This window comes from Heloderma suspectum, chromosome 1 (genome assembly GCF_057233095.1).
Source record: "Heloderma suspectum isolate Gila_16-S chromosome 1, 16-S_ref, whole genome shotgun sequence".
Lineage (NCBI taxonomy): Eukaryota > Metazoa > Chordata > Lepidosauria > Squamata > Helodermatidae > Heloderma > Heloderma suspectum.
The window spans coordinates 150606539-150748531 of NC_139458.1; the positions used below are offsets into that span (position 1 = coordinate 150606539).

Sequence of the window (141993 nt, forward strand, 5' to 3'; positions counted from 1 at the left end):
CTGCCTACCCAGAGTATAGGCTACTCTGATGTTCATTGCTTAGTCACTGGTGATTAGCATCTGAGAGAGTCATTAAGTTCTAAAAGGATTAAAGCCTTGAAAAGAATCCTTTCGTCTGTGTCTTGAGTTGGCTATTGGAGGGGACTGAAGGAGGCCGCTGGGGTTCTTCTGACAGCTGAGGGGCCACTGCCAAGAGAGCTTTTTCTGTTATAATGTAATGGGCCTCCAATAAAGGAGAAAGGGCAGGGCAGAAGATCTTAAAGCACAATCAGGTTGATATAGGGAGAGGTGTTCTATCAGGTGTTTGTCACTTCTCTCTCTATTTTAAAATGAAAATCTATTAGGAAAGGACAATTGTCAGATGAAATTGCTTGCAACCAAGTTGAAAGAGCCAAAGCTGAAGGTCAGATGTCAGGGAATACTCCCCTGCTCTAGCTGCCAGAAGAGCTCATCCATTTTGCTAAGGAATGGCATGATTTCTGTCATGGTGGCTCAAAGCCCTAGCATGGAGTCCTGAGAGAACAACTTCAGCACAAATGAGAACAATTTCGTTACTTTAGCCATTTGTCTTGGCCTTCTGAGGGGCGACAAAGAAGCTCTTTGTGTTGACCTTTGCTGTAATACTAACCGGAGGCTAGAATATTTATTCTAAATAACAGCCCATCTAATCCAAAAGCTTCCTGCATGAGAGGAAGTGAGATGAGAGCCAGTGTGGTGTAGTGGCAAGAGTGTTGGACTGGGAGCTGGGAGATCCGGGTTCTAGTCCCCACTCGGCCATGGAAGCTCACTGGGTGACTTTGGGCCAGTCACACACTCTCAGCCCAACCTACCTCACAGGGTTGTTGTTGTGAGGATAAAATGGAGAGGAGGAGGATAATGTAAACCACCTTGGGTACCTTGCAAGAGGAAAAAAGGTGGGATATAAATGCAATAATAAATAATAATAAAAATTCAACCATTTTGGGCCAATCAAGTACTAAACTAGAAGCTCAAGAAGAATTCCTATAAAAGCAAGTATGTTGTTGATGCTGTTGTTGCTATTGTTATTATTAATTACACAAATTCAAGCAGCCTACAGAATAAAAACATCACTGCAAAAAAGGATCGGCTAAAATAATCCTTTCATATGGCAACACCCAAGCCCCAAATCCTGGTTAGTTTGGTTCAAATTGAAGAATGAACCACCTCTCTGTTTTTGCTCAAATTTGTCACTAAACATCAACCAGATTTAGAGCCAAACAAGATGTGATGTGGCAGAGTCATGATTGCATTCCTCTTTCCCCCCCTTTTCTTTTAGAAAACACTGAATAGAAAGTTATAGCATATAGACTATAACTATTAAGATGTTTTGTCTGGGTTAAAAGCAGCTATAGGTGGGATTTGGATTGGGTCCGTAACACTGTTGGAATGGGATACAATTAACTGTTTTCTCTGCACAGGGCTGTGCAGAGCAGGATGGAATCAAAGTCAAGTTCTTGTTATGTCCTGTGGTCTTGATCTCGCACTGATCCTGGCTCAGGAGAGGGCTCTGAGACAGAGGAGGCTTCATCCAATGAGCCACCATCTGTGAACACAGGGCTTTCCAGACCAGAGGACATGGCTTTACTAGACTCTTCAGACTCGGAAGACACACACTCCGATGCAGTCCTCACCACCCACAGGATGGAGGAGCCAGCACCAGCAGAATCAAGCAATAGCTCTTTAAGAGATAGGTTCCTCAGCTCCTCAAAGGGGGCAGAGTTAACAGCAGGTTGAGACCTACCCACCTCCAGAAGCCCACTTCATCTTGCTTAGACAGCAGCACTTCTTGAGTGGGTTCCAGCCAGCATAGATCTGTCCAGGATCCTGACTGACCCTGCCTGGTCTGACCTTGCCTTGCCATCCCATCCTGCATAGCCAGACTTGACGCTGCTTCGTTGGAGTTTCATCTGTCCTACTCGTCTCGTAAGTGCCACTGCTTCAGCTCCCCTGGGAACCCTGTGCTCAGTGATACATGGCAGTTCTGATCTCTAGGCTTTTCCAAGGCACTGCTATACAGTGGCTATTTCATATGTAAAGCACACATATGCTTCATAGTAGCAACTGAACAATGTATGAAATCTCCCATTGACCACCACTCAAAACTGGCAAAAGCCAGGATTTGGCACTCGTCTGTGAACCATAACTTCTATCTGTACAGTCTGGACAATTATCAACATCATCAAGGTTCAGGATAATGCCGTTCCTGAGGGAGGGACCATGCGCTATGGAAGGGAGTTCACTGGTAGAGTCCATGCTATCCACACAGAAGATCCCAACTTTAATCCCTGGCATCTCCAGGTGTGTGGTTTGTTTAAACAACAGCAACAACAATAATCAGTAGCTGGTGATGGGAAAGATCTGATCCCTGAGATCTTGGAAAACCACTGCCAGTCAGATAAAGTAAATTCTAGACACAAAAAGCTTATGTCACAATAAAGCAGTTGATTGTACATTGGGCATGTTTGCCATGGTTTTCATACTGTGTTGCTTTCATATAAGCAACTCTTCATAAGAAATCTGAGGCAGCACAATTCCATAAGAAAGCAGTACCACAGTTGCCTCTGCATGCTTGAATCTGTTGTCAAATAAGCTATCGGATCACGAGATAGATTACAGAAATGGATGATTCCAATTAGCAAAAAAAACCTTGCATCAAGTGTCATATGTCAAGCAACTGCTCACTTTTAAGTTTGCTAAAGTTCAGATCACAGAATAGTGAGGTTGGAAGGGGCCTATAAGACGATCGAGTCCAACCCCCAAGATAAAACAGCAAAGATTCCTAGGGCACTTTAAAGACTGACAACTTTATGGTGACATAAGATTTTGTGATCTAGAATTGATTTTATCAGAAACATGCAGTAGTCTGATATTCAAGACTGTTTTGCAGATGTGGAAATCCCAGTTCCTTGCAATTAATGAAAAAAATGTGAGAGGCTGAGACCCATACACTTCTCCTTGTATGTAAGAAGGCATATCTCAGCCATGAGTTGAAGATGTCATGTGACTTCATCTTTAAAAGGACCGTAATTCTTTTAGCAAAGAAAAGAAAGCAAGACTGATGGACAGTCTTGTCTATGAAACAAGAATCATATGTTTTAATGGTCTTTGGTATAAAATCAAGGTCACTGATATCCATACATACAAACACACACACATTTGAAGAAATGCAGTTGGTTCTTATATTAAGATAGTGGCTGCAGTGATAGAGCATCCTGTAAATGTTGTGATTTGGTATCTCTGGTGAGGTATGATAGTGTTTCCATAGCAGAGGCTTATGTCACATGCAATCGACATTTAACTGTGGAGAAGAGAGCACATAGGAAGGAAAGGGCTATTATCTACTCCTTGAAACAAGATCATCAGATGGTGATACATGTTGTTGCTCATGAAGTTGTGATTTACCATGGAGTCCTATCATTGCCGCAGTCCTGTCATAAAGTGAAGATGCTAATGAACTAGCCACATGAGTACATCTGGATTCACTATAGCAACAGAAGCCAAGCTGTGTGTGATAAAGCCTCTTTATTTTTTGGTCAGATAAAACTGAGTCTTCAACAAAATAGACAAGAGAAAAACCAGAAAGGAAACTGTGCAGGATTTCTCTACCCAGAACAAATGCAGGGATGGTTCTCAATGGCTTGAAATAGTGCTCATTCACTGGGCCTGTACTTTTGTCAGTTCCATACTTGAGAGTTAAAAGAAACAACCCTCATGTAGATGCTACTTTTCTCCACTCAGCTGCCAGATAACAGCACTGAGAAGAGCAGGGAAATGGTCTTATCTCTGATCAGCTGTTGAATGGACATAACAGCTTTGCAGTGGGGAAAAGCTCTAATCAAGTGCTGATCAGAAATAAGAGCTTTTGCCTGGGGAAGAAGGTGGTGGGCCTGTTTTAGAGGATCAAAATCCCGCAGAGGTTAGAGAAGGAGAAGCTGCCTCACCACCTTTCCCTTTGCCCTTGAACAGGTTAATGAAGTTCCTGCATACCAGTTCTTTGGAAAGGCCCTGATGGACTTACATTCCAGAGGCCAGAACATGCACTAGGTCTGCACAGGTTTCTGAGCAAAATTCCATGTGCTGGCATTGACATACTGCTCAAAGCAGCTTGAGCCCACATATTTTAGAGACCATCCTCTTATTATCATGATCCATCATAATAGATATCATCAGCCAAGGGTGCCTTCTTGCTAATAACTCCATGTATCAAATAAGATCAGGGGACACAGAGAAAGGGTACTTTAGTGATGCTCCCTGGCTATATTATTCTATATCATTAGAAGATCTGTTGAAGTCCAACCATCTGTGAAATGTTATGCCAAACCAATTTATCTGGGCAAATGTTATTAGTATCTTATCTTTGACTTTTGTAACTATTTGTTTTGACGATGCATAATTTTTTAAATTTATTTAAAATCTATACTGTACCTTCATTCAAAAAAGATTGATTCCAGGGCAGTAAGCATAAGAGTTTTAATCATCAATATAATACTAAAATCGTAATATAAATTAAACAGCAGTGCGCTGATGATTTTTTTTTTTTATCTGTTCCTTTTTGACCATTCATTGGAGGGAGAGGTGGAACAAAATGGCACCCAAAAATTATGCAGAGGGGTGAGAATTGCAGAGAAATTTATCAGTGTGCCAGGCTCCAGTGCGAACCCAACTGTAAGGAGGTGGCTGAGGGGTGGTGGTGGTGGTGGTGGTGTATGTACTTTTTATTTTACAACGTTTATCCCATCCTTGCAGTATCTCTGGCTGCTTGTGCATCCTGGAAATCCCCCTAGAGGACTTAACCAGGACTTCCTGGAAGGAAGAAGGGGAAGAAGAAGAAGAAGAAGAAGAAGAAGAAGAAGAAGAAGAAGAAGAAGAAGAAGAAGAAGACGTCATCCTCATAAATATGCACATAAAAATGTATTTAGCCAAATGTGTATTTTCAAAACATGTATGAGTTAAGGCTGGGCTTAGAAGAGATGGGTCATGATTCATATCTGATATAGAAGGACACCAAATGGCATAGAAGGTATTTGGTTTCACCAAGCTTTTAGAGGATGGGTGCGGAAGCTCTTTTAATTCCCTTGTGGCTAACCTTCCATGGTCTGATGACAGCAATGGGCAAAAAGTAGGCAGAGCACACCATACTCTCTTTGTCATACTCTCCTCGCCCCTGAAGGCCTGCTCCTCTGGGTAAGGTGAAGAGCGAGAGAAGCGTGCTCTGTCAGGAGCCACGACCTCAAGGCACCTGGGGAGGATAGGGAAAGGAACTGCCATGCATGCCTGAAATATGCATTCTCACAACCATGTCAGGCAAATTCCAAGCCCTAACTCATGGGTCCCACTGTTGCCAGCACACAATCACTATCCCAGCATGGCTGACTGGGGAATACTGGGAGTTGTGGGACTTTTTTTTCTATCTAAACATGCATAGGATTGCACCCTTAGGCATATATAAAGGAGCAGTGATTAAAAGTACTTAGCTGACAGGGCCCATGTGTGTGTACACAGATGTACAATATTTAGTCTCTGTTCTTCCCTCAAATACAAACAGAATACCTCTGTGTAGTACAGTAGACCCACATTTTTGAGTTTTTATTGCTTCCATGAAAACTAAACTATACATTACATCCTAGCTGCAGGTAATGTTAGCTCTAAGGCCAGTTCTGCATTCTTGGAAGTTGCAGCAGAGAAGCAGTGGTAGGGAGGGGATGCTTAACCCTTCCTGCTCTATCTAAACTCTCCTCCCTAATTGCTTTATCCCCACTGGAGTTCCACTCACATGTTTACTTCATAAACACAATGTGGAACCGTGGTGGGGAAAAGGCAGGGGAGTGTCAGAGAAAACAAGCGGGGGAGAGGACATCAAGCACACACAAAGCCCACAGTCACCGGTGTTCCACTGTAAATTATCCGTCCCACAGATGCTTTGGAACAGCTTAGAAAAACTGCAGAATGTGATGTTGGCTGTGTAACTCAGCTTCCTGTGGATCACAATTCTGGGGTATTCTTTAAAACAGAAGTTTCTAGTTCTTATGGTTATGAAGATATACTTGGATATATATGGGCAATGGCTTGGGGCTCTAAATGGTTTCTTCCCACCCCCCAGCCCCCAACCCAAGACCAGAAAAATAAATTAGGCAAAATAGTAAAAATTACAGCAAGTTGTACAAAACAAAAAGAAATTATGTAAATTTGCATCATCCATCCAGTTTTTAAATAATTTTATTCTTCCATTCTTTGTTGCACTCATGTAAGTTTAACATTCTAGTTTACCAGTTTCCCACCAGCTCTTACTTTGTTCCAATTATTATTTTCTTACCATTTATATTTTTTCTAATGAATTTTAAATTAGTTTGTGGGTGTGCACAGGCATGCATATCTATGTGTATGTGTGTACAGGTGTGTGCGTGCATGTGTAGATTTATACATATAGATTCAATCAACTGTTGATTTACCAAATCTTTCTGCTTTTCTAGTATATTATTTATTTATTTATTTATTTATTTACAATATTTATATACCGCTCCACATCAGAAGATTTCGGAGCAGTGAACAACATGGTAAAAGAATAAAACAACAGGTTAAAAGAGTTAAAACGTTTTTGTTTTTTTTTAAAGTAAAAACATTTTTTTAATATGTATACAAAGAAGAAACCACACCTTGGATATATACTGACTTGAGTTTTGTGCCATCTTGTGGGAGAATCCTGAATGTGCAAGACTGCAAGAAGACCTCTGAAATGAGTGTACACAGTCTCCACAGTTGATCAAACGAAAGCTCCAAGCCTCTGAAAAATTATCTGTTGTCAGATGGCCCTAAAACTATTTCACTCAAACTATAGTGGGATAGCTTAATTCTATATCAAAACAAATCTTGTTTAATTGATTTGCTTATTACCTTTCTATTTATTTCTTATTATTATTCAAATTTTTATACTGCTTTCCACAAAGGTATCAAAACAGTGAACGTAAAATACAATGGCATAAAAACAACAATAAATATAACAATATAAACAACACAATATAAATTAATCAGCAATAAAACCGCATACTCTACTGTGTGCTACAAACCATAGCTGGCTGGGTCACACTTCAAGGAAAGTCACTGTAAAGAGATGAGTCTGAACATCAGAACTCTGGGGACCTGACTAATGTGAACTGGTAAAATGTTCCAGAGGTGCAATGCAACACTAAATGTTCTACTACAAGTGCTCCTGGGGTGAACCTGTCTAGCGGCCATAGGATTGCTCCCTTAAAGACAAATCATGTTGATAATGGTTTGGAGCCAGAATTGGCCATGCTAAGAATAAACCCATTGAAATCATCAGTGCTTAAATTAGCCATTGATTTAACATGACCTGGGGCAGGGTGCAAATTAATTGAATAATTTTTAATTTATTTGAGATTATTTAGATGAAGAATTAAATGGCTGGCTTTTTCTCCTGAGAAATTTAAATAAATCCTAGTAACTAAGTCTAAATTTCCATATATAGAGATAGATATAAATTAGCAAATGCAGATTTTATGCAGACTTCTGTCCGATGGCCTGGGAACCACACTCCCACAACAGAGTCGGTTGGTCCAATGAAATATGTTGTTTGAGGCTCACAACTCTCCTAAGGGCTGGGAAGTTCCAGAGCAGTTTTCCAGGGGCAATTTTCTTTAAAGGAGAAAATACTGGTTGCTTATATTGTTTTTCTAACAATAATTTGCTTGTTTGCAAATGTACAAGCAGCACAAGTAAAGCACAAGGAGGCCCTCCAAAAAGCAACTAGTTCCAAAGCAAAGAAGCAACTCTTGAAGTCCAATACTTTTTCTACCAGCAAGTTGAAGAAATGATTTCCCCCCTGGCCAAATTGAAACTGCTCTGTCAGCTCACCAGATAGCTTTTTGCTGTTTTAAATTGTACCATCGCCCAGAGTGGCCAGGTGATCAAGAAATTTAATAAATAAATAAATAAATATAAATAAATAAATAAATAAATAGTCCTAAATCAGAGTCAAAACTGGGCTTTTTCTGCTCTTCTTGGGAGCACATGCTGTGGCTTTCTTGTGGTAGCATTTCACCCCTCCTTGCCTGTCCTAAAAACCTGGACCAGCTCCAGGGTGGAGTTCCCAGTGGGAAAGGGGAATTTGCCCTCTGGTGGGGAGCCATCTCACATCAGCGAGCTCTTCCTGGGGGGCTTACCTGGTGTCAATGCCACAGGCTGCAGCAGTGGTAACAGGCAAGGGCCCTCTGAGCACCTAGCTGCATCATGAGGAACAGCCATTTCAGTTCCCACAAGTCCTCCTGACAGTGCCATTCCGAGGAATTGTGGGAAATCAAAATGTCATACGTAGCCAGACAATCTTCAGAGAGCACCAGGATAAAAGTTTAAAAGGGGGCAGGGCAGGCAGGCATAATCAGTTGAGTGGCCACTTGTTGTTGTTCAGTCGTTAAGTCAAGTCAGACTCTTCGTGACCCCATGGACCATAGCACACCAGGCCTTCCTGTCCTGCGCTCTCTCCCGGAGCGTGCTCAAGTTCATATTCATTGCATCAGTGATGCTATCTAGCCATCTCATCCTCTGCCATCCCCTTCTCCTTTTGCCTTCAATCTTTCCCAGCATCAGGGTCTTTTCCAGGGAGTTTTCTCTTCGCATTAGGTGGCCAAAATATTTGAGCTTCAGCTTCAGGATCTGTCTTTCCAATGAGCACTCAGGGTTGATTTCCTTTAGGATGGACTGATTTGACCTCCTTGCAGTCCAGGGGACTCATAAGAATCTTCTCCAGCACCACAGTTCGAAAGCATCAATTCTTCGGCGCTCAGCCTTCCTTATAGTCCAGCTCTCACAGCCATATGTTACTACTGGGAAAACCATAGCTTTGATTATATGGACCTTTGTCGGCAAGGTGATGTCTCTGCTTCTTACTATGCTGTCTAGGTTTGCCATAGCTTTCCTCCCAAGGAGCAAGCGTCTTTTAATTTCGTGGCTACAGTCACCGTCTGCAGTGATCTTGGAGCCCAAGAAAATAAAATCTGTCACTGCTCCCATTTCTTCCCCTTCTATATGGCAGGAAGTGATGGGGCCAGATGCCATGATCTTAGTTTTTTTAATGTTGAGTTTCAGACCAGCTTTTTCACTCTCCACTTTCACCCTCAACAAGAGGCTCTTTAGATCCTCTTCACTTTCTGCCATAAGGGTGGCATCGTCTGCATATCTGAGGTTGTTGATAATTCTCCCGGCAATCTTAATTCCGACCTCTGATTCATCCAACCCGGCGTTTCTCATGATGTACTCTGCATATAAGTTAAATAAGCAGGGCGACAATATGCAGCCTTGTCGTACTCCTTTCCCAATTTTGAACCAATCCGTTGTTCCATGTCCGGTTCTTACTGTTGCTTCTTGACCCTCGTACAGGTTTCTCAGGAGACAGGTAAGGTGGTCTGGTACTCCCATCTCTTTAAGAATTTGCCACAGTTTGTTGTGATCCACACAATCAAAGGCTTTAGTGTAGTCAATGAAGCAGAAATAGATGTTTTTCTGGAATTCTCTTGCTTTCTCCATGATCCAGTGAATGTTGGCAATTTGATCTCTAGTTCCTCTGCCTCTTTGAAACCCAGCTTGTACTTCCGGTAGTTCTCAGTTCACATAAGAGTGGCCACTTACACGTTCCCAAAAAGAGGAATTGCATCATCAGAGAAAGAGGACAAAAGGGGGCATATTTACAAATTTAGAAAGAATAACTCCAATTCAAAAAGGAATACAGTACATCTCACCATAGTGGGGGAGACTGGCCAGGTGACCTCATATGCCTGCTCAGTCTGCTGTCCAAGTGCTAATAGTTGATGGTTCTTTGACTTTAAGCCAGACTTGGACTGGAAGGCCCATGAAATAAAGGGCATCTTCAAACAGAGGACTGTCCTCTGCCAGCTCTCCAAAAGAGAGGACTGTTCCCTGTAATGTAAGCCACCTGGCCACCCTAGGGCCCGGCTGAGATGCTAGGGGCCCAACAGACACCTGAGGTTGCTGCATGGTGACATAAGGCCTGTTTAAAAGCAGATTTTCCTGCAGAGAAGTCCAAAGGAACAGCAGAGAGGATTTTTTAACAGAGAGAGAGAGAGAGAGAGAGATTTTCTACAGAAAGAAGAAGGCAAGGCAAACACCCATTATGACATGCAAATTTTGCCTTAGAGGAATTATGCATATTTTAAAAGGAAATCTTTGAACTTCTACCACATTCACACAAAAACAAAGAGCTTTTCAATGGGTTGTGGGGGAAGATAATTTTCCATGAGAATTTAAGTCATTTAAATGGAGATGAATATGCATGAGGGCATTTGTGCGGATTCGGCATTGTTTGTCGGTTACATCTGCCAAGCAATGGCTAATCCCACTGATTAGGAAACGTAATGGTAACATGTTTGTACCTGACATATGCCCAGTCAGTAGCTTTTCTATTCCAAAAGCCTTATATGCTGATACCATAAGTCACTGTCCACTTAGGATCCTGGGAAAGCAGAGCTCCTGAGGAAGTATCCATTGTAGATGCTTGTAGGTAAAACAGTTGGTTTGGCATAGGGATGTTACTAACCCTGGGCCATCGGGCCCCTACCCTGAATCTATTCCTCAAGACCTTGGATCTATCCCACAGAGCCCTGAGTGTCCATTCATGCCAATGTAAGGTTTTTAATCTCAGCTTTATTGTCATTCAGGGGGCAATTTTCAAAGGGAATTGAGGATGGGAAGGGAAGGGTTAAGTCTAGATTCTACTACACCCCCACCCCACACCCCCACACACAAATAGTCCCCTGCATGGCAATTAAGCTGAGAAAGGACACATTTCCATTAGTTTGAGAGGATCTGGGTCACGGTGCAAATTAATTGAAGTATTTATTTTATTTGAGATGATTTGGATGAGAAATTCATTGGATGCCTTTGCCTTCTCTGAAATGTAAATAAATCCTAGTAATTATTTCTACATTTGCCTCTATGGATATAAATCAGGTGCAGATGCAGATTTTACACAGATTTGTGTCCTATGAGCCTGGTCTTCAAAGTTTTAAGTGCCTAGCAATACCCCTGAGATCCACTGAACTCAATGAGACTTACTTCTGAGTAGATGCATAAAGAATGGTAATGTTAGGAACCTGTATAAATTAGATCTATCATTTCTTTATTTATAAAGAACCACATTCTCTACCCAACCACATTCTCTACCCAACCACAGATCCTAGGGGTATTGCTAGGCACTTAAAAGATTGAGGGCACAGGTTCACAGGATACAAATCTGCATGCAATTAGATATGCACATTTAGAAATACAAGGATTTATTGAAATTTCACAGAAGGCAAACCAAACCAATTTATTTCTCATCCAAATCACCTCAAATAAAATAAATTATTCAATTAATTTGCCCCAGATCATCCCAAATAGCTACTTCTTCTTCAAGTACAATTAATTTGCAATGGTGTAAAAAATGGACACACACACTCACAAAAGAGTGGCTGGTAGCTTTTTTCATGTGTAATTCATACAAGCGTGTGCACACGCACACATACACACACTAAAAATGGTAATGTTTGCACCAAAAACGGAGTTTCAACAATGTTACAGATTGCTAATCCCAATTAAGGATGTTGTAGAAATCTGCAACGGAATCAAATGAGTTCAGATTTCTATGAATCCGACCTGCAGATTCCACAGTGGACCAGCTTTTCCCACATCGCATGAATTCCACAGACTTGCAGACCAGTTTTCTTTTTTTACTTTCTAGAATTTTACGCACATTTAGTTAAAAAAACAGCTGAAAATGCACATTTCCTCCATCGGCTAAAGCAAGAATATGCGCATTTGGGGGGGGGGACTTTGCTCATTCAGGGGAGTGTGCATTTTCACAAGTGTACAATTGTACAAGTGCACGCTTCCCAACACTAGCGTAAGTTCAGGAAACTGAGAAAAATCCAATTCTGGCAATAAGCAGATGATGGAATGAGAGGCACCTGACAATCCATGAAATGCAGACACAACGGGTTTTACAAAATCTGTACATCCCCAGTCCCAAAGCACTCTGTGTTGGGCTGGGGGGTTGCAGCATGTGTGGAGGGCTATTACCCCTTCCTCTGCAGCTCCAATTCCTCTCACAAATCACCCCCCGCCCTACTTGGCAATTAAGATAAAACCTTCCCTGGGCACCAGTGGGCACTTGGGGCTCTGGGGAATTGCTCTGGGGCCCCATGGGCATACCTGAGATGGAGATTTCAAAGCATGCCCTCGTGATATTTGATGTGATGATAAAATACGTCTGTATCTCTGGTACTCTCACAGTAGAATATCTGTGTCATTATTTATTTGATTGTTCCATATACTCTAAACCAAGGGAGAAATTTGAACCTGATAACCACATTACAATGCCAATGACCGAGTTAAAATCATATTTCTACTATCTAACCAAGGTAAATTTATGGCAAAGTAAGCAGATTTGCAGTGGCTGCTGAAAGGTTATGGGGGAAGTTCACTGAGATAATTTGGTGAACTGAAAAGATGTAATATGATAACTCAGTTATTTAGTACACACATACATACATACATACATACATATATATATATTTGAAGAGACTGTATACTGTTTCTAACTTTCCAAATTCCTTCAATTGTATACATGGTGATCTTTTAAAAAAAATCATTGTTGATGTTGTTTCAATTTTTTAATTTTATGATTGTTCCAATGAGCATTGTGGTTGGAAAAATAAATGCTCTTCATTCATTCAAAAATTGACACTAAAAGCAGTGTACAGACACAAAAAAAGCAAGAAAAACTTTAACAACAATAAAGGGTGCTTCCAGATGGAGGTCTCCTAGCTCTCACTATCAAAAGGTTTTGTGCAGCTGTTCCATCTTTTCCTCCCTATGGAATTTTTAAGTTCCAAAGACAATATCAACATGGACTCCTGCCAGGGCACCATGGGTTAGCAGCTGCTGCTCCAGTTGGGGAAAGTGGGTTTGATAGCTGAGGGAAGCTAAGGGAAGCTGGAGGTGTCAGGAGATATGTAAGTATTAGCTACCATACTTTGGTAGCTAATTCTACCAAATTAGAATTCTAACGTTTGTCGTGCATTTGTCTGTTCTCACTTATTTTTCCTAGGTAATTTGAATGCATTTGATACATCTGTATCCCACCCTGCTTCCAATAAGGTTAAGCTTCACAAGTACCCTATGAGCTACCTTAGGGTGATATATCAGAACTTTCCCACATCTGTACCACAGCAGCCCTCTGTTGTTAGGCATTGTTAACTGCCCAGGGATTTGCGGATCAAGTGAGAGAACATCATTCATTCATTCAGAAATAGGAGAAAACAATTTTATGACTCCTCAAGGACCTTCTTTCCAACTTCCTCACTCAAACCATTTACTTCAAAAGGAATTTATTTCCCAATAACCCAAGTTATTTGTAAAGCACGAGACATTTGCTACCTGTTAATTTCTGTCTAGGAGCCCCTTCAGAGCCAATGTGCGTATCTGCATTTGTCTTTGTAGTCCCTTTGTCATTTTTATAGATCTCTCCCTCGTTCTCTTTTTATAATGAATGTCAAAATAAATTGAGGAAGGCTGTGGTGTATGCCCTAACAAATACAATAGAAGAGACACAGGCAGTTACCATTTCACATTGGTGTACATTTAGTCTTGCATATAATGTACATTTTAAAAAGCTCAAAGCAAGGAAGGAAAATGAACACATCATAAACTCCAGGACACATTGGAGTCTGACCAATGACGTAGTCATTCTTGCATAATATAAAACATCTTATAGTGCAATCTTATACATGACTACTCAGAAGTAAGTCCTATTGCTTTCAGATCCTAAGCATGCATAGGATTGCACCCTCCATTACTAATTTAGGGCCCAATCCTATTCAGATAGGCGGCCGCCTCCAAACTCAGAGGCAGCCATCTATCCAATGCAGGGCAAGAGAAGCATGGAGGGGATTGTTCCCTCCGCGCTTCTCCTGCCCTGCATTTTCAGCTAGACAGCCAATTGCAACTGTCTAGCTGCGGGAGGGCAAAGCGGGGGAGGAGGCTTCTGTATGGCACATTGGATGTGTCATACAGGCATTTCCACCCTCCCCGCCCCGGAATGCCCTCCGGGAACGCCTCTTTTTGGCCACTCCACACTCCTCTTGCGAGCGTGGAAGACAGGGCTGTTCCAGGCTGCCTCCGGGGCAGCGCAGAAGTGTGGGGAGGTCAGTTCCCCAGAGCACAGGCCCCGTGGTCGGTTCCCAGAAAACCAGATATCCTATGGCCATCTAGCTGCCGTCTAGCAGCCATAGGATTGCTCCCTCCATCTGCCACTCAGTTTAATTCTGGATCATACATAAAAGTATGAATCTGGATCATATGAACAGTCACTTCACAGTTTCATGTCCTACTTCTGAAGGTATTAATGGGCTCTAGGCTGTAGCAATCAAACAGAAGGATTGTTGTTGTTGTTCAGTCGTTCAGACCATTTTACCCTGGCTAATGTGTTAGTTAATCTAGAACTACATAGTAATCATGGAGCAAATGTAAGTCGGTGGCCAATTTGATGATGTAATGATGTGTGCAACAGTAACATTAGATTTTTTATGTTCCCCTAAATTGTAATGTTGATAGTGCCAGCAGAAACACACACACACACACACACACACACACACACACCAAGGCATCTATATGCATCAGCAATTAAATTGGTTTCAGTTTGTACTTGTGATAATCTACCGAATCCATAGGTAGGATCCATTTCATACCAGGTGTGGTAGTCCCTGTTGCATTAGCAATTGATTAATGTTCAGGCATCTAGAAGAAGTGGACTTAATTAATTTGGGGGGTTGCTTTTTAGACCAGTAATGAATCAGACTCAATGAATCTGGCCATCTCTAGGAGAGTCAGCTGCTTCTAATTTATTTATTTACTCATTCATTGATTCGTTTTATATAACAACTCCACTGGCAGATGCCCTCAAGGTGGTTTACAATCATGACAGTCAACCCGGAGTTCTGATGAGTCGAGACTTGAAAACAGGGAGCTAATGAGTGGTGCAGAGTTCAGGTTCAAGCCACAAAGGTGATGTGGGTTTGCTCTCAGAAGTTATTACTAGACATCAGGATCGTTCTGCTTCTTAGCCTGCCAGGAAGATGGACTCTGAAGTTATGTTCATAGGAAGAACATCAGAAACTAGAAAGGTGCTCCTAACAAGTTGCACAGGGGATCTCCTGAAATGGATGGAGCAAGCAGCACAGGTAATTCAGATGAGACTTTTCTGAGCATGCCTTCTGCCATTTTTTCTATATTCAAGATTAGGGCATTTGGGATTTTTCTTCAAGGACAAAAGGCAGACTCAATAAAAATCACACAGTGTGGTCCACTTTGAAGTGCTGGCTGATGCTGGAATGGCTTGTTCTTCAGTCTAGCCACAATGAAGCAGAAAATTTGCTCAATCAGTTCAGCTGGAAAGAACTCATTCAAGCTTCCAAATCTCTTACACCAAATTAGTTCTAGTATCGCTCCACTCAAGGCAAGTAGTATCAGCATGACTCCTCTGAAACCTTTACACAAAACATTATATTGCCTCCCTGATTTTGTAAATCCAGCTTTCCTATCAAAGCAATGGAGAAAATCTCATCCAAGAACAGCAGATAAATAATCTGCATTGCCTGTTTATTTCTTAAGAAATCACTGGCACTAATAGTGGGGAAGGGGGGATGTCTTTCAGATGATAGAGGAAATGAATGCAAAATAAAATTAAACCTGTGTTCCACCTACACCAAGGTCCTGGAAATGAAGACTACTGGAGTATTTACCGCCAGAACCATTCTTGCTTCGTGGCTGTTGCCACTACTACAATTACTGGAAGTTTTGATTATCTAATTCCCAGGCATGGTCTGAAGGCGCATGAAACAGCTACCTTGCTGAAGCTAAGCAGGTCTGGATCTGGTCAGTGGTTGGAGGGGAGACCACCTAGGAACCACTTGTTGCCACCTTGAGTTTCACGATGGAAGAGAGGTGGGATATAAATGAAATAAGTAAATAAATAAAGGTGGAGAATCTCAGGCCCAGGGGCCAAATCCAGTCCTACTGGACTCCCAAACCAGCCCTCCATGCCTACCCAAATGGCCATGGCCTCCTCCCCTTTTCCTACCCTTTTTCCCTAACTACCAATCGTTTGGTGGTTTCCTGACATTTGTGCCATTTTCAACCCCATTCTAAAAAGTTGAAATGTATCTCCTAAGGCTTAGTTGCTGGTAGTGAGAGCTTAAGGCTCAAATATGCTGGCATTTTTGGAATTTCGGCCCTGCCCCTTTTGCCTTTAGCTCCACTCACCACTGGAATGTGCCCCCCACCCAAAGAGCTCCTCCAAAATTGAATTTGGCCTCTGGGCTGAATGAGGTTGCCCACCCCAATCTAATCCTAGGAAGCATGTAATGGTTTGCTGTTCCCACCCCCCTTTCTCCTCCATCCTGTTCCCTTCATACCACATTAGAAACAACAGTTCGGCCATTATTTTGTTAATGCATGTCTGAAGGTGTGCAATTGGGAAGTGGGTAGAAGATTCTGAACACTTTCTAATTCGAACATGGAGACATTTTAACATAAAATATGTATATCTGTAAGGGAAGTACACTTTCTCTGATTGATTCATTGATTGATTTCATTTACATCCCACCTTTTTTCCTCCTAAGGAACCCAAGGCAGCATAAAACAATCCTCCTCCTCTCCATTTTATCCTCACAACAACAACCCTGTGAGGTAGGTTGGGCTGAGAATCTGTGACCAGTCACCGACCAGTCACCTAGTGAGCTTCCATGGCTGAGCGGGGACTAGAACCCAGGTCTCCCGACTCCCAGTCCACCACTCTAGCCATGACACCACACCAGCTCTCTTAGCATGGCCCCTATGATGTTTCCCTTGGGGTGGCCACTGTGGAGGATAGGAGGAAGAAGGAATTCTCAGAGGTCATGCCTGTACAAACTGTAACCCACCACATGGAATGCACTTATTATGGCCTGCCAGGTATGTTTGTTTGTTTGTTTGTTTGTTTATTTATTTATTTTTATTTCATTTCAAAACCGCCCAATAGCCGAAGCCCTCTGGGCGGTTCACAAAAATTAAAACCAAACGGCACACAATAAAACAATATAAAATATATAGAACATTAAAACCACAATATAACAATACAGCCACAATAAAACCTAGCAGCAGTGCAGGAATTTAAAATACAGATTTAAAACAGCAAAGCTAAAATGCTAAAATTTTAAATAAATATTTTTCAAATTTTTGTGAACCACCCAGAGAGCTTCAGCTATTGGGCAGTATAGAAAGAAAGGAAAGGAAAGGAAAGGAAAGGAAAGGAAAGGAAAGGAAAGGAAAGGAAAGGAAAGGAAAGGAAAGGAAAGGAAAGGCCTGGGAAAAGAAAAAGGTCTTCACCTGGGGCCAGAAGGAATACAATGTAGGTGCCAGGCGAACCTCACTAGGGAGCTGATTCCACAGCTGGGATGCCACAGCAGAAAAGGCCCTCCTCCTAGTAGCCACCCGCCTCGCTTCCTTTGGCAGGGGCTCACGGAGAAGAGCCGCTGAGGATGATCTTAAGGTCCAGGCAGGCACATATGGGAGGCGGCAATCCTTCAGATAACCTGGCCCCAAGCCGTTAAGGGCTTTAAATGTTAATACCAGCACTTTGAATCAGGCCTGGAAATGGACTGGCAGCCAGTGCAGCTGGAAAAGTACTGGCATAATATGAGCTCCCTGGCCAGTCCCTGTTAACAATCTTGCTGCCCTATTTTGGACCAGCTGAAGTTTCCGGACCGTTTTCAAAGGCAGCCCCACGTATAACGCATTGCAGTAATCCAGACGAGAAGTTATCAGAGCATAGATAACTGTAGCTAGGCTATCTCTGTCCAGATAAGGGCATAGTTGGTATACCAGCCTAAGCTGATAAAAAGTAGGGATGTCAGAGAATTCCACCACGGATCTCGGTGAGGTCGAATGCCAGTGCATTCAGCCCCCCGAACTCCATGGCGGAACGGCCTGCCACCCCCCCGCCCCCCGTGGATCCCCCCTGGGATGAGACTTGGGGCGGATGTTCCGGGCGGCAGAGGCTCCTGTGGCGGCTCCGGCGGCAGCAGCGGCTGCTGCAGCTGGTCTTCTGACCGGCTGCCACCGCCATTTGCAGTCTTGTTGGGTTTTTTTTTTTTTTTTACAAGATGTGATAGGCTACGTAAAGATTTACGTAGCCTATCATGGATGGGTAAAAAAAAAAAAAAACGCATACGCAAATGGTGGTGGCTACGGCCGCCGCCATTTGCGTTCCTTATTTTTGGCTGTCTTAGTCTATGTAAATATTTACGTAGACTATGATGGCGAAAATAAAGGGGAACGCAAATAGCGTAGCGGGTGCTATTTGCGTCCCTTTTTGATTTGCCATTTTAGCCTACGTAAATATTTATGTAGGCTAAAACAGTGAATCAAAAAGGGACGCAAATAGCGCCCGCTACGCTATTTGCATTCCCCTTTATTTTCGCCGTCATAATCTACGTAAATATTTACGTAGACTAAGACGGCCAAAAATAAGGAACGCAAATGGCGGCAGCCATAGCTGCCACCATTTGCGTACGTGGTTTTTTGTTTTTTACCCAGAGCCTTCCGTGGCCGGAAATCCGGCTGTGGACGGCTCTGGCCTGGGCCTGTGGACGGCTCTGGCCTGGGGGATTCCGGGGGGGAGGAACGGATCGCCTCCCCCCCCCGTTGAGGATTCCGGAGGGAGGGACGGAATGCCTCCCCCCCACCATCAACATAATCCACGGAAAGGTAAGTGACTTTTGTACATCCCTAATAAAAAGTGCTCCGTGCCACTGAGTTCACCTGTGCCTCAAGTGACACTTCTGGATCCAAGAGCACCCCCAAACTATGAATGTGATCCTTTAGGGGGAGTGCAACCCCCTCCAAAACAGGTTGAACATCATCTAGCCGGGCAGACGAACCACCCACTAACAATACCTCCGTCTTGTCTGGATAGAGTTTCAGTTTATTGGCCCTCATCTAGTCCATTACTGTGCCCTACCACTGATTCAGAACAGCCACTGCCTCACCTGGGTTTGATGAGAAAGATAGGTAGAGCTGGGTGTCATTTGCATATTGATGGCACCTCAGCCCACACCTCTGGATAACCTCCCCCAGCGGTTTCATGTAAATGTTAAACAGCATAGGGGATAAAACAGAGCCCTGTGGAACCCCATGGCACAATTGCCATGGCACAGAGCAATAATCCTCCAGCACCACCTTCTAGAATTGGCCATCAAAGTAGGAGTGGATCCACTGCGGTGCAGTGCTTCCAACTCCCAACGCAGACAACCTATCCAGAACGATACCATGGTTGATGGTATTGAAAGCTGCTGAGACGTCCAGGAGAATCAACAGGATTGCACTCCCCCTGTCCCTCTCCCGGCAGAGGTCATCCCACAGGGCAACCAAGGCAGTTTCCGTTCTAAAACCAGGCCTGAAGCCCTATCGAAATGGATCTAGATAATCCATTTCATTCAAGAGTGCCTGGAGCTGTCCTGCAACCACCCGCTCAAGCACCTTGCCCAGGAAGGAGATGTTGGCCACTGGCCTATAATGGTTAACATCCTCTGGGTCCAGGTTAGGCTTTTTCAGGAATGGTCTGATTACCGCCTCTTTTACAGCAGGCGGCACCGCTCCCTCTCTCAAGGAGGAATTTACAACCTCCTGGACCCAGCCGGACATCCCCTCCTTGTTTGATTTAATAAGCCATGAAGGGCGAGGGTCGAGCACACCAGTGGTCGATCCGACTTGGCCAAGCACCTTGTCCGCATCCTCAGGCCTCAGTAACTGAAACTCATCCAATAAAACTGGACCAGACGGTGCTCTGAACACCTCTAGTTGAAAGAAGCAGAAACAAGAAGTTCATCAAGTCTCTGGTGGTTTGTCACACATGGCTGGTGGGCTGTGCTTGCTTGGGTTGGTGGAACAAACGTTCTCCCAGGGTGCCATATAAACCAAAACATTATTAGAGGTGACAACAATATATGAGCAGCTCCAAGTCTTCACAGCTTCCAGCACTAGCTAAAGACCTATGTGTTTACCCAGGCTTTTGATTGAATTTTTCTCTTTTCTTTTGCTGCATTGTTAAATCTTTACGCATCTGTCACTGTTCTCCTCAGTTTGATTATGGGGTCTGGGGTTTTTTTGGTCAATGCTGTTTTATTTTACTCTGTTTTATTGTTTGTACCCCTCTTTTGGTTTATTTTATAGTGAAAAGTGTGTAAGAACTTTCTTAAATAAATAATAACAAATAAACCATGGAACTAGGGATGTACGAAACACTTACCTGGTTTCGTCCAGGGACATCTGCGGTGGGGGGGAGGCGCTCCATCCCTCCCCCCGAAATTCTCTCCGGTCGCCTGGTTTCGTCCAGGGACATCCGGCCGCTGGGCTGCGCAGGGACACAAATGGCGGCCACCATAGCAGCTGCCATTTGCATCCCTGTCTTTTGCCATGATAGGCTACATACATATTTATGTAGCCTATCACGGCTAAAGACAGGGGCGCAAATGGCGTAGCAGCCGCCATTTGCGCCCCTGTCTTTTGCCGTGATAGGCTACGTAAATATTTACGTAGCCTATCATGGCCTCCACAGGGACGCAAATGGTGTCCCTGCGTTTGCCGTGATAGGCTACATAAGTATTTACATAGCCTATCACAGCAATAATGAAGAAGGGAATGGTCGCAAAGCAGTGTGAACAGCACCAGGTAAGTGCTCTGTTTCGCACACTTTTCGCAGGGTGGTGGGGCAGGGGGCTTCGTTCTGCCACGGATTTTGGGGGGGGGCAAATGCACTGGCATTCAGCCTCACTGAGATCCGTGGCGGAATTCTCCAACATCCCTACATGGAACACAGCAGAGTGTGCCTTTACCATATCAGTGGCTTTGGGAATACGATAATATGTACCATTCATGAATGTTTAAATCAACCCTTGGATGGGCTCTTATGATTACCTTATAAAAACTTGTGCCCTATATCACGAGCCAACAATTTCCACCAGCACTGAGGTAAGCGTGCTTAGGCATGCCTAACAACCATGTTGGTTTTCGATATATGTTGTTTGTGTATATTGTCTGTGTGCTTTTATGTGCTTTTTTGTAAATGGCTTCCAAACTTTTTATATTGTATTTAATGTTTTAACTTCTGTTAAGCGCCCAGAGAGCTTTGGCTATGGGGTGTTATAGAAACACAATAACTAACTAACTAACTAACTGTACAGGGCAGTCAGACAATTTCCTCTCACATAGAAAAAGTGTGAGGTTGGTGGCAAGGCTACACCAGCCAGATGCATCCGATGTACGCACCAGCCCTGAGAACCATGAAAAGGGGACCATGAGAAGGGGATGCAGTGGACCCAGAGTTTGCAGTGATGCAGCACTGACACTTTTCTATTAGCAGGGATGCTGACATGATCTGCCACACCCCTCCCAAGACTTCCCTGTTGACTCTGAACTTAGCTGCAATCCTCATCGTAGCTTTGGAGAAATGAATTTTCCCAGCAAGAGAATATTGTTCCTTGTTGTAACGCAACATATTTTGTGGTAATTTAGTCTTGAATGGACAATTCAGACCCAAGATTTTTACAAAAGGCCTGCTCCTGGCTGAGGTAAAAACTGCTAGAACTGGTTTGTTGATATGGATCGATGCACCTGCCTGAATTTTTTGATTCTCCATGGGGGGCATGGCTATGGGGACTGTCATGATGAGCCCCTGCACTTCACAATTTAACACTGCACCACTGCGTACTGATGCACATGCATACAGCTTCTCACATGAGAGAAAATTTGGATTGGCTCAGGATCCCCCACACACACATACACACACACAGGTGAAGGAGTTCTACCGATGTACATTAGCATGCCATTTCTCATGGTCACAACATGTGGACAGCAGGGTGTGTGGCTGGTGTTGCATTGGATGGGGTTAGCCTGCATAGCCCTGTCAACCCCACCCCAACAGCTAAACCTTGTTTCTTTCTGGGTTGGATTGTAGCAATCTGTCTCTCAGCAGATTGTAAGAATGTACAAATTGTGTATAATCCGTTCCGTCTGTGTTTCATGGATTGTCAGGAACCTTTTGTTCCGTCGTCCACTCATCGATGGACTTGGACTTTTTTGTGTCTTTCTGAAGTTGCACAAATTTACACTTGCACAAATTTGCACTTGTGCAAATGCAGAAATCCCCCCAAAATGTGCACATCCCCCTAAAATGTGCATCTTCACACTTTAGCCTATGGGGGAAATGTGCATTTTCTGCCAGTTCTTTTTTTTTATTTTGTGTATTTTTCTATTAATAAATTTGCGCAAAATTCCAGTTAGTTAGAAAAATGGTCTGCAAGTCCACCAAACTGGGGGAAAGCCAGTGCACTGTCGAATCTTCAGGCTGGTTTCATAAAAATCTGAACTCATTTGATTCCATTGTAGATTTCTCCAACACCCGTAGCTGATTGTGCATGATGTTGACTGTAGCTTGCATGGAGGATCACAGGTACTCTCTGGCTCCCACGTACTGGGACTTGGGGTGGGGGAGAAACACCTTTACTTTTGCACCTTCCAAGGAAGGATAATGATGATGTCAAAGGCAGAATATCGTTTCAGTTGAAGAGGGATGTATGGCAGCACAAAGGACACACTTATCAAATCTCCTGGGGTTCGTTCAACATGTCAGCACAAATGCTCTTGTCAGTCCTCTGGCTGGTGATGCAGATAACCAGAGCTGGCAGCCTTCAGTGCAAACTGCTCACTCAAAGGGAAAGGAAGGGCTGTCACTGCTCATTTATTTCCTCAGCTGTGCTTTCGGGCCACATACCATAGCAGTATGATTCAATCATTGGAGGCAGCCTGAGGATGGAACACAAGGTGTCTGTCCTAAACAGTAAGGAGAAATACTGCCTCCAGCCACAGATGGCAGGAGAGTATCACTGAGGGGCATATGATCAATGGCTTAGTGCCGGTATGCTGGATGGCACAAATGCCATTCACTTTCCATTAGAATCCATGAACGTGCCTGGTTGAGTGAGCATTTCAGCTCCTCTTTTTTCTTTCCCAGCTACTACTTACAAAATGTGTAAAGATGACAGAACTGGGACAAGGTAATTATGAAAGTTTTCTGATAATCTCATACATACTTTAACAACGGATTTGATCATGAAGTATCATATGGCAAACTCTGTGTTTTCTTAGATTATTTTTAAGTGATGTTCATGTATCTTAGAACAAATACTGTGTGTGTGTGTTGATTTTTAAGGCAATTGATTAATTCATTTGTACGCTTTGATTTCCTGCTGAACTCTTATTGATTCTTTCTTTCTCCATTTAGGTATAAAAGAATTATTACCCCTTCCCTCTTGAAGTTAGCTCAGTGGAGTAGACCCACTGAAATCAATGGGACAATTTAGTCACAGGGTTTCAGTGGGTCTAGTCTACACATGACTAAGTCTGGATCCAATGCATTATATCAGGATCATCTCCAAAGCAGAACCATTAAGAAGAAGAAACCGTTTCTGAACCTTACATTTTTAACTTCTGAATAATGATTATTAGCTGTTATATACCATACAGTCCTTGGGCTCCTAAAAAAGCACTTTCTCCCAAGGAGGAAGTAGATCAATGTGATCTATACTGGGGAATTGTTGACATGTGTCAGTGCAGTGACTTTAATGGCAATGAACGATGTGGTACCTTTCCCTCTATTTAAACCATGGTCTTTTTTGTATAAGATGCTGCAAAAGTCTTTTCTGACTGCTGGCACATCATTGCTTTGGTCTGCCGCTTGGTGTCCTCATTTACTCTCTTTAGAAGGGGAAGACAAAGTGCACAGTATCTTCTGTTTAGTTTAAGGAACAGATTTTAAAAACTACTTTGCAGCACAATTTTATATATGTCTGCTCAGATACAAGTCCTGTTGGACTCAATGGGACTTACCCCCATGTAAGTGTGTAAAGAATTGCAGCCTTAGTTGTATATCATTCGACTTGTTAGGCATAAAAACAGCATCCTCTAATAAAATAGTATATATTTATATTATTTTAAAAGGTGATATCCCCTGCCCCCAAAAAGGAATAGCTTGTCCTCACCAATGTATGCTTTCCATTGCTAAAGAGGCCCATTGTCAGTCAGTCGATATTTTTACATATAACCATACATTTTTACAATTTTTGCAACAATAAAAAAGAGACAGTGACAGAAAAACAAGGTTGAACAAGCCACTCAAAACAGTTCATCATGTGCACAATCTACAGCAACAGTTTTTAGGACCTTTGCTCTAATCTTTTTAGCAGCCACTAGGAATAAGGCTTCTTGATTACATAAGTAGCTATAAGTAGTTTACTTATTTATCAAGATCACACGCAGGTTTTTGAAATATCAGAAAGAGGCATTCACAGCAAAATTAAGGAGATTGTATGTGGTTACATATTCTTCTTTGCTATACTATCTTGTCATATGTTTGCACCAAAGCAATATCAATTCTTTAGCAAGCTGAAGCTAATTTGATTACAGTTCCGTTAGGCTGATCCAATAGAAGGTTTGTTCCTAGAGGGCCTTTATGTTTTAAAATAAAATCGGCCGGACCTTTTTGCCATTAAATTAATGCCTTGACTCACATCCTCCATCTCGAATCTGAAAGACTGCAGATACGTCTAGGTGAAAAGGAGCCTGTCAAAAGTGGAGGAACAGCTGTTACAGCAACCCTTATTTGTTTCATGAGCATAAACCTGGAAATGGAGGCCTCTGTGACTCAAAACTTGTTTTCTGAATTTCATTGAACACCACTTTATTAAACACTACGCTAAAGCATGTGTAAAGTAATGCAAATTGGGACAAAAAATTCCAGCTTCAAGCAAACCTGATGGGATCTGAGCTAGCAGTGACCAACCAAGAAAGAGATCTTGGGGTTGTGGCGGACAGCTCAATGAAAATGTCAACCAGTGTGTAGCAGCTGTAAAGAAAACCACAAACTCCATGTTAGGCATCATTGAGAAAAACTGAAGAATTGAGGAAAAAACTGCCAATATCATGTCCTTATATAATCTATGGTGTGACCACACTTGGAATACTGTGTACAGTTCTGGTCACAGCACCTAAAAAAAGATATTGTAGAATTGGAAAAAGTGCAGAAAAGGGCAACTAAAATGATCAAGGGGCTGGAGCATCTCCCCTATGAGAGAAGGTTACAACAGCTGGGATTGTTTAGCTTGGAAAAAAGGAGGGTAAGGGAAGACATGACAGAGGTCTACAAAATTATGCATGGTGTGGAACATGTGGATAGGGAGACATTTTTCTCCCTCTCTCAAAATACTAGAACCTGAAGTCACTTTATGAAGCTGATTAGTAGGAGATCCAGGACAGATAAAAGGAAGTACTTCTTCAAACAACATGTAGTTAAACTATGGAATTCGCTACCCCAGGAAGTAGTGATGGCCACCAGTTTGGATGGCTTTCAAAGAGGGTTAGACAAATTCCTGAAGGAAAAGGCTATCAATGGCTACTAGCCCTGATGGCTATGTGCTACCTCCAGTACCAGAGGCAGTAAGCCTATGTACACCAGTTGCTGGGGAACATGGTGGGAGGGTGCTGTTGCATTCATGCCCTGCTTGTGGGTTCCTGGTCGACAGCTGGTTGGCCACTGTGTGAACAGAACTAGATGGACCCTTGGTCTGATCCAGCATGACTTACGTTCTTACTTAGTCAGAAGGATGCACCGGCTGCTCTCTTTTTCTGGTCTGTGAGACCAATGTGACTATTAAGATTTTGATTTGCTATTAAGAATGAAGTTTTACCCATGGCAATACTAAGACCCAATTTAGAGTGATGTTGGGCCTGCAGTAACATCCCTTGTTTGATGGGGACTGAGCTCAGGCATCATGAGCACATGTGTGCATAGTGCCACACCTATAACATCTTATGTGAGCCAGGTGATCATACACAGTGCATGTCATTTGTCCAATATACATTGCCCTTCGCTTGGCAAAAGTAGTGGAAGGTTCATGCATATCAGGTAAAGTTGGCATATCAGCAGTCCTTTTCCAGGAGCCACCGTCAAAGGAAGTGAGGTGGGTTGTTACTAAGAAGAGAACCTTTTCTGTTGTGGTGCCCCAGTTGTAGAATGAGCTTTCCAGTGAGGCTCACCTGGTGCCTACGTTGTGTTCTTTCCGACACCGGGTGAAGACCTTTTTATTTTTCCAGGCATTTTAGTCTTCCAGTTTCTGTTGTTTTAAATCTATTAGGGTGCAGTCCTTAAATCTGTTAGGGTACAGTCCTCACCACTCAGAAGCCCCTGAACTTGGGGGGTTTCCAAGATTCCTATACGCTAATGAAGTTGAAGCCAGCAGGGTGGGAGGAGCTGCAGAGGCAATCTTTGCTTCCCCATCCTCCAGTCTCCTATATTTTCGCTAGATGTGCTTTTCAGCCCATCTAGTGAGGGTGCTTTGGAAAGGGAGAGGAGGAGGCTGTAGGGGGTTCAGGATAACTCATATCCAGGCCTCTCTGGTCTCCTCCCCTCCCCACCCACCAGAACGCCCCCTTTCCTCCTCCAAAGTCACTTTTCTGACCTTGGTGAAGCAGCTGGCATCATTATTTTCATGCTGGCTGCAGGGGGGGGGGATCTTCAACTCCCCCTTCCAAGGTTGGAGCACTGTCTCCTACCTCAGAGGGGTTTCTCAACCTATTCTATGGTCTCTGGGACATACGCCCAGGGACCATAGGATTGTTCGCTTACTGTATTTTAAATCCTTGCATTGCTGCTGGGTTTTATTTGGGTTTTTATTTTTATTTTATACTGTAGTTTTAAATGTTAAACTTTTATATTGTATCTTGTGTTGTATCTTATGATTTTAATTGATGTGAACCCAGAGAACTTTGGCTATTGGGTGGTATAGAAATGTAATAAATAAATATTCACATGGTGTCAGGATCATACCTTCCCAAGGCTAGTCCTATTTGATGGGAATTATTTGGTTATTGCTCCTCCTGTTTAAAAGGCAGTTAGCAGAGAAAAAATAAAAGGCAGAACAGAATGGGTGTTTACCAGTTCTACACGCACGCAAGGCTAAAAAAGAGACCACACCCTTCTTTAGTGAAGGAAAGAAAAACAGTTTACTCACAATATTCTTGCACATACAATGCAGGCACAGTGTAGAGTTTTAAGCAAAATTTGTTCAATCCATTTCTTTGTGCTCTACTGCACAGGCAGGAGCAAGAGAGAGCAAACACAAGTGCTCCCAGCAGCAGTGGAAGATCGGGGCAGGGAGGGAGAAGGGGAGGAGCAGGAAACCATGCTGTAGGCTATAGAGATCCTAAGACTAGCTATGCCCCAAATTTCCATCCATTAACTAACTAACTGCAACACTGCCCCCTTCCTGTAACTTGCAGACAAGGTTGCGGTATTCCCAACACTATTCCCCACCATGTTGACATGTTATCCCTAGGTCTAAACCAGGCCTGTTTATTTGTTTCATCTAAATGGTGCAATACCATTGATCCCATACGTATGTACTGCAGTAAATCATACGTATACTGTATAGTGTATGATTCCATATGTGTTTGTCATTTATTGGGCCTGGCTTTCACATTTCCTCCTTTTCCCTTCTAACAAAACATATTACTATGGCAACAATTTGTATATATAGATGTTTTACTCAGTGTTAAGATGGTGTCCATGTGCCACTTTATTTTACTGCCAACTTTAATATTTGCCCAGATAATCTGTCAAAGCTAAATTGGCCATATCTTCAGAGCATGACTTCTTCTACCAGAAGAAGCATGGGGAGCAGGCGTGGGATAGCATAAAAGTATCACTGCTTTACAAGTATAGTGATATGGACTTGAGATTTAATCGGGAATTGAAGAAAAAGTCATATATCTAAATTATGTATGGCTAATTATGTTGAAAGCTCTATGAGGAGAGATGTCAAACTCTTGATGGTCTCTCGTATCAGGGGTTGCTTTCATTATTCTGCTCTTATGTAATATTTCTCCTTCAGTATAGATTGCATTGCTTTTGTAATCAAGGAAGTAGTTATCCAGTGATTTTTCCTCCCTGAAGGAAAGGGTGGTTAACAGTGAGGGTGTCACTCAGTGAGAAACAGTTTGGAAAACTATTGGTAACAATGTGCTTGAGGCAGGAAATTAAAATGAGGTTTTGGGGTTTTTTTACCAGAAGGGTCAAAATATTACATTCCCTACTGTACAATAAGCAAAACAGAAAGGCAGCATATGTGAGGGAGGGAGGGAGGGAGGGAGGGAGAAAGAGAGAGGGGGGGGAGAGAGAGAGAGAGAGAGAGAGAGAGAGAGAAAGAAAGAAAGAAAGAAAGAAAGAAAGAAAGAACATGTCCCCAGAAGCTCCACCCCAAGGAGTGTACAATCTAAACTTTAGCAACAGGAGGGAACAACAAAGTCGGGAAGTGGAAAAGGAGAAACAATAGAGGCCTGGCTAACAAGCACTTAGGCATTATTCAGTTGGGAATAAGAGGTTAAACAGCAGCAGTTCATGAGGTGATTTGCTGGAAGTGTAAAGGCAGCAGCAATCAAGGAGGTGAGAAATCTGCTGCTCCTGCCAGGGTCTAAACATGGCAGCCTTTCACAAGATGGAGGTGCTCTTGGTTGGGAATTCTGCTGATCTGAGTGGAGATATGCAACCTGTTTTGTATGGGGTTGTACTATCCTCAAAGAATCAAGTATGCAGATGCTGGATCCTGTGTATCCCTGGATGACCAAGTGGTGTTAGTAGCTAGGAGCAGTTTTTACCAGCTTTAGCCAGTTTGCTGGCTGGAGCTCTACTGGGAGAAAGTGGATCTGGTCTCAGTTAGTTATCAATTACGCATTAGTTACATCCAGACTGGACTACTGCAGTTCTCTCCAGATGGGGCTGCCTTTAAAGACTTTAAAGTTCAGAAACTACAGTTGGTTAAAAAAAGAAGGAGCTGCCAGGATGCTGGTGAAAGCAAGGAGTCAGATATTATTACACCTATCCTATATCAATTGCATTGGTAACCAATGTTTCCCAGTTCAACTTAAACTGCATTAAACCTAAAGCCCCCAAAAGTCAGGGATCAGGTTATTTTAAGGACAGTTTTGACCCAAATGAATCTGCCTGGTCTTTAAAGTTAGCATCACAGGCCCTGCTTCTCTGGCCCCTCAATCAAAAAAATCTGGTCAGTACTAGAAACAGAGCCTTCTCACTGGTGACACCGAAACTGTGGCATTCTTCTCCAGAGGGGTCCGACACACTTGCTCCTTTCTCCTTGCTAGACAGTGCTTGAAAACATTTTTATTCCAGGAGTTTCATAATTGACTATTTTACTGGCTTCTGCTGGCTTTTAATGCTGGTGTGTATTTTTGGTGCTTTATTTTTAATGTCTTTTATTGTTGAAATGCTTCTTTTAATGTGAGCTGCTTTGGGGGGGGGAACAGTTCAAAGTGGCATATAACTTAGTATTTATTCTCTCCCCCCCCCCGCACACGTGTGCACACACACACAGATATACATAAATATATGTGGTGGTCATTGGTAACATACTACTTGACCCCTAAGAAACTGTTCTCTGAATGGTTTTACTCTAGCAGGCAAAAATAACAAAGGCAAAAATAACGACAATTTATTCAACCAATCAGTGTTTGACTCAAACATTCTTCATGTCTTGGACAAGATGAGCCAAGCTAATGTGACAAGGTCAGTGCTTTCACTTGAACTGTGAGGATAAAGCAGCAGAAAATGTCAGAAGGGAAAAGAAAATCAGTGCGTTATTTTCCTGACATTTCCATATCATTTCCAATATCACTTGTGCCTACTACTCAGTGAGTATGACAGCTGTGGCTTTAATAATTAGCGTGTGTTTTGATATATACCTTTGCGTGCATCATTTGTGTATCTGTGTTTTCTAATAAGTGTGTTGGATAGGAGATACTTAAGGCATGATACAGTCCATGCTGCGTACAGAAAATCCCGAGAGGACTCAATGAAGCTATGTTCCCCACCTGCCCCATCCATTCATCCTTTTTGCCTACTTGGAGTACCTATCAAACAGGTAGAAACACTACTGGACCTACTAGATGGTCTGGGCACAAGTAGCATCAAGCAATGTCTGCTTTCAATTTGGGTCAGTTGTCAGTGATGGACATTTGCTCCCCATTTTTAACAAAACCAGCTTTCATATAACCACTCTGATCATCAGTACCTTCGTGCAGGTTTTAAAGGCTAATTTCAATCTCGGAGCATAAAGTGGGGAAATGGCTTGCTGACAGAGGCCCACAGATGCATCTTGACCCAGGGGGGAGGGGTTGCATATGCCTTTTTTTTTCGTGCTTGGCTAATGGGCATTTTCACCCTGTGGATCCGACATGTTCTGTTCATGTCACAAGTAGCCAGGAGCTATGATGGGGGAAGCCATCCAATCTGTCTTCTCTTCTGTGTTTTTGCATCTCACTCAGGCTCACTCAGTCTGGCAGAACTTAATAATGGCCTTGTTCCAGCTACAGAGAAGCTGTCGAGAGACTTCTCTTTCTCTTTAGAAGACATAGGACATTCAGACCCACTGCATTCCATCTCTTCAGCCAGTGAAAGATTCATATATTGTTAAGGCCAGGAGCAGGAACCACTATAAACAATTAACTTAGCTTAATTTCTGGTATTCCACATGCTGCCACATTACGGCCAGTCTATTCTACTGTATCCTAGTGGTACTATCAAACACATAACAGAATAATTGCTTCAGAGATAGATGGACCTGGCAAACACAATCGAAGTTGGCCATAATTGGGGTAGCCATTTGCACACATTTTTTAAGCGCTGTCAAGAAATCTATTTGCATTCTGTGTCTCAGCAGCATGTCAAGTTCCATCCGGTGAGGCTGAGCCTGCACAAATTCATTAGGCCATCTGTGTGTGTTATCTTGACCCATCCCAGGCTTCAGGGCCATAGCAGCACTCTCACTAATTGGGCTGAATGAGTTCAGCTGAGTGTTTGTGGGAACTTCCTGCTTCCCCCATGCCCAAGCCTGAGAAGATGCTTCAATTAGTTTGTGATTGGCTAATAAGAATCACTGTAGCTTGACTAAAGGTTTTGGGGTATAAAAACAGGGGGGCTACAGCTGCCCACTGTCTTTGTCTGGCTCTTTCCCTTGTCTGCTTGGGATTGCTGGTTTCTGAGGTCCTGTTCTATTGAAGACCTGTGTCTTGTTAAGTATAGACAGGTCCAGTCAGCTTTGTTGTTTTGCCTTGTAAATACTATTTCCAACAATTGCTCTGTTTTCTTGTATGTTACTCCCTTTCACTTTTTGTAAATGAATTTACCACCTACCATAATTGAACATGTGTGCTTTATTCCAGTTAAGCCTTAATACTAAATCCAGAGTCTTCCTCTTGGTTAATGCTACTGTTTAAGGTTTCAGGCCTAAGCCTTAGAAACAGAGAGTGCTAGTGTGCCCCCCTATTTCATAAGCCATGAAGGTCTCCTGTAAGGAGTCCCCTGGCCCAGGCTGACTTGGACATAAGGGGGTGGTGGCAGCCTACCTTGCTGAGTTGGTGTTCAGCTTGAGCAAATTTTGTCCCTGCCTATGCTGCTGAGAGTTAAGGTAACTCCCTTCACAAGTACAACTCCAAAGCAACTTTTCTAGAAGTGCCAAAGTCTATATCGCATATTCTCAAGAGAGGGTGTCATTTCAATGCATCTAAGCATCCCTTCCTTTCTTACTGGATGGATAATGGAGAAAAATGTGTTGTAGAGATGCCACTTCCACCAAACAATGGAGGCAATAATGAATCCCTGAGACGGTGAATCAAAGCCTACTAAATGCCAAACATTAACATAGCTCTGTTCAGATGGCTATTCTAAGGAAGTAAGGAGAAGAATAACATGACCCATGTCATCAATTCTTGGGAGGATGAGTTATGCGAGCAGATTACATAGGCATTATGTACAGTTTCAGTTCCATGGTATGTTTCACAGGCAGAAGGGGGCATTTGAGCCACAGACCCCTTCCCACCCACCACCAGATGTTCAGTCTGCATAGCAGAATGGAGTCTGAACCAGCTTTCACTCTTGGCTTCCATTCAAATGGATTGCTTTGAGAATAAATGAATTACAGAGAGAGATTAATTTTACAATGCAAATAAATTACATTATCATAACCAAAGTAAAGAGGATACAGGTCCTGAAACTATTATGTTTTCAACCTAGTTGCATTTGCTCATACATGGGAAAAATGTTTAAAGACAAGTTGTGTGCTTGATAACCTAAACAAAAGGAAGATGTAAAATGTGTTCAGGGTGAACCTTGTGTCAACAGAGGTTTGTGTAGTGGGCTCACAATGCTTAATAGCAGTAATTCCACTATCTAATTATTTACTAAATTTCTATACTGCCCATCAACACAATTTCTCCAACAGAGTTACAGCATTATAAAAAAATCAGTTCAATAATAAAACAATGGTTAAAATGGTATTTAAACCAGCAGTAAAGATATTTTTAAAGGCCTGGAAAAAGAATAACCCCATTGTCTGGCACCAAAAAGATAACAGCACTGGTGCCAGGCAACCAAAGTGCCACAACCAAGAAGGCCCTGTCTCCAGTTGCCTCACCTTGGACAGCAAGGGCACCCAGAAGAGGGTATCCAAAGATGACCTCAGTGCACGGGCAAGTTGATGATGTGAGCTCAGCCACTTGTGAATCGTCAAAAAAGGGGACATGCATCAATAAAAAAGAGAGCTAAAGAGGATGGCAATTTGCATATGCTAATTTATATTTATAGATGCAAATTTAGAAATAATTATAATTTAAATAAAAATATAGTACATCCCATCATAGTGTGGAAGACTGTGACCAGATGACTTGTGTGCCTTGCTCAGTCTGCTGTCCAGGTGCTACTGATGGACAACTTCAAGGCCCACCTCTTCCTTCTGATGGTTCTTTATCTGTAATTGGACTTGGACAGGACTCAGCCCTTCAAATAGGTGACAGCTTCAAAATAGAAGACAGTCCTCTGGCAGCCCTTCAAATAGAGGACTGTCCTCTATAAAAGAGGACACATGGCCACCTAATTTATACATTTTTTTTTCCTATTCTGGAAGGAAGCTCAGAGCAGATTACATTTAAAAAGAACTGTATTCGTATAACGTATCAAATATTTATAATAAATATTTTTAAAAAACAAAACACAATTTAAGTTCCACCAAATTTATCAGCCAGCAGTAAGATTTCAAACACTTCAAAAAGAACCTCCTAAATGTGTTATCAGTCATCCATGAACTTCCCTTTAAATGATTGTTCCATTAAGGTCTTAACGCGTAATGTGTTCTTCAGTTCCTAAGACAGAAAGCAATGCCTTGTTCATTCAAAAACGTTAACTTTGGTGACTGCTAATTCCTAAAGCTAGCTAAGGCAAAGCAAACATGATTTTTGCATGGTAGTAACTAATCACTTAGACCCTGTCCAAATGTGTATCACAGCATCTTACTCCTGAACAAAATTCTTTCTCAGCCCATGGGGCTGAGAAAGTGCAAGAAAACTGCTTGGAAATTTCATCAGTGGGTTACATTAGACATCTCTTCTGCTCTTTCTGGATCATTAATTTCCACATCTCCTTTGTCTCACTTTCCACATCATAGACTAATATGATTCCCCCAACACCGCAAAGTATGCGCCAATCTAACTAGGGCTTTCAGCGCTTAATGGCAGAAGATTGAAGCAAATCAAATGTATTATTGCTATTAAGAACCTCATGGGATATGTCTCACATATTATTATTTTTTGTTTCCTAAACCCAGTATACTTGGCTGGCAAGAAGCTGAAATTCAGCTTGTATGTGGGAAAGGCCAAAAACAGAACTGGTTCACACATTACTTTCTGGCATTCTCCCCACCTGTACAAGTGGTCCATATGTGTGACCGATATTTAATATCAGCCAGCAGAAGGAGGGAACCACCTTAGGTAGCTGATGTTAGGTCTCGGGAAAGGGCAGAAAACTGTTATTTATTTAATTCATTGTTGTTGAATTTTTAAGCACCAGGGAGTGGGAGAGGTGCTTGCGTGATGTTTTGCCCTAGGTACCAAAACAATCTGGCCAGCAATTGTTGTTCAGTCGTTCAGTCGTGTCCGACTCTTCGTGACCCCATGGACCATAGCACGCCAGGCCTTCCTGTCCTGTGCTCTCTCCCGGAGCGTGCTCAAGTTCATATTCATTGCATCGGTGATGCTATCTAGCCATCTCATCCTCTGCCGTCCCTCTCTCCTTTTGCCTTCAGTCTTTCCCAGCATCAGGGTCTTTTCCAGAGAGTTTTCTCTTCGCATTAGGTGGCCAAAATATTTCAGCTTCAGCTTCAGTATCTGTCCTTCCAATGAGCAGTCAGGGTTGATTTCCTTTAGGATGGACTGATTTGACCTCCTTGCAGTCCAGGGGACTCGTAAGAGTCTTCTCCAGCACCACAGTTCGAAAGCATCAATTCTTCGGCGCTCAGCCTTCCTTATAGTCCAGCTCTCACAGCCATAGATTACTACTGGGAAAACCATAGCTTTGATTAGACGGACCTTTGTCGGCAAGGTGATGTCTCTGCTTCTTACTATGCTGTCTAGGTTGGCCATAGCTTTCCTCCCAAGGAGCAAGCGTCTTTTAATGTCATGGCTACGTCTGCGGTGATCTTGGAGCCCAAGAAAGTAAAATCTGTCACTGCTTCCATTTCTTCCCCTTCTATATGCCAGGAAGTGATAGGGCCAGATGCCATGATCTTCGTTTTTTTAATGTTGAGTTTCAAACCAGCTTTTGCACTCTCCTCTTTCACCCTCAACAAGAGGCTCTTGAGATCCTCTTCGCTTTCTGCCATTAGGGTGGTATCATCTGCATATCTGAGGTTGTTGATAATTCTCCCAGCAATCTTAATTCAAACCTGTGATTCATCCAACCCGGCATTTCTCATGATGTACTCTGCATATAAGTTAAATAAGCAGGGTGACAATATGCAGCCTTGTCGTACTCATTTCCCAATTTTGAACCACTCGGTTGTTCCATGTCTGGTTCTTACTGTTGCTTCTTGACCCTGGTACAGGTTTCTCAGGAGACAGGTAAGGTGGTCTGGTACTCCCATCACTTTAAGAATTTGCCACAGTTTGTTGTGATCCACACAATCAAAGGCTTTAGCGTAGTCAATGAAGCAGAAATAGACGTTTTTCTGGAATTCTCTTGCTTTCTCCATGATGCAGCGAATGTTGGCGATTTGATCTCTAGTTCCTCTGCCTCTTCTAAACCCAGCTTGTACTTCCGGTAGTTCTCGGTTCGCATACTGCTGAAGCCTAGCTTGTAGGATTTTGAGCATCACCTTGCTGGCATGTGAAATGAGCGCAATTGTGCAGTAGTTTGAACACTCTTTGGCGTTGCCCTTCTTTGGAATTGGAATGTAAACTGACCTTTTCCAGTCTTGCGGCCATTGTTGAGTGTGCCAAATTTGTTGGCATATTGAATGCAGCACTTTAACAGCATCATCTTTTAGGATTTTAAATAGCTCAGCTGGAAGACTGTCATCTCCGCTAGCTTTGTTGTTACTAATGCTTCCTAAGGCCCACTTGACTTCACTTCCGAGGATGTCCGGCTCAAGTTCAGTGACCGCACTATCATGGCTATCAGGGACATTCAGATCTTTCCTGTATAGTTCTTCTGTGTATTCTTGCCACCTCTTCTTAATCTCATCTGCTTCTGTTAGGTCCCTGCCTTCTTTGTCCTTTATCATGCCCGTCTTTGCACAAAACGTTCCCTTGAGATCTCCAATTTTCTTGAAGAGATCTCTAGTCTTTCCCATTCTGTTGTTTTCCTCGATTTCTTTGCATTGTTCATTTAAGAAGGCCTTCTTGTCTCTCCTTGCGATTCTCTGGAACTCTGCATTCAGTTGGATATATCTTCCCCTTTCTCCCTTGCTTTTCGCTTCCCTTCTTTCCTCAGCTACTTGTAAAACCTCCTCAGACAGCCACTTGGCTTTCTTGCATTTCTTTTTCTTTGGGATGGATTGAGTTGCTGCCTCCTCAACAATGTGAAGGACCTCTGTCCATAGTTCCTCAGGCACTCTGTCTATCAGGTCTAATCCCTGAAATCTATTCCTCACCTCCACTGTATATTCATAAGGGATATGATTGAGATCATACCTGAATGGTTTAGTGGTTTTCCCTACGTTCTTCAATTTAAGCCGAAATTTTGAAACAAGAAGCTCATGATCTGAGCCACAGTCAGCTCCAGGTCTTGTTTATACTGACTGTATAGAGCTTCTCCATCTTTGGCTGCAAAGGACATAATCAATCTGATTTCGATATTGACCATCTGGTGACGTCCATGTGTAGAGTCGTCTCTTGTGCTGTTGGAAAAGAGTGTTTGCTATGATCAGCGTGTTCTCTTGGCAAAACTCTATTAGCTTTTGTCCTGCTTCATTTTGTACACCAAGGCCATGCCTGCCTGTTATCCCAGTGATTTCATGACTTTAGCATTCCAATCCCCTATGATGAAGAGGACATCTTTTTTGGGTGTTAGTTCTAGAAGGTGTTGTAGGTCTTCATAGAACCGATCAACCTCAGCTTCTTCGGCATCAGTGGTTGGGGCATAGACTTGAATTACTGTGATGTTGAATGGTTTGCCTTGGATTCGTACTGAGATCATTCTATCATTTTTAAGATTGTACCCCAGTACTGCTTTTCCCACCCTTTTGTTGACTATGAGTGCTACTCCATTTCTTCTAAGGGATTCTTGCCCACAATAGTAGATATGATGGTCACCTGAATTAAATTCGCCCATGCCTGTCCATTTTAGTTCACTGATTCCCAAGATGTCAATGTTCAATCTTGCCATCTCATGTTTGACCACCTCCAGTTTACCTTGATTCATTGATCTGACATTCCAGGTTCCTAAACAATATTGTTCTTTACAGCATCGGATTTTCTTTTCACCACCAGACACATCCACAGCTGAGTGTCCTTTCGGCTTTGGCCCAGCCGCTTCACTCTTTCTGGCGCTACTTGGAAATACCCTCTGCTCTTCCCCAGTAGTATATTGGACACCTTCCGACCTGAGGGGCTCATCTTCCAGCGTCATCTCTTTTAGCCTTGTGATACGTTCCATGGGGTTTTCTTGGCAAGAATACTGGAGTGGGTTGCCATTTCCTTCTCCAGTGGACCACATTTTGTCAGAACTCTCTGCCATGACCTGTCCATCTTGGGTGGCCCTGCACGGCATAGCTTATGGCTTCACTGAGTTATGCAAGCCCCTTCACCACAACAAGGCAGTGATCCATGAAGTGGCTGGCCAGCAATACATTGCCTCAGCCAGCAAAATGAATTGCAGGATATTGGTCTGTAGATCAGTGGTAGAGCATCTGTTTTGCATGCAGAAAGTCCAGATTCAATCCCAGCTTCTCCAGGTAGGGCTGTGGAAATAATCCTGCCTGAAACCTTGGAGTGCCGCTGCTAGTCAGTGTCAACAGTACTGGGCTAGATGGACCAAGGGCCTGACTCAGTATAAGACAGCTTCCTTTGTTCCAAATTTGGTGAAGCCTGCTGTGTATGCCAGAAACTCAGGTTCACAACATTTACAAAATGTGCCTCACTGAGCACAGAAGATGCTAAAGACAATTCTGTGCGTTCCCAACACCCTCTTCATCAATGTGGTTTTGTTTCAGCCAGAAGGAAATCAACCAGAACATACCCTCCAATATATTTCACAGTTGAAACCAGGAAAAAAAAGCCTTTTGTGTACTTGGAACATCCCTGTCGTTGCACCAACGATCTCTGCCCTATGGCCCTTGCCACCTAATCGCCATTAAAGGCATGTGCTTCTCACAACATTCTGACACACATTGTTTCAATTCCATTTTATTCTTTGTGCCAGAATACCTTCTATGAGACATTTGCTGTTACATGTGAAGGCCACTGGAGGTCGTCTTCGTCTAGCTGGCTTTCACAACACTGGATTGCAGCAACAAAAGAAATGTTCACGTTTACCCTGGCTGTAATTTCTTTAACCGGGCTCAATATTTCCTAGTTCACAACTGCCAGGGTCAAAGAGATTGTGCCCCATCTGGTTGTTTAGCAACATGTCTAGCTAAACCGTACTAGCAAAAAACCCAGCTTCATAGAAAACAGATTGTAAACGGAGTCATTTCTGTAAAAAAAATAATGATGATGCTATCCCCTTTCACACCTGCCCCTCTTTGTGTGGCTAGATAGAACACAGTGCAGAGGGGAAAAAATAGATTTGTAAGTGGTTACATCAGCCTTAATATTCATAAACTACTCACCAAAGCAGTAGAGTGGACAGATCTGGTTCATTCCCATCCACAGACACAGTTGACCACGTGTAGAGGAACTGACACAGGACTCAATAGAACCTCCCCCCCCCCCCCGCCCCTGCTTCTCTGCACAATAGTGGCCTGCCGTGCTGTAGAAGGGGGAAACTGAACAAAGGACCCTTGAGCCCTCTGCTGATTCCTTCATGTGTGTCCATGGAAAAATGATGCTCAAACATCCAGTCGACAAGATTGGGCTTTTTGATGACCTGAAATATTCAAGCAGTTAAATAAAACGTACAGTCATAAAATTGACCAGATTACAGTAAGCGTTGCAAGACATCAGCTTCCACCTCTTAGAACTATATTATTGGGGGGCCCTGCCACCCCCAGATGGCCTGATTGATTCATGGATTTTAAACACTGGCATATGGTACCATTCCAACAGTAACCCAAGCTCACCAGTGGTCCCACTTTTGAAATTGCCGGGGGGGACGTTTTCAAAGCAGGGACTGTCATCAATGGGCAACCTGTCCTGCAGCCTACAACAGGGTTGGAAGGGTTGGTGGGTTTTTTGTGGAAGCACTTCTGTTGCAGCAGGAGGTAGAAGTGACTACCTTGGTACTGAAGCTTCTACTGCTCAGGAACAGGAAGACAGGGGGGGGGAGCAGCCTTCCCCAAAGTGTTCTGCCCAGATGTGTTAGACTACAATTCTCATCATCCCCAGCCAGCATGGCACAAACATTTGCCATGCTGGCTGTGGATGATGGCTGTTGTAGCCCAACACATCTGGAAGGCAACACTTTGGGGAAGGCTGCTCTAAGGGAATATCTGCACTCCTAATGCATATCAGTTTTGTACCCGCATAGTTGTCCTGGCTTCCCTCAAATAGCGCTGGGCATTGGTGTTTGATGCAGGTGCTGAGAAGCAGCCTCTGCTGGATATCTCCCATACATATCCTCAAGGAACTTCAATTTCCCAGGTTCCCTGGAGAATGGGAGTGGCAGTTTAGGCCTCTCTGTATTTATTCCCTGTGCCAAGTAACAGCAAGGTGAGTGGGCAAGTCTAGTTATCCTGATGCCAGAGGCACAATATATGCAGCCAAGTAACAGCATCCAGTTGGGAGGGGCTTGTGTCATGGTCCACTGGCATATTTTATAAAGTTAATTTTGAACTCTATATTTCCTTACAGCCTGGACATGGGACTTGTTGCATTTGGACAAGAACTGTTTCTGGTGTTATAACATCCCACTTTCCAAATACTAACATTGCAGAATTTAGCAATTCATTATATACTAGGTAACAGTATTACTGCACACAAACATGTATAGGTAGATTTGTTGTTGTTCAGTCATTCAGTCGTGTCCGACTCTTTGTGACCCCATGGACCATAGCACGCCAGGCCTTCCTGTCCTGCGCTCTCTCCCGGAGTGTGCTCAAGTCCATATTCATTGCATCGGTGATGCTATCTAGCCATCTCATCTTCTGCTGTCCCCTTCTCCTTTTGCCTTCAATCTTTCCCAGCATCAGGGTCTTTTCCAGTGACTTTTCGCAATAGGTGGCCAAAATATTTGAGCTTCAGCTTCAGTATCTGTCCCTCCAATGAGCAGACAGGGTTGATAAATTTGATTATTAAGTACACAATCAGAGCAAACCAAATAGGCCGAGCAGTGGAAAACACACAACTATCCTACTTATTAAACAAGGAAAACTTAAGGAGTCTTCCAGTGTAATCCTATGCACTGTGAGGGCTCAGCCTGACATGCACGTCTGCTCAGAAGGAAGATTCCCAGGTAAGTGTGTATAGGATTGCAGCTTTACAGTGCAAGCCTGTACATATTTACTGAGAAGTAAAAATTTAAGAAGAAAAAAGAAATGTAGCTGATAGACACACATTTAAAGTAATGTCTGTTTTTGTCCTAGGATTGAAACCTTTATGCAAGAGTGGCAGAAGCATCACTTAAAGCGGGTGCTTCCAGTCTCTAGCTATAGGGGATCTCTACACCTCAAGTTTATTGCACATTCATGGTTGCTCACTCACTGAATTGTGCGGGTCCATTACATGACGTCGTCGTTGTCCAGTCATTATTCTGCGATTTCCTCCCACCTATCCCGTGTTTTCCTCAAGGAAGAAATTGGGTATTTTTCCAGATATGCGCCAATGGAGCGCCATGTCCTCCCCGTGTATTTCCTCCCTAGCGTGAATGAAGCGCTGAGTGTGGTTGTTGGGGGCGCGGTCATGATGTCAAAGGTGGTGACGAAGTTCTGATGGGCGTTCAGCCTTTCCTCTCCTGCGCCATTTTGGCTCCTTGCCATTTTCATCCTGCCTGTTCAAAACAGAGTGGTGGAGCGGCAATGAGGGGGGGCGGCAGAGCGGAGGAGCAGCAGAGGGACTGAGCGGCAGGGACTGGCCAAAAGCATGGAAGAGGGAGGCGGGGGCCCGGGGGGGTTGCTGGGGGGGCTGACCGCATGTCAATCCCCGTCCACCAGTAATGTGCAAGGGCAGGGAAAGAGGCAGGAACCCAGGAGCAAGTATTGCTGAACCTGGAGCGTGTGTAATGCCTCTTCATGGAAACATAACGCTATGGGAAAGGCCATCTACAGTGATCCTGCATTTAAAACGGAAGTGGAAAGCCCTGTTTTAAATGCAGGATTTTAGGTAGCTTAGGGGCCGCGGTAGCTTAGTGGTTAAGACGCTGAACTGCAGACAGGAGGGTCTGCAGGACAGCAGTTCGAGACCTGAGTGCCGCGTGACGGGTCTTCAGTCCCAGCTCCTGCCAACCTAGCAGTTCGAAAGCAAGAAATTGCAAGTAGATAAATAGGTACCGCTTCAGCGGGAAAGGTAACAGCATTCCGTGCACCTCGGTGTTCAGTCATGCCGGCCACATGACCACAGAAGCGTTTTTGGAGAGCGCTGGCTCTTCGGCTTAGAAACGGGGATGGAGATGAGCACCACACCCGAGAGTCAGACACAACTGGTTGGGGACACCTTTACCTTAGAAATCCCCATAGTTAAACCAGCAGGCTTCTCACTTTTAGCACTCGTGAGAGAAATGAGGATTCTAATCTGCATTACAGAGTCTGAGTGTGGAATCAAAGATAGTCAGGGTTAGATCACAAAAGGTGTGCATCTTGCCTATGTGGCATTAGGAGCATATGCCGTTTCCCCACCACCAATTAATACCCTAATTACACCACTATTTATAACACAGCAATCACAGATGCAGGGAAAAAAATCCCACGTGAGTCCTGCTTAGGAGTGGATAGTATTTCAGTCTTAGGCTGCAACCAAAACATATGTTCCTGGGAGTAAGCACCATTGGACACAAGGGGGCTTCCTTCTGAGTAAACATGCATAGGATTGCACTGTTGATGCATATTAATTAGGCTGAATGCACTTTTAAACTAATGTTAGGTCCAGTTCCCACATTACAAAACCCACTTCTCCATCGTCGGACATTGCATTGCACCACTAACATATAGAACATACGAAGGCATGTGGTGAAATGGTTAGAGTGGTGGTCTACTAGGGAGACCTGAGTTCAGTGGTGAAGGAGTGCATTCTTTTAACAACTTGGAGGAGCAGACCCATTGGAATGACTGGGGCTGAAGTTAGTCACTAGAGTAGACCCATTAAAATGTATGCGATGAAGGGAGGTTAACTTAAGGCCCGTTCATTTCAATGTGCGTCCACTCTAAGTTGAACTTATGCTGGATTTTAACCACAGAAAATCCTGCATCGCCCCTAATCGTATTCTGTTCTCCGAAGAAAACTGCACGCTCCGTCCGCCCGTCCGCAATCTTTGTTTGACACCCGCCTGGAGGCAGCCCACGTGTAAACAGCTGGGCGAGCCCAGAACAAGTAAACAAATAAGGAGTCTGACAAACGCCTTAAGGTGTCTCCGTCCAAGTCTCCAGCTCGCCAGTCCACCTTAAAAGTCACTCCGTTGGGGAACTTGGGCAGGACCGGACCATTTTCTTGAAAGAGGGTGATCCGCTCTTGTTGATGGGGGGGGGGGGAGAGACGAAGTTCAGGGCCCCGGAACAGGGCGGTCTTTTATTCCCAGCCAGTGCCAGCGGACGGCTGTGAATGCATCGCCTTCGCTTCAAGCAAGCCCACTCGGAAAATAAAGCTTGCCAGGCGCTCCCCCACTTTGGGCCGCGTCTATTTGTAACAGCCACGGTTGCAATATAAAGAATGGTTGAGTGTCTCTCCTACCTCGCGGAGAGGCGGCTGCCCCTTTAAGAGGGCAGAGCCGGGCTGATTGGACATAAACGGGGAGGAGGAGGGGGCGCCTGACTGGCTGGCGGACGGCGGGGGGTTAATGACCATCCTTTCTCTTGCTATTCTCCAAAGGGATGGATGCACTTTAAGGGAAAGACGCGCCAAGTGGAGCCAGGCAGGGGGCTTGTCCCGGGACGGACCAGGCTCGACCAAGCAGGCTGTGGGGGGTGAGTGACTTTTGTACTGGATGGAATCGAGGGTTTGGGGCGTGTGTGTTTTTCCCCCTGGACGGAGATGTCTTGGGATCTTGCCCACAGTTTATGGTTGGGGCTGGTGATTGCCCATTGCTTAGTTCTGCGCACGCTGTACTTGAAGATCTTAAGAAATGTCTTTATCCGAGTCTGTTCGGAGTTATCCTTCATCCCCGTCAAAGAGTTGGAGAGGGGCCGTAATGTGTCATTGGAAGACCTCCGCCTGGTGTGGTTCTCGTTTCTGTTCTCTATGTTTTTGAATGACTGGCGAGAAGTCTGTTAAGATGCTCCTTTGTTGAGAAATGAAGGAAGAAGTCTTTCCTTTTGCAACTGCTCGGCAGAACAGTTGCTCATGAGGAAAAAGAATAATTTTCTTTCTCTAAAGAGAACTTTTGGGGAACGTGCAGCATGCTTGAGAAGTGTTGTGATCTCTTTTTACACCGACCGACCTTTTCTGTGTTTACTCAGAAGTAAGTCCTGCTGTGTTACATGTGGTTTGCTCCCAAGTAAGTGTTTTGTAGCCTCAGTTGCTTGCAGCACAATGCAAATATCTGACCTTTCTCTTAAGACTCTTATGTCAGACGTTGTTTTCCAGATTCCATATAAGAAAATGCTTTAAAAAAAAAAAAAGTACCATGTCTCTTTCCAAATTATTAGTGTCTCAAAGGTTAAAGCCTTGGATTTGAAGCTACTGGTCTGAAACTTGCATAATCAAAAGCTAAAAACAATGCTTTCTAAGGAAGAGTCCAATAATTAATGAATAGTCGCTTTAATGAAGCACATCCTCACACAGTACAATTAGTGTATAAAACTCAGTGTCCTAATTCTGAACAACAGGTATCTAGTCAGGCATGAAAAGAGAACCAAGAGAGCAAATTTATGAAGAAACTCCCAGTCAGTGACAAGCAGTTAAGTCGGTGAGAATATGCAAGTTAATTTTTCAAAGCTAATTCACATCAGCAGTGTAAAGGTGATCCGCCTGATGAAGACTATGTCATGTGCAGTCAAGTTTGTCCAGATTCTGGTACTGTGGACTCAGCAAAGTGAAAATATGAGTGGACAGAATAGAATATTGGAATTGATGACAGAAGGTGGATTACTCCACTCTTGCCCAATTCTTGCAAGAGTTTAATATAGCAACTGGTACAGGTTACTGTTAAGAAGCGGGATGTTTATGGTTGATAACGTTAAAAACAAAAAGGAATAGCTTTCTAATGCATCTAATGAAATGGACTCTCATCCTCAGAAGCTTATGCCACAATAAATAGGTTAGTCTTTTAAGGTGCCACAATATTCTCTTTTGTGTCTGCTGCAAGTAATACGCGAACATGACTTTCCCTCTGAAAGTTCGTGGTGTGAAATGAATGAGGTGTCATCACCTTCTGATGTTCTTTTCATCTCAAGGGGTTGCATACGAGTTGACTCTTTGGCACATGGACATATGACAGCTTTGCCACGTATCCAGCTTGCGGCATTTGAGGCTGCTTTACATGTGATAATTTCCCAACACAAATATGACTTCTACCATGAAAGAGTGAGTTCTGTCTGTTCCATGTATTTCATCACCTGTGGTGGTGTATGTGTAGTGCATGGAAACCACCATCACTCTTGTCACAACGTGCTTCAGGCACATTGTGGTAGCACAGTACATTGTGGATGGAGCTGCAAATGGAGCGTGTGGTGAAGAAATCATATGACTGCATATGCCACATACCAAATTCTGCAAGGATTTGCTGCTTCCAGATTTTCAGTGGATGTGTTCAGCCTGCAAACGGACCCTGAACCCATTCTGACATGCTTTAAAAGCACTTCGGAGACTCTTCTAACTTGTGCCTGGTGTGAATGTTCTCGATGCAGAATATTCTTGAATGTAGAAGAGAAGCTATGTGATGTGAGCAGGAGTCCTCCTTTTGTGCACTTGTAATCCAAAGTATGTAACTTGGCACACCTATACATTGACCCATGCTAAACATTTTCTGATACAGATCCCAATAAGCAATGTCCCCCAGGAGGCAGGAAACTGTTAAACATTGTTGTTCTATCTTTTAGTCTATGCACAAGGGCAAACATTCTTACCATTGTGATGAATAATGCTGAATGTGATTCTGTTTTTTAGCAAGATTGACACCCCAAGAGATGGAAAAGAGATGGCAGACCTGCAGCAGTCACATAATTTTGTGTGAAATTGTAATTTATGTAAAACTTGTCCACGACTAGCTTGCAATGCAACAAGGTGAAACCACCTGTTTTAAGGTAGCCTCAATAGAGGGAAAATACAAGACCCAAAGTGCTCTGTGTGGTCACTCGTATCTCTAGTTCAGTGTCCTCTATGATTTGCCCCAGCATCCCCTCTAATCCAATGCTTTGTTGGGATGCCAGACTGTTGAGCATATTGCCGCCATGCCAATAATAGTCAAAATATGCATAAATGTATACAGAAAGCGGGGAGGGGCACTCCAAACTAAGTTTCGGCAACCCCAAATCCTGTATCCAAACTTCCAAGAGAGTGGCCCTAGCTTTGCATCTGGTTCAATGCTTCATTGGGTTGCAAGACATTTTCAAGTATGGCACCCCCATGTAAGTAATACCAAATTGGTAGGATCTAGCCTAAGTAATGCTTAGGGTAGACCCATTGAAGCCAATGGGACTTAAGTCAGTTGCGACTGGCTTGTAACATTGATTTCAATGGGTCTAATCTAACAATGATTAGGTTTTAATCCAATTCAGCGTATACAAAAATGAATAAAGAAGTGAATGTGTGTACCCTGAGATCTGGGCAATCCTAAACCATGCATCCAGTCATCTAGGGGAGTGTCCTCTGTGTGTGTGTGGGGGGGGGGGGCATACCATTGTGTTTGGCCCAAATCTTTATTTACATGCAGGATACTGTCAAATGAGTACTGCAGGCCAACCCACCAGCTATGATATTACCTAATTCTTTGCTAGGAAAGGGAAAGGGTTAGCTTGGGACACATGTGACCCACATTTCCCCAAACCACCACTGTATTACTGACACTGGCAGAAGCTCATACTTCTGGTGATACCATGGTGCTGCTTGAAAGGTTTGTAGTACTTCTGCTTGACAGAACCAGTAGATCGTGCAAAGTCAACGAGGCAAAGCAGTATCTGTTTTCAAGAAAATCATGAGTCCTGGAGAAGGTTCTACCAATGCAGATGGCTCTCAAACACAATCTGTGCAATCTTTCACGGAGGATATGTATGGGGAAAGGTATTTCAAAATGATCCAAAGTTTCCGAGTCCTGCAGACTGGAGTTGGGAGAGGAAAGGTGGATCTCAGTGGCATCCAAAGTGAACAATTCTTGCCAGCTCAGGAAAAGTGCTATGAATTGATGCATTATAACTGGAAGAAGTTAGGACAACCAGGACATGAGCACAAGGAAGAGCTTGTGTTCCCCAGGAACTGGTATGCATAGGTGTACTGCCTCTGATACTGGAGATAATATATAGCCATCATGACTACACCCGCTGATAGACAAATTCATGGAGGATAAGGCTAACTCCCATTTAAAGGATCCCAAGTTGGTGGCCATCATTTCATATGGAAGTTCTACAGTACCACCCTTAATCGAACTGCTTTTTGCCACTATGAAGGAAACTGTTTGTAGGAATAATTTTAACTTGAATAATTAGCAGTAGTGACAGCATATACTTCACAGAGTGAGCATATTCCATAAACAATATCTACTTTTCCAGCTGACCTTTATCCATACAATAGCTACATGACCATGATCATATTTAGGTCTCATGAATCAATTTATGTCCCATACAGTATCAATTTGTGCACATAACCCAAATTGGGTTATTGTTAACCAGGTGCCCTCCCGATGTGTTGGACTCCCATCATCCACAGCCAGCATAGCAGATTATGTACATCCTTGTACCAGTTTCAGACAGAAACAGCCAGGAGCCAGGCTTTGCTTCTCTGAGGTTGCCCACAAATTGTGGGAACTTCTTCCCAGAAGTTAGGAAGAGCTTTTTATAAATATTTATATCCTGCCATGCCATGAATCATGCCCAAGGTGGCTAAAAGCAATGAGAGATACCTCTTCGTTAGCTTCCTGGAGGTGTTGGAAGACCCACCTCATCCATCTGGCTTTGGTTTAAGGAACTGGGTTTTCTGTAGCTATTTTTGTTTTGTTTTTTTGGTAACTCTCTAGTGGTGAGTTGATATCACTGTGATTTTGTTAATGGCTGTAATGGTTATTTGTTTTTGTGTGTTTCTAATTTGATGTAATCGGCTTTGAAGTCCTAGAAAAGCAGCACAGAAGTATTTTAATATTTTTTTAAAAAATGAATCAGCCATATTTTCTTACTATCATGTTCCTTTGTAAATATAGGGTTTTAATTCAACTTTAAGGGGACTTTTGTCACCACCAACAAACATACAAACTCTGTATGTACCAGATATGTACAAACAACATGTAAGGTCCTGACCCTGAAACTGAATCTTCCCATAACATTCCCTTGAAATCAGTAGGCAGTTCAATGGGCACAAAAAATCCATCTGTGCAGAACTAGGATCTAAGATGGATGCAATTACAAGAGGTTACCAAGGGGGAAATTAAAGCATTGTTCGGGCAGCGTGTTATTCAGTGCACCATCATTAGTCTTAGTCTTTACTTGTAAGTAAGCCCCATTTGACCACAGTGGGGCTTATAATGTATAAATGCTTCTGGCTCCCACAACCCTCAGTATGGGTTACAACTTTGGGTGAATGAGTCGGCTGCAGGGAGCTGCTAGCACAGATGCACACACATTAAAAGGTTGCCACCAGTACTAGAAGGGTCATGTACCTCAGCACTAGACCATATGAAGAAATTAACATCATGTCCGATATCATACAAAACGTAACACCAAAATCGAGTAAGGCTACAAGAAACTGTCGTTTACTGAGCCAAATGATTGGTCCGGCTAGGGCCAGCCTTCCCCAACCTGGCACCCTCTAGAAGTTTTGGACTTCTGCTCCCATCAGCCAAGTTGGCCAATGGTAAGGAATGTTGGGAGTTATAGTCAAAACATTTGGAGGGTATCAGGCTGGGGAAGGCTGATTTAGGTCAATACTTTCCACTGAGGCCAACAGCACTTCTCTAAGGTCTGAGTAATTCGGCACTGGCAGAATTTTTTCCTAGCCTTGCTATCTGGATCCTTTTCATGGATGGCAGGATTGAGCCTAAGATGTTCTGCATGTGGTGCATGCAGTGGAGGCTGGTGTCTCCTCTATCAGTGGGACGGTGAATCAGTCCGGGTTTTAGTCAGAACTGTAAAGGAGGAATATAAGGTGCTGAACCCATTTTGGGGATAGGGTGCAGCACTTTGGATAGCTCCTTTAGAGTTCTGGCTGGTTCTGACTGAAACCCAGAGTGGATTCACCACCCCATTGACATAGGAGCCACCAGCCTCCACTGGGTGCATGCCTCTCCTATTGAGGGATCAGTATGTGCCATTCTAGGCCTGTTTCTTACATAATATTTTTCATTCATAGAGGAATTCCTACAGGGGAGAAAATGAGCAATACATTCTGTCAGGAGGACTCAAAAGCCATGTGGATGTCGCTAGAACAATTGAATGCTCCTTTTTCATGTCTCTTACCTATATATTAATCCATGGAGAAAGAGAATTTCATCAGAATTGGCCCCCAGAACACCCTGGCCATGCAAGACGTACTCTGCCAACTATTTCTGAATTACAACTGATCTATCTAGTGTGAGTAGAAGCTCATGAAATACCAGGATTGAAGGTGTTCTAAATACCAAATTCTTTAGATAAGATTCACTTGTCTGTCTTCTAGCTTTGGGTATTATTGTTTTTTTGTGTGTGTTTTTAATTCTGATAAAGCACACACAGTTGTCAAGTGCCAATTACCATATATAGACAAAGGGAGTTAAGTGTAATATTTGCTATGGCTTGGAGGAGGAGCATTATTATAACCGTAATAAAAGGAGGGGAATGGAAGGAACTTAACTCCCTGAGAGTCAGGGCTGTAGTTAATCTTCCTGTTACTCATACTGCAAGCAGCTGAGTCAGATATAATGCAGTCTATAGACTGAAGGTAAGAGCAGTATCTTATCAGATTTGCAGACCAGCCCTATGTGTGTTTTATTTGGAAGTAAGTTCTATGCATGGGAGATCAAAGCAGGAGTCTCCAATGATGTGATCACACATGCTTGACTTCTTGGGAACGCAATCGAGGTATGCACTGCCCACTTAAAGATGAGACAGCCTAAGGAAAAACGTGAGAAAATGGAGAGAAATTCAGGGGAAAAGTTTTTTTCCAAATTCCAAAAATCTCTGAGAAAATGGAGAAGAAAACGTGTATTTTCCCCTGATTTTTAGGGGGCTCCCCTCTGGGATGTCTGCCTCCCACCCTCCCACCCCTGAGCTTGCTGCCACCTGCTTCCCCATCCCCCAAAACAAGACACTCACTTGGAGGAAGGGCAAATGAGTTGCCAAGCAGTGGAAACATTTGTTGAAGATGGGATAGACCTGGTAAGGCTCTGCCTGTTCTGAGAAGTGGGCAGACACTGGCAACATAGTGACGCTGGCAACATCTTGGCCGCTGGGAATTGTAGAGAGTGTAAGTTGTTCAACCCCATGATCTCCGGTGGCAAAAGACGCTTCCAGCGTCTGCTCACTTTTCTGAAGGAGAAGAGGCTTAAACGCGCCGTCTTCCATGTAGCCATCGCCCCCCCCTTCCTTCCCAGGGTGACGTTTTTCCTTGGGGAGGTAGGGATGGGATAGCAGGCAGCCAAGGAGTGACATCAGTCAGGCCCTTTCCAACAAATGCTCCTCTCGAATGCTTAAAAAAAAAACTCTCAAGAATTTTTTGAGCACCCCACGGTAAGGCTTAAAGGGTCTGTCGCAAGTTGGGAGGGGCCCAACTGATTTTTCAGCATGGGTGTCAGGTTCCTGATCCATTGCTTAAGAATGCATGCTGCTGAGAACACTAGTTGTGTGTGGATGGGTGGATGTTAGTTAACAAGGGGCATCCAGTAGTCTGTTTCTCAGCCCCTAGAATGCAGGGGCTTGACAGATGTTATTGAAGGAGAGCATCTAGAACACCGTCTGGCCCAGGCTGTGATTCCACCAGCGATTTACTCCAGCCTTACTGTGCAGTGAGGTCTCTGTGTTTCCATGGCGTCGTGGCCATTCAGTACCAGCCCCACATTTATTTATTTTTTTTAGGAAAAATCGCTTCTTCTGAGGCTGGTTATAGTTTGACTTTTCCAGCTTACTTCGGCTCCATTACTGACCTGATGCTTTTCCTGTCCTTCGTTAAACCGAAATTGCGCTTTAAGTCCCCCTTTTTAGCAAAATAACCAAAGGTTTAAAAGGGGGAGAATGCTGCTCCACTTAAGCAAAAAAAGGGGGATTTCAGTCCTTCGTTAAAGTGAAATTGCACTTTAAAACTCACTTTAAAGGGTGGGGGGAAGGGCTCGGAAGGCAGGGAGGAGACTGGCCATAGCGGGGAAACTGGAGCGGAGCAGAAGGGGTGAAGGAGGGGGGGAACACTGATGAAGTAATCAGACCCAGCACAGACTCCACCCATCTATCAAGAAAATAATTTGAGTAGAGCTCTGTGGAAATAGCGCAGAGCCCCAGGCTACAGCGATGATAAGCTGGGTCTTTAAGGACTGTGGAAACGGGAAAAGGAGAAGATGTGATTGGGGAAACATCGCAACAAAGTTGCAAATGAAGTGAAGCTGATAGTGTGGCAACCCACCCACAGTGGTCCAAGGAAGACCAGAGCCTTTTATTGGCATTACAAGCCCCTTGTTTTCCTGCACCCTGATTCTAAACACAATGCATGGATCTAAGTCAGGGGTGAGCAATAAGAACCACCCTGGCTTTTTTTGCACACCCACCCATCCTGCTGCCACCGAATTTGCAGCGGCTGCAAAAAAACAGCTATTTTTCTTCCTCCAAGGAGTATGATTAACTTCCATTATTTTCAAGAAAAATCACCACTTTTTTGCTGTAGCAGTGTCGGGTGGAGACAATGTAGACCCCGACGCCTGAAAACTGTCCACCCCTGATCTGGGTGGGCAGTTTCCAAGTTAAGGGTTGTAGAGAAGAACAGCAAGATTGAGATTTCGTCACCTTTATATCAATAATGGCATTCATGACCCTTTAGGACACTTTCATTTTTTCCCCAGGAAGGATGTGAAAACTAATTTCTGTTTCCAAGTAGGCCTGTGGGCTGACTTCACTTACTCAAGATTTTACAGAGGAAATGATCATTGCATAAATGAGGCTCCTTTCCCTTAAAGAAAGAAAGGTTTTTGTTTTTGTTTTTTTAAACTGGGTGGAACCTCATAGAAGTGAAAGGGACTGGGTGAGCAACTGACCCACAATCTGTTCACTTCAATGGAAAAAGATTTTCTTTCCGTCTTTATCAGTCCAGAAATGTTAACAGTGCAAGGGTGGAGCTGTCCAAGAAGCACAAGAGAGACATTAAAAAAAAAAAAATCAAACCTGATGGCTTCCATCTGCCCAGGCAGCTGGACGTCTGCCCCGCTGTACATGGACTTGTGATCTTAATTGGCAGCGCTGCATTGTGATGTAAGTAGAGAATAGGGAGATGATGAATCATCCCCATAACTGGTGCTGTGCCTTATGTGTTTCCAAGCAAAAGATACAGCAGCAGGAGTGGGGTGGGTACTGTGCAGCAAGAGCTGCTGCGTGTTTCTTTTGAAACTTCACAATATTCCCGGTGGGATAAATAACCATTCTTGGGTGGGCCAGTGGTTAAGCTCAAGAGTGATAGGGAAATAAAGAGACTATGCCTCCTGTTTGTTTTCCTTCAAGTACTCTCTTTTACTTTCTGTAAAGAAGCTGCAGAAAAGCCATATTCCTGGCACTGTTATTTTTAAGCACAACTATTCTTTTTTTATGCGTAATTCAGGTTCCAAATTCTATCTGAATGTAAGAACTGAAGAAGTGCCTTGCTGGATCATACCAAAGGCCTGTCTAGTCAGCATCCAGTTCCCAGAGTGGCCAACCAGATACCTCTCGGAAGCCCACAAGTAGGACATGAGGTCAATAGCCTTCTCCTGCTGATATTCCCCAGCAACTGGTATTTATTTATTAATTAAAATATTTCTTTCAGGGCGGAAGCCATCCCAAGGTGGCTTACAACAATAAAATCTGCCCCCGGAGGCTAATGGATTCCGATGGATTCCAGAGGGCTCTGGGGGATTTTCCTGCTGGTATGGCTGGTGCTCCTGTCGAAGCCCAGGTCGCTCTGTGGAATGCAGAGATGACTCGGGCGGCTGACATGATCGCGCCCAAGCGCCCTCTCCCTCTGAGCAGAGCCCGGCCAGCTCCTTGGTATACACCCGAGCTGAGGGCAATGAAGCAAGAGGGGAGACGGCTAGAACGCAGGTGGAGGAAAACTCATGCTGCGTCTGACCGATTCCCCAACCACCAATTTTTTCTCGGCTTCTGTGCAGTTGTTTCCCCATTATAAAAGGTTTGAAATGCCTCTCCCAAGGTGTTTAGTTACTGGCAGTAAGCTTTACGCTAAAATAGGTTGGTCTATTGTGGTGGTGGTGGTGGTGCTTTTTGCCCAGCCCTTCTGCTTTTCGCCCTGTGCTCCTTTGGGATGTAGCCCTTGAGAGCTTCTCCAAAACTGAAAGAGGATAAACACCCCGGTATAAGTAAAGTGCACATTCTTCAGCGGGGCTTACTAACTGGAAAGTGTGCACAGGATTGAATCCTTAAGGTACTTGAGAAGAGTGGCAATGTGTGAATGCTCAATGCTGTTACGAAGCCATTTAAAGATACGTTAACTGCCTTAGCATTACTGTGCCTTTAATGGTTGCTTGTGGCATTTCAGGGTGCGACGCAACTTTCCGCAAACCGAAATGTACAAAAGCGGCTGAGTTTTCGTCGTGCAAATCTGTGGAATTCATTGTGTTAGTACTTCATTTTGAAGATTTGTTTGAGCTCTAGAATTAATAAGCCATAAATAATATAGTGGGGAGGGGGGGAGAGAGAGAGAGGGTTTTTCCAGTCTGCCCTGTAGTAAGTGTAAGAGTGTGTGTGCGCGCTCATTGTGTGTGCGTGCGTGTATGCCAAGAAAGCTAATCTGATAAGGAATTCACTTTCAAGGCTGCAAGAGAAGGATATTACTTACAGGCTTGAGAAAGAGAAAAAACTGGAAAGGTTAAGGAAACACCCCTCAAAAGTGTTGCTTTAAAGATCAAAGAGGATGGACTCTGCATCTGCAGTGCCAAAAAGCAAGGAACATGAGGGGTTGAGTTCCAATTTGAAACGGAACTGGTGAGAAAGCCAGTGATGGGAGAATGAAAAGGAAAAAGTGCGGTGTAGGGTGTATGATGAATCTGGCAGAAAAAAGCATCTCTTGCACAAAACATGGCCTGGTCCTTGCACCTTTTCTCCTGAAGCAGTTGGTACTGACTCTTGCAGAAAGACCAAAACACCTAGGACCATAAAAGTATCCTCTTGACATGAACTGAAAGAGGCCAGTGAGATACCACAGAGGTCAAGTCTATTGGTGACTGATCTGCACTGCCCATTGTGTGGCAGGCAGCACAATGGATCCTTGTAGCTGGCCATATTGTCAAGTGTCTACAGCTCAGTGGCAGAGCACCTGCTTTGCATGCCAAAAGTGCCAGGTTCAATCCCTGGGATCTCCAATTAAAAGGGTCAGAGAGCAGGTCTACAGAAAGACCTCTGCCTAATACCTTGGAGAGCCACTGCCAGTCAGAGCAGACAGCACTGGACTAGATGGATAAATAGTCTAACCTGACACAAGGCAGCTTCCTATCACCCATTTAATTTCTTTGCCAATGGCCATGCTGGCTGGGGATGATGGGAGTTGTTCAACAGATGTGGAGGGCATCAGGTTGGAGGAGGCTGTTCTAGAACCACGTTGGTGAGGTGAACACTGCTGTGGAATCCTACAGAGGGAGGAGGAGAAGCTGCTTGCAGAGGGTGAGTCTCAGAGGGAAAGTCGTTAGAGCAGGGTAAGAGTTAAGCACCCCTCCCCTGGCTTTCTTACTGCAAACTGTCTCCCACCCCACTTGGGGTGAATTGCAAGCAAGGGAGATGCAGCCATCAGGCTAAAGTTACATGTGTGTGCAGTATAATCTATCAGGCCCAGAGTGACAGGGGCATTACAAGGTCTGGGCCCATGGTGGCGATGCAGTTGAAGGCACACTTGAAAGAAGCCGATTATCTAGCCCCATTTCAATCGGACTTCAGACATGGGCATGGGACAGAAACGGCCTTGGTGGATGATATGAGGAGGGCTCTGGATAGGGGCGAATGCTCCTTCCTTGTTCTCGACCTCTCAGCAGCTTTTGATACCAATTTAGGGATGGCGGAGAATTTCTCCCCGAAACTTCGGGGGGCCAAGCGCCAACGTGTTCGGCCCCCCGAACAAGTTTCGGGGAGAAATTCCCCCCCCCCGGGACGGGACTTACCTTTGCCGAATTTCCCTCCCAGCGGCGGGTCCAGCCGGCGGTTCGGCGGGTGTTCTTGCGGGGCGGGAGCAGCAGCCGGTCATTCGACCAGCTGCCGCTGCCGCCATTGCAATAAAAGAAAAAAAAAAAAACGCCCCCGTGATAGGCTACGTGATGATTAACGTAGCCTATCACGGCTAGATTTGCAAAGTCACCCGTGATAGGCTACGTTAATCGTCACGTAGCCTATCACGGGGGTGTTGTTTTTTTTTAAACTTTGGAGTTCGCGGCCGGGCGAGGCGAGGCACCTCCTCCCCGGCCTGAATTTCGGCCGGGCGAGGCGGGAAGCCTCCCCGCCGGCCTGAATTTCGGCCGGGCGAGGCGGGAAGCCTCCCCCCCGGCCTGAACTTCGCGGGGGGAGCAGCGAAGCGCCTCCCCCCCACCGTGAACAAGCTTCGAGGACAGATAAGTGACTTTCGTCCACCCCTACCATTGACCATGGTATCCTCCTGGACCGCCTGGACAGGTTGGGCATTGGAGACACCGTATTACAGTGGCTCCGGTCCTTCCTCTCCGGCAGGTACCAGAGGGTAGCACTGGGAGAGGAGGTTTCGGACCAGTGGCCGCTCACTTGTGGGGTGCCACAGGGTTCCATCCTCTCCCTGATTCTATTTAACATCTATGTGAAGCCACTGGGGGCTATCATCAGGACGTTTGGGGTGCGGTGTCATCAATATGTGAATGACACGCAGCTCTACCTCTCATTCAAATCTTCACCAAAGTTGGCTGTAGAATCCCTGTCCAAATGTCTGGAGATGGTGAGTGGCTGGATGGGGAGGAATAAGCTGAAGCTGAACCCTGACAAGACCGAAGTAGTTTTGGTGGGAGACAAGAGGAAGCTGGGGGATGTTGACCTGGTGTTGAATGGGGTATGGCTACCCTTGAAAGACCAGGTCCGCAGCCTGGTTGTCATTTTAGACTCCCAGCTGTCCATGGAGGCTCAGGTGTCAGCTGTGAGCCGGACAGTGCCGTACCAACTCCATCTGATATGATGGCTGCACCCCTACCTTCCCAACCATCTGCTCCCATCGGTAGTACATGCCCTGGTCTCCTCTCGTCTAGACTACTGTAATGCGCTCTATGTGGTGTTACCCTTGAAGACGGTTTGGAAGCTGCATCTGGTGCAGAACGCGGCGGCTCGCCTGATTAAAGCAGCTGCCGGCATGATCACATCACTCCAGTGCTGAAGGAGTTGCACTGGATACCAGTTGTTTTCCAGGTGAAATTCAAGGTGTTGGCGTTGACTTTTACAATCCTATACGGTTGGCACAGCCTATCTCAAGGAGCACTTCCAGCAACACCAGACAGGCCGCTCAACAAGATCAGCCTCGGATGGCCTTCTCTGTGTCCCATCAGCCAGGACAGCTAGGCTGGTGAGGATGAGGGAGAGGGCCTTCTCTGTGGTGGCCCCCACTCTGTGGAACTCCCTCCATAGGGAACTCCGCCATGCCCCCTCTTTAATGAGCTTCCGCCATGCATTGAAAATCTGGTTGTTCAGGCAGGCATTTGGGGTGGGTTAGGGTATTTTTAGAAATACAATGTTTTAATGTGGAATTTTATTGTTTTAAACTGTTTGTACGGTTGTACTCCCCTTCATGGATCGCTGCCTTGTTGTGGCGAAGGGGCTTGCGTAACTCAGTGAAGCCACAAGCTATGCCGTGCAGGGCCACCCAAGACGGACAGGTCATGGCAGAGAGTTCTGACAAAATGTGGTCCACTGGAGAAGGAAATGGCAACCCACTCCGGTATTCTTGCCAAGAAAACCCCATGGAACGTATCACAAGGCTAAAAGATATGACGCCGGAAGATGAGCCCCTCAGGTCGGAAGGTGTCCAGTATACTACTGGGGAAGAGCAGAGGGTATTTCCAAGTAGCGCCAGAAAGAGTGAAGCGGCTGGAACAAAGCCGAAAGGACAATCAGCTGTGGATGTGTCTGGTGGTGAAAAGAAAATCCGATGCTGTAAAGAACCATGTTGTTTAGGAACCTGGAATGTCAGATCAATGAATCAAGGTAAGCTGGAGGTGGTCAAACATGAGATGGCAAGATGGAACATTGACATCTTGGGAATCAGCGAACTAAAATGGACAAGCATGGGTGAATTTAATTCAGGTGACCATCATATCTACTACTGTGGGCAAGAATCCCTTAGAAGAAATGGAGTAGCACTCATAGTCAACAAAAGGGTGGGAAAAACAGTACTGGGGTACAATCTTAAAACCGATAGAATGATCTCAGTACGAATCCAAGGCAAACCATTCAACATCACAGTAATTCAAGTCTATGCCCCAACCACTGAGGCCGAAGAAGCTGAGGTTGATGGGTTCTATGAAGACCTACAACACCTTCTAGAACTCACACCAAAAAAAGATGTCCTCTTCATCATAGGGGATTGGAATGCTAAAGTAGGAAGTCAAGAAATCAGCGGGATAACAGGCAGGCATGGCCTTGGTGTACAAAATGAAGCAGGACAAAAGCTAATACAGTTTTGCCAAGAGAACACGCTGATCATAGCAAACCCTCTTTTCCAACAGCACAAGAGGCGACTCTACACATGGACATCACCAGATGGTCAATATCGAAATCAGATTGATTATGTCCTTTGCAGCCAAAGATGGAGAAGCTCTATACAGTCAGTAAAAACAAGACCTGGAGCTGACTGTGGCTCAGATCATGAGCTGCTTCTTGCAAAATTTCAGCTTAAATTGAAGAACGTAGGGAAAACCACTAAACCATTCCGGTATGACCTCAATCATATCCCTTATGAATATACAGTGGAGGTGAGGAATAGATTTAAGGGACTAGACCTGATAGACAGAGTGCCTGAGGAACTATGGACGGAGGTCCGTAACATTGTTCAGGAGGCAGCAACTCAATCCATCCCAAAGAAAAAGAAATGCAAGAAAGCCAAGTGGCTGTCTGATGAGGCTTTACAAGTAGCTGAGGAAAGAATGGAAGTGAAAAGCAAGGGAGAAAGGGGAAGATATATCCAACTGAATGCAGAGTTCCAGAGAATAGCAAGGAGAGACAAGAAGGCCTTCTTAAATGAACAATGCAAAGAAATTGAGGAAAACAACAGAATGGGAAAGACTAGAGATCTCTTCAAGAAAATTGGAGATCTCAAGGGAACGTTTTGTGCAAAGACGGGCATGATAAAGGACAAAGAAGGCAGGGACCTAACAGAAGCAGATGAGATTAAGAAGAGGTGGCAAGAATACACAGAAGAACTATACAGGAAAGATCTGAATGTCCCTGATAGCCATGAGAGTGCGGTCACTGAACTTGAGCCGGACATCCTCGAGAGTGAAGTCAAGTGGGCCTTAGGAAGCATTAGTAACAACAAAGCTAGCGGAGATGACAGTATTCCAGATGAGCTATTTAAAATCCTAAAAGATGATGCTGTTAAAGTGCTGCATTCAATATGCCAACAAATTTGGAACACTCAACAATGGCCGCAAGACTGGAAAAGGTCAGTTTACATTCCAATTCCAAAGAAGGGCAACGCCAAAGAGTGTTCAAACTACCGCACAATTGTGCTCATTTCACATGCCAGCAAGGTGATGCTCAAAATCCTACAAGCTAGGCTTCAGCAGTATGCGAACTGAGAACTACCAGAAGTATAAGCTGGGTTCCGAAGAGGCAGAGGAACTAGAGATCAAATCGCCAATGTTCGCTGGATCATGGAGAAAGCAAGAGAATTCCAGAAAAACGTCTATTTCTGCTTCATTGACTACGCTAAAGCCTTTGATTGTGTGGATCACAACAAACTGTGGCAAATTCTTAAAGCGATGGGAGTACCTTACCTGTCTCCTGAGAAACCTGTACCAGGGTCAAGAAGCAACAGTAAGAACCAGACATGGAACAACCGAGTGGTTCAAAATTGGGAAAGGAGTACGACAAGGCTGCATATTGTCACCCTGCTTATTTAACTTATATGCAGAGTACATCATGAGAAACGCTGGGTTGGATGAATCACAGGTCGGAATTAAGATTGCCGGGAGAATTATCAACAACCTCCGATATGCAGACGATACCACCCTAATGGCAGAAAGCGAAGAGGATCTAAAGAGCCTCTTGTTGAGGGTGAAAGTGGAGAGTGCAAAAGCTGGTTTGAAACTCAACATTAAAAAAACGAAGATCGTGGCATCTGGCCCCATCACTTCCTGGCATATAGGCGGGGAAGAAATGGAAGCAGTGACAGATTTTACTTTCTTGGGCTCCAAGATCACCGCAGATGGTGACTGTAGCCATGAAATTAAAAGACGCTTGCTCCTTGGGAGGAAAGCTATGGCAAACCTAGACAGCATAGTAAGAAGCAGAGACATCACCTTGCCGACAAAGGTCCGTCTAATCAAAGCTATGGTTTTCCCAGTAGTAATGTATGGCTGTGAGAGCTGGACTATAAGGAAGGCTGAGTGCCGAAGAATCGATGCTTTCGAACTGTGGTGCTGGAGAAGACTCTTACGAGTCCCCTGGACTGCAAGGAGGTCAAATCAGTCAATCCTAAAGGAAATCAACCCTGAGTGCTCATTGGAAGGACAGATGCTGAAGCTGAAGCTCAAATATTTTGGCCACCTAATGCGAAGATAAAACTTTCTGGAAAAGACCCTGATGCTGGGAAAGACTGAAGGCAAAAGGAGAAGGGGACGGCGGAGGATGAGATGGCTAGATAGCATCACCGATGCAATGAATATGAACTTGAGCACACTCGGGGAGAGAGCGCAGGACAGGAAGGCCTGGCGTGCTATGGTCCATGGGGTCACGAAGGGTCGGACACGACTTAATTACTGAACAACAACGGTTGTACTTCACCCAGAGTGGCCAGGTGACTGGCCAGATGGGTGATTAAGAAATTTAATTAATAAAAAATAAAATAAATAAATGGGACCTCAGCCTTGAATCTATTTCCTAGGGCCCTAAATCTACTCTCCATTGTGTCCATTGGTGCCATGGAAGGGGTTTTTTTTGGTTTAATTGCCATGCAGGTGGCGATTTTCAAGGGGGATTGCTGTCCTGCCCTCCCCACATACTGCAACACACACACACACACACTCCCTTCTTTGCAATTAAGCTAAGACAAAAAAATTTCCATTGGTTTAGGATGATCTGGGGCAGAGTGCAAATGAAGTAAAGAATTTGTTTTATTTGAGTTTATTTTGTTGAGGAATTAATTGGCTGTGAAATTTAAATAAATCCTAGTAATTATCTCTACCTTTGCATAGATACAAATCAAGATATGCAATTTTTATGCAGATTTGTGTCCTACGGGCCTGGGCCCTGATTCTTTTAAGTGCTAAGCAACACCAAGTATGTTATAGAATCTGTAGCTGTGGATGAATGCTGGACACTAGAAGGAGGCTACAGTTTGTTCAATGAGGTTATGCGGATTCTTTTCTGCACTGGTTCCTGGCTCAGGGAAGGCTAATGAAAGGTCTAATAGAAAAATGGAGAAAAAGGTCTTTCTTGGGGGACATGACTGTGATCTTGACTGCCTTTCATTGCTCAAGCATCTTGTAGTGGTTGTAACCCAGGAACTGTACAGTAGCTGCACTGGCTCAACATTATTAATAGGTTCATTTATATCCCACACCTTCCACACTAAAAAGGGCCCCCAGAGCAGCTAACAATATATCTTGAACACATAAAATCATATTAAACAATAAAGCAATCCAATAAAAGCAATTTGGCAGCAGCAATATCAGAACAAATAACTTAGAACAGCAACAACAAAAATCAGATGCTCGCACCCCCCAAAAAAAGCAGAGGCCAGGGAAACTGCTAGAAAAAGTGAGCCTTAACAAGGCTTTGTTGCTGCCTAAACATGCAAACGAAGGCAGAGTTTGCCGGCTGTCTTGGGGCAGTGATTGACTCCACTGTGACTGCCAAAGGGCACTTGCAAGTTATCCTATCCCACTTGAGCAGGAACAGCCGGCGGGCAGGATGAGGCTGTTTAAATCATCCACATTATATTAGTATAGCCTTCCTTAGCCTGATGCTCTTCAGATGTGTTTGACTACAACTCCCAGCGTTCCTGACCATTGGCCATGTTGACTGGGGCTTTTTGGCAGCGCTTATTGAAGCTGGTAGTGCAAAGCGACCCACGATCCATGTCTATAAAAACGTGTTACTGGTGAATAAATACGATATACAGGATTTTAAGCAAGAATGGAATAGGGAATTGGCTTGTCCATTTCTGCCTAATCAGTGGATTGCTGCTTTGGCATCTATGGTTCTTAGGCTGCATCTTATTCAGCCTAATTTTCCTTTTCAGAAAACTTTTCTTTCACGTCTATTGGACACCACAATGTCTTTTTAATAAGGGATTGTCTATTTCAGCTAATTGCTTGTGGTACAGTGAGGCTAATGCTTCTTTTAAACATATCTTTTGGCAATGTCAATAGTTTCTTAATTTGGGAAGGAGGTTATTATACTGATAAAATTTTACTAGAACAGCCTTTAATATTTGCTGATGTACACGCTCTTTTTAATTATTTACCTGCTTATTGAAATTAATGAATTGTCAGCATAAATGGATTCTCCACACCCTCTTCATTCATTCATTATATTTCTATATCACCCCATAGCCAAAGCTCTCTGGGTGGTTCACAAAAACCATTAAAATACATTATATAAAGTGTGAAAACCATTCACGTAAGGACATAAAGCAGATAGCATATGCAACAACAGCATATATCTAAAACAATTTAAAACACTCAGCTAGAGACAATCGAGGACCTCATTAAAAAAAACTCATTATATGCTGCCAAATGCCTGAGAGAAGAGGGCAGTTTTAACCTGGTGCCAAAAAGATAACAATGTTACCACCAGGCAGGACTTTTCGGAGAGATCATTTTATAAATGGGGGGTCACCACCAAGAAAGCCCTCTCCCTTGTTGCCACCCTCTGAGCTTCCTTCAGAGGAGGCACCCAAAGGAGGGGCTTGGATGCAGAGTGTAGTGTATGGGTTGGTTCATGCCAGGAGAGGCATTACTTCAGGTATTGTGGTCCTGAGCCATGTAAGGCTTTATAGGTCAGAATCAGCACCTTGAATCGGGATTGCAAGTACACAGGCAGCCAGTGCAAGCAGACCAGAATCGATGTTAAATGGTTTGACCGTCTTGTTCCTGTTATCAGTCTGGCTGCTGCATTTTACACAAGCTGCATCTTCAAAGGCAGCCCCATGTAGAGTGCATTGCAATAATCTAACTTGGAGGTTACCATAGTCAGGTTATCCTTGTCCAGACAGGGACGTAGCTGGGCCACCAACCGAAGTTGGTCATAGGCAGTCTGTGTGAGGTGTCCTGAGCACAGCCTTGCTTGTTGTGCCTCAAGTGACAAAGATGGAGAACCACCTACCAACAGCATCTCAGGCTTGTCTGGATTGAACTTCATTTTATTAACCCTCATCCAGTCCATTGTCGCAGCCAGGCACCGATTTAGCACATCCACAGCCTCACCTGAAGAAGATCGCCAAAACTCCAAATGACCGCGCTTATGTAAATGTTGAATAACATGGGGGACAAAACTGACCTCTGCAGAACCCCATACTGGAGAATCCACGGGGTCAAGGAGTATTCCCAAGTATCACCTTCTAGAGCCGACCATCCAAGTAGGAGTGAAACCACTGCAATGCAGTGCCTCCCACTCCCAGCTCAGACAATCACCCCAGAGAGATACTATGGTCAATGGTATCAAAAAAACCCAAGAGATCAAGGAGAATCAACAAGGTCACACTCTTCCTGTCTGTCTTCCGACATAAGTCATAATTGTTGTTGTTGTTCAGTCGTTAAGTCATGTCCGACTCTTCGTGACCCCATGGACCATAGCATGCCAGGCCTTCCTGTCCTCTGCTCTCTCCCGGAGTGTGCTCAAGTTCATTAGGTCATCATACAGGGCGACAAAGGCTGTTTCCATGCCAAAACCCAGCCTGAACCCTGACTGAAATGGATCTAGATAATCAGTCTCATCCAAGAGTGTCTGGAGCTGGTGGGCAACCACCCACTCAAGAACCTTGCCAAGAGAGGAACATTTGCCACTGGCCTATAATTATTAAGATTTTCCAGGTCCAGGGAGGATTTCTTCAGGAGTGGTCTCACCACTGCCTCTTTGAGGCAGCTCGGGACCATTCCCTCTTGCAAGGAGGCATTAATCACCTCCCTAGCTAAGCCAGCTGTTCTTTCCCTGCCAGTTTTTATAAGCCAAGAGGGGCAAGGATCCAATACGCAACTGATTGCACAAATCTGTCCAAGCACCTTGTCTATGTCCTCGAGCTGTACCAGCTGAACTCATCCAAGAAAACTGGACAAGGCTGTGGTCAGGACACCTCACCAGATTCACCTGCTGTAACACTGGAGTTTAAGTCCCAGCGAATGCAAGAGGTTTTATCCTGGAAGTACCTAGCGAATGTATTACTGCAGGTCATGGATGGGTCTACAGTGCCCTTAGGGCCAGCATGTAATAGGTCATGGACTACCCTGAAAAGCTCTGCTGGGCGGCACATGGAAGATTGAACAGAGGCAGCAAAATGTTGTTTCTTTGCCACCCTCACTGTCCCTGAGTATACCTTACCATAGGCATACTCCAGTGTTTAATTGCACCCACTAGGAGTTCTTCTCCATCTGCACTCAAGCGGTCTCCTAGTTTGTTTCATCTCTCTCGGCTCTGGAGTATACCATGGAGCAGTATGAGCTCTACTCAGGAGAGGGTGCTCAAGAGCAATCATGTCAATCACCTGGGTCATTTCTGCTTTCCACAGATCAACCAGGGTTTCGACATGAGAGCCAGCCATATCAGCCAGAAAGCTCTCTAGAGCCCTCTGGAAAGCATCTGGATCCATTAGCCTCTGGGGGTGGACCATCTTAATAGGTCCCCCATGCTTGCAGAGGGGAAAAGCTGCCGTAAGCCTCAGATCTGACCATGACAAAGGAACTGAAGCAAAGTCCCCCACTTTCAGATCACCATCTCCACATCCAGTTGAGAAAACCAGGCCTAGAGTATGCCCTGCTATATGCGTTGGGTGGATGACATGTTGGAACAGTCCCATGGTTGTCATGGAGACCATAAAATTCTGAGCTGCCCCAGACAAGTTGCCCTTGGCATGACTGTTGACATCCCCCAGAACCAACAGTCTGAGGGATCTCAAAACAACATACCTGAGCCCATCTCCGTCAGCTCACATAGGGAATCTTTGAGCGGCAGGCTGAGCAGTACAACAACAGAATCCCCAGTTTGTCCTGCTGGCCCAACACAAAATGCAAATCCTCCAGACCAGTAGTCACATGGACAGGGAGCCTGCAGAGGGAGATGGAATTCCTATAGACCACAGCAACTTCCCCGCCCCACCCTCAAGTCTACCCTGATGCTGAACCAAGTACCCTGATGGGCATTGCTGAGAGAGACCAACTTGTCCCTGCTCACCCACCCAGGTCTCGGTTATGAATACCAGATAGGCTACTAAATCATGGCTAAGGGAGGCCTGAACTGATTTGGCATTTAAGAGCAGCAGCCGGAGGCCTGAGGGAAGATAGGGCATCCAGAGAGGGCATCCAGACGCCCTGATAGGGCAGCCACCATGCCTGTGGATGGGAAGAGGGCCAGAATGTGGCACAGCCATTAACTGTCTGGACCTTGTTCCCCTAACCTGGCTAGCCCTTCTCCAAAGCCATATCTCCCTTGACCCATAACCACACTAACTGAGGTTTCCTCAAGTCTCCTGACTTGGCCCCATTCCCTCTCTCCCAAGCATGTAACAAAAATTTTGTAAGTAAAACAGCTAACATCTGCAAAGCCAATCAGCCTAAGGTAAGGGGGGGTAGCCCTTGCCCTTGTGTCCCTGCTGAAGCAGCTTTCCCCAAAGGGGTGACACCGCCTTTGGCATCATTGCCGCCCCATGTCAAGGTGGGCAGAGAACAAGAGCTGCCCCATGCACCTTTAAGCCCAGCTGGCCCAAATCAGCTGCAATCTCCCTAGGAGAGTGTTTTTTCTCTCCAGCTCCAGCCTCAGAGGTAGCATCTCAGGAAGCAAACACAGTGCCAGGCAGGGCCAGAAAGATGGTAAGCTGGCCCACCTGCTGCTGTAGGATGTCCCAGCTGCCTGCCTCTCCTTGGTTCAAGGCTCTGATGGCTAGCTCCACATCAGCTAAAAGACTGATATTACAACTTTGGAAGGATAAACGCTCATCTCCTGGACAGGAATAGCTTGACCACGGTGGTACAGGCATTAGTAACCTCAAGACTGGATTACTGCAATGTGCTCTATGTGGGGCTGCCCTTAAGGCTGCTCCGGAAGCTGGAGCTAGTGCAGAACGCAGTGGGTCTTGTCGGGAGCTGCCCTTTTACAGCATGCAACTCCTTTGCTGAGGGAAATGCACTGGCTGCCTATTCGTTACAGGGCCAGGTTTAAGGTATTAGTACTATTGTACAAAACCCTAAACAACTTGGGACCAGGATACCTGAGAGAGCGCCTCCTTCCTTACCAACCTGCCCAGTCACTGAGGTCATCAGAGGGCATGTTCCTGGTGGTTCTACATGGACCCATGGCTCAGCTAGAGTCCACCAGGAAAAGAGCGTTCAGTGTGGTGGCCCCGTTCCTGTGGAATTCTCTGCCTTTGGAGGTCAGGCAGGCACCAACGTTGTGTTCCTTTCGGTGCCTCCTGAAGACATTGTTATTTCAAGCAGCCTTCCTTGAGTGACCAGCCGCAAGTTATTAAATTTGACCTTATTGGAATTTGTTTTTTTGTTTTTTTTAAATTAACTGTTTTAACCTGGTGTTTTATTCTTGTATCTTGCTGTTCACTGCTCCAAAATCTTTTGAAGTGGAACAGTCCATAAATATTTTAAATACATACATACATACATACATAAAATATAATGCAATGGATTGAGAACTTTATAATACTTTCAGCATTTGAACGACTGGCATATAGATGCCACCTTCAAATGGATACTTATTTGGATATCTGGACTGCTTTTGTTAAAGCCTATGAAGAATTGCTAGTTTGTTGTATTTTCACATATATACATTTCATATGTATTCATTGCTCTGAATGTATACAAATGTATGAATGTATATTTTAAAAAAACTCAAAAAATGTTGACTGGGGCTGATGGGAGTTGAAGTCCAAAACATCTGGAGGGTACAAGGTTGGCGAAGACTGTATTAGTGCATGTGATGGTGAAGCGTTTGACGCTGAGCTAGTTTGATGGCTCAGACATCCTATCCAGAAGAATACCATGATTAATGGTATCAAAAGCTGCTGAGAGATACAAGAGAACCAACAGGGTTCTCTCTCTTGGCAAAGGTGAGAGTGACTACAGTGGCGTCCACTCCTAAACCCTAACTGAAATGGATCTAGAAAACTGGTCTCATCTAAGAATGCCTGGAGTTGATTACTAACCACTTGCTTGAGCACCACTTGTTTGAGCACCTTGCCCAGAAAAGGGATGTTGGCAACTGGCCTGTAGTTTAGATCTTCTGGGTCCGGGTTAGGTTTCTTCAGGAGTGGCCTGATCGCCAGCTCTTTCAAAGAGGCTGCTACTGACCCGGTTCTCAAAGAGGAATTTACAACCTCCTGAATTGTACATTTTGGCCTTATATTTTCATGCGATGTTGGCTGAGATTAATACCCCTTCTACCTGAGACTGGATGTCAGGAGCGCCCTTCTACCACATATAATGAAGCATACATACTCAAAGTGCCAAAGAGTAATCACCTCAGCTGGATTAGTTTCCCCCTCTACAGTTACATTAGGATAGTTCACAGGGATTCTCCTGGAGAAACGCTGGTGTCTCTTTGGACAACCTTCAGTGGAAACCCTGGAACATATAGTGTTGCAATATAATCTATATAGTTTCCCTAGATAGATACTTATAGTGAGGTGGCTGGCGGACAAAAGAGATTGGTAAGAAAGGATGTGCTGGTTTTTTGGCTGATAAATTGGATCCACAGGACTATATGTGATCTAGCTAGCTTTCTAGTTGTGGTCTTTTCTGTTAGAACGGAATTGGCTGAATCTGATATGATTGACTGCCAGCACAATTTAGAAGAATGAAGAAGGATGAAGAACTTTGGATAGCAGGGGATTGTCAAATAATAAATGAGTAGGGCCCTTGTTTATTCATTTTTGCACTGACTGTTAATAATATTTTTAACAAAAATAAAAACTAAATATACCAGTAGATTATGTTATTAGGTTATATTTTAATTATATTCCAAGTGTCCCAACTTTTTTATTGTACTTTTGAATGACTGGTGATGGCCTTTGGCTAAGCAATAAAAATTTAAACTTTGAATTGGATTGGGTAAAGACAAATTAGACCAATGCAAGTGTCTGTTAAGGGCTGTGGTGGCTTAGTGGTTAAGATTCTGAACTGCAGACTGGAAGGTCAGCAGGTCAGCAGTTTGAGACCCAAGTGCTGCGTGACAGTCCCAGCTTCTGCCAACCTAGTATCTTTTACTTCATTTTTACTGACAAGACAGTAAAACTGACAACAAGAGGCCATTATTTTTTAACAGAAACTCTGGATATGGCTATGACTGAATGAAGGCACCGCTGTCAAATTATTAAGTTTATGTGGCAAAGTGATATCCAGTGAAGTTATATTGGCAGACAGGCAAGATACAAGGCCTATTGATGGGGGAAGAAAGATAATGAAGGTTCAAACAAGACATGATGCTAAATGTATCACTTGAAGTCCATGGTTGCTGCTGTTGGTTTTAAAAATGTGGACAGTTGCCATGACAGGGCAAAGCCATTTTTGTTGGGATCACCATACACAGAGAGGGGGCCAAACCCTTTCTCCCCTGCTGGGTTCCCAGTGATGCCCCAGTTGCTATTAACAATTAAAAAATGGACTTCAAGTGGTACATTTAGCATCAGGTCTAGTTTGGCCCTAAGTAGTGGCACAGACTGTCCAAGCTGCTCAGGATGGCATCCATTGTCCTCCCTCCTGCTCATTTTATCCCCACAATAACCCAATATGATACCTTAGGCTGAGAGGGAGCGATGGGCCCAAGGCTCATGACTGAATGGGGATTTAACTTGGACTAGAAACCAAAATCAAAAGGAACAGCTGCACCAATTGAATTCCCAACGCGTCTCAAGTCAGGTCTTTATCAAGGGAACTGAAGAATACAAAAAGTTGGCTCTCCATATAAGTTCCTGTTGCAGATATGCCCTGAAGATGAGAAGTAGGAACCCAACTGGTTGTTCCCTAGTGTATGTCAGGAAGAAGTGATAGGAACATTTCCTAAGGTTGATCTGTGGCAGGAATTTCACTGGTGTATTCCTGAATCAGTAGATGTGTTTGTTCAAGACTGGCAGGGTTGCCACATATGATATTACCTATTCAGCTCCTTGGTAGGCAGCTTATTCTGTTTGTGCAACAGCGTCTTCCCCTCTGCCTGTCTGAGGGAAGAAAATCTCTGTCTCAGGTTGCCCTGAGAGTTCAGCTGCTGCTGAACTGTTTATGATTCCTGGCCACTCTTAAGAAAATAAAAACCTTGTTTCTGCCCCAGATTTACGTGCCTGAAACCCTGAGAGGTCTGTTTTTAAAATTCTTTCCTAATAGTTGAGGTGTAACTCAATACAACGATGTAATGCAATTTTTTCATCACACTGTGGCAGGGTGGGGGTTGGGGTTTTCTGCAAATTCTGCACAGATGGCATTATGTGGGAGTATGCACATTTCCAAATATGTTCATGTTCCATGCTGTGCCTTTTTTTAAAAAATTAGATGATAGAAAAATGTGGAGATACTTTATTCCCCTTCGAAAATAGTTCTTATCTTGGAGGCGGGCGGGGGGGGGGAGGGAAGGAGCTGCTTCTCTTCTACCACCATGTTCCAATTAAAACCATGTCCTCCCCCTCCTTTTTTGCAATAGTTATATGTAACATATATTAGAGCCATTCCAAAAGACTGCATGGTATGTCATCACCAGAGTGACTCGAAATGAAGCCTGGACAGTTCAGATGTCCAAAAACTCCTTCATGCCCTCTCTCTCAGAGACCCAAGCAGCTCTGTGGAGGTCACACTGTGGAGGAAGGGACACTGAATTGGTGTGTCCATGAGTACAGGTGCTGCCTCCCTCCCAGAAGTAATTTGCACAAACGCAGGAACACGTTTTTTCTGCTGCTGTGCTTTGTGAGTGAATTGCCACTTGGAAGAGGCACCCATCACTACAAATGTGCAGGATCAGATTTCTTTCCTCTGTGTAATTCTGTCTAGAGCAGCTGAGCTCAGACTCCCTCATCGTTGTAGGAGTTTTCAAAACTACAGTGGTCAAACATTCTGGTACTTCATTGGGACCTGGTCAGTGTACACAGCAGGTCCAGGGTGGAGTCAGAGTGCAGAACCCAACAATTTGCTGTGGTTCTGGGCACGTAACCTAGTGCCAAAAGATGATGTGGGGGCGGCCTTACCCTTTGCTTTTCTTGCCTCTAGTCCCAAAGAAAGCCCATAGAGCAAGCTTGGCTAGGTCGTTGCTTGTTCTGGTCAGTAGGCAACCCGATTTTAAATGGTTGAACCATCTCTTTGCCTCCTTATTCTGACAACTGTCAAGATTCGGTTTACGAGGAGAGGTATGGGGGGTTATACTAATTGGGCTGCTTAGAACAGCCATCCTTCTCTATAATAGCAGGGGATTATTGTTAGCTGTGAGAACCTGCCTGGAAGATCAAAACAGATATGTCCCATGTGCCCTCTATTTCTTCATGACCAAAAGATGGATGTGCCATTTCAAAGCATGATGGTGAATGCTCTGTAGTTCTGCATTCAGAGATTTCATAGAGTTTTGTCACAACTGAAATCAGTGCATCTGTATTGACTTATCTGAGGCCAGCTAAACGGGGATATATTATTGGCAACCCCACAGCAACATCAGTCAAGAATTTGGAACTTTCCTCAGAAACTCTCCCTGATCCCCATGGGGTTCTAGACTCTGGTTTGCGAAGTAGACTTAGGTTCAGAACATTGGTGGAAGGGTGTGTCAGGAGAAAAATGGCTGTCTGGGAAAAAACCCTTTCTCTCTCCACTGCAGCATGTGCAATCCCAAACATACTTTGCAATGGAACCAGGGCAGCCACGCTAACATTCCAAGTAACTGCAATGTAGCAGGTAGTTTGGTCTTTAGTGTTACACCTTTATCATGAGTCCAGCAGCTCACTTTCACTTCTTAACGGCTTTAAGTTAACTAAAGTTTTATCTTATTCTAGGCTTACTTCTGTTTTATCAGTCATGTCTTCACTTCTGCATGTCTTTTGTCTGTTTTCTGAAGATCTTAAACCTCACTGAATGCTGCATGACAGTTACTTGGCTTTCCGTCTACCTGCTGGTGTGATATGCCCTCCATTCGCTCCAGAGAAACTACCCCAGAATTCCTTTAAAAAAATTTAATTATGTGTCTTTTTTTAATTATGTATTGTTGTCTGATCTGAAGCCAAACATATTAGCGAACAGCATGTTTAGTAGAATGCAGCATGACAAACCTTTGCTTGACAGCCATTTTCCAAGCTACCTCAACGCCATAATCCCGTTCAGATTTACGTTCACCACAGAGTAAATGCAATGTGTGAATATAGGACTAATTATTCTATTCATGATTATCCTAGAATTAGACTTCTACCAAAGGGCCTTGGCAACCTCAGCTTCTCTGCCTATGAATATCTCAGCACCATGTTCTTTGAAGCATAAACTAACAGTGCAGAAAAGTGCCACAAGAATACTGGGTGAGGAGTAAGTATTCTGTTACACTCAATCTAACCAGAGAGCACCTCTTTCTCCAGATCATGATCTATATTGCGTTTAAAAAGAAGACGAAGAGGAAAGCAAATCCGTTATGTCAATCAGTGGAGCCTATGAAACAAGATGTGGTTTCTTATTCATTTTTCCCCATCTAGCAAAACTGTTTTTAATTAAGCATTTGGGATTTGAATTATTAAATAACAGAGCCGTTTCAGTCTGCTCTTGTTCCCTAGCTCATGCGCCTGCCAGACCATTATTGACCTATTTTTTAAAAGAATGGATAATGAAAGTGAAATGGGATTTATTTTTTTTGCAAATATGTGGCAGCAAATGTAAGACTATCCTGTTCCAGGTCTTAAAATAGTGCATGTCACAATTGTTTGAGTCACACCTCTCCAATCTGTCTCTCTCTCAGCAGAAATATAATAGCATCCTAATAGAAGGACAGCTATGGTTGCTTCTTTATTTTGTCATCGTAACTATCAATAAGCCATTGCCTCAAGTTTTTGAGGAATGTTTTACCACCAGTTCCTGTAGCACTTCTGATTTAGATGTTTACTATCTATGCGGTATAGTCTTCACGAGATGATATTACTACATCCGTTTCACATGCTGCATATTGCGAATGGCGCCCATGCGTTGACAGATGGTTTTCTTTTAACAGCCCCAGTGCTAGCTTTGTCACAGCAAAGGTTAATGTAAGAATTAGGCCCTAAATGCTAGGAGGTGTTGTTGATAAGTAGAGCCTGTAGCCTGCCAGTGGTGGCCATATCCATCAGCATTACATTCCTTGGACTTGTCTCTGGATCTTTAGTCTGAGGCTCGTATGTTTAACTCACAAGGGGAGCCCCGGGCTCATATAACTGAAGGACCTCTGTTGCTTTATGAACTAGTTCATTTACCCGGTTTTGAGAAACCTTTGTAGTTCAGGTCCATTTTTCAAATCTGTTCCACCAATTCTCTTGGTCTTTGCCAAGTATTTCCCACTCATGAAATGTTCCTGTTTGTTGGGTGGCCCTCCACTAGATTGCCCCTCATTTTGTGGGCCATTTCCTCATATCGATGAGTTCCTCTTTATAAGATGTATGCAAGTGCAAATTTCTCCTAATGTCTAATGTGCCAAATGCCTATTACATGACAGCAAAATAACATTTTATTATGCAACCTAGTCATGATGAAATATTAGGCATTAAATCAATTTAGTAACATTGGATTCAGTAAAACCTAAGAGCTGCTTTTATTTAGCTAATACACGTATATTCCATCCTTCCTCCTAGACAGTATACCCAAAGATGAGGGATGATGGGAGTTGTAGTTGAATGACCACTGGAAGACCACACATTCCATACCATTGGTCTATGGGATCCTTCCATTAAGAGCTCTTCGTTTGATTCTTTGGGGAGACAATTAACACCAAGTATAGCTGTTTAATGGAACTGTCCACCGGTTGGTTGGCTGGTTGGTTGGTTTATTTATTTATTTATTTTCTATGCTGCCCAAAAGCTGAAGCTCTCTGAGCGGTTCACAAAAATTAAAAATACAGAGTGCAGCATAAAAACAATATAAATATAAAAGCTTAAAACCACAATAGCAGTACAACCAGAATAAAACCTAGTAGCAATGCAGAGATTTAAAATACAGATTTAAAACACCAGAGCTAAAAGATTAGGAAGGTAAAATGCTAAAATACTGGGAAAATAAAAAAGTCTTGACCTGGTGTCATAAGGAGAACAATGTAGGCGCCTAGTGAACCTCCCTAGGGAGCTCATTCCACAGCTGGAGGGCCACAGCAGAAAAGGCCCTCTTCCTAGTAGTCACCCGCCTCACTTCCTTTGGTGGGGACTCCTGGAGAAGTACCCCTGAGGATGATCTTAGGGTCTGGGCTTAAGGGCTTTGAATATTAATACTAGCACTTTGAATCAGGCCTGGAAATGGACTGGCAGCCAGTGCAGCTGGAAAAGGACTGGCTTAATGTGATGTTGTTAACAGTCACATTAACAGTCTTGCTGCCCTATTTTGGACCAGCTGAAGGTTCTGGACTGTTTTCAAAGGCAGCCCCATGTATAACACATTGCAGTAATCCAGATGAGAGGTTATGAGAGCAAGGATAACTGCAGCTCGGCTATCTTTGTCCAGATAAGGGCACAGTTGGTATATCAGCCTAAGCTGATAAAAGATGCTCCATGCCACTGAGTTCACCTGTGCCTCAAGTGACAGTTCTGGATCCAAGAGCACCCCCAAACTACAAACGTGATCCTTTAGGGGGAGTGCAACCCCCTCCAGAACAGGTTGAACATCACCTAGCCGGGCAGACGAACCACCCACTAACAGTACCTCCGTCTTGTCAGGTTTGAGTTTCAGTGTATTAGCCCTCATCCAGTCCACTACCGTATCCAGGCACAGATTCAGAACACCCACTGCCTTACCTGGGTTTGATGAAAAAGAGAGGTAGAGCTGGGTGTCATTCACATATTGATGGCACCTCAGCCCACACCTCTGGATAACCTCCCCCAGCGGTTTCATGTAGATGTTAAACAGCATAGGGGATAAAATAGAGCCCTGTGGAACCCCATGGCACAATTGCCATGGCACAGAGCAATAATCCCCAGCACCACCTTCTGGAATCAGTCATCCAAGTAGGAGTAGAACCACTGCAGTGCAGTGCCTCCAGCCCCCAACCCAGACAACCTATCCAGAAGGATACCATGGTTGATAGTATTGCAAGCTGCTGAGAGGTCCAGGAGAATCAACAGGGTCACACTCCCCCTGTCCCTCTCCCAGCAGAGGTCATCCCACAGGGCGACCAAGCCAGTTTCTGTTCCAAAATGAGGCCTGAAGTCCAATTGAAATGGATCTAGATAATCCATTTCATTCAAGAGTGCCTGGAGCTGTCCTGCAACCACCTGCTCAAGCACCTTGCCCAGGAAGGGGATGTTGGCCACAGGCCTATAGTTGTTAACATCCTCTGGGTCCAGGTTAGGCTTTTTCAGGAGTGGCCTGATTACCATCTCTTTTAAGGAGACCGGCACCACTCCCTCTCTCAAGGAGGAATTTACAACCTCCTGGACCCTACCTGACATCCCCTTGTTTGAGGTAATAAGTCATGAAGGGCAAGGGTCGAGCATACAGGTGGTTGACCGGACTTGGCCAAGCACCTTGTCTGCATCCTCAGGCCTCAATAACTGAAACTCATCCAACAGAACTGGACCACACAGTGCTCTGGACGCCTCTACCAATGGAACTGCATTAATTGTGGTGTCCAATTCATGACGAATCTAACCGACTTTATCTTCAAAGTGCCATGCAAACTCATCACAGCATACTATTGAGACTTCCACAGTCTCTCTCCCTGGCCCAGAATGTTAGAGGCCATGAACCACTTGGAAAAGCTCTGCTGGATGACACTGAGAAGATGCAATACTGGTGGAAATGAACTGTCTCTTTGCCACCCTCACCACCACAGAATAGGCTCAATAATGAGCTCTAACCTGAGTTTGGCCAGACTCAGCAGAAGTTTTCCTCCACTTGTGTTCTAGCCATCTCCCCTTTTGCTTCATTGCCCCCAGCTTGGATGTATACCAAGGAGCTGGTTGGGCTCTGCTCAAGGGGAGAGGGCACTTGGGTGCAATCCTGTCAACTGCCCAAGTCATCTCTGCATTCCACAGAGCAACCTGGGCTTCGACAGGAGCACCGGCTATACCAGCAGAAAAGCCCCCAGAGCCCTCTGGAATCCATCAGAATCTATTAGCCTTCAGGGCCAGGCCGTTTTAATAGGTCCCCCACCCTTGCAGAGGGGAAAGGCTGCCGAATGTCTAAACCTCAGTAGGAAGTAATCCGACCATGACAAGGGGACAGATGTTAATTTCCCCACTTTCAGATCACCATACTCCTGCCCAGTCAAGAAAACCAGATCAAGCGTGTGTCCTTTTATATGTGTTGGGCCGATGACATGTTGGGAGAGGCCCATGGTTGTCATGGCAGCGATGAAGTCCTGAGCTGCCCCAGATATAGCAGCCTCAGCATGGAAGTTGAGATGCCCCAAAACTATCATGCTAGGGGTCCTCAACCAAGTGCGAGAGTCTGAGAGGCAGGGAGTCTGATGGGCAGCGGGGTGGGTGGTGCACCAGAATCCCTAATCTGTCCTGCTTACCCAACACAAGGTACAGACACTTAAGATACACACTCGCATGAACAGGAAGCCTAGAGAGGGAGATTGAATTTCTATAGACCACAGCCGCCACCACCCCGGCCCTGGAGTCAGTGTTGGTGCTGCACCGAGTACCCAGGAGGGCACAGCTGGGAGAGAGTAACCCCTCCCAGTTCCCCCACCCAGGTCTCACCATCCTAGAAATACATACCAGGTTAGCCCCTTCATCCACAATCAAATCATGGATGAGGGAGATTTTATTTTGGACTTATCTGGCATTCAGCAGCACCAGACCCAAGGGCAAGCTGGCAAGGCCACCAGGAACCATCTGGTTGGGGGAAGAACTCGAAGAGGGGATAGCCATAAGGTATCTAGCCCCTCTTCTCCTCAGCTGGCCTGTTAATCAAATACTTTGTCAAATTTGTCAAATTCTCCCCTGCATAGAAATTGGTATCTGAGGTTGGGTTTAAGTAATAGTCTGCTGTTACATGTGGCTGGTGGTGATGCATTTCCAACCCTCCAGCACTTCAACTGCAATTGTTCATCCTTGGTGTCAAGGTTGGATCGGAGCCCATAGAGCCCCAAAGCAGTTCTGATTCTGAGGAAGAGATAGAAACCATGGGAGAGGAACCTGCCCACTGTTCAGAGGCGCCGCCAGAGGGAGAGCCCCTCCCTGATCACATTCCTAAGCGTGGTAGTGACCCTGGCAGGCAGGGGGAGGACAACTGGAGCTTCGGGATGCTAGGTGCCGGTGCAGGGACAAGTGGGAGATGAAGAGCACCAAGAAGAGGTGCTCAGCTCACTTGGCACGACATCAACAGCTGCGCCCTGATGCTCCATGGGAAAGGAGTGGACTTTCGCCTCCTAGCCCTTAAGTTCAGAGGCTTCCCACCTTTACCCTCCAAATGGAGATCAACTGATTCACTAAGGCTAGAAACCCCTAGTAGGCAGCTCTCTTAAGTTTCCCTCATTAGGCTCATGCAATTAGCATCTGCAAGCGTCATTAGGTTGAATAGAAATAAAGCCTTGGAAAAGAGCCCTATCGTCTGTGTGTTGATTCTGGCTACTTGAGGATTTCAGAAGGAAGCAAGGGCACTCCTGACACTTGGATTCCCTTCTTTCCATCCCCTATTTCCTGTAGAATTATATCATTGCCCCCTCCCCAGGGACAGAGATCCTTTTAGGTACAAAAAATTGTGTTTATCTCCCTCAGCCACTAGGGCATAGCAGGATAGAAATTAAAATAAATGAATACATAGATAGGTTGTGCACCGAGTTTAGACAGTAAATACTTGAGGTACAAGGACCTGTTCTAAAAATGCTAAATGAGAATAGTGGTTAAATGGAAGCATGTTGTGGTACGCCGAGAGCAATTTCTTCCTTAATCGTCCCTTGAGGAGTTTTTGTGTAATTTCATGTGTGTGTTTTATGGGCCTTTGTTTTGTTTTAAAAGTAGTGGCACACATCTCTGTTTCTTCTGTGCTTTTCAGCAGAGAGCATTTTCTATCCAGGAACTTGTCATGACTGTTGTCAGAGCAGGCCTTTTTGGGGTTGGTGGTCAAGGTGAAATATATTGCGCTGTCTACATCCATTAGGGGCAGAAGGAAACAGATCCCTAGAGGCAAATCTTGGCTGTGTTCTTGAAAGCTTAGAAGCTTGCTAAAGCACAAAAATGGAATGTATGTGGTTGAAGGGTGGGAGGAGAAGTGGATTTCTCTCATGCCTATCTGTATGCACGCGCTTGTGCTATTGTTGCCGAATTCCACAGGCTAAAGGAATCAAAGATGAGGGCCTTTTTCTGTGAACAGTAATCAAGGAGCAGCATGATAGCATGTCTGTCTTCTCAGAAAAGATGCAGTTACTCTTCTTTTCATTGTCTTATTCCTGGAAGCTATTAGCCAATGAAGCTGCAGAATCATAGAGTTGAAAGGGCCCATTGATGCCATCAAGTCCAACCTCCTTCTCAGTGTAGGAATCCAGTTAATGCACTGCATCCATGCAGTGTGGAGTCCTTTTCTCTCTCTCTCTCTCTCTCTCTCTCTCTCTCTGGCACTCGTGCACACACAAATTTTGCAGCCCCAGTAAGCAGGCAGCACAAAATGGAAGACTTATCTGGCCTCCATGAATCACAAGTTAGTATGCCATTTTTTCCCCCGTTAAAAATTTAAATATTTAATGTGATGCTTTTATGGCATGTATGTGGCCTGCAGATCATTTGCATTGTGTCTTTATGAAGCAACCCCTGTTGCCAAGTGGTAGCACCCAATCCAACACACCCACTTACATGCAAAGGCCTGTATGAATAAAGATGTCTTTGCTTGCCAGTGGAAGGACAGCAGACTGGGAGCCAGGCTAGGCTCCTTTGGCAGGGCACTCCAGAACCTGGGAGCAGCCAGTGAGAATGCCCTCTCTCATGTCGCCACCAAATGCGCCTCTGAAGGTGGTAGTACCGAAGAAGTTCCACCCCAAAGATCTGAAAACCCAGGCTTGTATGAGAGAAGATGGTCTTTCAGGTAGCCTGGTCCCAAGCCATATAGGGCTTTATAAGTCATAACCAGCACTTTGAATTGTGCGTAGAAACAGACCAGTAGCCAGCGAAGCTGTTGTAACAAGGGAGTTGCATGGTCCCTGTAACCAGCCCCGGTCAACAGTCTGGCCACAGCATTCTGGGCCAGTTGACATTTCCTAACAGTTTTCCGAAAATAGCTCCAGAACCCATAATTGTATAGACATGACCAAACAAGGCTTTCTGAAAATGGGGTAGTTTCTTTTTTGTATATCTACAAAATTTAACATGGATTGACATTTTTCTTGCACCAAGTAAGAGACATCTTTGTGAGTTCAAGAACAGATGGAAGCAGGATGGGTTGAGTTTAAATAAGAATTGCTGTTCTTAAAGCTGAAAGCAACTTTTTCTGCTACTGTTTATGTAAGTGATGCAGCTTGCTTGGAGCTATTGAAAACTTCTAAGCAGAGTAGAAAATTTCAGTGCTCTTAGGTGTATATACATACTCAAGCAGTTTTATTGCATGAAAAATTGTTATGCCCAAAGGTACTTCATTCCCAAACCTGTTTCTAAATGCACTCACCCACTATGTTAAAATCCGTCATGCAGAAGCCTCTGCCAAGCCACAGAGGTCTAATGAAGGTGTTAATAGATACACATTTGAGAACCTGCATTCAATTGCCAGTCTAGCCATGATATCTCTGGGTGGCCTTGGCAAAATGTGGAGCCACTCCCCATATTACAAAGAACGATGGAATAGGCTGCATGCGGAGTCACTTTTTTAAAAAGTAAAATCCCTCACATAAGAAGCACCCTGCATGCGATAAACTAGCTCAGCAGGTAATGGCACAACCTCAGGTTTTCTCCAAAATGTTCTAGTGTGTTATGTTTATTAAATCTGCAATCCCACCACTTACAATCTGTAATGCTAAAATCCAGAATTCTGCCGCCTCTGCCTATCACCTCATTCTGTAACATGGGGGCTCACTGTCAGTTTAGCTTTTCCATCTGAAAACTGTAACAGTGACCACCTCCATCCAATTGTTATAAGCCATAAGCAACCCGAAAACTGGAAAGCATGTTTTCCCTTGGGCAGCTCTATTCCTGAGGGTCCTGTGTCTTGAACATGCGCTCTCTCTCTCTCTCTCTGTCTTCTCCCAGTCCTGTCTCTGAGCATCCTGCTAGCCTTCTTTCCCCCTACTTTTTGATAATTTTTGTTCCTGCTTCTTTGGCAAAGCCTCTCCCAGACCACAGTTACTTCAATTCATGTGCTCCACTAATAGTCTGATTCTACCCTACCTCATCCCAAGATTCAGAGGGCATCACACCACTGATACAGTTATCCAGGATTTTGGAAGGAACTGGGCACCTAGTCAGTTAATGAACATAAGGAGAGCCATGCTGGATCAGACCAAGGGTCCAGCTAGTCCAGCATACCACCTCGGATACTGGAGGTAGCATATAGCCATCAGGACTAGTAGACACTGATCGCTTTATCCTCCACGCATTTTCCCAATCCTCTTTTAAAGCCATCCAAAGTGGTGGCCATCACTAACCAATGGAACTGGTTATGGATATGGAACTATGTTTCTTTATGTCAGGGATGTAGAACATCAGGCTCAGGGTCCAAGTCCGGCCCACCTGGATTCCCGATCTGGCTCTCTGGGGTCATGTCCCCTGGCTCCACCCTTCTCCCCTGAACATTTGGTGTTTCCTAGTTTTTTTTCCCATTTTAAAAGGTTGAAATGCCTCTCCTAAGGCTTAGTTACTGGCATAAGAATTTTAAGCCAAATTTTGGTATCTTGGCCCCATTTGCCTTGGGAATGTGCTCCCCCCAGCCAAGAGTTTCTCCTAAATCAAATTCAATCCTTGGGGCTGAAAGAAGTTCAACACCCCTGCTTTTATGCACTCTCTCTTTTTCCTTGATGTTGACTCTTCCTGCATGCATTATAGCTTCTGGAAAAATGGAACAATCATCTGTCCATTCTTGCTCTCGTCTTCCATTGCTATATTGTTTATTCATGTGGGGCAAAGTCACACCTCATACGTTTAGAGCGGGGGGTGGGGGAGTTTGAAAGCTACTTTCTCTTCAAACATACCTTTCGTCTTCAGGGTACAGCTATTAAAAACCTGGTTCAGCAAGTCGGAAGAAGCTGGCTGTGCACAGGGATGATTGGCTGGTCCTATGACATCGCTAAGAAACTTCCCCATCCCGAGAACAGTGGGCGGTCGTGGGGGGGGTTGTATCCATTAATGAATAAATGGCAAGTTAATTGATAAACATCCATGCAGCACTTCTAAAAATAAAATGGTGGACGGCTTGCCTGAACCATAGGAGAGAAGCAAGGCTGACTGCTTAGCAAGCATTTGGTCTGCTGCTTTGCATATCTGTCATTTCAGCTGCAAGGCCAGGGCTATGTTCTGGCTGAGGGATGTGCTATAAACTTTCTTTTTTAATATTACATCTTTCAACCTTGGATTGTGCAGTACAAGGGGCTCCCCCACCCCCTTTTTTTTGTACAGCTTCCAAAATAAGCATTATATGGGAGTTGTAACAGTGATCAAAGGCAATTAAGAAGTTTCCCTTCAATTTCCCTGTGCTTTGAGGAAGTTTGAACAGGAGTGGCCAAGGGTGGTGAACTGAGGGGCTTATTAATTGGTTTACTAGAGAGCCATGATTTCTAAGGGGGAACTTGCCCATTTCCAGCGATTGTGCTAAAAGGAAAGGCCTTTTTTAAAAAAAAATTCCCAGCCATTTCCTCCTTGTTTGGACTGGATTCCTCTTTCTATTGTATCTACATATGAACTTCTTGAGTAACTGATTTCTTTCTCCTACATAGTTAATTCCAATTCGTTGTTTCCATGATAACATGAGAGAAAAATTTCTCACTTCAGCATTAAAAAAAAAAATCAAGAGCAATGGTGGGAGATACAGATATTCTGCCTAGAAGCAAACACAAACTAAGCACTCTTGCCATTTATTTCAGCTGGAGCAATTTAAGTGCAAGCTTTGCCCTCTAATTGAGCGTTATGGGGCTTAAAAAAGCTTAAGGAGACAACCTATAGCTAGACCATTGGGTGTGCACCAGGGATACCTCTGCTCAAACTTTGTCTTGGACAGGAAGCTCACTGGGTGTCCTTAGGCTAGTCATGTCTCTCCACCTAACCTACCTCATAGGGATGTTGTAAGAATAAAATGGAATAGCCCCATGTACACAATCCTGAGTTTGTACTGAGGAAAGTTGTGTTATGAAACTGAGAAAACCATAGATCTGATAAATCCAGCCATAATTAACTTGTTCAGCACTATTTGCCTTGAAATAAATAAATCCAAGCTCAAATATTTTGGCCACCTAATGCAAAGAGAAAACTCACTGGGAAAGACCCTGATGCTGGGAAAGATTGAAGGCAAAAGGAGAAGGGGACGGCAGAGGATGAGATGGCTAGATAGCACCACCGATGCAATGAACATGAACTTGAGCACGCTCCGGGAGAGAGCGGAGGACAGGAAGGCCTGGCGTGCTATGGTGCATGGGGTCACGAAGAGTCGGACACAACTTAACGACTGAACAACAACAAAAAATAAATCCAAAGGTGGAAGAACAAATACATTCTTCAAATGGGATGGCTGTGCAAGTGGATATGTGGTGACTAGCCTTTTGGCACCAGCCTTTCCCCCATTCAGACGTGCATAATGGAGAAAGAGATCGCCTAGGCTATTCCTTTATAATATACGTATGTCAGTAGCAGATTTTCCTTAGCAGACAATGTCATAGAGGCCTCTAATCTTAAAATAATGTAAGGCTGCAGTCCAATGCATACTACCTGGGTGTAAGTCCCATTGAACTCAACTGAGTAGACCTACCTAGGATTGCTAGGTAAGTGTTTCAGTTTAAATCCACATTTCTAATTAATCAGCTAACAAAGTAAAGAAGTGTGAACCTTAGAGATTTCTTTTTGCAGGTTCCTTTCCCATGGTACAGTTCTATTCTTCTGTTTCCACACTGTGGGTCCTGAGAAATCTACTGACAGCCTGAGTCTTGCTAATTAATGGGGAGGGGGTGTATGCTCTGCTGAGTCTTTTGGCTCCTTGTTACTGTGGAAAGTTTGCAGCACAGCAAGATGCTGATCCCGCCTACTAAAGTACTTTACAGTGATGTGAGCTTTATTTGCTGAGGCTATAATTTTGTGTTTCCTGAAATAACTGCTAAATGTTCATCAAGGAGCAAATGCCTTTGGGATGTCTTTTTGTGCAATTCAAGCGTTGTGTCATCATCATACACACACAAAGGTGTATCATCATACACACACAAACACGTGAAGCTATTGTCTCCCTTTTAGCAGAGATGAAGAACAGCAGGTGTGTCGTTCTGGTTCCATCACCTGAGCTAAAAAAAAAACAAAAACCTGCCAACCTTAAGAGGAGGCTAGGAATTATTAGCTAAGAATTGTTAGCATCATAGAAATGGCTTTAAAGGGATGTTCATTTACACAAGTGCCTTCAGTTCAACTATCAAGTTTACTTTTTTTACAGGAGTGGGCTGAGCTCTCGCTCTCTGTTTATAATCCGCCCAATAACTAATGTTCTCTGGATGCAAAAAATTAAAAAACTAAACTGCCATATAACAGTTAAAAATATAAACCACAATACAAATATTTAAAAGAATAAAATACAATATAATGCAAAACAATAAACCGCACAGGAATTGATAAAACAGCCATAATAACCTACAACGTGTTCTCTAAAATGCCTGGTAGAAATGAAAAGTCTTTCCCTGGTGCTGAGGAGTTTTTTACATAATGGGGTGCCACCACTGAGAAGGCCCTCTCTCTTGTTCCTTTGGTGGAAGCACCCGGAGGAGCACCTCTGAAGATGATCTAAGGATCCAAGCAGATACATGTGGGAGGAGACATGCCTTTAGATCCTCTGCTCTTTTTAAACTGCTGGACCTAGAGCAATGGTTTTCAGACATCAAGATACTCTTTCCACATAGATCCATTAGTTCCCAGTGTATATCTACTTCAAAACCGCTATGCATTGCAGCAAGTTTTGGAATGAATGTAGGGCACACACTTAGTTGACATGTGGTGTCACTGACCCTTTCATTCTGACAGGAAACTCAAGAGCAGCCTTCCCCAACCCGGTGGCTTCCAGATATTTTAGACTTCAACTCCAATCAGCCCCAGCCAGCATGGCCACTGGGCAAAATTTCTGGGAGTTGCATTCCAAAACAACTGGAAGGCACCACGTTGGGGAAGGCTATTCTAGAGTGTGCCCAACAGGTGCTTGCAAATGCACATTACAAGGAAAGATGAGCAATGATATCAGAGATGTTTTCCAAGGAAGCTTGTGTCCCCTTCCCCCACCTCCCCATGACCTCCACTGGTTTTGCTTCATACACTAAATTAATCTGATTTAGGATTAGGGAAATGATGAAAGATTGAGGAGGATCTCCTCAGATGGTAGAGCTGGGGTAGTTTTAAGGAGCAGCAAAAGTGTAATTGATTCTGTAGCTCTATTTCACCACTATGTTGGGTTCTTCTAGATTATTTGCCTGAGACACCCAAATGACTTGGGCCTTCTCGGATTAGTTCCAGCCCCACCTATTCACACCCTTAGGCTTGCTACCTGTTCCTTATTTATCTAATAAATAAGGAACCATTCCTTGAAATAAGAGACAGGTGTCAAGCCTACTGTACATTCTTCCAGTTAGGATGGAAGTATTAGTACAGAAATATTTGTATTTCCCTGTAATTTGTGGCTTAGTTCACTTCTGTGAGTCAGTGTTTCCCTTTAATCTCCTAGCTCAGGTTGTGCAAGTCCTGTTCAAGAGCTAAGCTATGGCAAAGCAAAACAGTTATTTAGGGCACACTCCTATGCATGCTTAGGCAGAAAAAGTCCTACAACTCCCAGCATCGCCCAGCCAGTCATGTTGGCTGGGAAATGGTGGGAGTTGTAGGGCTTTTTTCTTTTTAAACATACATAGGATTGCATCCTTTAAAAATGTAGGAATGCCCTTTGTAGAAAAGTGCAATTAATTGGCTCACTACTAGCTGAGTTAATGTTGCAAATAGATTTGCTTGGATGCAGGAAGTGCAAGTCTTTCAGCTCAGTTTCTAAAAATAGATCATCCCTGCAGTCAACAGGTTTGTATATAATTCCACAGATTGATACAAATGCAGATCAGGGAAAGCTGTTGCTTCATGCTAGGGAAAGACTCAATGGGAAGGATGGCTAGTTGGGTGTTCACTATGCATTCACTTCCAGAGTCAAAAGTAAGTAAGAATTAGACATTGTGCAGGCGCAGTCATTGCATCGGAGGGACCATCGTCATATGAGAAAGGCCCGTTGCCACAAACGCAGCCCTTCAGGTGCAAAGCAGTAACAAAACAACCAAAAAAGCCTGTCTGTGGGAGCTTCTTGTGCTTCTTCCAGTATCAAACCAGATGCATATGAACAACTTGGCATGTGTGGCATGTGAGAACCAACCTATCAGGGACTAAGAGTTAGTCCTACTTAGAGTAGACACATTGAAATGAATGGGACTTAACTTAGACTGACATAACCCGAAGAACCTAGAATGCCAGGCTAGATGGAACTGGGTCTGCTCTAGGAAGGATATCCTTGTTGCCATTAACATCTACCAGCCTTGTGCTCCTGAGCATTCACAAGCAGGGCATGGAGGCGACAGCTTCTCCTGGTTGTTTGTTTGCTTCTATTACGTTTCCATACCACTCAATAACTCAAGTTCTTTGGGCAGTTAACAATACTAAACCTACAACAATATCATACAAAAACATAATAAAACATAATTTTTGAAAACCTAGAACGTGTGTGTTTGTTAACATAAGAGCCCTGCTGGATCAGACCAAGGGTCTATCTAGTCCAGCATTCTGTTCACACAGTGGCCAACCAGCTGCACATGGGGGGAACCCACTAGTAGGACATGAGTGCAACAGCAGCCTCCTGTATTGGCCCCAGGAGTGTAGCCAAGTCATTTGTAGTGTTAGAGGGGCCTAGAGATCCATAATGCTTGCTTAAGTTTATTGTTGCAGTTCCCTTGCTAGTAAGCTTCTGAGCATGTGAAGATGATTCAAAGGGCCAATAGCGTGGCCTAGCACATTCCATACTAATGCGTGAGAGTGTTATCAAGCACTCTGCCTGGGAAGCGAAGTTTGCTTACTGGTGGCTGTGCTGAGAACCAAGTGCTGTTAGTTTAAGCTGGGAATGAATGCTAGGGGTTATACTGCTGCTGTTATGCTGCTAACATGTATTGTATAAAACCCATTTGACCTAATGGCTCATGGTCCAGAGAAGCTGTCTGCTCCAGCCATTGGGTACGCCTGTGTGCTTTACGTTACCCAATAAAATACTTCTTGTGAGTAAACCTTTGAATCTGATGTATCACTATCTTGGCACCTCTAACCTAAGAGTTCTACGCCCACTGCAGGGGCGATACACCTCCCGCCCATGTTCCCCAGCAACTGGTGTACATAGCCATGCTGCCTCTGATACTGATAACTTTATCCTCCATGAATTTTTCCAATCCCCTTTTAGAGCTGTCCAAACTGGTGGCCATCACTACGTCTTGTGGTAGCGAATTCCATAGTTTAACTATGCACTGTGTGAAGAAGTGCTTTTTTTTTATCTGTCCTGAATCTCCCACCAATCTGCTTCATGGGATGACTCTGGGTTCTACTATTATGAGAGGGGGAGAAAAATATCTCCCTATCCACATTCTCCATGCCATGCATAATTTTGTACACCTCTATCATGTCTCCCCTTACTCGCCTTTCCCCCCACATCTGGTATTCAGTCAGAGGCATACTGCTATCGTACATGTACTCTGTGAACAACGAAGATTGCCATAAGGTCACCATGAGCCACTTATCTACTCCATTTACTGTGCATTTGGGCTGAGGCAGACAGCAGGTTGGAAGACTGAGGCTTGCAATGAGTGGGTGCACTTGGCCAGTCCCTAGGAGAAGCCACATGACAACCCACATGGGTCTGTATTGTTGTGGGATTTGGTGCACTGTCTGTAACCTCAGGCACATAATTTCAACTGCAGTCCTGAACACACTCCCAAAAGAGTAAGCTCCATTAAGCTCAATGAGACTTACTCCTGAGCAGTGGTGTAATGGTAAATTTTGAAGTGCAGGCACTCATCGTGACAGCCCCCATAGCCATGCCCCCAAGAAGAGTCCAAAAATGCAGGCAGTTGTGCTGATCCATAGCTGTGCTGATCTACCAGTTCTAGGAGTTTTCATCTCTACCAGAAGCAGGTCTTTTGTAAAGCGAATGGGTCTTAACTGCCCATTCAAGACCAAACCACCCTTAAATACTTTGCACTACAACAGGAAACAATATATTGTTGCTGGGAAAATCCATTTTTCCTCAGCTACTGTGAGGATTGCAGCGAAGCTTACAGGGAACACGGAAGTCTGGGTCTGGGGAGGGGGTGGTGGTGACAGATGACGTCAGCGTCCCTGCTAATAAAAAAGTGTCGGCACTGCATCCCTGTGAGCCCTGGCTCCACAGCACCACTGGTCCTGAGTAAACCTGCTTAGGAGAGCACTGTTAATTATGGCGTTCATAGCCACAGATGAACAGAATGGACACATGGACAGTAGGAGGGGTGCTTCTGACCAAGCTAGCTGAAAGAGAGAGGAGGACTGCCATAGAAACACCAAGATAACCCCAGCTGCTGCTGTGTATGAGCTGTTTTTTTCCAGAGGGTTTCATAACAGGATTAAGCAATTTCAACGTCACACATGTTACCATGGATACTGTAAATCATTGTCATGCGTGGCTTCTCAGTCAGGGGACTTTATATCCAGGAAGGCTCCTTATTTCCAGATAAACTTTTTTTCCTCTCTTTTTTTTTTTTGGCAAGACAAGATGTTTTGATTTGGAGCGTCATAATCCCCTCCAAACTGTGTGGATTACTTACTGACTTGAACCAGAATGAGAAACAAAATGTGCAAATTTGAGTTCTGCCTACGACATCTTCTTCCCCTTCCTCTTCCTCCCCTGCCCCCCAAACTTACTGGGCTTGAATCATGTAAGTCTTGCAAATATAGCCAGCCAGATCCAAACCTGTAATAGAATTTGAAATTTCAGTGGGAGTGCCACATCAGTGCCTGGACATGGTAATCGTCCGACCAATAAACTGGAGCTCAGTTCAGACAAAACAGAGTTACTGTTAGTGGGTGGTCCATCTGTCCAGGTGAGTGGGTAGATGGAGGGGGTTGTACTCTCCTAAAGGATTAATGCCTTTAATCTTTGGGGTGGGCCACGGCAGTATACTCTACAGTGTATACTCTACAAGGCATATACTCTACAGTGGTAGAGTATATGCCTTGCATGCAAAACGTCCAAGTTCAATCCCCAGTATCTCTAGGTATGCCTGGAAAATGTCCTGCCTGAAACGCTGGAGAGACACTGCCAGTCAGGGTCGACAATACTGGGCTATTTATTTGTTTATTTACAATATTTATATACCGCTCCATATCTAGAACACAAGAAATAAAGAATAAGAAGATTAAAAAGATTAAAACACCACATTAAAATTATACTTGCTTAAAAAACACAGTGCCAATAAAAACCATAAGTGGTCCATTAAGGAACGACTCCTGGAACAGTGCTGTTTTCAGGAGGTGCCAGAAACAGCACAGTGTTGGTGCCTGCCTGACCTCCAGGGGCAGGGAATTCCAAAGAAAGGGGGCCACCACGCTGAAGGCTCTTCTCCTGGCGGACTCCAATCAAGCTATAGGCCCATGTGGAACCACCAGGAGCAAGCGCTCCAATGACCAGGCAGGTTGGTAAGAGAGAAGGTGCTCTCTCAGGTATCCTGGTCCCAAGTTGTTTAGGGCTTTGTACACTAGTACTAAAACCTTAACCCTGGCCTGGTAGTGAATAGGCTAGATGGATCAATGGACTGATGCGATATAAGGCTGCTTCCTATGTTCCTGTGTACCCTTACCCCTTGGAACAAAAGAATTTATTGACAGGCCAATGACACCTAGGGATGTCCATCATTTGCAAATCCAGGCCTTTTGGGGTCCGATGGATTCCCACTGCCCACCCAGCTCAGCTTGCATTCGCGAGCCGGGCCTCGGGTTTTCCCAAACATCCAGAAACTGGCGGTGGGGGAGGTTTCATAATAGAAAGTTGCACAACTTACAGGAATAATTCACGTAATTTGCAGAAATTGCAGCCAGAATTTGTGTAAATTATGCAAAGTGCAGCTACAATTTCCACAGATTTCTATTTACGGGGGAAAAAAACCGGAAAATCTGTGAACTGGCCCAGCTTGATGGAGTTCAAGACAGGCCAGCTCGCCGGTAAGTGAGCCGAAGTCTGGAGAGCTGAGCTGATGAAAGCCCAGCAAGCCCCCAGATGGATTCCTCCAACATCCCTAACTATCCCCAAGTTAACGAGGCTATGAGTCAATTTGGTACTGGCTGTTGTATGTGATTTCATGAGGAGAAATTCATAGGACTGTTGGACTTATAACCATTCATGCAACTGCTGTTAGGGCTGGCTCCAGGTTCCAATCTTCACTGAGTCGTCACAAAGCTCATTGGATTACCTTAGGCCGCACACATGCACTCCTTTTATATGCTGTATAAATTGTATAAACACACACACACACACACACACACACACACACACAAAGCCTCTCCTACCTCACAAAGTTGTTGTGAGAATAAAATGCAAGGGGAAGGACCATGCACCTGAGCTCCCTGGAGGAAAGACAGGATATAAATGTAGTAAAAGAAATGAAATAAAGAGCCAACTTGCAATTTGAACCAAGGTCTTCCCGGCTTGTACTCAAAGGTCTTCCCGGCTTGTACTCAATCAAGACACTTGCTCTCCAGACAATGCCTCATGAAGCTCATTCAAATGGCTGCCATTCTCAGCTCTCTTCTTTATCCTACAGTGACTCTCCGCTGTTGCTGCCTGTCCTCTGTCTGAATTAGAAGGAAGAGAGCAGAGACTGCTGCCAGAGACAGCAATGCATCTAGTAGCGGGGCCCCATTGAAGGGCATCTCTCCCAGAGCCTCCCAAACCTGGAGCACATTAAATAGAAACCATGGTTCCATAATATTTTTTTCTTAAAGCAAGGACTCCTTGCTTGTTGCACTTGCTAAGTAAGTTTATATATAATCATAGTCTCCCAAATTTTATCAGTCCACTGCTCTTTAGTTGATGGCTTTGAAGACCTCCAGTTACACGCTATACATGACTTTGCAGCTGTGTACAATTGCTTAAGAAGATCTTTATTCAGGAATCCAGGATCATTGGGTTCAAAAAGATGAGGAAGCATTAGTGTTAGGAGTTACCAGTGGTGTAACGTGAAGCATTCTTTCTTTTCCAGATCTGACGTATTGGCACCATGGCTACAAGTGCTGTTCCAAGTGAAAACCTTCCCACGTACAAGCTGGTGGTGGTCGGAGATGGGGGTGTGGGGAAGAGTGCTCTCACCATTCAGTTTTTCCAGAAGATCTTTGTGCCAGACTATGACCCAACCATTGAAGATTCCTATCTGAAGCACACAGAAATAGATGGGCAATGGGCAATTCTGGATGGTGAGCCACTTATTCTAATTTGATTGGCTTTTAATCTGATGTGCACAACCTTTGGAAGTGTGTAGTTTCCGTATATCTTACCATCTGTATGTACGTATATTGTATCTCAGTACAGAGTAAACATCGTACAAAATCAGTGGGACTCATTTTGGTTTGTCCTTATTCCATCCGGAGCAGCCTTGTAAATAAGCCCACAAAAGTGACTAGCCTGATGGTAGCTGGCAGAGGAGGGATCAGTGGAGGCTGGTGGCTCCGATTTTGGTGGGGCTGTGAATCCATTCTGGGTTTCAGTCAGAACCAGCCAGGGCTCTAAAGGAGCTATCTAAGGTGCTGAGCCCTATCCCTAGATTAGGTCCAGGACCTTGGATAACTTCCTTAGAGTTCTGGCTGGTTCTAACTGAAACCCAGAATGATTTACAGCCCCACCAAAATCAGAGTCACCAGCCTCCACTGGAAGGGATGAAGAACTCTGTCCCTGCTTGCAGCAGCCCACGTCCATAGTCTAACCACTGCACTGTCCTCTCAAGCAAATTTGTTTCTGTGTTCACGTGTGTGTATTTTCGAGTAATTCAATTGAAGCCATCCCTGAAATCAAGTCAGCAGGCTCAGATTCTGCGGCTTTCAGTATGGTTATTTTTAAAGAACATGTGCATTTGGAAGGCACTCCTTTGGCTCTGAAAAGAAATTATTCAAAAGTTTATTCTTTCCTGGAGAACAGTATAGGAGGTTATTATGACAAAGGCAGGTTCCATCCATAAACTATGGATTATTATTCCAGGGGTGTTTAATGACAGCCACTACCACCTATTTTCATTATTTCCCTCCTGGGGTCAGCACATCCAGCTGCTAATGAGCTAAAGGTATTTGTACGCATGCAATGCATACACATACACAGCTGGAATCCAAGAATTACTCTAGCTACACAAATTTGCTTCCCTTTAAGCAGTTTTGACCAGACAATTCTATTTAATCCCCTGTTTTCTACCACCACGGCCATGACCACCATCTTTGAATTTGATGCTATCAGGAGGGGCTTTAATTGATTTTTTTAAAAAATATTGTTTCATAAAAATCATCCTGGTGATGTTCTGAGTCTGGAGCCAAAGTGAAATGCTTTAGCAAGGCCGGAGTTACAGACAGCTCTTGACCTACTTGCTTCAAAGAAGGAAGTAAAGGGAAACTGGAGGAAGAGATGTGGAGGGAAGATATTTTTTAAGATGTTGTAAGACTTGTGACATAAGCTTTAAGTATAAGGTAGCTTGTCCTATTTTTATCCGTCAGGGACCTTCACAACCCTATTAATTTAAGGCTGAAATACTAAGTCTACTTAATTGGAAACAAAGTCCATTGAAATCAACAAGACTTGAGCAACTCTGGTTTGGACCAGATACTATGTTATGAAACCATAATCATGAGGAATATGGTTTTGCTGCTGCAGACTTACACGGCGACCCCTCTGTAAATTAAATCCTGGGTTTTTATGCTCTTGTACTAACTGGAGAAGCATAGAATCCGGATGTATATATCCATGTTTACTCAGAAATAAATTCCACTTTGTTTAGTGGAGTTTAATCCCAGAGAACTGTGCATAAGGTTACAGCCTAAATTCTTCCTATAAGCTCTATCAGCACTTCTTGCTGTGTTTTGCTTGGCCCACCTCTGTATGCACTATTGCTTCACAATGAAATCATGCCGTTTTGGCTGTCTGCTTCTGCACAAATAGCAAAACTAGCTTGGGAATGATCTGACCAGAAGGTAAAGGATCAAAGTTCATTCTGAAAGTCTTCAGTCTTGTGTGGTTGTTGACGCTGAGAAGCTTGTTTTTGTTTTGTGTTTTAAGAAACTCAGTTTCCTCAGTAAGCTATATTTCCAGTTAGGACTTTGCCTTTGTTTACAGGTTGTTGTTGTTGTTGTTTAGAAAAAGATTATTGCTTTGTGATTGTTGTAAGAAGAGTCTTGCCTAAGAAAAGTGACTGTTGCTTAATAGCAAAATGCCACAGCAACACCAGACTGAAACATTTCTGCACCTGAATTAGAAAATCCCAGTGGCAACTTCCCTTTCATTAATTAACATGGAGCACATTATGTCTGGATGTTCTATCCTGCCCTTGCCTAGCTCTTGTTCATTTCAATATGCTTTTGAAAGACAACCTCCCATTGAATTTGGCCCTTTGAGAAGGAGTTTCTTCGTAGCACCCTAAATCCACTGCCTTACTTCATGGCCACCGCACTGGAAATTAAATACTTTCCCACCTCATGGAGGAGACAGATCATTTTGAATCCTGATGTTTACTTTGGTGTTAGAATAGATGCTTTTTTCTCCCATGCTCTCTATTTAAAGAGAAAAGGATGTGATGTCTCTTCCTCCCCCCCCCAATGGTTCTAAATTAGGGTGGCCACTTATGCATTGCCAAAAAAAGAGGAATTGCATCACCAAAACAGTTGACCAAAGAGGACATCAATTTGCTCAACATTTGCATATGCAAAAGTTTATATATAGATGCAAATTTAGAAATAATATCTATAATTTAAACATCTTGCCATATAGTGGAGAAGACTGGCCAGGTGACCTGTGTGCTTGCGGAGGCTGCTGTCCTATCTGGACAATGTTTGGGCAACTTCAAGCTCCCCTGCTCTCCCTTCTTACGTTTTTTTTTTTTTTTTAGTTTAAATCATACTTGGACGGGACAGCCCATCAAATAGAGGACATCTTCAAATAGAGGAACTCTCCAAAACAGAGGACTGTCTTCTGTAAAGTAGGGCACCTGGCCACCCTCAATCCTCTAGGATATTTCAGTGTCTTCTAAACCCCCTAGGGTTATTTTGTAGGATGCTGTCATGAAAGGGGCCTGCCCAGGTTTTAAGATCTTCAGAGCAGGCCCTTCTCTCAGTTCCGCTGCCATCCGGGGCATATTTGGTGGGAATGTGAGAGAGCGCCTGCTCGGTGGCTGCCCCCAGGCTCTGGAACTCCCCGCTAAGAGAGCCTAGGTTGGCCCCCTCTCTGTTGCCCTTCCACCGGCAGACAAAGATGTTCTTATTCAGGCAGGTCTTTGGCATGTAAGCTGGTCTGTTGCTGCAGTGGGGTTTAATGGTTTGGTGCTATTTATTTCTTTTATTGTTGTGTTTTTATTTGTGTTTTTCATTTATTTTTATATGTTTTAATTAATATTTAGTTTTTAATCTGGATTTTATTGTTAGCCACCTTGAGCACCATTTTTTTGGAGGAAAGGCAGTATATAAATTATTTATTATTTTATTTATTTATTGCATTTATATCCTGCCTTTTTTCCTCTTGCAAGGAACCCAAGGCGGCTTAAATTAATGAATGAATTAATAAAAGAGCAGGATCAGAACACCAAATTGCAGATTTGCTAAAGAGTAAATCAGCAGTCCAGAATTACATCCATGTAATAGCCAGTAGTGTGGAGGCAAATTCAGAAGTGTCCCTTCGTGACAGTCACAGCCACGCCCCCTCACAGCCACGCCCCCTTCTAAGATTACACAACCTTGTAAGATATACAACCTTCAACTGGGATCCAAAAACAGTGCAGCTGAGAGTAAAGCAGTGGTATTTCAATTGGACGTCTGAGAAAAAAATGCAGGGGTGTTAAAATCTTTTTACTCACTCAAACATAAACATTTTAGGTTTTCAAAATATGATACTCAATGGAAGCTTCACCCTCACTCGAGGGCAGGGAAGGGGAGGAGATGGCTGGAAGAGCCTGGCCCACAGCAGTAGGCTGGGAGTGGGAGGGACCTGGCCAAGACCTGGCTCTTAAAAAAGTCCCGGGTCTTCGTCCCTGTGAGACCCCCCACCACTACACCCCAGTAATAGCACTAAATAGGTAACTGCTCTGATGGTAACATTTACACATACAGACACACACACACACACACACACACACTTTCTCCAAAATTCTGAAAGAGTTAATATCTAGGCATTGGGCATGAATCCACCTTCATCTTTCACCAAGCAAGGAATACAACATTGTCATTTGCACAAACAGCTTTGGGGACGGGGGTTCCAATAATCAGATGTTTTGATAAATGGGAGTGCAGTTCACTGGGATTATGTTCCTCATGTTCCTGCACAGCAACTGGTGCTTCCCATGCACAGTTTCCCTCCAGCTGTGATGTTATGGTAAATGTGAGAACAGTTATGGATGTAACTGCTGCAGTTGCTGCATTTTTATTTTCCCTTTGATGTTGCTTTTGTGCAGTTGAATTGCTGCTCTGTGAAGATAGGATTGTTTGCATCTGAGCTGTAAGCAGCAGCACTCTGAGTGTAGCCACAGGATCAGACCGCCAGTGGCATTACAGTGGTTAAATTGCTATGTGGAGGGGTGGCTAGGAGAAGAACAATTGCAGTGGTGTCACTTTCACATACAAAAAAGTTGGCAGGATCCTATCTAGAGAGACAAGATTAACTTCCAAAACCAAAGGCATCAACTTGCCTGGAAGCTGCAGTCTTTGATGTAGAATCTCTTGCTTCCTAATCCCAGTCACAGCTGTGCAGAGGCTGGCTGTAGCTACCCATTCCCTATAACTTTAAGTGTTATTGCTTTCAATGGGACCTTTGACTAGCATTTGCAGGCCATGCCCAGAGTCTGGAGTGCACTGCACAAGCTCTTAATCCTTTTCTACAGCTGTTCTTTTCCTGCTACACTGGCCTGCCAGTCTATGCCCTTCTTTCTCTCCAGACTCAGCTGTACTGCCCCTCATTTCATTTCTGCTCTGATGCAGGGTGTGTTCCCCAAAGCGGCTGGCCCGTGCTTTAAAAGAGAGGAGCGCTTAAAATAAATACTGGGCTTGGAACTGAAAACATGTCTGTATGAAAAAGGAAATAAGATGCTGTCACCCTCAAAGGAAGTATTACTGTCACAATGCCCAAGCCAATTCTGGTCTGGTTCACTAAATCATACTTATTCATTCTCACAATGCAAATGTTCATCAGTCTGCTAAAACACGCACATGCACACGGACACGCATGCACGCATGCACGCACACACGCACGATCTGGGGCGCTGAGCCTTGGGCTGCCACGCAAAGCACCTCTTAACATAGGGGTGGGCAGCTTGTAGCCCTCTAGCCTCTACAGGTTGTTGGACTGCAGCTCCCATCATTCTTACCATTAGATATGCTGGCTAGGGCTGATGGGAGCTGCAGGCCAACATGTGGCGGGCCACACGTTGCCCATCCCTGTTTCACTTTTATTATTACATTGACATCCCACTTTTTTTCCCTCTTGCAAGGAACCCAAGGCAGCTCACATGGCCCTCCTCCTCTCCATTGTATCCTCACAACAACCCTGTGAGGTAGGTTAGGCTGAGAGTCAGTGACTGGCCCAAAGCCACCCAGTGAGCTTCAGAGGCCGAGTGGGGATTAGAACTTGGGTTTCTCCATTCCCAGTCCAACCCTCTAACCACGACACCACAACTGGCTTTCTCCATGCGTACTTCCATGTGTATACTAAATGCATGGAGGAGATGGGACTGCACCAGCCCTGTCGCAAACATCACCACACTGTCCCCACTACTTGACATCCATGCGCTTGAGCAGGATGTGGAATAAGGAGTGCCTGTATACAGTACATACAGTTGCACACCTTTTCACACATCCTGCTCAATCCTGTGGACATCAGAGGAAGGGCAAATAGGAGTCCCTCACCTCCCTCCACACATTTAGCATGCATATGGAGGCATGTAAGGACAAGGCTTTGCTGTTTAGTAAATCAAGGGTGAGCTCCCCTTGATGTGGTTCCCCTGGCCTTCAGTGGGGTCTGCGCTGCCCCCCGCCAAGGCACCACTGAAATCTGGTGATGCAGCGAGAGCAAAGCAATCAGTGGTTTGCCATTGAAATCTGTTAAATTTTGGCAGCGCAACACAAGAAAGGATAAAAAGGGCCAAATTCAGCTTTAAAACAAGCTAAGTTTGGCCCTTTTCAGCCTTCGTAGCACCACCAAAGATTGGCAGCTGATTGCTTTGCTGCTGCGTTGCCAAATTTTGGTGGTGGTGCAGCAGCAGGGGTACTGCCCCCAGGTGGGAGCGGAAACTTCCCCCCAGACCTCCTGAAGTTGCCCTGCTCCGAAGTAACCACTTGGGCCAGCCTTCTCTGGCCTGATGCCATCCAGATGTTTGGGCAACAACCCCCACATCATGGCCAGGGGTTAGGAATGCCTGGAGCTGTGGTCCAAAACATCTGGAGGGAACCAGATTGGGGGCTTAGAATACGCAATTTGGTGTGGAAAAAGATAATGTTTGGGGGATGGTGATTAAAAATCATGTGTTTTCTCTTTCTTTGCCATCATTAGTCCTGGATACTGCAGGCCAGGAAGAATTCAGTGCAATGAGAGAGCAGTACATGAGGACAGGAGATGGGTTCCTTATAGTCTATTCAGTCACAGATAAAGCCAGCTTTGAGCATGTGGACAGGTTCCATCAACTCATCCTCCGAGTCAAAGACAGGTGGGTATCCTGGAGCAGTGAGTGCCTTGAACCCAAGTGAATTCTGTTGGGGAACAAGTACCTTGAAGTCCTACCTTGAGATAATTTATACATCACTGACTTTACATTCTGTACTGATCGCAGGTATTTTTATTTGTGGTAGGAATGTCATCATTTGACTTTTATGAGCCATCATTTGACTCTTATGAGCCATCATTTAATTCTTATCCATTAATTATATTTAAATAAATCTGCAGGTTACCAAAACTTATTATAGGTGTCCTCCTGAGGTTTTTTAAAGGAATAGCATAGTGTTTCTTATGTGTGAGATACTCTACAGTTATATATGCAATGGATACACCACACATTGCTAAAAGGAAAGGTCATCTGTAATAGGGTGGGGGTGGAGGGTTTTGTAATCCATTTGGGATTCTGGAATGTAAAATATTCCCAATTTATATTAATGCAGTATTCTGGAAAGTCCATATTTATAAAAGATATTAGGTTGGACCCAGACTTGGTCACACTAAGAGCAGACCCACTGAAATCAATGGGACCTAAGTTAGTCACAACTAATTTAAGTCTCATTTATTTCAACAGGTCTAATCCAAATATGACTTAAGCCTGGATCCAACCCATTGGCTCGGATCCTAAAATAGGATAACTTAAGGAAGCTTGTGGAAGAAAAATGTCCTGTCCCCTTTTTCCTCCTACGGTAGAGCGTCCCAAACCCCTAAGCCCTGTTCTGAAGCTACCTAGATCCCCAGCCACTATGAAAATCCCAGTGCCGCCAAAATAACCACACTGCTGCGAAGGCTGCCGCAGGACTGAGTCCTTTGCGGTGTTGCTTATCCCCTCCCACCACCACCACTGGTTTGTTGCACTTCAGACACACACCCCTGCCTCTGCCTCACCCTTCTCCTAGTTCACTCGCCAGCTCCTTCCCTGAAAAGTATCTTCCCACTTCCAGGAGGACGTTCTAGGAGCCGGAGTCAGAGGACAGCAACAACAGAGCCCTCTGTGAGCAGGAGACAATTGGGCAGCTGCTCACGGTGGCCTCTATGACTCTTTGCCCTCTTTGCTGTCAGGCAGCAGAGAGGAGCACATTTCTCAAAAGCTTGGAAAGCTACGTAAATAGTTAAAAGTAAACGGCTTGATTGGGAGAGTTGGGAGAGCATGGGTGCAAGCTGAAACATCATAAATTAAATCACTGAATGTGAAATATTAAATTAACTTGCCTAATTGGGGTAACCGTGTGGGTGTCGCACACATGTGCTGTTCACACCAGATGCAACCCTTGGAGCTGAAAAGGTTATGCACGCCTGCCCTCCAGCCACCTGCAACCCCTGAAAAGCCTCTGTGGGGGGTCAGGGAGTCCCCATAAACAATGCAGGATGGTGTATGAGAACTGCAGGGGAAGAGGAGATAAACTTCCTTTAATTCCACACTCCCTCCACCGCATTCATAATTTTAACCTCTACCCTGTTTCCTTTTGCCTTTTTTCTCAAACTAAAAAACCTTTCCCATTGGCCATCCTGACTGCCTTTTTCTGTCCCTTTTTCCAGTACTACAGTGCCCTTTTTGAGAAATGGATGAAGCAGAACTGTACAGAATATTCCAAATGCAGCTGCCCCATAGACTTGTATAAAGGCATTACAATACCAGTGCTCTTTAAATTTTCAGTCCTTTTCCTAATCATGCCTGGCATGGAATTTGCTTTTTAAACCACCACCGCACACTGAGTTATCCACGCCCCCAAGATAAATTTTCTAGTCACCATTTATCCAGATCTCAGCAGTGTATATACAAAGAAAGGGGGGTTTGCCCCAGTGTTTCACTTTTCACTTACTTACATCGAGCCTCACTTGCCATTTGCTTCCCACTCGTTGAGAGCTTTTCTACATGAGTCTGTTAATCAGCTGTTAATTTGCTGTATTAACTTTCCTTTTCATCACAGAATTGAGATCCAATCACTACACAACAAGCGTTTCCTTTCCTGCTTTTCTGGTACATAACCTCTAGGTGGCCCTGTAGTATAGCCGAGTAGCACAAATACACAAGAGGAAATCATGCTTTCTTTCTCTTTCCAATTAAATACCGCATTTTTCCTGCTCTTAAAAAACTCACAAAAAGTGCTGGTTAAACACAGAAGCAAACCTGGAGGTTCATGATGTTGTCTAAAGAACCTTTAAACAATCATGTGTAGGGAATGATAAAATGCCTAGCATAGAAAAGCCCTCATTCTGCAGAGAGCATTTTGGAGCTCTTCATAATCTGCTTGGGTTTTTACCATCCTGAGCAATTCTGAGTGCTTCCAGATGGAGGGGTTCCTAGTGCTAGCTATCAGAAGGCATTGTGTAGCTATTCCATCTTTTTCTCCTTAACAGAGTTTCTGCATTAAGGAAAAAGATGGAAGAAGCAATAAGAAAACACAGGAAGGTCATAAGTAAAAGACACCAACCTCTACATCCCCTGTAAAATTCCATGAATGAGGCAGAGCAATGGCACCATAAAAGCCTCATCTGGAACCACCCTCAGAGTCATCCACAGACTTGGCCATCTCAACTGCTCACCCCTAAATCCAGATCATTTACGAACAAGTTAAATAGTGTCGGTCCCATGCAGGTCCTTCGTTGAATCTTGGCCACTGAATCACCTGGAAACCCATGCCAAAGCTTGTTGCAGTATTAGTTTTTTGTTGCTAAACCGTATGTGAGATTCTTTGATCAAACTGGCAGGTTTTTCTTACTGAAGTACTAGAATTAACATTACACCTAAGACAAACAGACATTTGTAATGATGCTCTCTTATTCTTTTAATCTTCCAGAGAATCTTTTCCAATGATTTTGGTGGCGAACAAAGTTGATCTAATGCATTTGCGAAAAATCACCCGGGAGCAAGGAAAGGAAATGGCAGCAAAGCACAATGTACGTCCTTTGGTTTCTTCCCATGCTATTTGTTTTTGTTTTTCTTTGGCCATTGTATGACCAACAAGAGCAGCTGGGGCTTAGGGGGAGTCTCCGTAGCTTAAGGTACCTGTTCAATCAATTGCTGTAATTTCCATTTAGTATGCTAGTTGGCAGCGAAGCTGGTCTGTCTCTAGCAGAGACCAGCTACTACTTAGGGTAGACAGCTTGAATCCTGGCTGATGGGATCCTAGGGCAGTATCCAATGGTAGTCCCATGTAAACTAAACCCATTCACTTCAATGGGTCTACTCTGAGTAGGAGTAACATTGGATACTGCCCCTAATCACTAATTGAATTTATGATGGGCTTGTTGGCCTTGTGGTGGGTGCATTGTGTGATTTGTCACAGAGACATCACAAAATATCTTGATAGTTATAGAGTACTGGGAGAAATAAAAAAAAGGAGGGGTAGATGTAGCTGGTTACCAATGGCATGGGGTTATGGATAGGTGCATTTGTTTCTAGTCTGTGTCACTCTTGCATGGTGTACACCCATAATTCTGTTCAGATTCCACATCAATTGGCAAATTTTATTAAAAACAACAACAACAACAACAACAACAGCTTCCTCTCGAAATACATGTTGAAATTCATATTTGGATACACACTTCAACTGTTGTGAATTGCATTACAACATCCACAGATATTCATCCAAGAAGTACAGATGGGGTCATTTTAAATAGGAATGCGCGTTAATTGAATTCTTCTAGCTTCACTACATGGGGTAGCGTAGTTAAGAGGCAAACTTGAAACTTAGTTTTTAGGTGATAGACTGAAACTCAGTCCCACTAAGATAGCACTTTATTTGAAGTTAGTTTGACAGGGCTGCAGGCTCTCAGTGCATCTGTATGATGGAGGAAGTTTTAGATTTATAAGGCACTAGATAACGTTTTGGGGACAAGAGAAACCTCTGTCAGTCAGAACGGCTCCACTTTAAGGGTACCTTTGTCATAAAATGTAAAATAACAGCAGGTAACCTAATGCCAATATGAAATGTCATAAAACCACATTTAGAATACTGTGTGTAGTTGTGTTTGTCCCATCTCCAAAAAGGAATATAACAAAGCTGGAGAAGGTACACATAAAAGGCACCTTCAAAATTATCAAGGGAAGGGGACATCTACTCTATGAAGAAAGGCCTAAGAAGGTGGGGCTTTTTCAGCTTGGAAAAAGATTACTGAGGAGGAGTAATGGAAGTATATAGAATGATAGAAGTTAGAGAGAGAATGAACAGAGAAACGTTATTTTCTTTGCCTCAGATTATTAGAACTTGGGGTCATCCAGTTAAATGGACTGCCAGTCAGTTCAGGACAAAAATGTACTTTTTTCACGCAACAGACCAATCATGTGGTTGCAGTCAAAGAATTATTGTTGGTTAATAGATTGACTGTCTTTATGCAGATGTGTATAATTATACACCAACCCCAGCCTTTTCTAGGATATCAGAAAACAGAATAATTCTTTGGGGTACATCATTAGCCATTTTGCATATTTCAAATGAAAGCATTTTCTCTGGCGAAAGCTGCTATAATATAGATCTCCTTGTAAATATGTATCAATACTACAGATGTAGGGTGATTTAACAGCCGTTCGTTCTCCCCAGGAACTCTAATTCTGTGGAAGGGGAGGGGAGGGGAGGGACCTGTAACACCACCCTCACCAAACTACCATTCCCAGGATTCTTTGTGGGCAGCCATGACAGTTAATGTCGTATTAAACTGATACAAGGTTGTAAGAATCTATGGTTATATGCAATGAAATTGACTGACTGACAACTGGAGCATGGTAATTGTGCAGTTATGCCACTAAAGATCACCTTTATCAAGCCATCTTCTTCAATGAAAGAGTGTATACACAACATAGCAGAAGAAACCCTGAACATGTTACCCATACCCTTTTTGTTGTTGCTACTATTGTCAAGTTTCCTATAGTAATGTAACTCTCTGAACAGCTCTGTCATTTTTCTAAGTTTTCAGCTTCCTAACTAGCTATCTGCAGGCCCACTGGAGAAAATAAAATGATACTGTAAACTTAGTACAAGCCATCTTCTTTCTTTGATTAATCACATTTCTCCTGTGCGCTCATATGTTTACTTCCTCTTGAATCCCCATGGAAGACCTTTTCCCTATGATATATATGTAAGAGTTACTGTCCCTTTGTTTTCCAGATTCCATATATAGAAACCAGTGCTAAGGACCCACCACTAAATGTTGACAAAGCCTTTCACGATCTCGTCCGAGTAATCAGGTGAGCCATCGTACTGCTGAATTGGCCATATACTGACATGATTTGCAAGAGGTTCATGAATCAGTGAGCCATGTACAGAAGCAAGAGCTTGTTCACATCTCACTAAGCAACAGTTCTAATATAACATCATCCACAGACATCTTCTATTTACGTGTACATTTTTCAGCATACTAATGACCATCTTCATATCTTTGTAAAGGACTGATGCAGGCTTGTATCCAGATCAGTCTCCGACCGTGTTCAGTTGACTTGACTGTCACAGATGGTCCAGATGATCAGCTCCATGTGAGCTTGGTCAGCTGAGTTTCGATGAAGTGACTTCATGGAAGAATAAGTAGTTCTTTTAGCCCAACACTCCTCTAACTGCTCAGGATATTGTATCACCTGGTGATTTCAAGGTTGATGCCGGCTGAGATGGCCTATAGCAGGGTCTTTCAACATTCCTCCTTTCTGGGAACCCATTCCATACCAATTTATCTGCTGTGGAAAATTGTTCCTCTGGGGTCTTTCAGGACATGTTCTAAAATGCATGCTTATTGGGCACCATTCAGTAGGGATGGACAAATCTGTCAATTTCAGTTTCTCATTTTTCCAATCTTAAATTTGGTTCATCTTGAACATTGAGAATTTCTCCAGTCTTAAGTTTGGTTCATCCTGTAGTTTGAGATTTTTAAAAAAATTCACATGAAAATTCATAAGCATTTTTGTGCACATTTCTCCTAATACATCCGTTACCTAATATATGAATTTTGCATGCATTTTTTTATTACAGAACTCCACTGCAAAATTTGGAGAAATGCAGAATTTAAAGGATAACTGAGTTTTAGTTTGCATAGAGTTCGAAATGACAAAAATAGGTTGTTGTTGTTCAGTCGTTAAGTCGTGTCCGACTCTTCGTGACCCCATGGTTAGCTCACATTAAAATTAATGTGTGCTTTTGTGTGCTTTTTGGTTTTAAATTTTGTGTGCTTTTTGGTTTTAATTTTTGTGAACCGCCCAGAAAGCTTTGGCTATTGGGCAGTATAGAAATGGAATGAATGAATGAATGAATGAATGAATGAAGTTAAAATGCAAACTGAACCAATTTCTCCCCATCCCTACTGTTGGGGCCTCTTTAGCCTTGCTGTTGCCTCCAACCAAACTTATAATGCACGCTGGAGCATACCCAACACTCCCCATAGCTGCACGCTCATCAGTAGCGGTGATTTTCAAAGAACCTTAGGGCAGTAGCCTACGCTGTCTGTGCATCAGCATGGCCCATCTCTAGCACAATGGTAAACTAATGTTTCCTAAACCAAATGAGCCAAAATGCTCATTTCGATACAGGGTAGGTCAGCAGAGCTCCCAGAATGGAGCTCTGCTGACCTGTCCCATTCCAGAAACAAATGTTTCAGGTCATTTCCAATTGCTTTAGGAAGCACTAGCTTCCCATTGTGCTCACACTGGGTCCTGCAGGCAGTGTAGTGTTGTGGGCAGTGTTGGATAAACCCCATATTCTAGGAATCCTTGATAAGCTTCGGAGGAACTACAGATTTCCCCAGGACACTGTTTAAAACCACTGGGTTCCAATCCATCTTAATGGCTCTTCTTGTTGTTGTTCAGTCGTTCAGTCGTGTCCTACTCTTCGTGACCCCATGGACCATAGCACGCCAGGCCTTCCTGTCCTGCGCTCTCTCCCGGAGCGTGCTCAAGTTCATATTCATTGCATCGGTGATGCTATCTAGCCATCTCATCCTCTGCCATCCCCTTCTCCTTTTGCCTTCAGTCTTTCCCAGCATCAGGGTCTTTTCCAGATTTGATCTCTAGTTTCTCTGCCTCTTCGAAACCCAGCTTGTACTTCCGGTAGTTCTCGGTTCGCATACTGCTGAAGCCTAGCTTGTAGGATTTTGTCATTTTGAGCATCTCCTTGCTGGCATGTGAAATGAGCGCAATTGTGCGGTAGTTTGAACACTCTTTGGCATTGCCCTTCTTTGGAATTGGAATGTAAACTGACCTTTTCCAGTCTTGCGGCCACTGTTGAGTGTTCCAAATTTGTTGGCATATTGAGTGCAGCACTTTAACAGCATCATCTTTTAGGATTTTAAATAGCTCAGCTGGAATACTGTCTTCTCCGCTAGCTTTGTTGTTACTAATGCTTCCTAAGGCCCACTTGACTTCACTCTCAAGAATGTCTGGCTCAAGTTCAGTGACCGCACTATCATGGCTATCAGGGACATTCAGATCTTTCCTGTATAGTTCTTCTGTGTATTCTTTCCACCTCTTCTTAATCTCATCTGCTTCTGTTAGGTCCCTGCCTTCTTTGTCCTTTATCATGCCCGTCCTTGCACAAAACGTTCCCTTGAGATCTCCGATTTTCTTGAAGAGATCTCTAGTCTTTCCCATTCTGTTGTTTTCCTCGATTTCTTTGCATTGTTCATTTAAGAAGGCCTTCTTGTCTCTCCTTGCTATTCTCTGGAACTCTGCATTCAGTTGGATATATCTTCCCCTTTCTCCCTTGCTTTTCGCTTCCCTTCTTTCCTCAGCTACTTGTAAAGCCTCCTCAGACAGCCACTTTGCTTTCTTGCATTTCTTTTTCTTTGGGATGGGTTGAGTTGCTGCCTCCTGAACAATGTTACGGACCTCCGTCCATAGTTCCTCAGGCACTCTGTCTATCAGGTCTAATCCCTGAAATCTAGTCGTCACCTCCACTGTATATTCATAAGGGATATGATTTAGGTCACACCTGAATGGTTTAGTGGTTTTCCCTACGTTCTTCAATTTAAGCCGAAATTTTGCAACAAGAAGCTCATGATCTGAGCCACAGTCAGCTCCAGGTCTTGTTTTTACTGACTGTATAGAGCTTCTCCATCTTTGGCTGCAAAGGACATAATCAATCTGATTTCGATTTTGACCATCTGGTGATGTCCATGTGTAAAGTCGTCTCTTGTGCTGTTGGAAAAGAGTGTTTGCCATGATCAGCGTGTTCTCTTGGCAAAACTCTATTAGCTTTTGTCCTGCTTCATTTTGTACACCAAGGCCATGCCTGCCTGTTATCCCGGTGATTTCTTGACTTCCTACTTTAGCATTCCAATCCCCTATGATGAAGAGGACATCTTTTTTTGATGTTAGTTCTAGAAGGTGTTGTAGGTCTTCATAGAACCGATCAACCTCAGCTTCTTCGGCATCAGTGGTTGGGGCATAGACGTGAATTACTGTGATGTTGAATGGTTGGCCTTGGATTCATACTGAGATCATTCTATTGTTTTTGAGATTGTACCCCAGTACTGCTTTTCCCACCCTTTTGTTGACTATGAGTGCTACTCCATTTCTTCTAAGGGATTCTTGCCCACAGTAGTAGATATGATGGTCACCTGAATTAAATTCGCCCATGCCTGTCCATTTTAGTTCGCTGATTCCCAAGATGTCGATGTTCAGTCTTGCCATCTCATGTTTGACCACCTCCAGCTTACCTTGATTCATTGATCTGACATTCCAGGTTCCTAAACAATATTGTTCTTTACAGCATCGGATTTTCTTTTCACCACCAGACACATCCACAGCTGAGTTTCCTTTCGGCTTTGGCCCAGCCGCTTCACTCTTTCTGGCACTACTTGGAAATTCCCTCTGCTCTTCCCCAGTAGTATATTGGACACCTTCCGACCTGAGGGTCTCATCTTCCAGCATCATATCTTTTAGCCTTGTGATACGTTCCATGTGGTTTTCTTGGCAAGAATACTGGAGTGGGTTGCCATTTCCTTCTCCAGTGGACCACATTTTGTCAGAACTCTCCGCCATGACCTGTCCGTCTTGGGTGGCCCTGCACGGCATAGTTTATGGCTTCACTGAGTTATGCAAGCCCCTTCGCCACAACAAGGCAGTGATCCATGAAGGGGAATTGCTCTTCTACATAACCCAAGATTTAAGGACTGGCTCTGGATGCAGGAATGGGGGGATGAGGCTATGGAGAACTGACTGGGTAGTACAATCCCCTGAGAGTCTCTCTGAAAACACTTGTTGTAAAGTGTCTCTACACTGCAAATAACCACTTTTGCAAGCATTTTTATGTATTTTGTAAATATCCATAGTGGCAATGACCCAATCTAACACCCAAATTCTGCAAAATGGTGTGAAAGACATAGTCTCTCAAGCAAAATTAAGGAAAGAGTCTGATTGGATTGTGTGCAAAGAAAAGCCTGAAAGCTGGTCTTTAGCTGCTCTCGTTTACCAAATTTTAACATGCTTAGAAGTATAGCTTTGTGCTGCTTAAGTTTCCATTACTCTTGCTTGCATTGCAGTGTCTGGTTTCTCTCTCTCTCCCTTTGGCAAAAGTCCATAGGTGCTAGATGTCTTTGTCCATTTCAAAGTTATTTTATGTAGCCACTGAGCAGAGAGAGAGCAATGCCAATTCACTTGAGAAACCACCACGGTTGAATGAATGAAGCATGAATCTGTCCCTTCTGTGTTAGGACTTCCACCATCTCGGCTACAGATTTTCTTTGAGAAGCACTTTTTTCTTTTGCTGAATTGTTATACATCTTACCTATTAAGTAACTCAACCTGGAAAATTTGCTTGTGTTCATTTTTGCCCCTGTACCCAAGGAGTTTTGATGTGTGAATCGTTTTTACTGGATTTCATGGTGTTACCTGCAAAGTGGTTTAGCTCTTCCATGAGGTTTAGCAGCTCTTCCAGCTCACTGGCCACACTCCTTGCTGTCTGGATAGCTAATGGTTTGAGACCTCTGAGTTTTGCTGTTATAAAACTGCTGTTGTTCACTCGGAACCTTTAGCATTCGCAGGATACAAATCTAGATAAATTTTGAACACTTAGGGTTGTATCCAATGGTGTCCTTCTGCAGGGGTGGGGGCGGCATGTGGGGGTCTTTAGGAGAAACAAAACTTCTGTTGTGTGAGCAGAGGTCTGCTCACGTAACGTTGGTTTTAGCCCTTGGGTATTTTTGAGACCAAGTTCCTACAAACTGGAAATCTGATTGACAGATTTCATGACAGCCTGCTTCTTGTTTGACAGACTGGTGGCCAAACTACCATTCCTAAGCAATATAAAACTCCTGCTGGCTGGCTGAATTTATGAACAGGTGAAAAATAGTTCAAATGTCACTGTTGGTACATTCTGCATTTTTCATTCTTTTTTGTTCTCTCATACTGGAAGTGCAGGAGTTAGGAGAGCGCCATATGCTGCTTCTAGCCTCTTTTTTTTTTTCTTTTTGCTATGTGCACATATAGTTCTACTTCAACTGAATTGGGTAATTGGACAGAGAATTGCCCTGATCAACAATTGCCTGCAGAAACACATCAACTAAGCAATGATGGGAAGATGAGGAAAACATGGTGTTTCCTTCCTTGCAGTTGCATCTCTGCGGATTATCTCTGTTACTCAGAAAAGAAGGTGGCACTACCCACTTGTCCTAGAATTTAGGACCTAGATCATTCATTTTGGCAGCAGAAACAGGGAATGGGGGTGGGGGTGGGGAGTCACTATGAGACTACAGATGCAAGCTGGAATCATTCCATGTTGTTTTCAGATCAATTTCTCGATCAGTAAATTTGGCACCAAGGATACACCATCTTTGAGATTGTGCAGCCCAGTGCTTTTAAAACCTGCATTAGCCACAGAAGCACACACAGAGCTTCTTCACACAGAGCTTTTATCCTGCTATTGAGATGGCTGTCTCACAGAAGTTTGCGGGCTCTTTCGATGACATCATGAACCTCCAGAGCGTCTCCCACCCTTTTCCCCAACCTATCCTGTTTTTTCCCCAAGCACAAAAAATGTGGTATTTTTTCCAGCCCACGGAACAGGAGCGCCATGACCTTCCCATGAAATTCTCCAATAGTGGAAGAAACCACTGTGTCTGGGCGGCCGTGGGCATTTGTTTTCAGTTGTTGGAGGTGCAGTCAGGATGACAAAGGCATTGAGGATGGGCTGCGGAGCGTGTTGCAGCTGAGTGGGGATCCTCTTGGCAAGGAGGGAAGAACAGGCAGGAGGGTTCCTTGCCTGGAAGGAGACCAAGCAGATTTGACAGGTGTGAGGGCAGGAATCGCCTGCCAATTGCGCTCTCTCCCTTCCTTACAAGGAGGGGAGGGCGCACGGTTGGAGGGCAACTCCTGCCTCCACTCAAGTCTTGCCAAGGAAGGACTTTCCTCGATTCAAACCATATGTCTGCCATGTAAACGCCTGAACACATTTCTCAGTTGGAGGGAGAAGAGGGTAAAATGCCTCCCTGCAACGAAGGAAGACAGATGTGATCCCCCACCCCTCCAAGCTCAGAATCAACGTCAGCACAAGATAAGAGATGAAAAGAAGATTCCCCAGCCCCACCCCTGCTCCTTTGCACACATGCCAGGGAGGGAGGGAGGGAGGGGCTACTTTGATTCAAACCATGTCTTCTGAGTGGCAACCAGCTAGGACGGCACGGAAGAAGGTGGGGCAGACATCTGCGCAGGGTTGGCGTGTATGTGCATACAGCCATTGAATGGACTTGCACTCATGCCTGTGAAAACATCCGTAGGACTGGGAAGCCAGGATAAGGGAGAAGAGCAACAACAGAATGGGGGGTCAGGGGAAGAAAGCCAGGAGATGGGAAGCCGACCCAAGCAAACGTATCTGGAAGGAGGGTTCCCTCCACCTTTAAAGGCACTACAAGGGCTTCCAAACTGCCGCCTGCTGGGAGGAGCGGAGGGATGGGCGGAGCCGTCAACCATGTTACAGGAACCAGTGATCAGCCTTCTGTCCTGATTTTTCCATGCAACCATGAAAAGGTATAGAGGGGAGGGAAGTGCTATGAGAGATGCCTGTATACAGGCCCAATCTGAATCCCGGAAAGGATCCGGAATCAAAAGGACCGGTTTGTAGTGGGATAAAATGCAACGTGTGAAGAGAGCCACAGTCTTGTGGCAAATGGGGCAAAGCTGTCCAATTCTGGCCAAAGAAGCCTCCCCCTGAGCTCCTCCACCTACATCCAATAAGGAAAGGGAAACATGTGGTGACTCTGACCCTCCATTTTCTAACAGCTGTTCAGCTTCTAGGATGTCTGTGCCTTAGTACTCGGAGTGCCAGGCTCCAATCTGGGGAGAAGTGGGTTCAAATCCCCAGCTTGCTGGGTGCGTGCCTCGAGTCATTCAACCTACCTCATGGAGTTGTAGTAAGGAAAACTCGGAACATTTGCACATATGCTGACCTGAGGTCCCTGGGACTGGGAGGAAGGGTGAGGGCAGGGCAGCAGGAGAGACCACCCGATCGAATGTCTGCTTTGACGCCAATGCTGGTTCCAGCTTGGATCAGGCTTCCAGCGTGGCAGTGCCAGTCATCAGGCATCTTCCCATGCGAATCCTTAAATTGTCTTTTCAGTCTCCCTCCTGCTCTTCATGAACAGTGTTCATGAAGAAGAAGAAAAAGCAAAGGAAAGGCATTCACCATCTGAACAATCATCTCGCCCAGAGAAGCTTTTTTATTCATATTACAGACCTGACTGAAGCCAGCACTAATTTAAGCCTCGTCAGTAAAAATGCTTGTGACACCTCAGCCCCACAGGACACAATACAGAGTGCGCTGCTGTGGGTGGCTGACACAGGACTTAAAAGACTGGGCTGTGCCCCTGGCAGAAGCCTCTACGTGACTGTCGCTGTGCTGGTTCATGGGATCAGAATGTGGATGATTTCGCTCCAGTCGCTCTGAGAATAAATCTATCAAGATGTCTTCTTAGTTTTCCTTGGGCTTTTCCACACAAGGCATTTATTGTGCATTCATCATGGTTGTTTATGGGTTCTTCAAACAACATCGTGAAACTCCATTTTCGCGTCTGTATCTAAAGGGCACTTTCGGCAAGTTTTTTTAGAGCAGGGAGAATGCAATATTTATTTAAACAAGTGAAAGAAACCCGTTTTTTTCTCTTGTGTTTTTGTACTATTCTGCTATACCACAGTGCCACCTAGAAGTTACATAGTGGAAAAGCAGGAAAGGAAACACTCTTCATGTAGTGCTCAGATCTCAATTCCATGACGAAACCAAAGTACATACAGGAAATTAACCGCTGATTAAAAGCTCCTCGTGACTCATCAGAAAGTCTACACATCCAATTAGATTTTCACGGGGTTGCTACAGAATTTGTGTGATTAAAATGCTGCATCTCTAAAGAGGAGTAGGGTTTTTTTCATCCAGGTTCAAGGTCAAGTAAGGGTGTGCTGCTGACCACATCACTCCTTCGTGTATTCTAAGACTACATGTTCTGTTTTTAAAGAGGTGGTGGGGGGGAGAAAATTGTCCCCTTCTCTCTAAAAGCCACCTAAAATTCTCTAAAAACAAAAATGTTGACAAGGAAGCCAAAAACCAACCTGACCAAATTATGGGTGGTACTGGTTGTGGAAGCCTGGTTAGAAACCTAAAAAAAAGAAAGGAAGGATGGATGTTAATACTTCCTGCCTGAATAGGATTTTTTAACTAGGGCCTTTTAAAGGAATATATGTTGCTGACATTAGCAATAAGGGGGACAGTGCTGAATGCATGCCTCTCTTTCTCCATCTCTTTCTCTGTGATTATCACCAGAGCTGGCAATCTCATTAGCCGCATCTCATAGACACTCCTCTGGGGAGGTTGTGGCTGGCAAAGGTCATGTACCTTCTAGCAGGAGTAATAATTTTTTTTAAAGGGCAGCTTTCCTTTTTAATACACTGTTCTGCAGGTCCTCAACTCTGGCTAGCACTGAGGTGGGGGTCTGGCCCAGCACCCTGTGTTCTGACCCTTTCACCCATTGCGGCATTAGCTGGAGTCTTTCCCCCTGATTAACCAGCCATCCCAAATGGACTTCTGTGCTATATTCCAAACTTCTTTTGCCACACCCTTAGCTGTAATGGGCCATCTGGCACAAGTGACTTTGGATTTGTATATTTATGATTTGCTTTAAGGCCATGCTGATCGTTCAGCCAGGAAAGATATCCATCCTTGCTTTCCCGTTGTATGCTCCAGGAAGCCCTGCTAGAATAGAGGCTCTGTGTGCTTGCCAGCACCAGTTGCACAGAATAGGCAGCGTAGACTCGACTTCTGCAGTGTACAAGCTTTTCAGTCATTGAAGACTCTTCCGGCTTTTTCTGGCTGGCAGAGAGGGCACAACAGAGAAGGGGGATTTAACGGGTGGGAAAGCTTGGTCTGACACCCAAACTGCACTTCAGAACCAGAGTTGCATCCATACCGTACCACACTATTTTGTTCTGCCCTTTCAACAAAATTCTATACAGTGAAATTCTTGTTTGCCCCATAGATGGAGCATTGCCACTTTTTTGCTTCCTGTATTCACTGGTTTGGGCCAAGTCTCTCAGGGAAAATGGCAAAGGGCCCACTTGGATGTCAAAGACTGAGCTTGCAGTAGGAATGAGCTATATGTAAAATCTCCTGTTCTTGGACATAGGGCTGGCGTGGCCAGGGGAATGGGCACGGCCATCTGGTGAACCCAGGAGGGCTGAATTTGGCCCCCAGGCCTGAGGTTCCCCATCCCTGTATTAGATGGTATTGGACTAGAAATGCTTGATCTGACTTCCCCAACCAGTGCCCTCCAGATATTTTGGACTACAACTCCCATCAGTCCCAGGCAGCATGGCTAATGGTGAGGGATGCTGGGACTTGTAGTCCAAAAATATCAGGAGGTCTCCAGGTTGCGGAAAGCTGCGCCGCTCATTCATTATAGGATTCCTCGGATGCAGTTCTGAACATTCTTACTTGGAAGCAAGTCCCTTTTAGCTCAGTGAAGTTTACTTTTGAGTCAACGTGCCTAGGATTGCACGGCTTGTCTCTTAGGAGATGAGACTTTCTCAGCTGCCAGTATTCAAAAGCTGGCGCAGACACAGAGGCTGGGGACAGAAAATGGTTTTAAGGAAAGTGGCATGAGGTAGAATAGTTACCCCTGGTGTACTCCCACATTTGTCTTGTCCCACTGAAGTCTTTGTCAAACTGGTTTTGCAGTCTTTGGAATCACTACAACCACGCGGGTTCAAAGTAGCCACGATGACATACAGTCACATGTATCTTTCCCTCACGTTTTTGTTTTTAATCAAGAGCAGCTTCAGGAGGCAGCCAGAGTTTGGGTGCTTCTAGATGGGACGGCTTCTAGCACTTGCATTCAAATGGTATTGTGCAGCTATGCCAGCACAGTAAAAGCCTTGTCTGGAAGCACCCTAAGTGGAGGATCTGTCTGGGGGTGGGGGTCCTGCTGAACTCTTTTTCCTCCATTTATTTTTGGCTCAAAATGTCTGTCCCCAGCTGCTTTTTCTCTCTGGGGGCTGGGGGAGAGATACTGGTACCCATCTCTATTACTCGCTTATGAGAGAAGCAGGTGGGGAGAGTTGATTTTGAAATACAAATGGTTAATTTGTAGTACAAAATGTGAATTTTCAAGATGCTAAGCGCAGGGAGCAAGCCGGGTACTGAGCCGATTTCACCACAGCAAGGCTTCCAGTTCTGTTGGGCTCTGATTAGTAGAGTACTTAGCATAATGGTTAATCTGCTCTCCCTGCAGGTCACAGCTCTGCCCCAGCTGTTAGGCAGGGAAGTCTGTTTCACCCCCAAAAGCCTCTTAATACCAGAGACAAAAGGTTCGGGGCCTAATTAAAAGTACACACAAATGTGTGTAAATAAAACTCTGACAATCACTTTTTTAAAAATAGAAGCTGCTTCAAGAGGGCGTGGAGGAGGGAGGGGCTGCTTAGCCTTGTCTGCATTCATCACTTCTCTGATCCAAATTGCCCTGACACAATTGTTCCAAACGCAAATTACTAATAAATAGATAGATTCAGATATCCGTCTTCCCTAAAAACAGTATTGGCGTTTCTTTTCTGTCCCTGAACAGGCAACAAGTCCCAGAGAAGAGCCAGAAGAAGAAGAAAAAGACCAAGTGGCGGGGGGACAGAGCAACCGGTTCCCACAAACTGCAGTGTGTGATTTTGTGACTTGTCTCCTCCATGTTTCTCTTTTTTCCATTCCAACTTGAACCTAATTTGAACTAAAAAAAAATTAAAAGGAAGACAAAACAACCATTGAAGCACTGTGCCACCTAACTGCAATGTAGCATTTCAAGAACAGCCGTTCTTGCATGAAAGAACTCAGCGGGAAGCAGAGCCTCAGGCGTTTTTGAAGTTCAGACAAATGGCAGTTTGGCAAATGGTGCAGGGTGGTTCATAAAAGCACCCCAAAAGCAGGGGGCAAACTAGGAGCAGGGTTTTATGAATGTCAACCATCTTAATTTTATAATGGGGGTGGGGGGAGGGACTTCTGGTTTTACCTGCACACATTTCTAGTTATGGCCCATTTCTAAATAGTCATGGTTCCATTTTGTACAGTGAAGTGTATGTGTGTGTGTGTGTGTGTGTGTGTGTACGTGTGTGTGTGTTAGAGAGCGAGGGTAAGCACGTGTCTTTGCTCTGCAAGCACTAAGCAACAAATAAATACAGTGGATTTATTTTCTCTTGCATTGGACACTCCCAGATATGCTCAGCAGTGCCAAACTGCAACTTCTTATGAAAGTGCATAGATTGGAAGTAAGAAAATGAATTCCAGCTGCTCTGGGGACTCCAGACATTGTGTCAGAAGCTGGAGAGTAGCCAGCTCTCCATCTGTAAACGCCAGCAAAAAGGATGGAGGAACGAGGTGGGTTGGTTGGTTGTCATTGTCGTTGTTGTTAATCACAGCTGGGGGTGGGGGGTACGTATTTTTGTTAGCATGTCAATGCTGCCGTGGGGGAAGGGGGAGAGGCAGCCTTTTTGCTTATCCTGAAGAATATTTAAATTAAAACTTATTTACAAATAAGAGTAAAGAGCATTTTTTTTAGGGAAGAAACATGGATAAATTTTTATACAGATGGAAACTGAACACAGTGGGCACCTGGCTATGAAAGTTAGTGTTAAAAGGCCAGGTGCACTGGTTCAGTTCTGATTCTGGGTGCCTTGTGATTTCCTTTCTAAGCCACATAGCCTTTTGGAATTAGAACAGTTGCTGCTTTCCATTCAAATGATACACTCCTAGGTTCAAGAGGCCTTGCCTCTACCTCCTTAAAACTGGTTCTTGTATTACATCTGTCTGCTAAGAAACTCAAGCATTAAAAACTGTAATACCACATACACACAACACACATCCATCCATCCTTAGGAACATAGGGATCTGTCTTACACTGGCCACTGGTCCATCTACCCCAGTATTATTGATACTGACTGGCAGTGGCTCTCCAGGGTTTCAGACAAGGAGCTTTTCCACCTCCAATTGGAAGTGCTAGGGATTGAATATGGGATCCTTCCGCATGCAAAGTGTGTACTATGTTACCAGTACAGTGTTAGTGGATGTAATTTTCAAATCACATTGAGTGTTCCCCATGCCACACAACTCTTAGTTATTATGAAGACATAATATTCAGGATGTTATCAGTCATTCTTGGAGAGCAAGGGGGGTAATGTGCCCCTCCAGATATGGTTGGACTGCAACTCCCACCAGCCCTAACCAGCACGACCAATGCTGAGGGATGATGGGATCTGGAGGGTTGCAAGTTGCCGACTGCTGCTGGAGAGGAAAGGCCAAATGGCTGTCAACATAGAGAAGCAGAGAGAAGCAAGACTTGCTTGCCATTTCGTGGGACTAGTTGGGCAAAACTGGAGCTGGGTATCAGTTATCAGAACTCAGTAACTGACTAAGGCTCACTGCCATTGCAAGACTTGATTAGTCAAAGACTGAGAAATCCTGAGCAGCAAAGAAAAAGAGGAGAGACAGAGCAGGGACCATGATGGGCTTGCAGAATGCAAAAAACCCCACAACCCTATAAAAAAAAAATCAGTTCCCCGCATTTCCACACGCAGTGTTGCAGGGACTTAGTTTGCACATCTGACTAGGTGGCTGAGCAGCATGACACTTTCTGCTCTCAACCAAAGTGCATCGTATGGAACTGGGGTATATACTATTGTGTGCCGTTTAAAACTGCGTCACTCTGGCAAGTTCTCTGCATCCCTGCTATAGCAGTTAGAATGACTTGCTAGAATGTCATATGGTGACGCAGGAACTCCCTCACAAGATGGTGGCCATCTATATGGCAAGCCATGCTATGCATTATGGCAGGGACATAGAGAAAACTTGCTACAGAGATGCTGAACTGGGCAGCGTCCCTGTGGTCTGCGTAACAGTTCTTCTGACTCACACTCTATTTTGGAGGTCATGCCTTCCCAGAGGAAATAGTAGGTACACTGTTTACTGTACATACTGAGTGTTGATTGTGGGCTCCCCTTCACTTTAAAGAGGGTGATGTGGCAGGAAGCAGTGTATTCACTTGAGTAGCCATTGTCCTCCATGTTGTCTTGCAGCTCTTGGCTTGTGCATATAAAATAGCTGCCATGCAGAGGCCATTTTAAATTGCCCCACATGGTACAGCTCAGTGGAGCAAGCTGTTCATATACTGCAACTTGACATATGGATTAGATAATTTACATAGATATGGGTTAGATTATTTATAGGGAGAAAATATGGATTAGATCATGTATGTGGACTATGTGGAGGGGCCAGAGCTTAGTGGGAGAGCACATACTTTGCATGCAGAAGGTTCCTGGTTCTCAGTCCCCAGCATCTCTAGGTAGGGCTGGGAAAGAATCCTGCCTGAAACTCTGGAGAGCCACTGCCAGTCAGTGTTGACAATACCGAGCTAGAGGGACCAATGGTCTGGCTCAGTATAAGGCAACTTCCTGTGTTCCTATCCCAAACTGTTTCTGGGGTGTATGGGGATCTGACTCCTGAAAATCCCCAAAATCATTCAGTGAGCTGATGTATGTATGTATGTATGTATGTGTGTATATATATATATATACACATACACACACACACACAACTTTCTGAGCGGAGACTGCAGTCCATGGGAGCAATTTAAAGTAGCCTTCATGCAACAGCTGCCTTCATGAGCTAGCTAGGCCTCAGTCATGAAGGGTGTTTTCAGTGAGAGACATTTTCCCATTTCAGGTTTGTTTTTCTTGCTCCCCAGTTAAAACAACTGCTCCTCCAGACAAAAGCGTACTTAATATGCAGCCATTTGTGGGAACAGGCTCTTTGGCAATTAGGGCAAGGAGTTCTGATGCAGAGCGAGGGTATTTGGTGCACCCTTTGCATCTCAATCGCATGAGTGCCCTTTCCGCCGTCGGCAGCCCCAAGTGCTGAGCTGTGGGAACCAGCCAAAAAGTCTGGGCACACGCTTCTGGTACAAGCACGCTCCTTTCTGTATACTTTCAGGATGAAAACTGATTTTTGCAAAGGAAAAGAAAAAAGTTCAAAGGATGGAGAGCCACAAAAAAGGCAGGAAATTCAAAACGATGGCTGATGCACCAGCCCCAGCTCACACTATTGTGGAGTGGGAACAAAACACAATGGTGTGAACTGGGCACCCAACAGGACCCTCCCTTTCCCCTCGGAACGTCCTGCCTTTGGTCACTTTGTTTTCAAGACCTAGTTCCTGAGCTGAATTCCCGTCACTGCTCAGACATTCAAGATGGATGCCTTCTCGCTCCCTTGTACCTACCCACAATCAAGTGTATAATCTGTCGCAGCAGCAGTTGTCGTGGCATTTGTCCTGAGGAAAAGTTGATATAGTTTGTGTTGCATTCTAGGTGGAACTGCCTAGTGGCCTAATCCCAGGTTTTGATGCTGGAAAGTGGCTCTCAATGTGTTTGCACACTGAGACTAGTAACTCTTATCATTATTTATGTATTTATATCGCACCATCAGTGCATATTCAAAACACAAACAACCCAGTTGTTGCCAGGTTTCAGAATATCGTGGCACATTTATTTATGTATTTATTTCATTTCTATACCGCCCAATAGCCAAAGCTCTCTGGGTGGTTCACAAATGGGCGGTTCATTTAGTGACCTAACGTCCATTGATCTATTTTGGAGCAGCTTCCAGCTCAAACTAACAAACGTTTGGCGTGTTCTAGGGTTTCAAGGTGATTTCTAAGCCCCCCCAGCCACCCATCCTCGCTGAGTTCAGACATCACGACAACCCACGCCCGGCGAAGGTAGTTATGCTAATCAAGCAGCTCATAACCGCCACACATGGGGGGGGGGGATAAGCCACCATGGCTTATTTTCCCTCTGTAATTATGCAAACCCATCCTATGGGGAGAAGAATGGGTACTGCTGGCCTACATCACCTCTGTCTCCCACTAATATGTTGATGGACAAAAATGTGACCGTCGCATTAGTGTTTCTCTCCACTCTGCGTTATTGGTTGCCACTTGCCGAGTTCGGAGAAATGCTAATGCAATTATGTTACATCGTGCATTTTCCCCCCAGAATGCACCAGTACATTATAGGGAAAGGTAGAGGAGACACAGGTCAGCAGCACCCAATGACCTGGTTCCTACGACATGCCAGGCTCACTGTAGGTTGTTTAACCCGCAAAGAGCTGCAGCACGTACCAGCTGCCATTTTGAATATTCAAGCTCCAATCAAGGCAAATGGGTTGCTGTGTCATGCAAACCTGTCAGGAATGAATCTGAGTATATGGTGATAGCTAGCAGCTCAGATTCAGCATGGGAATGGCCAGAAGGGGGGGGAGGATCCCTCCCTTCTGAGCTCACATATGGCAAGGCATTTTTCCCAAGACCTTGGCACACAGATGGCTCCACCTGAAGCCCCCACCCTTTCCTCCTCCATGAGAATCCAGATCTCGTGGGAGGAGGAGAGTGAGGGGTATGACTTGAGGTATGCTAGGGTCCATCGCAGAGCAAAGCGGGAAAAGTTGGAGGCGGAGCTCAGACGGTCCTCCAGGTTGGCTATGCATGATAGCCTACATAGGAGGGAGCCACTGTAAGGGAGGGGCATCTAAACTAAGCTAATCTGGCTGGAAAGTTCTTGTTCAAACTGCTGGCAACTTCTCTAACTTCCACTTTAGCTCCTCTATTGATATTTGTAATTGTGTAGAGTAGCTGTTTCCTTTGTAGTCTGAGAGTTTCCTAGAATTTGCATTTGTAAGGAACCTGGTTGTTAACTAATAAAGTAGTGAGCCTAAAGCCTGGTATCCTAGAGTGTGTTGATTGCGAAGGGGGAAGACGAAGGAATGTAACAGCACCATGGTTTATTTGAGGGTTAAACAACCCTCACATATAACCCTACAACAAGCCATGGGTCAATGTGTGACTTCAGAAAATATACAGTCAAGGCCAGAAATATTGGAACAAGGATAACTGTTTTGGCAGTTGGCCTCTGTACACCACCACATTGAAGTTGAAAGGAAACACACCCAGATGGGAGCGAAGTCAGGACTTTCAGCTGTAATTCAAGGGGTTTGACAAAAGTGGGGCACTAACCATTCAGGAAGTACAGCCAGTGGCGTACACACACACCCATAGTTGGTGCGTATGTAATGGAACGAATGGCTGAGAAGCAGCTGCATGGCCCGGTGTGGCCTGTTTCCTGGGTACCCCATGACCAATCAAGCAGATAAAAGGCCTGGAGGTGGTTCTGAGTGTTACATTTGCATTTGGTAGCTGTTCACTGGAACTCCCAATATAAGGTCCAAAGAGGTGTCCATGCGAGTGAAGGAGGCCATCATTAGGCTGAGGAAACAAACCCATCAGAGAGATAGCAAAAACATTGGGAGTGGCCAACACAACAGTTTGGAACATCCTGAAAAAGAAGGAATTAACTGGCAAGTTCAGCAACAGGAGAAGGCCTGGAAGATCACGGAAGACAACTAAAGTGGATGACCGCAGAATTCTGCTCATGGTGACGAGGAACCCTTTCACAACATCTAGCCAGATCAAGAACGCTCTTGAGGAGGTAGGCATGTCATTGTCAACATCTACAGTCAAGAGATGGCTTTATGAATGTAAATACAGAGGCTTCACAACAAGGTGCAAACCACTAGTAATGCTCAAGAACAGACAGGCCAGATTAGCCTTTGCCAGCAAACACCTAAAAAAGCCTGCCCAGTTCTGGAATAAGATTCTTTCGACTGATGAAACCAAGATTAACTTGTACCAGAAAGATGGGAAGAGAAAAGTATGGAGAAGGAAAGGAACAGCTCATGATCTAAAGCATACCACATCATCTGTCAAACATGGTGAAGGCAGTGTTATGGCATGGGCATGTATGGCTGCCAATCGAACTGGGTCACTGGTGTTTATTGATGACCTGACTGCTGATAAAAGCAGCAGGATGAATTCTGAAATGTATAGGGCTATACTTTCTGCTCAGATTCAGCCAAATGCTGCCAAATTGATAGGACGCCACTTCATATTGCAGATGGATAATGACCCAAAACATACAGCAAAAGCTACCCAAGAGTTTCTGAAGGCAAAGAAGTGGGATGTTCTTCAATGGCCAAGTCAGTCACCTGATCTCAGCCCAATAGAGCATGCTTCTCACTTACTGAAGACAAGACTGAAGGCAGAAAGATCCACAAACAAGTAGCAGCTGAAGGCGGCTGCAGTAAAGGCCTGGCAAAGCATCTCGAGGGAGGACACTCAGCATTTGGTCCTGTCCATGGGTTCCAGACTTCAGGTGGTCATTGACTTTTATGGATTTTCATCCAGGTATTAAAGGCGATCCGTAAGTTTGAGATGTTGGTTTGTTCCATTACTTATGAGCCACCAACGATGGGTGTGTGTGTATGCCACTGGCTGTCCTTCCTGAATGGTTAAAAAGGTAAAGGTGTCCCCAACCAGTCGTGTCCGACTCTAGGGTGCGGTGCTCATCCCCGTTTCTAAGCTGAAGAGCCAGTGCTGTCCGAAGACGCTTCCGTGGTCATGTGGCCGGCATGACTGAACACCGAGGTGCACGGAACGCTGTTACCTTTCCCGCCGAGGCGGTACCTATTTATCTACTTGCAATTTCTTGCTTTCGAACTGCTAGGTTGGCAGGAGCTGGGACTGAAGACGGGAGCTCACTCCATCACGCAGCACTTGGGTCTCGAACTGCTGTCCTGCCGACCTTCTGGTCTGCAGTTCAGCGTCTTAACCACTAAGCCACCGCGGCCCCTTCCTGAATGGTTAGTGCCCCACTTTTGTCAAACCCCTTGAATTACAGCTGAAAGTCCTGACTTCACTCCCATCTGGGTGTGTTTCCTTTCAACTTCAATGTGGTGGTGTACAGGGCCTGACTGTATGTGTTGTGCCTGTGTTTGGTCTCAAGTGGATGAGGACTAGACTCTTGAATAGTACTTGTGTGTTGTACCCAAGGAAGCTGGGTATCCTAGAGTGTCAGGATTCCCTTAGTCCCCACTTCACTTCACGCCCAAATATACACAGACGAGAGGCTTCGGTCTACAGCTTTTAATCCATTACTTCACAGGGTCATACAGATGCAAATTCTCAGATACTCTCCATCTTCAAAGGAATGCCTTCAGGGGATTCAAATGGAATTTATGAGAGTTGCCCGCTGTTTGAAGAGGGAGGTGGTCTCGCTAGTCTAACTTAAGGGGGGGGAGGTCCATCTCTTGTCGTGGGGCTTCTAAGCGCAGCTTTTCACGCAAGGCCAATCGGGTAGACCATCTAAGTTCCACCCCTGCCTTCTCTCTCTTTGGTCTGCACCTGCGCCTGGCATCTATTAGGTCATCCTCCTGTTTGCTGCCTCTCATGGGGGGGGGGGTGAGGTGAGGAGGGACCCTCAAGCTCAACCATCTGGATGTTTGTAACCAGAGAAGCAGGCTACTCATATCTGGACTAGCCTGGGAAAACACATCCCCCATGTCTGATGGTTCTCCTTCAGAATCTGAACTGCTATCCCACTCCCTGCGCTCAGAAACACCCCTGACATAAAGCATGCCTAATCTGAACTAAGTGGAAGTATGAATTTTTCTAGCAGTATAACATATGGGAATCCCTACATTTCCATTTGCGTTTCCTAACCAGCATCCACATGATCCTGTGTTAGGCCTTTGGGCTCTATAAGAGCCACAAAGGCAAGCACAACGTTGTATTGGCTAGAAGTTAAACTAGCTGGAAGGGTGCCAGGCAGTGCCCATGAAAAGGAATAGCTTCTCTTCTGACTAAATTGAGTTTGAATAACAGGAGCTGGAAAGAGAGAAAAAGAGTGTGTGGGTGCTAACAGATGGAGGGCTCCTAGCGCTTGCAACTGAGGCATGGTGCAGCTATTCTGCCTTTTTCTCCTAGAAAGGTTTTTTGCAGTAAGAAAAAAAATGGAGGAAGTGGTGGGAAAACACAAGATTATGAGTGGAAGACAACATCGTCTGGACCCCGCAGTAAAATTCTGTGAATGAGGCGGGGCAATGGCATGATAAAAGTCTCATCGGGAAGCACCCAGAGAGAGAATGTCTTTTTGGACACCCAAATCAAACTACATTTCAGGAAACTTGTTCCTTAATCACATGTCCCATTCGTCACTGAGGAAGTATTAAGGCACACTGTGAAATTTCAGATCGGATAACGTTTCCCTTTAATTAAATCCGAAGGTGAAAGTATTGCTGATGTGCTTTTTCGCAGAAGCCCCGCTCAAATATTTCTCAGAGTGGGCACCTCCAAGCATGCAGCCGTAAGGAATTCCTCCTCCTCCGAGGACACCGTATGCATGCATTGTTGGCTTACTTCGCTCTTTGCCATCTCTCTCCTCTCTGCTCTTCTTCACCCGCCCCAGCTGAAATAAACGAACTTCACCCTTCTGTTCTCTTCACCGATCCAGATGAAATGAGGCTGTATCTTGGCTGGCCCTACCGTTAAGCAGAGTGAGGTGGTTGCCTCAGGCAGCTTATTTGGGCTGCCATAGAAGGGCAACAACTGTATTATTGTTGTATTTTTACTCGCATGGGGGGGGGAGAGGTGCTTGTGGGAATGTCTGCCTCAGATACTAAAATAACTTGGATTGGATTGGGCACTTTGCCCCTTAACAGGGGGTGGGGAGATGCCATTTGCAACTCAGCCTCAGGTAGCAAAATGTCTTGGGCCCACCCTGATACCAATGCCATGTACTGCAGCTATGCAGCAAGACACAGAATATCTGTGATTTTCTTTTCAGTTGCAATGTATGGTGTACATTGCAAGCTGTCATGCACTGGGAACTGAAAACCACTTCTTTCATGTTTGTTTCTTCATTAAGAAATCGCCACCTAAGGAAATGGTTATGAAAGTCCTATTAGCATGCTTGGAGAGCTGAGCTAAAATTGTCTTTTTTGTTTCATTTTGCCTTTCGTTGTTGGGAAAAAAACACACTTGCATTTATTTTATTTTTGATACATGCTTTTGACAATCTCAGTTTCAGCTATTTTTTCCTCTAAATCCACAGGCTGGTCTTTGAGACTCTGGGCAACTGAGTAGCCCCTGAGCTAGCCCACAAGCCACAAGAAAATTCAGCTTTGCTCTTAATACCACCAGGAGAAACACTTTGGAGATTATCAGCTTGACCTCATACCATAATAAAACCACTATATACACATGCATATCCTCCACATGCAGTTAAGTGTGCATTCATTTGTACTTAAGAGGATTAGTCAACAGTATTAAATAAATAACCCATCATGCACACCAGATCCATGAAATGTAAGGCATGCGTTAGCCTGACAGTAGTGGAAAAATTAGCAGAGAAAGACAGACAAATTAATATTTCAGTTAAGCTTTGTGAACTCATGAGCAGCAGCTTGCGCTGTGCACAGCTCCGAGGGTCTTTCCATTTGCGTGTTTGAGTGGTGGTTTTTTTTTTTAATACATCAAGCTTAAGTGCAACCTGACACACGCTCAGCCCCTGTGAAGCCCTTGTGACAGCTTGTCATCGCTTAATTGTCTTTTTGCACTGAAACAACGACAGCAATGGCATTAAAGGCCAAGTGGGGATAGCTGGGTGTGGCTAAAAGCCCTGCTTGTTGGGGAGGAGGTGGGATCCATGTGCTCCTTCATCCTGCTGAAGTACAGCAGGCGGCATCCCGCATTTATTCCTCTCTCGGGTTTATGAAGGAAGGCCAGCGCTTCACCTTCAGAGCGTACTGGGTCTGGTGTAAGTGCTCAAGCCACACGAAAGGAAACTCAGGACAGCTTTGCACGTGCACCTGAATAGGAACAGTTCTGGCTGCTCTTCAGCCGCACTGTGTGGGAGCGTGACATCAAGCTACGAACATGTTCGCTGGCACCGCTATACAGAAGGAAACCTCAGCAGCTGCCATGACCAGAGCTCACACATAAAGCCACCCTTACCTCCTCATGTGACCCAAGCTATGCCCCTGGGCCAGTTCAGCCGCAAGGAGAGCTGTGCCACGCAAGGGCCACTGCTGGGCACGGACCAAGTGGTGAAGGATTCTGAGGAGCCTTTCTGCCCCACACAGGAGGTGCACAGAATGGTACAAAATGCATACACACCATCTTGCACAGATCTTGCTTCCTAGGCAGAGCAACTCTGCTTCCAACCATAAGACACAGAGGGATGGATCCAGATTTAAGTATGTGCAACTGAATTGGTGGAAGTGGATTGACCCACCTGCTCCCCCCCCCCGAAGCAGTCCCTCCAGCCCCCTGAAAATGCTGCACAGTGGCTCAGGGGACCCTGCTGAATGGGGTGAGTGGAAACCCCCCAAATTGGGCACAGGTAGGGATGTCAGAGAATTCCCCGACGGATCTCAGTGAGGCTGAATGCCAGTGCATTCAGCCCCCCAAAATTTGTGGTGGAACAAAGCCCCCCCGCCCCGCGAAATGGGCCCGGAACGGAGCACCTACCTGCTACCGTTCGCTTCTTCCATGTAGCCGTGATAGGCTACGTAAATACTTATGTAGCCTATCACGGCTAACGCAGGGATGCCATTTGCGTCCCTGAGGAAGCCGTGATAGGCTACATAAGTATTTACATAGCCTATCATGGCTTAACTAAGGGAACGAAAATTGCAGCGGCTATGGCAGCGGCCATTTGCGTTCCCTTTTTTTTTGCCGTTTTAGCCTACATAAATATTTATGTAGGCTATTATGGCAAAAAAAGGGGGGAACGCAAATGGCGGCCACTATGCCGCCGCCATTTGCGTCCGCTGCTTTTGTTTTTGTTTTGCCGTGATAGGCTACGTAAATGTTTATGTATCGTAAATACGTAAATACTATCACGGCAAAATACAGGGACGCAAATGGCGGTGGCTACGGCAGCCGCCATGTGCATCCCTGCAGGCTGCCCAGCGGCCGGATGTCTGGCTGTGGGCGGCTCCGGCCGGCGGCTCTGCGGAATCCCCGCGGAGCGGAGCCAGCCAGAGAGAATTTCGGGGGGAGGGACGGAGCACCTCCCCCCCACCGCGAATGTCACCTTTCGAAAAGGTAAGTGACTTTCGTACATCCCTAGGCACAGGCACTTTCCATGAGCAGAGCCCTTCCCACCACAGAAGGCAAATACTGGACTCAGCCCTGTGTTATTTATTGCAGTTGCCACCAAGGGGTTCTCTGACTTTGTCAAGCAACAAACCATTTGACTTTCTGCAAGACAACACGCCTGGAAGAGCTCTTCCTAATGTTGGGCATGGAGCACAAGCATACCAGGAGAAAAGGAAAAGAGTATGGCTTGCATTAGCATCGCCAGAGAAGGAGCCCCCAGAGATTAATCCCAGGGAAGCAGAACAACTGCAAAAAGAATACTGCTTTCCTGATGTAAGATAATTGGTCTCCAGTGCTGCCTGTCAACATTGCAAGTGGAGAGGCTTACAGTCACTCCCCACTTGTTAACACTCTTTTTAAAAATTATTTTTAGTACTTCTACGCCACTTGATGTAACAAAATCTGCATATATAGTGCAATGCATACATAGTACAATATAAAAGCAATAAATAATTGTAAGTTAGTAGTACAGTATAAAATAGTACAATATAAAATAATATAGTACAACATAAAAGCAATAAATAAGTTAAAACATTACAGCAAGGGCAACAATAAAACGGCATAGTCCCGTATAGGTCAGGGAATGCCTGTGTAAACAAACTTGCTTTCAAAAGGCGTTTGAAGCTTGCCACAGTTTCTGCTTCTCAAACCATGCATGGGAGAGCGTTCCAGAGGGTGGTGCCAGTACTGAGAAGGCCTGCTTATGGGCCCTTACTAGGCAATACTCTATAGGTCTTGGAATGACCTATAAGGCCTAAGTGGAGTGAACATTGAGTGGAGTTGGGGTGAAAGGTGGGCAGAGAAAATGGGGGCATTCTCTGCTTTTTGCACTAGTCAAGGAGGACACGCACACCGGTCATGTCTGCATAGGGAGGCCTGCCTTACTCTTTCAGCACCTTAGAATCCATTTCAGTAAATGGATACTAAGCGCAAGTGTGGATTTATGTATATATGTAGGTATTTAGGGATCTATAACCTGCCATTCTGAGACACTTGTTTATTCAGTCAGTCGCCTCCGACTCTTCGTGACTTCATGGACCAGCCCACGCCAGAGCTTCCTGTCGGCCGTCGCCACCCCCAGCTCCCCCAAGGTCGAGTCCATCACCTCCAGAATATCATCCATCCATCTTGCCCTTGGTCGGCCCCTCTTCCTTTTGCTACCACTTTCCCTAGCATCAGCATCTTCTCCAGGCTATCCTGTCTTCTCATTATGTAGCCAAAGTACTTCAGTTTTGCCTTTAATATCATTCCCTCAAGTGAGCAGTCTGGCTTTATTTCTTGGAGTATAGACTGGTTTGATCTTCTTGCAGTCCAAGGCACTCTCAGAATTTTCCTCCAGCACCACAGTTCAAAAGCATCTATCTTCCTTCGCTCAGCCTTCCTTATGGTCCAGCTCTCGCAGCCATAGGTTACTACGGGGAATACCATTGCTTTAACTATGTGGACCTTTGTTGTCAGTGTGATGTCTCTGCTCTTAACTATTTTATCAAGATTTGACTGAGACACTAGCTAACCATAATAGGAAAAGAGTAACATCACAAAAGGGTCTTAGCACCCAGGAAGACTTGAGACTGCTGTACAAAATGTTGAGTCTGCACAGGCTAAAGTTGTGTTTTATGCCATTCCACATCCTGTTTATGTTCATCGACCCCAAGATATTACACCCAGCACTTCCCAGTTTTTTAAATTAAGAATGTTATAGATAAACACAGTGGATTCACAGTGGAGTCTCTCTTTGTAAAAGAAAATGGAATCTGACATTCCCCTGATTTTTCTCAAGAGCGCTTCGGGTATGACTGAGTATATATGGAGAGAGGAAAGGGTAGTTTACATTCCAGCAAAGCCAGGCAATAGATAACAAGAATGTTATGGACAAACTGGGAGACGGGTTTTGTGTTTTTTTGTCCAACTGGATCTCTTGTTGGAAGTTTGGAAGGAGAGGGAATTACAGTGGGATTTTTCTTAAAAAGCAGGAAAAGTGAGTGAAAGAGTGGAAAAAAGAAATATCACCACTCCTTCCATGCTAGTCTATCTGGAAGTGAAAAAGGGAGTGATGGCTCTAGGGCAGACTTCCCCAACCTGGTGCTACAGCTCCCATCATCCGCAGCCAACATGGTCAGGTTGGGGGAGATTATTCTAGGGTGTAGGACAGACAAAAAATGGAGGCTCTCAAACCTAGAGAAGAGAAACTCAGAAACTCACGGGAACAGGACCATCATGGAAGAGGGGGAACTCAAACTCAGGGAAAAGGAGAAACTGAGGAGGGAGAAGATAATTGATGCATAATTATCGTTAGATGCATCTGGAACTTAGACTGAGGAAAAGCATATGGAGTACAATTCAGAGTGGGGGAAATAGCCAGCAGAGAAAGAATTAAGTACCCCTTCCACCTGCTATTTCTCCATACAAAATAGCAGCTTCCTGAGGCTGCTTTTCATTATATTAAAAAAAAAAACCCATCAGGCCTTTGTTACATGCATTTGCTTGTAACGTGTACTTTGTTCCAAAGTTGTGCCTTAAATTTCTGCCACAACTTTACTGCAATGAACTTGCAGCATGAATCATCATGATTTCTTAGGATACAATTGATACATTTAAAACTATGCACTATAATCTTTCAAGGGTATGTAGCACAATTTTAAAATGAACCAATCACCACCAGAACATCGGCTGGACAGAAAAGATTTTCTGGCTAGTATAAGAGCTCTGCTTCCAGATGTCCCAAGAAACGGCCATGGGGGTGTAAATACATATCAAAGGTTTTCCTAGGTTGCATTGAGTACCACTGGCCATGTTGGTGGGCGCTGATGGCAACTGTAGTCCAAAACATCCCGAGGGCAAGCTGTTGTAGAGGGCGTCAAGCTGTTGTAGAGGGTGTCTACATAGCTGCTCTTGGAATATCTGAACCGGCCCTTCCCCCATTGTGATGGCCATATAACATCCATTTTTCCATTATAGGAGACGGAGCTGTGCCAAAACACTCTGAATATCTGTGTCCTGGAGCAGCTGAGATTTACCTTTCCTGTTGCCTCACTCCTCATGAATTGTTCTGGGGGTGGGGGTTGTTGTTGTTTTAATTCAGTATTTTGAAATTATTTTTCTCAGCCTAGATGAGGTGTGGAGTTGTTGTTTTCTATTGTGAGCCCCTTAAGGGACATGGAATATACAATTAAACATTTCTATTAGTCACTGTGAATCCTCCAGAACAGGGCATGATATAAATCCAAAAACACGAATGCATTACAAGAATTCATGTAATGCCAAGACATACAGAAATCAGCAGAATGAGATAAGCCTCCTGGTAGTTCTAAGAGTTATTACCAAATAAAGCCACCAATAGATTTTTGTTCTTATTCAGTGCCCACCTGACAGTGCATCGTCTTTATCCAGAAGCCAATTTGGATAACCAATCACCAATTTCTTGTCTTACTTTGCCTCCAGTATCCTCTTTTACTAGCCAAGGCTCCATGAGCTACATGTGGGTAATTCATTGTTGCTATCTGTCTTCCTGATCAATCACTGTCAATTGCTGTGGGGTTCACCAAGCCTTTACATACAAGGCTAGTCAAGAGTCATTCATAATTCATCCATGTGTAGAGCAAATTTAGCACTAAGTCTCGCTATTTCGCAGGTCTATTCCCACTGCTACCAGCTAATAATGCTGAAGGGTTCAAAATAAAGAACAGGGACTGGGGCGTAAATCAAAGAGGCCATTATAGGCATCACATGTCTCATCGTGATTAAGTGTTCCCCTGATTTCCAGGGAGAGAGAAGGGCCAAAGAAGAGTGGGTCCCTTGATAGTAGCAGGTAATTCTTATGGATGTTCCTCAGCAACTAAAGCATTACTCAAGATAAACCTGAAGTGCAGATTTTAGGAGCAAAGTCATAAATCGGCCTTCATAAACGAGCTCTGTGCAATGATGTATATTTACAGCAGTTATGAGTGATGAGCTGTAGTCCAAAAATCCATCTGCAGAGGATCACAACGAAGCAAGGCTCCTTATGGAGGCAAGAAGAGAAGAAGAACTGTACTTAAAGTAAGCACAGCATTGAGAACTGGACGATCTACAGGCCCTCAGTAACTCAGCCAGAGTTAGCCTTGCTCTGCTTCATTTTCTGCAGCAGCCAAGAGGATGATAACTAAAGCTGACATTAAAGCAGTGTAAACACACATTTGGGAGGATTTCTAGTGCATTAATGGGCCCAGCATAATTATTTTCCAGTAACAGCATTCTTTTAAATTACCATACCACCACTTGCATTCCAAATATGCATACAAAGTGCTCTTGATTCTATCTTGAGAGTATTCACTACTTATTAACAATATAACAAGAGCTTTGCAGAGCACCCTTGGCTCTAACCGTGTACACAAACATCAAATCCCATCTGCAAAAGACAAAGCTGCAAACAAGCACAGGGAAAGGATAACTACTCATCTGAAACTGGTAGACGTCTACTGATTAATAATACAGGTATGATGGTCCATGGAATGGAATGCAGCCTTCCCCAAACTGGTGCCTTCCACATGTGATGGAGTACAACTCCCATCATCTCCAAACAGGATGGCCTATCGCCATGAGAGTGATGGGATTTGTAGTCCAACATATCTGGAAGGTACAAGGCTGGGGAAGACTGTTAGAATACATTTGCTTGGAGCTGGGTGATGTTTATTGCATTGCGGGAACATCAGAAACAATATGAAGCACTTCAATACTTATGGGAAGACCATGTCGTTACAACTGTATATGTGAGAATATAGGGTGATGGAAAGAATTTCCTTGTATGGGTCCAGTGGGCCAGTAATACAAGTAATAGACTTCTCACTCACTCCCAAAGAGTGAGAGAGAAGCAGCTAATTTTTGCTGGAAAGCAGCATGCATATTAATAATCCATGTGTTGCAAAACTGCTTGAAGCTAGTAGTACATTCCACTGTAAAGCCAACTGCTGACAAATTGCAGAAAGACACAAGAGCAGTGGCAGCAGTGATGAAAATGGTGATCAAGATGATACAGCTTCACCACTGAACCATTTGTATGTCTGGGATGCCACAAAGGGGCAAACCAGGCTGAAGGGTTTCTGGCTGTCCTTGGCTGATCCTATGGTGAGGCAGGGCAGGAAGAAGGGCATAGTGGAGAAGGCCTAGAAGAAACAGAAGCCTAGGAAAGGTCAAAGCAGGAACCAGAAAAGGCAACAAGCTGAATGGAAGCCCAGGAAAGGGGAGCTGGAAGAGGCAGTGGTACAGATGAATGAGAAATCTAGAATGAATACATAGGAACATATACATAGGAACCTTATACTGGGTCAGACCATTGTCCATCTAGCCCAGTACTGTCAACACTGACTGGCAGTGGCTCTCCAGGGTTTCAGACAGGAGTTGTTCCCTGCCCTATCTGGAAATCCCAGGGATCAAACCTGGGACTTTCTGCATGCAGAGCAAGTGCTCTACCACTGAGCCACAATCCCTCCCATCAAGAGTATTTTCCTCCCTTGAACCTTTGCCCCAGGAAGACTGTGTGGGCTCTCTACAGTCCTCCTGCCCAGGGAGCTATGTGGATGCTGTAAAGCAGTTTGAGATGGAAGAAGAACTGGGGAACGTGATGCATGGCCTGGAGCTGCAGAGTTGAGGAAAGCAGAAATCACATATTGATTTCAAATAACCAGACATGTCTTCTTGAAATGTCTATGATTTGTGGACGGCAATGTAGTTGCCAGAGTGTCTACAGGACTGGCTGTTGTTACTATGATCATTCTCTCTACTGGTCTTATTGTACTTTGGATGTGATGTAATATGAAGTAGCATATCACCCTGTCTACTATAAGCATACAAAAGAGTAGGCATCTTACCCAGATCATAGGATTGCCTTGCCCAGATAGAATAAAATAAATGTTCACCTTTACATAAAATCAATCACCAGCACAAAAAAGATTCTGTTTGAGTAGAATAGGGGATGCCTATGGTGACTTTGGGGGTTGTTAGTTGGGATGAAAATTTCAACCACATAGCCCAAAACAAAGAAGGTGATTATTGCAACAAGGAGCTCCGCAGTTTGCTCTCCCCATTAGTCCAAGGCTGCCTTTACACTAAAGAAAAAACCCGCAGTCCTCCCATTGTGGAGCCTTTCCGCGTTTACACTGGGTTCCCAGACAGTGACCACATGGCTGCTGAGAAAGGAAGCTTTTAATTTTCAAGGTTCCATAGAACTCAATGAAACTGTGCCATCTAGTGGCTGTTTAAATAGCGCAACAATCCGACTTAATTTGATACTTCATTAATTCCGAATCTTTCTGAAATGGAAAAACCAGGAAATATCTCTGGATGTGCCCTGGAGGTTGACGACTTCATGAAAAGGACCTGCAAACTTCCATGAGTGAGCAATCTCAATAGTAGGATAAAAGCTCCGTGTGAAGAAGCGCCAAATCCATTCAAAATTCCATGAATGGTATGTGTTAATTATAGGGGAATTCAGGCCTGAAAGACAGTCCCCGCACAGCCTGTTGTAAAGCAAAGAATAAGATCAGTTGTTTCAATCATAGTGACAGTGGCATGAGGAGATAAGAGCTCCACCACTGGATGTGGCCCTAGAGAGCATCTTCAAAATGGAATTTGGTCCTCAGGCTGAAAGAGGTTCAACACTCCAGCATTTGAACTTTGCACAGAACTGTCAAAATAATACCTTTTGCATTTCATGGCCTTTTGACCCCATTGTTTATATTTTTCCCTATATCTACAGATATATGTATCTGATAACTGAAGATAACACTAGACTCATCTGACAAAGTAGTCTCTAGTCCACAAAAGCTATGCCACAGTAAATTGGTTATGTTGCCACAAGAAATGTTTTTATATTAATTAAAGGCACGATTATATACATCAGAATGTCATTCTCATATTCAGTGACTAGGTTTGGATGATGACACAATAAACCACAGTGGCTTAAATATGCCACCATGGCGTATTTAACCCATCCTTGGTTATTGTGTCGTCTGTTGGGAATTTTTAAATCCACAATGGCTTATTTGGCCAAAATAAGCCACTCTGATAACCCATGGTCTGCAGTAGCGGTTATTTAAACCACCATGGGTTATTGTGTCATCTGGAGTTCACTGTGGCTTATTCTGAGCACCTATAGAGTCACCTCACAAGAGCAATCAAAACCATTGTGGCTGCTCTGTTCTAGCCTGCAGAGCTTTTTCCGAGATCTGACAAGCAGTCGAGGGACAACCACAGCCAAACAAGCACAGCCTTCCCTGATACTGCAGTACAGTTACAAAATGACAGCTTTCCCAGAGTACAATGACAGCCTTGCACTATCGTGCTACCCCACTACAGCAAAGTTACACAATGACAGGCTTCCCTGATCCCTACTTTGAAACTGCGCAACTTGGGAAATAGGGGGAAATAGGAGAATAGAGAAAGAACTGCTTCCTTTTCCATGAAGAAGTGCAGTTCCACAATAATCCCCTACAGCATCTGGAGCCTCCCCATGAAGGCACCCCACCTATGCTATTTTGGCCCATTCCAGCAAACTCATAAGAACATAAGAAGAGCCATGCAGGATCAGACCAAGGGCCTATCTAGTCCAGCATTATGTTCCCAAGTGGCCAACCAGCTCTCAACTAGGAACCCATGAGCAGGACACAATTGCAACTGCACCCTCCCACCCATGTTCCCCAGCAACTGGCGTACACAGGCATACTGCCTCTGATACTGGAGATAACACATAGCCATCAGGACTAGTAGACATCGATAGCCTTCTCCTCCAGGAATGTATCTTATCCCCTTTTAAAGCCATCCAAATTGTCAGGGAGTTATAGAAAAAGGAACTCTTTTTTCCTTCTCTGGTCACTTTTCCATGAAGAAGCAAAATTCCACAATTATCCACTACAGCATTTGGAGGGTCCCCATGAGCAGACCCCAGCTGTGCAAATTTGCCCCATTCCAGTAAAATGCCAGGGAGTTATAGCTCCCACCCCCTTTTTCCTATTATGCATACTTTTCCATGAAGAACCAAAATGGCTAGGGGGGATGTGAAATTGCAGTTTTGCACAATTTTGCTTTTGCACAATTTTGCTTTTGCGCAAAAGTGCTTTAGCAAACAGAAGTGTCTCTGCTAGCTGGGGGAGGGAACACGCAATTCCACTATATCACTAGAGCGCTTTAGCAATTTTGAGACAATAAAGGCTTCATGCCAGTGATGAGTACGGGGGCTCTTTTGCGCAAGTTTGCTTTAGAGCTAAAGCACTATAGCACCTTAGGGCTATAGCAAACAGAAGTGGCTCTGCCAGCAATGTCTGGGAGGGAAGGTGGAATGTGCAACTCCACTTTATTGTCATTGATTTTGGACAATAAAGTTGTCTATGCCAGCAATGGCTATGGGGAGAAATGTGTAACTGAGGGTTTTGTCCTGATCTTGCAAACCCCCAAGGGTTTATTTGTGCCACCCCCTTTTTGTTGCACCCAGGATTTTCCCTCCTCTGGGGTAATTGTGCAGGGTTTTCATGGTGGATCAGGTGCCTCCTTGGACCCAATCCTGTAAACCTCCAAGGTGTTATAGCTGCCACCCCCTTTTTGGTGCACCCGGGATTTCCACTTCTTTGCACAGGGTTTTGATGGTGCATCGGGTGCCTCCTGACTAGGGTGGACTGTGTGTGAAGTTTGGTCCTGATCCTGCAAACCTCTAGCACATTAGAGCCACCACCACGCCTTGTTGGGGTGATGATAGAAGTGCTGAATTAAACCCCTATAATTCACCCCACACCTCTCCCCTATCATTGTGTTATTGTGGAAGATTAAAACAGGCTGCTGTGATGTTGTCAGTGGGTAAAACAGCGCCACTGCTTGGGCGGGAGAACTGCAGTGGGACAAGGGGGAATGACTCAGATTACCCACAGTAGCTTAATAAGCTACTCGCAGTAGTTTGTTAGCCCGATCATGTGGTGGGGCATTGTGGACTATTTCAAAAATCAGCTACTGTGAGTAGCTTATTGTCAGGATTGATTCTGAGCGCAGGGAGATAGCTAGCAGCTCAGATTCAGAAGAGGAACAGCCAGAACGCATTTTCCCAAGCCAGTTCAGATATGGGTAGGCATGCTTCTCAGGTTACTAATGATCAGATGGCCGGGCCTGAAGACCCCCCCCCCCTTGCCTCTCTCTGTGAGAAGCCGGGACGAGGAGGAGGAGGAAGAGGAGGAGAGTGGTGGATGTGACCTAAGAGATGCTAGACTGCCATGCAGAGCTAAGAGGGAAAGTCGGGGCAGAGCTCAGACGGCCGATCTGGTTAACAATGCATGAAACGATATAGAGAAGCATCACTGGAAGGGCGGGACATCCCTCCCTCAGTTAGTCTAGCCAGTAAGCCATTTGAATCCCCAAAGGAGGCATTCCTTTGTAGCCTGAGAGTCTTTGAGGATTTGCATCTGTAATGAACCTGCTGAATGAATTAAAGGCCTGAGACTGAAGCCTCTTTATTTGTGTGTGAGAGTGCATCAGGAAAGAGGGGGCCCAAGGGAAAACGTGACCCTTATTAAGCCACCGTGGCTTAAAGTGATGTCCAAACGCAGTAAGTCTAGGGGTATATCTTTGCTCAGAAATCTGGAGAAGATCCACTAGTCTTTTATCAACACTGGGTTCATAGGTTTAAATAGTCTGATTTTTTTGGTTGTCAAATCAAGTATACAGGTTTTCTAATACATTTATGCCCACGGTTCTCTTGCTAAATTGCACACAGTAACTCTTCCAAATTATGGTGTATTATTATCTAGATTGTGGGTGTGGGAGAAAACAACAACAACCCTGACATAGCTGCCTGTATTATGCAATATATGAAGCTGAACAAAGACCTTTTCTCTTTCTAAATTTGCCAGTCTGTCAATCTGCAAAAAAATAAATAACCACCCACTCCCCTCTACTTTCTTATATTCTGCCTTTTCCTTAAAGGAAGACATTGTTCAGTTTAAATTTATGAACATTCATCGGGGGGGGGGGGGGGGCAGAGTAAAGATTTTCTTATATTAGGATATTTACTGATGTCCTTACACAGATGGTTGCAGACTCAAAGGAAAACATACTACCTGTAGTTTTGCCCAAACATAGTCGTGTGTGTGTTTTTAATGGAAATATCTTTTAAACAGCAAAATTCTACAGTTCACATGTTCTGTGATATGCTGAGTTCAGTGGCTGACATAGTTCCAACACATCAGTAGATTTCCTCCACTATCCCGGTTCCCACAGTTAAAATATCATGCTGAGTTAAGGTTGTCAAAGGGCCTCCTTGTTAGGTCAAAGACTCTGGGAGATTCCATCCCTCAGGAGATGTGCCAATACCTCTCTATTCTCCAGTCTAGGGCCAGTTTACACAAACATCTTTTCTTTGCGTAATCATGTGCTTGGGTACATGACTACAGTGCAAATTGTAGTCCAATATATTTGGAGGGCACCAGATTGGGGAAGGCTGCTCTGAGGAGAGGGAGATTCATAGCTATGGTGCAGTCACCAAGAACGTGACTACAACATTGTGTTGTTTCCGGCGCCTCCTGAAAACATCTTTATTTCAGGAAGACTTCCTTGACTGACCCGCCACTGTTTTTACTGGCAGTCTGTTTTTTTAAAATAACTATTTTTAATATGGTCTTTTATTCTTTTATCTTTTATTGTCCACCACTCCAGAATCTGTTTAGATGTGGAGTGATATATAAATGTTAGAAATAAATAAAAGAAAACTAAACATACGTTTGTGCCCTTTCCTGTATGGTGTTGTTTTTAACAGAGTTCTCTTAAAGTCTCTTAAAAAGACAGTTTAAAGTCAGTTCCCAGATAACCTGATATCCTATGGCAATCTAGCCACTGTCTAGTGGCCATAGGATTGCTCCCTCTGTGTGTTGGGCCTAAATCAAGCTGAGATCATTCTAGAATATACTACAAAGTAGCCCTGAAAGGAATTTTGTATATTGAAATCTGACCTGGAATGCATAATTGTGAACATCATGATCAGATATTCAGTTTTGTATGTCTATGCCAACCAAGGAAAGAAAATCTGATAGTAAACAGCATGTCTTCGCCCTCCATGGTGACAAGAGATGGGATTTTAAAAGTTCTCATTTTCAAAATGGCTATAGTTTCATGAAAATCATATTTTCACAGACAGTCTACCGCAACCCATGTGCCATTTCCCCACTATGGAACTATACAGCTTTTGCACTATATATTTATTACAGATAAATTTGGTGAAGAAAGACAGGGTTAGAAGCAATGAACAGCACAGGAATGCCATCTTTTTATGACCTTGCTTTCATGCCTACAATAGCATCCAGAGATGTACAAATTAAGCAGGTGGCACTTTTAGAAACAAGTTGTAACTGTGGTTCAATACCAGGTTGACAATTGTCATTTAAAAGTACCTGTGAAGAATTGTGTTCAAAATGCATTAGGCTTAATAAAAACCCTTTCCCACCCATGCACCTGGAGTTTTCTTCCCTTCCTTTTCCTGAAGATAACAGGTAATAAGAATTATCCCTATCTGGACCATGAGAATGTATATTGCTATCGCCAGCAGCAGCAACTTTATTAGTTGGACAAGATGAGGCTGGGCCTTATATGTTCCAGAATGGATTAGGACCAATCAAAAGCCAGTGTATGTGAAATGCCAGCACAAGCCTCTGACTTACTGGAGGACCTTTGGCAAGTCATCATCCGGATAACGATAACTTATATATCAGGTTTGCTGAGATGAGAACCAATGAGATAAATATTGTAAGCACTTTACACAGCAAACAGTGACACTGGAAGCATAATACTATATCTCATAAAGAAGGAATGTACAATAATACAGTACTGTCAAAAGACAGACGCAACGCTGCCCACGAATAGCAATGGACAAATCAGTCTAATTTCAGTCCGTGGTCAGATCTACATGGCCACCAAATGTGAAGTGCTTTCATGTTTAATGCTGATTTTCATGAAATTGGCTTTAGTCCATCAGGTGCACACGAAGCAAAAAATGCGGAGGAAACCCCCGCTTTTCACAGGTCAAACTGCACTTTAATCTGCCTCATTTTGCGGTTGGATGGGCGGAGCCACGCTAGTAGAAGTGAATGTCATCAACCCCATAGATGCTGCTCAGCAATGAGAGAGGCTTGCTCCCCACCCCAATCCATGCTCCACTGCTCAGGGAAGTTTAATGGAAGAGATGAGTAATGTCAAATAGTTTACCCTACACCTTTCCCCCTCACATCCACCAACTGAGAACAAGCAATATTGAAGCCTGGGGACAGGCTGACAGGTGGGCAGACAGGAGGTGCCGAGGTCCTGCAAGGAGGGAGAGGTCTGGAATTGCCTCCCTCTGCTAGCAATCTGGAGTCAGCGGTGGCGGCTATTGCTGCTGCAGCCTCCACTTCCCCAACCGGAACTAAGCCTCCTCCTCCCCACAAACATGCAGGAAAATCACACACACAGGGGACTATCCTGAAGGGGAGACATGACCGAATCAGAGGCTGCTATTTGTGAATGGAAAAAAGCAAACTGCTGCATTACTCTGAAGGGGTGATCAGCACAATTCCGTGAATGGGGAGGCTAGTTCCCAGCCCTGTCCATGCTCCCTTGCTGTACTGGCCGCCCTTTCTCTTTCTTCCCCTCTGTGTATTCCTTAGCTGTAGGTGAATTGAGCGACTCTGAAGCTGTAGGTGTATTGCAGTAGCGCGACTGCGAAACAGTGGCTGCTGGCTCCGGTTACTGGCTGCCTTTTCTCCTTGTGCTCTGTGTATTCTTTATTGTGCGCTACATTTAAATGGCTACTCCACTATCGTGAATGAAACAGAGCTACTGTTATCATGAATGGGAAAAGGAGGCTACTTATTATGAAAGCAGCCCTACTGCAAATGCGGAAAGAGAGGGAATGGAGGGGAGGGGCAGCCCCTTCCCTTGACCACAGCGCTTGCAGGTCATAGAGGCATGCCCAGGATTTAATGCAGGGGAACACTGCCATGGAGCCGTTGCCATGGAACTGCTCCAGAGCTGCGTTTAAGAAAAACGGAGTAAAAGCGCTTTCCGAAAATGCAGCTTTTCAAGAGGGAAGCTGCTGGTTGGCTGCAGATTGGCGACAATGTCATGCATTGCGAAGGACCTCAAACTGCTCTCCCTCTGCACTAAATTGCTTGTGTAGATTGGCTCTATGTCAGTTTCACATGTGAGTCCATTCACATGTGAGTCCATTCACATGTAATTTCCATATCAGTCTGCCTTTTTTTTTTTAACGTACAAAAATTTGCACGTGTTTTTGTATGCAGTTCTCCATGGCATACCATTTTGTATGCAATTTCCCCTAACACACACATTTTTGTATGCAACCTAATAAACACAAACACATGTTTGTACGCAATTTTTGAACAGAGAAGTGCATGGCAAAATTCAGGGAAGTGCACAGTCCACAGCGTAACTGTGTTCTGATCCACAAATTAGTCCAGGAAGAGAGAACTGGGTCAGTTCACTTAAAAATGCTGACTAGATGAAGTTCTTCCCTGATCCCAAGCCATGCACATTCATTTCTAGGCAGAGTTTAAGTCTGAAAAGGGATTGTCCTATTGACACAAATGACAACGAGAACAGGTTCTAAACAACAACAGCAAAACAGTCAGTAGTCCAAGATCCTGGGTATGCTTTCCAATGAAACCAGATCTCAAATTTTATTAATGCTACTTTTAACGAACTGGGCAAATCTAGCACATGAGGTTGCCTCAGGTGGTATTTCACTTCAGGAAGTGTGTTTGTACCAGCTGTCACTCTGCCCCAGGTCTCTGTGAGGAGGGAGAACTGTTTCACTTGAAAGCTTTTTCACTTCTGCTTCTTCTCCTCAAATACATCTTTTCCTTCATTTCAGAAACTGCCTTCCAGGCTCACATTTGCAATAATAATACTGTGCTCAGATAGGGAATCTGTAGCTGCATATCATCTCTAGTAAAAGCTGGCAGATGAGAAGGTTGTATTATTCCATTGCTTCAGAGAAAAATAAGGTGGGTTTTGTTTTGATTTTGGACACGCACGTGTAAATGAATGAAAAAAAAGGAAGGAAAATAGGGGGAAGGAAACAACTTGTTTTTACTTTTAACTCTGTTACTGAGTTTGATGGACACATAAGGTCAGCACAGTAACTGCTACAATGCAATGGGGGAATGGGAGGGGCAGGGGAGTAGATAGTAAAAAAAGAGCCAGATTAAAGCCAAGGTTAGTTAGTTCATTTTGCTTAAACAACCAGTCTTCCCTTCAGATCTGAGCTCTGGGGAAACTGCTTTGTCTTTATTTGAACATGTCATGGACATGCTAGTTAGAAAGCTAGACAAGAACTTTATTACCTTTCTTAAACAAGAACCAAACAGCAACAGGGAACTCCTAACTCCACGCAGATGCAGCCAAGTCCAGCGCCACCTTGTGAATCAAGGACACCACCCACAAAGAGCAGAGGGGAGATTCCAGTTGGGAACGCAATGGGGAGGGCCCCTTCCCCCAAACCATGGTTCCAATCTGGCTCAGGGGACCTACGCCAGTTATTTATTTTTTAACGAGTATGTGACAAACATTACATCTAGTTTGGCTCTGAGCTGCTGCTGATAGCGTTAACTAGGACTGTTTGGAAAGATGTTTCTCTCAACTTTTGAACTATGATTGAATTTAAAGACAAGCGAGACCTGCAACAAAACACTGCCATATTGCCAGCAGTCAGCATTCTGTGTCCACTGAGCATGCTCAGCCCTCGTTGGGCTGTTTGGGAGGGATTTTCACCCATAGTTTTTGTTTCCCCCCTCAAAAGATCTTTTATACTTCTGTAAATCTTTGATTTTCCCCAAGCCTGCTGATAACTCCCTCTAGTGGCTAAATAAGGATCTTCCCTCTTGTGGCTAAGGACTTTTCCACACAGAGGCTTCTTCGCAATTTTACCCAGGTTTCTGCTTCCAGACTCTTTGTGGGATTAAGTTCAGCCTTTAATATGCGCTTCCCTTCCCCTGCTTTTTTTCTTTATCTGCGAGTTCTAGAGCCACTAGACGGTGCTGTGGTACAGCTCCTATTATTGCACGACTTCCTCTTTTCACAGAGAAATTCAATGTGCTATATTTTAATGGCTCATTATCTCCGATCTTTACAAAAATGGGATAAAGGCCAGAAGACACAGGAGAGGGCCTGGAGTCTGACAACATCATGTAAAGGACCCACAAACGTCTGTGAGAAACCAATCTCAAATGCAGGATAAAAGCCCTATGTGGAGAAGCCCTTAATTTGGCTAAAGAAGGCTCCAGGCTTGGAAAATTAAGTTTGCTGTTAGAATATATTATATATGATGGTCTCGTCAATATGTCATGTGTACACTTCTTTCTCAAAGATGTACTAATCAGACAAGAGTATTTACTAATAATTGTTCAGAGTTGATTGTTTGTCTCCTGTAAACTCATGGATATAATCTGAATATGTAATCTGAAAGCTGTCTGTCTTTCTTAAGGACAGAACCCTGTTGCTCAGATCTGCACTCTGAAGGACCCTAGTTTACAGGAACAGCCCCCTGGCCTTAGGCCATCCATATGTAAAATCTGGGACATAATGTAGAATTTAGGTAAGCCATTTAGGCTGTTTTGTGAAGGGAATCCATATTTTTAAGAAAAGAGGGGGAAATATTAAGGCTGCAATCCTTAACGCACTTACCTGGGAGTAAGTCCCAATGAGCTCAATAGGACATATGTCCAAGCAGACATGCACAGGATTGCACTATCCAATCAGATAGTGACATACTGTCAATTAGAGTACTTTATTTCCCAAATGCCTAGCTTAATGCTCAAACATGCCCAGAAGGCTTTGACCTGAACAACCTACTCCTGATCCAAAATGCACTGTAGCTATTCAGCAGTTTAAGAAAAGCTCTCTGTCCGTGCTTTGAGGCATTCTCTTCTATATTATTATTTCACCTCTTCAAAACTAGCATTCAGATTAAGTGCTGGACCTGAGCCTTTGTTCAAATTAAGCTCCAGCAAAAAATCCATTTAAATCAGAAACACGTGTAGCTCTCGCACTTACATCATGACAAAGAGATGCAAAGAAACTCAATCTTATTTCCATGCAGAGTATTGGAAAGCACCATGCCATCTCATTTGCTGGTTCTGTTCTCCAAGATTATTAAGGTAAAGCAACATAATCTCTGGCTCTACTTCTCTCCTCCCTACTCTCATCCATCTCATTCTGCACTACTCAAATTAATCCTCCTCTTCCTTTTTTTTTTTTCTTTATTGCAACACCAACTATGGAATCAAAAGCATATGTGTCACACCTCAAGTCAGTCATAATATGAATGTTAAAGACTAATATGTGGCTCTTTATCAAAGCCATTGTTCAAGCAGGCTAGAATATTGTTCTGTTAGACAGCATCTGTACCTCTAGTACATGGCTTTATGATGGCAACATAGGCCTCAGGTTACTCTGTGGGCATATTATTGACGCTACAAATTTATAAGGATTAATAGTTATTCCCTCTCCTCAGGAAATCTGCGCAGGGGCTAGAGATCACTAACAGACTTTTCAGGGATCACAATTTCATAAACAGGCACTTTGTGTGTGAATAATTTATAGGAATTATGGGCTAGGAAAGGCTTTGCCCATGTATCCCAATAAAAACCAGGATTTTATCATGGATAAATTCTTTCATCATCCCATTGAAGAAATTAAGGGCTGGCTGGGGAACTCTGGGAGTTGTAGGCCTTTTTTCTGTCTAAATATGCATAGAATTGTGCCCTAATTCACTTCAATGCTTTATTTTTCTGTCCCTTTCCAGTGCAATATCATTAATTTCCCCCCAAAATCAATTTCTCTTACAAGTTCATGCTTAACAGACAAAATAGCTAGGTGGTTTAACTGTTCTTGCCTCACAGTAGAACGCCTGCAGTTTTGAATGAGTGTTACCATGCTAAAACCTTTTTCAGCTCCTGCCATAGTCACTGGCAGTATGAAATATATATATATATATCCGATTTGGCTTTGCGCACATCACCGAAAGTTAGCTGCAGGTGTGTGTGTGTGTGTGTGTGTGTGTAAATCTTATTTAGAGTGCAATCCTATTCAGATAGGTGGCCACCTCCAAACGTGGAGGCGACCTCCTATCCAATGCAGGACAGGGGAAGTATGGAGGGGATCATTTCCCCCGCACTTCTCCTGCCCTGCAAGTTCGGTTAGACAGCCGATTGTGGCTGTCTAGTCATGGGAAGCCTGAGTGGGGGAGGAGGCTACTGTACAACCCAACCCACCCTGGAACACCCCCCGGAATGTCCCTTTTCGGCCGCTCCGCATTCCTCTTGCGAGCGCGGAGGATGGGGCTGTTCCGCACTGCCTTCAAGGCAGCGCGGAAGTGGGGGGAGGTCAATCCTCCAGGAACCAACCTGGGAGCGCGGTCTCCGAGGTCGGTTCCTGGAAAACCAGATATCCTATGGCCGTCTAGCCGCTGTCTAGCGGCCATGGGATTGCTCCCTTAATAAGGTAAGTGAAAGTAGTTCATACACATTTCCAAAAGTTGAAGGGTTTTTTTCCATGCAACATTTTACAAGCTAAAGTTCTCAGAAAGATCTTATGAAGTATTACTCACATGTATTCACATGTATTTTGGGCCTCTGCATCCTACCAGCTCCCACAGACCCTGGTATCAACGTCCCTGGTTGTTGTGGTTGCTTTGCCCCCACCAGCTGTCCCACCCTCCTTCCTATGCACCAGGAACCCTGGAATTAGTTGTTCTTAAGACAGAGCATGTCACATAGGGAACCACAAATCTTTCTGTTTCTCAAAGTATAAGTCTTGGTTTCGCTGCACAAGTGAGCACTCTCTGTTCTAGGGAAGGACCTGGGCCAGCAATTCACTATTTAGAATGCTGTTTGTTCCGCTCTAGCACTATTTCCAGTTGGCTCCAGTAAATCTCACAAGATCTGGACAATAGGTACATAGAAATAAGTTTCTATAAATAACCTCATGCATTATCAACAATTTAGCCTCATTTTTCCCCCTCATGGTAATGCTGTGTCTGTTGCAGACAGGGTTGGGATGAGGGGACTGGATCTGCGGGCTGCAGTAAAATACACGCACACACACACATGCGGTACTGCACAGGGCAGGAGAGTTTAACCAGGTATGGGCAACCTGTGGTCCTGCAGATGTTTTGGCCTGCAATTTCCATCATCCCTCACCATTTGCTATGCTGGCTGGGCTGATGCGAGTTGTAGGCCAAAACATCTGAAGGGCCACACATTGCCCACCCCTAGTTTAAACCCTCCTCCTCACATTGTACTATTCAGGTTGAGGGACAGCTTACTATCCTCCCACTATCCAAACCACTTCCAGCGATCACTGGGAGATAAGGTAGGCTGAGGCCCTCGCAGTTCCTTGTGGGCTCCTAACTTGTGTCTACCTATCAAAATTCAGGTTCTATAAGGCTCTGGGAGAGGACCATCTTAATGGGTCCCCCACCACTGTGGGGAGGACTGGCAGCATGAGACCAAATTTCACCCGGCGGTGGTCTGATCATGACAACAGGGTGATTTCTACCCCACCCCCCTCATGCCCAGAGACAAAGTCCAAATCAAGGGTATGCCCTTCCCTATGCCTGGACAGTTTATCTGGGTTTGTACTGCCTGCTTGTATAACCTTCTTCTGGCAAAATATTAGGGCAGCCTCTTGGCCTAACACAACCATCTGCTCCCTACTCCTGATCTTCACCAGCCACATATGGTTATCCCACAGAGAAAGAATAGCTTAATAGTCAGGCCTCTTCAGATCTTGATTCAGTACCTCACTGAACACGTACTAACTATCCAGCACTGTTTCTTGCAACATATGGACAAACATCACAAAAACCACTGAAGTTTGTAGCAAGTAGGCATGACAGGTTGCCATCGGAAGTAGCAAGTTGGTGCATCTACTCATTCATAATTGTTCTGATTTCTTACATATTGGTGATACTTTTTTCAGAGGGGTAACCCTGTTAGGGTGCAATCCTATGGAGATAGCTGTCAGCCCCTGGATTCGGAGGCTAACAACTATCCAACGTAGGGCGGTCGCAGCATGGAGGTGATCCTCCCCTCCGTGCTCTGTCCGCCCTGCATTTTTGGCTAGACAGGTGCAGGAGGGGGGAGGCCACGCAGTGCATAGGAAGCTGCATAACACAGCTTCTGCAGTCTCCTCCCCTCCCTGCCCCACCCCCGGCACCACCACCCCTTTTCCATTCTCCGCGCTTCATTTCCGAGCGTGGAGACATAGCTGGTGCAGAGAGAACCATGCCAGCTATAAGACGGAGGGGGAAAGTAGCACAGTTTCTGTGGACTGAAAAATCCTACGGACCTCTAGACAGTGTCTAGCGGCCATAGAATTGCTCCCTTAGTCTGCTGCAGCAAAAAGAACAGAGTTTTGTGGCACCTTAAAAACTAACAAATATATTTATTCTGGCATAAGCTATTTACATAAGTGTTGTTTCACATGTTACACTCTTTCTATACAGAGCATCTCCATGTGCTTATCATAATATGTGAACTACAGTACAAGTGTCCCTTTATCTGTGAGTTCACTGATAAAGCAGCCTATACATACAGCAGCTGCCCAATCTGTGGATTTGGCAGTTTTTTAATCTGAGGGGTTGGCACAGATGCTTTCATTTTTATTGTGTAGAAAAGAGGGAACACAGGAAGACAAAGAACCACTGTTTTTATCCCACAAAGAAAACAATATAT

At 44.4% G+C, this 141993-nt stretch overlaps 1 protein-coding gene across 10 annotated transcripts; it reads left to right on the forward strand.

Moving 5' to 3' along the window:
* The first annotated feature begins 42701 nt into the window (after positions 1 to 42701).
* On the forward strand, positions 42702 to 120368 carry MRAS (muscle RAS oncogene homolog). 10 transcript variants are annotated; one of them, XM_084806791.1, is made up of 9 exons: positions 42702 to 42788; positions 51736 to 51906; positions 69925 to 70048; positions 88095 to 88305; positions 94616 to 94769; positions 97576 to 97675; positions 99883 to 99962; positions 110795 to 110878; positions 111430 to 111744. In XM_084806791.1, exons 4-9 carry the CDS (start codon positions 88113 to 88115, stop codon positions 111473 to 111475), a joined length of 657 nt encoding a protein of 218 aa, XP_084662917.1. In that variant the 5' UTR covers positions 42702 to 42788; positions 51736 to 51906; positions 69925 to 70048; positions 88095 to 88112; the 3' UTR covers positions 111476 to 111744. The 10 variants fall into 10 exon arrangements, 9 of the variants coding, with proteins under 9 accessions (XP_084662917.1, XP_084662927.1, XP_084662946.1 ...); XR_014784001.1 differs by lacking the exons at positions 51736 to 51906; positions 69925 to 70048 and adding an exon at positions 120207 to 120368 and having other exon boundaries at positions 111430 to 111591; XM_084806801.1 differs by lacking the exon at positions 51736 to 51906.
* Positions 120369 to 141993: the final 21625 nt, after the last annotated feature.

Coding starts and splice junctions, on each gene's coding strand:
- MRAS (XM_084806791.1), top strand. CDS start 88,113: ATGGCTACAAGTGCTGTTCCAAGTGAAAACCTTCCCACGTACAAGCTG. Junction 88,306..94,615: donor GCAATGGGCAATTCTGGATG/GTGAGCCACTTA, acceptor TGCCATCATTAG/TCCTGGATACTGCAGGCCAG. Junction 97,676..99,882: donor AAATGGCAGCAAAGCACAAT/GTACGTCCTTTG, acceptor TTTGTTTTCCAG/ATTCCATATATAGAAACCAG.